The sequence below is a fragment of the Hippoglossus hippoglossus genome, chromosome 9 (genome assembly GCF_009819705.1).
Source record: "Hippoglossus hippoglossus isolate fHipHip1 chromosome 9, fHipHip1.pri, whole genome shotgun sequence".
Classification (NCBI taxonomy): domain Eukaryota; kingdom Metazoa; phylum Chordata; class Actinopteri; order Pleuronectiformes; family Pleuronectidae; genus Hippoglossus; species Hippoglossus hippoglossus.
This window is the reverse complement of record NC_047159.1, coordinates 10444199-10548201: the sequence shown is the minus strand read 5'-3', so window position 1 is coordinate 10548201 and position 104003 is coordinate 10444199. Positions and strand designations below refer to the sequence as shown.

The window sequence follows — 104003 nt, the reverse complement described above, 5'->3', positions numbered from 1 at the left end:
CCCCCAACTGGTGTCCACCAGCAGGGGTGTTGATCCTGTGCTGACATTCCCATCTCAGTCGTATCAACTTCCCTGCCACTTTGCAGAATGGAGAGGGCAGGACACACACACACACACACACACACACACACACACACACACACACACACACACACACACACACACACACACACACACAGTCTGCCAGAAAAAAAGAACAACTTAACGAGTTTTTCATTCTCTTCCTGTCTCGGCTCTCGTCTCCTTAGATAACTTTATAAATTAGTTTTAAAGTCTTACTTCACCTTGTGCATGTACTTTTTCGTGCCTCTGCCGACTTGAAGCTGTTTGTATCTTCATGTTCATTATACATTTGGGAAAGTTTCTGTGTCCTGATCCCTCAAACTGCTGTCACTTGTGATACAGCGAGGTAAAAGTCACAACACTTTAAGATGATTCAATGGTTGAGCGAATGCATGAGTGCCATTTTACCTGCTTTTCAAACTCGATTTCAATACATTCTGTTGATCCACCATGGTTATGATTTCAAGTTGTTTTGGGCCTCGTGTTTGCACATGTACATCTGGAAGCAAATCTAAAAAGGAATGAAAATGTATAGAAAAGCTAAGACAACTATAATTTTGTAAGCGTAATCAAGATAGGACAACCACTATTTTAACAAACTAAAATCCCTGACAAAGATATGTAATCAATCATATAGCTCATAATATTGTATGTTTAAATGACTGAGATATAATTGGCATCCTTTGATTAAGCGATTGTAGACAGGAGGACAATTCGAAGGCATGCAGCGCCAACAAAGCTCAGCGTTCTGTCAGGCAGCCTGGGGATCAGTCATTGTCCCCCTGTCTTTCTGCACGTCTCCTTCAGTTTAATTAAAACACTGCTAATGTGACAGACCCACACAAAGTTGACTGCAGCCACTCATTCTGCTGCCACAGAAAACAATGCAAAATAAAGTGAAAGCTTTTAGCTAAACCACATCTAAGACGCATGAAAGAGTTTCTTTTCAGCCACGATTATGATAATAACAATAATCCAATAATTAATTATCATCATATCAGCCATGGATGTTAACATGTTAGAAGAAATAAGCAGTTTACAGCATCACGGAGAGGATGCATGAAAGGAAGTGTGTCATTTTTATGAAATAGCTGAAATGAAGATTATTTCATTAAGGAGTACAAACAGGAGGACAATGCAGAGGAATGCAGCGCTAACAAAGCTCAGTTTGACTGATGTTCTGTAAGGCAGCCAGGAAGATCAGTCATTGTCTCTCTGTGATTGGTGGCTTGTCTCGGCTGCTCCGCAGCATCACCTCCAGCAGCATGGGAATTCTCCCCTGCTGCTGTTTCTTTTTGCCTGCAGAGAGAGAGAGGGGTTGTATGAGTGATGACTAAACAAAGGTAGCACAAAAGAAGTGAAATGAGTGTTTGATAAGTTATCTGACAGCCGATATCGAAGAGGACTTGAGACGCTTTTAATGACATCAAAAGGAAGGAGGGACCAAAATGAACTTTTGATGCTTTGATCTGTATCAATGTGTGAGATATATCGCTACAGGATGCAAACTATACAAGCTTTTGTTTGCACATTTATGTACTCTGTAAATGACATAATGAGACCAGTAGTTTGTCTATGAAGACAAGTGATTAGACAAACATTCTTTAATATATCTGTTATTAAACGACGGTTAATGAAAGTTTCCCACTTCAGACTACAACACTTGACTTCGTGTCAGCTTCAATCGATCGGAGACAGAACAAAGATCTATAAAAACCTCTCAGTATGTTAGAAATGCTCACTTTTATATTTATTTATACACAACTCATATGCAGCCCTAACAAATGACATTTCAAGCAACAAACTTAAACAGATAAACATACAGTATAGTACAAGCACCATGTGTTGGCTGTGATCCCTAGGTAAAAACATTCACAAAGTCTGCAGTGGGGTAACATTGGTTTCACGTAATGCTATGCTATGCTATGCTATGCAATGCGATAAAATATTGCATTTAATGCTTTTGACATAAAAATAACAATAATATGCTTCTTTATTTATCTCTGTTTAATTCATTTTGCTCTTTGTGCCCCACTGGAACCATCCTTCTCCGGGACTCTTCATGAGGCCAGATGAATGAACTCCAGCAGCATAGCAAAGTGACAACTTGGGCATGCTTGCTTTTCAGTTTAAATTTACTCTGTGTTTTCCAGCAATGCATTCTAGCTTCTATTTGAAACTTTCAATATTCAAACTTGGCCAATGATCCCTCATCGTTATGTTATCTCTGCGATATGATATCTTGCAATACAGCCATGGTGTCATATCAAATCAATTGCCCAAAACCTTTGGATAAAAGTTATTTTTTGTGTATGGAAATTTTTATATTCTGGGTCTGATAAATCAATATGAGAAAAGAAAGTACAAATACAACAGCCATAGTGAAGTGGTTTTTTATTGTCAGTCTATCTCATATTCTCTTTATACGATGGCAATGGAGACATTGTGTTTATTGTTATCTTAATATAAGAGCACAAGATTATTGGGTGTGCTGGCATCAGTGAAAGCTAATAAGCGCAAATAAAGGAAAAATTGATAGTGTGTTCAAACCAATTACTAGCCTGTGGTGTGGAACAGGGTACACTTGGCATAAATGAAAGCAACTGAAGCTGTCAAACTCATTTAAAAGGAGCCATAAACTGGTTAAAGTCAATAGCAATAGAAGAAAAATGAAGTTATGTCTCTCTGTCATCAAATCTCACAGTGAATTTCTTTGTCTCTCTCATCTCAAAGCCGTATCAGTCAGAATCGATAGCGACAATTATTTTTTAACATGAAATATGTTCTACCCTCAGAAAGAGCTTTCATATGGGGTGGTGTGTGTGTGTGTGTCTCTGTGTATTTCTTAGGGGGGGTGTTACATCCCAGACGTGTTACCACGGTGACAAGGTGCTCCCTGCCGCCGTCGGGTCTCGGCCAAGTTGGGCGCCATGGTGACTGGGTGGTGACAGACTTTGTGACGAGTCCACTGGGAGACCATGGTTGGGTCAAACTTGAAAGTCCCATGCATACGCAGCCATGCATCCAATGGACACAGTGACACATGCACTTGACACGGACGCTAAATGTGAGAAACTTGAGCAAGCATGATTTACAGTTGATGCATACACAAACGTTTTACATATCACATGCAATCATGTACATGTACCGTATGAGAAGTACACACCTACAGTACGCACACTCAACTCCAACCCTCTGGATCTGTGTTTGTGTGTGCAAGTGTGTGTATGTGTGTATGCATACTGACATGTGAAAATTTGTTTTCAGAAGTCAAATTCCATTATCAAATGTCATACTCGCCTGTTTCCCTTTCTCAATGGTAATTATTACAGGCTTTTATCTCAGTTATTGCCTCCAGGCAAAACATTCATTAAAACATTCACTGTGTGTGTGTGTGTGTGTGTGTGTGTGTGTGTGTGTGTGTGTGTGTGTGTGTGTGTGTGTGTGTGTGTGTGTGTGTGTGTGTGTGTGTGTGCCTCAGCATTGCAACGGCCTGGCGATTTGTGTTTCAGTGTTGTTGCATGTGTGCCTGCTTGTCTGTGTGTGTGGGTGTGTGCATGTCCGTACACACATAGACACCTACATAGTCGACATGCACGAAATTCCTGACAGAACAAAACAAACGTAGGAACCAACAACAAATGTCTATCTTAATGCAGATGTAAGACACACACATACACACAAACACACACACTCGTTTATGTATATATACACACAAAAACCTTGACCAGGACGACAGGAGAAGGCAAGGAGCCACAGTTTGAGCTTCCTGCTGTGAAGTGTCGTGACCCCTATCAGACTCTGTGTCAGTCTGCCTATTGTGCCATGAGTAGAGCGCAAACACACACACATGCACACACACTCATGCACGCACACACACGCAACGCTATAACTTACATAGTCTCCATGGCGATGATGGGGGCGACAGTAAGGCGGCAGGATGGCGCTATATTTTGACGGCTGGGGTGTTCTGACGAGAGGACCCCAACTTATTATAACACATTCACTGTATCTAAAGAGGATTCGCAGGTAGACGCACATGATAAGATGAACAACGTTTGTTATATTATATCTATGTTAATAATAAATGATCTAATATTCACAAAATAAGCTGTGACACTGTGGGGCAGTGTGTGTGTGTGTGCGTGCAGCATGGAGGGGGTGATGGTGGGAGTGGTTGCCATTGACTTTGACCATCAAGATGAAATGAAGACGAGGGCCACCACGGCCATTTAGAGTTTACAAAGGAAAGAAACAAACGCATGTAACTCTCTTATAATTAACAAGAGTACGACACTCTGTTACAAAACACCATTCAATTAAACATTTATGTCTTATGTCACACATGTTAGTAGATATACACAACTTGTTGTTTGAGCCAGGAATCCTGGAGGCTCAATGTGTGAAGTTGACATCGTGTTCAATTCAAAAGAAAACAAATATCAACGAATTGGGACCAAATTCTGTCACGGATTCAGTTTTTTCAGAAATTTACAGAAACTGGCCTCAATTTCACACAATATTCAACTTGTCCTGATCCTAATCTGTGTCATTGAAGACATCATACATATATCATATTCCATTATTTTCTAGGCTGCTGTGCTCTAATCTGGTCAACTCTAATAAGTTCTTCCTAACTCTTTCCCTTTGGCTGCACCTTACAATAGGGCACAGAGACCTAACTTATAAAAGCAAATTGTCAGTGAAACAGAAGAACTTCAGACACAGTGTATTATTTAAGTTGTTTAAAAAAGTTCAGTCTAAAAATGTGTTCTCTCGAAAAGCTGCCTGCGATAAGAGGACAGGGACACAGACATACAGAAGTTGCAGAGAGGTAGTATCACTGTCTACACCTGCAGGTGAACCCCAGCACATACCCTGATCCCATCTCAGAGAACGTGTATCTGCTGCCCCCATTTGATCAATACATGTATGACAGTCTTTGTCTCATCAGGAGCGTGTTTCACAGAGAGATTGTGACATCTAGTGGATGGCAAATAGAAACAAGTGAATTTGACTGATTGACAATGAAATTCGAATAAAAAATTGTTTTTTATATTACTTTTCTTTACTATTGTACTTTACAAAGCTTCTATCCCATGTTTCACTAGCGATGTAAAACGTCCATCAAGACAGTTCACCTCCTATTCGTAGGAGCGTCACCAACAAGAGCGATTTAACCTGTGACACAGAGTTTGAGCTAAACCAGAAGTCTGCTGCGGTGTACTATCTTGGTTCATCCGTTAATTCCCGCCCATCGCTTACTCTGACCAATGAGAGGAGTCGGCACCACATCCTGCGGGGCCGCCTCAGTTCGCGGGAAACCGGCTGTTATCGTGATACCAGGAGCAGAATAGAGCTGAAGACTCAGCAGATTAATTTGATACTAAACCGCTCCGCCATTAGTCGATGCGCGTCAAGCCACCGAGGCTACAAACGGCGCAGTCACACACGGTTCAACGCCGCCGTCTTCGAGCTAGCGCTGCCCCCGCTGCTATGCTAACACTCGCACCCGGTAGCTAGTTTGTCACATCGGCTAACGGGAAGAGCCGCTGCTACATGCGACTGGACGCAGAAGACAGCGCCGACAGAAGAGAGACAAAGGGGGCCGCCGCTGTCACTCGAGAAATAGTCTCCGTTTAAGATGAGCTTGTTCAATCTGGACCGTTTTCGTTTCGACAAGAAGGCGCAGGACAGCGGCTCCAACAGTCCCGAGTCGGAGAAGGAGAATAAGCCAGGTATGTTAGCGCTAGCTTCCACTGCTGGAAGCCAGATGTGTCACACATGCTATCGTTAGCATCACTAGTTATGTCATGCTATTAATATGCCCCCCCCCCCCCAAACCTTCATGTCATTGTATTGGTTTTGTTCGGAGAGGTTGTTTTTGCTGTGTTGACGCTGGACAGTCAATTTAAACACAATTATCTCCAAGTTAGCATGGCGGTACTAATGCTGTGTTTTAGAAATGGTTCGAGACAATGTCATCCTACTCGTCAAACTCCCAGACCAGAATCACATCATATAGCAGCGTCGTGATGAGGTCACACGTGTCAACACAGCGCACCTGCATTTCACGTTCGTATGATTGTCAAGATGCATGATACATGTGAGGCCACTCTCTGGTCTGGGTCCCTCACATATCCACCATCTTTAATTTGTGGTTTCCTTGAAAGGAGGTAGATGGTTTCCAAAGAGAGTTATGCAGTCATTTTATTTACCCAGTTAATATTGTGTCATTATTTAATAACAACTTGTAAAAACGCAGCACATTGTTGCCAGGTGTCCCTCTCCTTATTAACACATCACCTGTAGTTGTAATAAATAGAGAACAGCCAACATCACTATCGGCTTGTAATGATGGACGCCTACAGAACCTTTACATCAGAGCAGGGCAGCAGAACATAGCTGCAAACTTGGCCCTGGTGTTGACATCCAACCTAACAGATCTGATTATAAGTGTTTCGGCTCTTCACACACCCACACGCCTGAGATTCGATCTCTCATATCGCATTTGGAGATTGTCTGAGACGCATGTGGCCACATTCTCTTTCCTGTGTGACTGATGATGTGAAGAACCACCTACTCAGCGGATGTTCTCTTAACAGCCTCAGTTTAAACATATGTTTTATATGTTTTGTTTTTTTAGCCGCCACCACCATATCAACATAGACCGCCACACAATGATTGATACTTTTCATAAATTGGTTACACTGTTCCTCAAACAGTAGCTGCGTGTATTCATTCATTCAGCCCCTCCTGACTCCACTCACTCTCTATCTTTCTCTCTTTTGCTCGAGTGGACACACAGAGCCACACACACAATTAATCATTGTCATATGATTTATCCTTAAACTCAGACTGAGTTAAGACATAATTTGGTCTTCATGAACACAAATGAAAAACATGGTTATTTGCATATATTTGGGGTAAATGAGATCCAATCACAAGTGGTCACAGGAGACGCATTCAGGAAGCATTCTAATGTCATTTTCTGAACAGATGAGCTTAAAAAGGTCCTCTCTGAACCAAAGACCAGTGTAACATCAAGTATGAAATCCAAGTAAGTGTCAGCTAAAATTTCTACATTTTCCATTGTCACATTCGTGGGGATTGGTACTGTTTTACAGTTGTGTTGCCTTTATTTCAACAGGAATCCAATTAGGAAACCGTCAGTTCATACGGATAATGAGGAGAATAAGCTCGAGGAAAAAACAACCAGGCTTAAAGAGATGTTTCCTCAGTTGATGAGGGAAGAGCTACTCGAGGTGAGGCACCTTTAAGCATATAACACAAGAGTTAAACTCCATGGACGACACCTTGCGATTTTCAGTTCGCTGTTCTAAGCACATTGTTCTGTTCTGTTTTCAGGTCATTGGGAGCACAAGCACATTGGAAGAGGCTGTAGATGCCTGCTTTTTAAAGGGCTCTGATAACAAAGGTAAGTAATCACCTTTTTCAAGAACCCAATGAAGGAGCACCCTCCTTCATTAGGTAGTGCATTGATGCAGTGACAGAACATAATCGATTCATGCTTTCCGCTACGTTCAGCCACTGCATAGTTATAACCACCACTGCTTCAGAATCAAGACAGACGAACATTAAAAGTCTGGTTGTCCTGTTCTGTGTCGGAGTTTCCGGTCCGTGTCGGCCTCCTCCCTTTTACAAAAACCTTTTTGTAATTTACAGCCCCCTTGTAATAACATTAATAATTCATATTTGTCTGACTGAATTTATTTACTGATAAAAAAAAATCTGCCTTGTGCATTTATATATAAAGTTGTGAATGTGATACATTGAAATTTTTACGCAGGATGGTGAAGATGCACACCTCTACCATAAAGATGCATTTTATGGAGGAACAATTTCTGATTTGTGGTCAATAATGTTTGGTTCATTCTCAAAGCTGTAAAGCAGAAAACTTGATGCAAAACAGTAAATCTCAACCTGGTGCACATTCAGAGAAAAATAAAAAAAATTTCAGATGTTTGAAATATGTTGCAGTCAAGCCACAGGGCTATACATAAAAAACTATAGCTGCCTCACTGGCTACGTCTCTCATTCCTATGGAACCACAGAGATAAATGGCTTTTTTTTTTCTCAGCTCCAGAACAAGACAGAAAGAGAAAGCTGGATGGATCCAGCAGTTCTCAGGACAGTGGTGAGATTCAAGAGACCAAGAAGAGGAGAATGTCAGAGGTAAGATTACTAATGTTTACAACCCTTCAGATTTAAATGATAATGGAATAATGCGTACATATTATCGCAGTTGAAATTTTCACATACAAGAATAGGTGTTGTAAGACGCTTTAATGAAGATTATTGTATGATGATTTACTTACTCTGCAAAGTCCAGATCTCAGTGTTTTATTAAAGACTTTTTCACCTTAAAACAAAAAAGGTCTCTGATGAAGATGATGATGAAAATAATGAGCCAAGCTGGGAGAAGCAGGAAGCCATGGTGAGAAGACTGCAGAAAAAGTTTCCTGACCAGGACAAGGAGGTGAGGACACACTGACACTGTCCTTCTCTTTAACTCACCAAGCCATGTTGTTAGGAGATTCATTTTAGTACAGTTTGATTCCACCTTCCTAAACGGATCATAGTCAACTTTACTATGTTTGTGACTGAACTTGATGCAGTTTTATGTGATGTTCCACTAGAGGAAGGAAGAGGTGTCGCTCTCCTCCCAGTTTTACCTTGCACAGTATCAATTGCCTTGCAGCTTAAAACCAGTCTGGAGCACACTCAGCCTACATGACCACTCGTGTACTTATTCATCGTCTTAAAATGTTATACTTAGAAAAAATGTTACTTTGAATTTCATGTTTAACAAAACCAGATTTCCAGCCGAAATTCACTGTAGACAGGAGGAAAATTTGCCATGTGTAAACACTATAGCCTTAGCTTTTATTATTTTGTGAATAAACAAATATTGTCTGTTAAGATGATGATTTTTTACATCATAAAACCTAATTTTCAATCTAGATATTGGGACAAAAGAATGAACAACAAATCATTCAGAAACACAGATGCTACTCTTGCATCTTTAGTGCTAAATGATGCCTAAGCAAAGCAGAGCACTTTCTATCATCCGTTTTACAGCTGCTTCTTATGACTTTACCATCGACCCAGACCATAGTTTTCAAGGTATCTGGAATCAGTGTATTTTGTGTTAAAGCTCTGACCCTCATTGTAGGAGCTGCGGATGGTGCTGCAGGAACACGACTGGGATGCCGAGGAGGCTCTGCAGGTTCTTCAGATGTTCTCAGACCCAGGTGTGAACGCAACATCTTTATTCTGAATCCATCCACCTTTTCATTGACTTCATGTGTATGTGTGCTTTTAACTTTCCTGTTGTCCGCTCATACTGATTCAGACTGTTGTTTTTTCCTGGTGTCAGATACCAACTCCAGCACACCTGAGTCAGAAGAAAAGAAATCCAGCAAATCAAATAGTAAAGACAAGTCAAGCACGGACCACAAAGAGTTGAGGCGCCACAAAGATCACAGAGACAGTACAAAGAGGAATGGTAATGTGAACTCTAAAGATCACACAATTATCAGTGAAACAGATGGAGACAGTACAGATGATACAGAAGCGTCAAAAGACAGTGAAGACGAATCAGACCCAGAAGACATTAAAGTTTCCATACCCAACACAAGTAGAGCTTCCACTATGAACACGTGGCTACAAAAAAGCTCCCACCCAGTGTCTTCGTCCTCCTCTGTCAAGAAAACAACTACCTCTTCGTCCCTAAAGCCATCCTCCTCCTCCTCCTCTTCTTCCTCCTCCTCCTCCTCGTCGTCCACTGCCCAGATGCTGTCCAGATTTGCCAGTGGCACGAGTATAGCGAAGAAACGGGCAGCAGAGAGAAAGACAAAGGCGCGTGCCTCTGATGAACGTGTCAGTTCTGAAGGGGAAAATGACGATGAAGAGGACACAGTTAGCAGCGAGTTCGAGAACTCTGATGAGGAGCTCGACGCTCAAGGTGCCATGACGGAAATAAAGAAGGAGGTGCTCAAGTTTTTCCGGGAGGCATCAAGAGATGAGCTGTCGCTGATCACCGGCTGTTCTGTTAAAAAGGCCCTGAAAATTGTGGAGCTGAGACCCTTCAATAGCTGGCAAAGCCTGGTGAGAGAACATGTGTCTCCAAACAAATCCATTAAATAGATACTGAAATATTGAGTAGACAACATGCAGGTGATTCCTTTATGGGAAATAAAACAGTTTGCACAAGGTATCAATGGGGAAAGATGAAAAACACAGCTACTGCCAGTCCTAGGGTAAAAAAAAGTTATTGTATAGAATACCTGGAAACGGTGCTCTTGTTTGATTCACAGTGTATTTACTCATTGAGTTTACTACTCCAAATTCTCTGTAGAACAGAGACCTCTTCTAATATCTATTGAACAGCTAAATGCCACACATCTCGTCAGCCTTTCAACAGTCCCTTTATTTTCATACATCTATCCATTATCATTGAGAAAATACCAAAGGCAATGATGGACAATAACTATCACAGGATCTCCTGATGGAATTCAATCTTTTATATAAACCAAATACAACAGTCACACTTCATGTGTGCTTGTCCTGATCATAGATATCTTGAGCATTTTGAATATGTTTAAATAACTTATATTCTTCATAGGACCACAACATCTATTCATGCATGCGTTCAGGTTCCTTTAGGTATGACCTTGGTTAATATGGCAAATACCATTGCACACTGGACCAGCTCCACTATCGGTGTCTCTCCATGAGATTGAAGTATTACTTATATAAGGTACTTGAAACACTATGTGAACCATTTGTTCTGTCCTCTTAAGGTTGAAGTCTTTCACAAGGCCAATGGACTGTCGGAGAGTTTACTCGGCGGCTGCAGACTTGTCCTCAAGGAGCGGAAGATGGTGTTGGGGCTCATGGTCAACTGTAAGACTATTTCCTCAAATATGGTCAAACAAGTGACTGAAGTGATGGAGAAGGGCACAGGGGCCATGAAACAGCCCAGAATACTCAACAGCCAGTGAGTAAAATGCACATTAAGTTTAATTTATGAATATTCCATCAAACTAAATGTTCAAATCATCAGCTACTTTCCATAAAATAACCTTATGATTGTCTGCAGACTTTGGTGTTTCCCCAGGGGCCTAAAAAGTCTATATTTAATTATCAGAATTTTAGGCCTTATATGTTAAAATATTACGCGCTCTGTCTAAATTGTGTCAACATTAATTCAAGGCTACTACTTTGACTTCAAATATGTTTTGGCAGCATGCTTAGTTTGGAATTTCTCAGTTTGTTGTAGTTCTTTCCTAACGGTACAAATATTAGAACACTGTAATAAAACTACAAAAAAGACCAATGTGGTACTGATGCTGTTTCATGATGCATGGGTTACTGTTTAGTATATTCGTTTTCTTAAATGATTACTAAATGAAAACGGGACCTATCAGAAACAACTTACAGTTTGTGTTTTCATAAGATTAAATATCAGATTCTTGTTCTCAGCCTCTTATTGGTTGTCTTTCAGGTTACGGCTGAAGCCATATCAGCTGATTGGTCTGAAGTGGCTGCTGCTCCTGCATGAGCACAAGCTCAGCGGTATCCTGGCTGATGAAATGGTAAGACAACCAACCTCGGACCCGTGGGAAGAGGCAAGGTGCACTACAAACATTTGTTCTCAAGCCCAAAGTCGTACACTAATAGACATGTGAACATCAGGGCTGTGTCAGCATCACATGGCTTTGTGTTGATATGTTTCAATCCTGAAGATGAATAAACAGAAAAGAAGAGGGAACAAAGAAATTGTTTAAGCTCCAAGACAGTGAGAGATGTTTTTTGTAGTTTAGTAAAGATGCACTGTGGGTAAAGTATGTCAGGATCTTTTCTGTTTACACATGGTGAATATGATCTGAAACGCAGATGTTCAAAAATCTTTAATATCCATGCACCTTGCTCCTTCTTTTTTTAATATTTGAGTTTGAAAGACTCTATCTCACCGTCCCTCTTCTCCTTCACTCTTCTCAGGGTTTGGGGAAAACTATCCAAGCCATAGCGTTTCTGGCCCAGCTATACGAGAATGGAATAGAGGGTCCTCATCTCATCGTTGTGCCGTCCTCTACGCTCGGTAATAGTCTCCACAAATCACACACTTTGGTGTACTTTGCTTCATAACATGTTATGTAAAGCAAACAACATATATTCAGATAATAATGTTATAAGGCATTAGGGGGTCTTATACCTTTTGGTTATATGTAGGACTTCTCTATTGGACACTTGAATGTAAAAATCCTCAGGTTGTACCTTGTATCTTACTGTATCTTCTCCTGGCTTCTGCTAAGAAAAGGGACAGTCGTCTCTCTGATTTGTCTCTAAGACTTCTAAGAATGTTTGGACCTTCCTTCTGTATATACACAACTCCCTGTATCAAGCTTGGTTGTAACAGTTACTGCTGATGATAAAGGGGTTCTATCCCATACTGTAGGTGTGTCATGAACTCATTTTGACCTTGCCTTGTGTGCAGTCTTAGAGAGGTCTGTTGAATAAGTACATAGTAATTAAGAAAGAGAATCAAACTAAATGAGAGAAATGGATCCAGATTAGGAAAAGAAATTAATGGTTGTAGCCTCCGGAAAAGGGCAAAGCACTCTTAGCCTCGCTAGGTTTTCTAACAAATCAATTGTTCATTTTTGATTTATGCTTAATTAAATGCTCTGTCTTCTAGATAACTGGGTCAGAGAGCTGAAGCTGTGGTGCCCACGCCTCAAAGTTCTAATCTATTGCGGTAAGAAATCTCTCAGTAAATGTACACAATGCTGAACATGTGTTGTACTGCCTGCTGTGTGCACGAGGACATTTTTAAATTTTTTTATACCCTGCTATTGTGTGTACACGCCGTTAATCAGCGTCAAATTCTGATCAGTGAATTTATCGAACAAACGTTATATTCTTTCACACTTTGAGCTCTTGTGTTTGTGCTCTTGTGTTCTTTACAGGATCTGTGGAGGACCGCCGCTACCTCAGACACGACATCCTCAATAACAAGTCTGATTTCCATGTCATAGTGACCACGTGAGCAAACGCACAGATCACCTGCTTCATATGTTACAGATCATTGATGTAAATATGCTACTTGAAGAACGAATGAGGAAAGTTTGTTTGCTGTGTTTTGCAGATACAATTTGGCGATAGGAAACGATAACGACCGCAGCCTTTTCCGCAAGCTGAGTCTGGAGTATGCTGTGTTTGATGAAGGTCACATGCTGAAGAACATGAGCAGCTTGCGCTACCGCCACCTCATGGCTATTAATGTTAGTTCAATTTGTAATGTATTCTCCACCACAACCATTCAGCTGTCTGCCGTCATGTCTTTAGTTGCCTTTCTGTCTTTTTTACAGTTTGGGATGTCTCTCTCTTTCTCTTTTCCTTTTAGGCACAGCATCGTTTGCTGCTGACAGGAACTCCTTTACAGAACAACCTCTTAGAGTTGATGTCTCTCCTCAACTTCATCATGCCTTCTATGTTCTCCAGCACCACGACACAGCTCACCAAAATGTTTTCTATTGTGAGTGTTTTGGTGTATAAGCACAGTGAGCTCAGTTTGTGAGGCCTCTCCATTTGAAGCTATTCAAACAACACTACCTGGAAATATAAGCTTGTTGTCTCCCTTTTTATATGTTAGGAACTTATGATCAGCCAGATATTGTGTTTTAAGACGGCACATTCGTTTGATGTTTTTAGTTCTTTACTTCTTTATTCTGAAATTATTGCAATATATAGAATGACTAGTTCAGCAAAAATTTGTCTTTTCTGTTCCAATCTGACGAAAGTGTTTAATGTTTTAGAAATCTCACGAGGAGCAGAGCCATTTTGAAAGGGATCGTACTTCTCAGGCCAAACTCATCATGAAACCGTTTATCCTCCGAAGGGTCAAGAGTGAGGTGAGTTAATCTTCTAAATGAAGACTTGACATTAAAATCTTTTCTCAGTTTTCTTTTCTTTCTCAGTTAATACCATTTGCTTCAGTGTTTATAAAAACATTAGTTAAAACCCTGTGTTAGTGTTTTAAATAACTCGTGATGTTTCCTTCCTCCAGGTTTTAAAGCAGCTGCCAGCGAAGGAGGAGAAGGTGGAGTCCTGCTCGATGAGTGAGAAGCAGCAGGTGCTGTACGAGAAACTCTTTCAAAAACTCAAGGCCTCCACCCCTGGCGAGAGTAAGCCTCATTTAAATGGCTGCATTAGCGGCTCCCTTTTGTCAATAACGGCATTATTTTGTACACATAACGGAAATTAATGCATGGTTAATAATTTCTCTACAGAGCGGGAGCTGTGTAATGTGATGATGCAGTTGAGGAAGATGGCCAACCACCCACTGCTCCACAGACAGTACTACACCACAGAGAAGCTCAAAGCCATGAGCAAACTCATGCTCAAGGTCAGTCCTCCTCTTTCACTATCCTTTGTTCTTTTACTTTTTTTATTAATTCTGTACTTGACCTTCAGTTTGTATAATTTGAATTCTTCAACCATTCAATTGTTCATTATCCTTTTACTCCTCCCTCTTCATTTCTCTGTTCCCATATTTTTACTGAACAATCGAACGTACATTTTGATTTAGCTCTTGACGGTTAATGTGCCTGACGCTTGGTGCTGGCATCAAACTTGTACATGTGAGTTCTCAAAGGTTTCATCCATTTTTCTGTGATTCCTTCCTCAGGAGCCAACTCACTTTGATGCAGATGCGGCTCTGATCCAGGAGGACATGGAGGTGATGTCAGACTTTGAGCTGCATCGTCTGTGCCAGCGATACTCCACCATCAGCTCCTACCAGCTTGAAAACAATCTCCTGCTTGACTCTGGGAAGTTCCACTACCTCAAAGAGCTTCTGGCCTCTCTAAAAAACAAGGTATGTACTAATGTAGAGAATCATGTATGTGGACTGCGTGCAAAGGAGTAAAAGATAATTTATTATCATTTACTCCAACAGGGCGACAGAGTGGTATTATTCAGTCAGTTCACCATGATGCTGGACATCGTGGAAGTGCTGCTGAAACATCACAAGCATCGTTACGTCCGACTGGATGGATCTACACCCATAGCCGACAGGTCAGTTAGAGTTGGGCTTTATCCAATTGTTGATACGGTTAAACCTTTCCTAAATGTCCACCCTGTACAATGGGATTTTGATGCTGAAGTTATATAATACTAAATCAGTCTAGCATAGTTATTTTTGAAGTTGTTACAAAGAGTTTTTTTTGTCAAATTGAGAAAAGATGTCACTTTATGAGCAGACATTAAACTGTGTCTAAAATGAGTTCTTCATCCTGCAGGATTGTGTTGATTGATGAGTTCAACACGGACCCTGAAATATTTGTGTTCCTGTTGTCAACTCGTGCTGGAGGCCTGGGCATCAACCTCACGTCAGCTAATGTCGTGATTCTACATGACATCGACTTCAACCCCTACAATGACAAACAGGCAGAGGACAGGTGTCACCGTGTGGGACAGACCAGGTAAGATGTAATCTGTTACTAATACTCCTGTCAAAGAAATTACTTCTTATTACTTCTAACTACTTATCAGCAGTTGGATTGAAAGAAAACATTCATGTTATATTCTCAGATTCTGATGTGATTCAAATCTCAGAATAAGACCGTAGAATATTAATTGCTATTCTCAGATCTCATTAGAACTGTGCTTCGTGTATTAATTGACTGTAGTGACTAAACATCCTTTCTTGTGTATCAGGGTTGTGAAGGTGATTAGGCTGATCAGTAAGGGCAGCATAGAGGACTGCATTCTGGAGCTGGGACAGAAGAAACTAAAGCTGGAGCAGGACATGACTGCTGCTGAACAGGGTGAGGACTCGCACGTGCATACATTTTCTCAAATGCATGACCACCCTCTTTGATAATCCCCCTAATACAAGTGTAGTTTGACATACAAGTAATTAAGTTAAAAAGTGAGTTAAGTTTCAAAATGTAAATAAAACTGATCAGAGGAGCGACACCGCTGTATTTACTTTAATCTGGCCATGTTAACTTTTTAAAATTGTAATTATGCCATGTGTTCCATATGATGACGAATCTAAATAAGCTGTAGACTGTGCCTTATGTTATTGGTTGCAAAAGTTAACATCTTATTACATTGTATAATGTCTGAAATTGACGTTACTTACAATCATATGATATATGATGGGGAATATGGAGAATTAACAAGTGCTTCACAAGGTAGAGAAATAAAACAGACGAGTCACATTCATCAGATTTTTAAAAGATAAGTTTCATATAAAACCAATTTAGTCGGGGACAATAAAAGATTGAAAAAATAAAGAAAAAGAAAAAAGACAGTTCATAGAAAATAAAAATCACAGGGGAAAAAAACTGTCCAATAAAATGCATCTTAAGAAAGGATTTAAAAAAGGTTATTGAGTCAACTGACCTGATTTCCTCAGACGGAGCCTCAGGGCCCTGACTACAGACACTTTGTCCCCTTTTAGCTTTCAGACGAGTTTCTGGAACAGATGAAAAGGAAAACGAATAAAAGCAGATGCGTATTCATATTTGTTAAACTGGTGGTCCGCCCCAGATCTTTACTTCAGCTGATGTTAACTTTTCACCCCTTTTCTGCGCTTTGACCTAAAAAACACTGTAAACTCACCTGTCACCTCCACGTTGCTGTTAAACCCCCTTCGGATGAGGTGCAAAAGATTCATTTTAACATTCTGCAAAGCAGTTTATGTATATGTAGAAATGTTGCTTGATTCTTATCAACTCCTCAAAAACGGCAGCAAGCATGGATATTTTTGTTTCCAGAGCAACATGTAGGCACCACGTCTGAAGCATGACATAGTCGGGCCATGTATTTTAGCTTTATTTTGTGGCATGCAGCTTTGAAATGATTTGACTTGAGATAACCGCAACATAACCTTCTGAAATAAAGCACTGTTTGTCCTTCAGGTGGTGAGGGATTCATACCGGAAGATATGGCATCTTTACTCAAAGCTTCACTGGGACTGTGATACACAAACACATGAAACTTGAGACGTTTTTGAAAGCATTCCTATGATCCTGGCCAGAAACTACTGAGAATCATATGCTGCAGGTTCTGAAGATGAAGTCTGATTGACTGACTGTGTAGCGTGCTAGCTGTGCCTAAAACACAATTTTTACCTGCTCTGAGTTTATGTTCTTACTTTGTCTATGAGACCAGTATTTACAGAGAAGGCTGAACAACAACTTAGCCTTTTTATTATTATGCACTTCTCATGTTACGTAAAAGATTCCAAAGTGTAGAAACGTGAAAGAACTTGGTTTTAAGAAGTTCAGCGTGAACATGTATTGAAGAACACCATCAACCGTTTGGTACTGAACTTATAGACTGAAACAAAGTTCACATAACTGAAGTGATGTGAACAAAGCCTTGTGTCATGTACATTTAGATAACTGTACTGTATGCTGGTTAGGACACTGAGAAGCCTGATGGAATATTCAGAATTGTTGTATGGTAATGATTCTTACACACTGAAATAGGTGGTGCTTGGAGAATGGCACCTGGCAGTGTTGCATCCTTGTCATTCCAGCCAGTGATTTTAAAACACACTAGTTTACATCCCAATGATTTTCATTCTATTCAAAACAATTTTGGCACTTGCGGTTGCATCACAATTTCAGTTTAGTATCTAGAAAATGAACTTCTGTCACCGTTAGTCTACTGTGTTGAGTTTCATCTTTCAAGCCCAGTTCTTTTCCTGTCAGAGACATGTCAAATGAATTCAGAGAATGTTTTTACGTTAAGTACGGTGCTTGAATTATTTTCTTTGAGTTTTCGAGCCAAGCAACAAAGAAGATGATTTGAGGAATCAGCTGCTGCATTCATGTACTGTACAAGTGGCTAATGTGTTGTAAGTGTACAAGTGTTACCGTAAACGCTTTTACTAAGTCGTTTGTATGATTTCTAGATACCTGTTTAAACTTAATAATAAATATTGGAATAAATATTTGTGTGGTTATGCTTATGGGGATTCAGCAGGAGGACCAATAGGTACCTGGATAAATTATAATGAAAGATGTGCAGATCCAGTGTGCAGGATTTAACAAATCTTTTTTTTTTCTGCTGATACACGCGATCGACCAATCACGAGTCAGTCTCAGCCGTCAATCATGAGGTTTCACCCTGTTTTTATAGCAAAGACTAATTAAAGCCAAACTAACCATAAAAATGAACAATTAAAAAGAGACATCAATGTCATATGAACTACCTACAATGACAGAACAAAATTATTATTGAGTAGATGGGTTATGACCTGTACTGTTGCCAGCCACCAGGGGGACATGGAGACACTTTGCCTCACTTTTCAGGAGCCATCATGTTCTCAGTCCTTATAAACGTTTATAGGATGTATTAGCACCTAGTGGTGAAGTTGCACATTGCAACCAACTGAATACTTCCTCTTCACCCAAGCATGTAAGAGAACCTATGGTGGCCTTTTAATTTGAAAGGGCTTCTCTAAAGCCAGTGCTTGGTTTGTCTGTTCTAAGCTACTGTAGAAACATGTCAGAATCCGTGAAACAGGACCTTTTCCCGATGTTGACATAAAGTGCTCATTCTAAGTTGATGAAAACACAAAGGTCCTTAGTGTGTGTTTGAGCATGTCAGTGCAGCAAAAGACAATTTAAGGTAACGTCCAAAGTATGTGGCGGTGTCCTGAATCAACATTTCTTTATTTGGTTGCGTACAATGGATGTAGAAGGACATTGACTTTGGTTAATAAATACAGAAACATTACAAGACATTATTTACATAGAAGACAAACTGGTTTCTGGTTAAATTAATGTTTCCTACAAGATTATAATATGTTATGTTTATAGTTCAAATGCAATTATAAAATGCTAAATATATTACACATAAACATCTATCTATATATCTAAATCTACGTTGAAACATTGTAACCTAACAACCTACTCAGCATTGGGGGAGTAGCGTCCACACCTAAAGCCTGTCAAGTGAGCATCACATCTGACGGTGTAGGTGAAGTAGAGAACTCCTTTACTGAGCTGACAGCTCAGGGAGTGAGTTCCCCTCTCAGGAAACACCAGACATATCCCAACCATGTCATTATAGAGCACGTCCCTGTCCCAGACTTCAAACCTCATCTCCTGACCCAGTTCAACGGAACCAAAATCATACGTTGCATTCCACACTGGGTTATTGTCGTCCATTACTGTCGCAGTTTCCTCGTACTTGCCGTTGTAGAAGATTTTCAGGTAGGCGTCTGTTTTTGTGAAGGTGTCCGCCTTTAGGCCTGCAGCTCTGTGGATCTCCAGTCTGAGGATTCCTCTGCCAGCCCTTAATGGACAACAGTTGTGATCCAGGTTAGGAGTTGTGGAACAGCTCTTGAAAGCAGGATGCCCCTCCTGCAGCTGGTTCTCTTTAATGTAGTCAGTGACGATGCTTCTCAGATTGTCACTGATCTGCGAGTCCTCCACCAAATGGTGCAGAGGGAAGATGGCGTAGGAAACCACGTCAGGGTTATCGTGGAGGCTGTTCATCCAGCTGTGGTACGCTTCAGATGGGTCTTGCTGGTAGAGGATGTCGGGGAAGTACCTCTCCCCCCCGATAATCTCAGTCTTGTGGGTCATGAAGCCTTGGTAGAAGCCCATGCTCATATTGCCCTTCAGGAAGTTTTCACACTTGTTAGAGAAAGAAGCATTAGCAGGGAGGAAACCTAGAGCCATTCGGAGTTCGGAGTTCAGGCAGGTATTTATCTCAGACTCTGAGTAACCCTTCAGTGTGGCCAGACAGGTCCTGAAGGCAGTGATTCGCTTCACCTTTCCACCAAGCTGGACCTAGGAAACAAAAATATTTACTCTTGGCTTTTCAGTAACTATGGTCATCCACCTCTGTGTCATTATCTCAGTAAAACACTATCAAAAGGTGCAGTAACTAAAAGGCGCAGAGAGAAGAGTGTGTGTGTGTTTCTCTGACCTGGTGTATATAGTGTGTTCCATAGGTGTCTATCAGACGTCTGTACTTGGCTCTGTCCTGGCTTGTGTTTAAACTCTGTGGGAGTCGGTTCAGATACTTTGTAAATTCTGTACTCAGCTGGGGATGATCAGCCAGCCTGTAGCTGAAGAAACAAAGGACATGCGGAGTACCATGACGCAATTAGAAAATAATCTTGACCTTTTTGTAACAAACATAATAAACATTCAAGTTCACTGTGCGGCCTTAAACCATTGTAACCATGCCCATCTATTGTTTTTCTTTTGTGTACCATTAGATCCCCTTTACCTGTAGTAGGTGCAACTGATTTCATGGATGGCAAAAGTGGCCTTGTCCACGCTGTGCTGTGAACGAGCAAACTTTGCCAGGTCTGATCTGCTTCCTCCCAGCACTGCCTTGCCAACTTTGTCAAGGCTCAAACCCAGGTACCAGTTGTTGTTAACCAGGGAGGTGGAGCTGCGCAGCAGGGAGTCCACCGAGTGGTGCAGGGCACTAGAAAGCTGCTTACTGCAGCGGCTGAAGGGACGCCAGTCGAGCACCGCCGCTGGAAGCCTCTGAATCTGAGGAGGGTTAAAAATGACCGGATGTACATGGGGATGCAGGTGTAGGAAGAAAGCAGTTAAAAGAAGTGGAATACAACAGAGCAGGAGGTGCTCTGAGAAGCCTGAGAAGTGTGGTAGTTTGACTCTACCTGTCCGTTTTGGAACCGGTTGGGACACAGTGTGCAGGTGCGGTTGTCAGCCAGGTGAGCTTTGACGTTGATGACATACGCGCCTGTTCGACGCATCCGCACCACATCGAAGCCCTCTCCTGCCAGGTTGTGGCCTGGGACAAAAGGAGCTTTTTCACACTCTGACCCAAAGCCAGTCCGACAGCCATGGACCCTGCAGACCTCCAACATGACGGACAAAGCCATTATCAACAGAATGAAGTTGCTCCGTTGATGTTTTCCTGCTGGCATGGTGACCTAAATGTAGCAGGGACGAGGTTGAGGGTGGATTTTAATGATAAGCTTGTGAAAGAACATTTTGCCACTAAATGTCTCACAGAAATCAGAAAGTCTTTTTCAAAGTTGCCTTATTTTCCTTCAAATTAAAACACATTTTGACAGGTTTGCAGTGAGCAGACTTTTAATAGCAGAGGAACTATGTCTGTTACACAGTAAATGCAGATGAGCTCTTAATCCTCTCTGCTTTATAAAAATCAGTAATCCTGCAGCAGATGTTGTGTCAACATTAAAAACGTGACATGCACTAAAAACGGCAAACTATGAAGAAAGACAATGTGAATCTTACCTTGGACTGTATTTGTTTTATTGTCCTTCAGTCCGTCTCGTCGTCTTCCTTTAGGAGTTGTCAGGCTGTAACTTTTCTTCCCCTGCTAAAACGCCTGCCTCTATTTAAACGCTCCCTCTTCACTAAGCCCATTGATGGCACAGTTCACTGTAAACGGTGAACTGCAAACTGACTAAAGTCTTGATCCTGCTGGAATTGAAATAACGGCCGAGGGAGCTTTTGCTGTGCTGAAAGCCTGCTGGGCGCTCTCTTTTGTCCGTCCTCTGCCTCATGAAAAAGACATAGGAGGGAGTTCCCCTGCTTCACAGCAATGTATCTGTCTCTCTCTCCCTCCCTTTCATTTGCTCTTTCCCTCAAGGCCTTACCAATTTCCTCAGCATGACTGGTTTTGTTTTCATTTTCAAGACCCAGCTGTATGAATACCTCACAGCTGTGTGTTTGTGTGTGCACATGTACATGTGTGTGGGGGAGGGTGATTTTTATATTGTCACGAGAGAGGAGATGCACATTGGTCTGAGCACTCTTTACGGGAAATAGGTGTGTGTGTGTGTGCGTGTGTGCGTGTGCACATGCATGTGTGTGTGTGCAGTACATATGTCTGTTGTGAGTGAATGTGCGGTCATGTCTATTTAATGTCTGGGCCTGTCTGTCTGTGTGCTGATAACCTTACCAAAACCATGAGGTCAGCTTTGCCATTGTCTATTTAAGGGTGTGGGTGGAATGCTGTGGTTTTCTCAGTAAGGTCAAGGAACATTAAAGTGTCTCTCTTTCATTCAAAGTGAAACTGAGGTTTGCTGTTATATTTAGAGAACCAATATGTGCTTTGGTGCCACATGTACAGACTAGTGAGAGGTTACTTGAACTGTTTCTGCTTTTTGAACTAACCTTTACATGATCTATTAAAAACATATACACACCATGCAGACAACATGAAGGCCATTAACTATGTCAGTGACCAACTACCAAGATATTATTTGGACATTTAAGACATTTTCCTTGACCAGAGAGATAGCAAACATAAAGACATAGATCCATGAGATTTTTTAAAAATAACTTTAATAGTCAATTCATAGTTGTGCATTGCAGAACAGCTTAGTAGACACATACACCATTTATACACGTATAGGTTTTAATTGCAAGTACAGTACCAAAATGATTCATACACAAATTACAAAGGGTCCACCAGTTATCTGTGAAAAACATTTGTGAACGCATTTCTTTTTTATTAAGTGCTGAGGTTCTTAAATGTGGGGTAAAAATGAAATGACATTGTGCTTCTGGCCCTCATGGGGGCAGTATAGGCTCACTACAGCCTTTGGAAATCACGTCTGCTTCCAGTGAATCATTTCGTGATTTTAAAAGCAGATTTTGCTGAAATCAAGTATCTTAGATGTAATTAAATGTTAGAAATTGCAAAATTCAAGGTAATTTTTGTTATTAAATAGCCACATTGATTCAAACCAGGAACTCTTAAAGAACTGCAACAAAATCTCCCTCTCCAGAAAAACGTATTTTTAAAGATTCAAAGATTTCTGAGGTGACAATCAACTTCAAAACTAAATCTCACTCATTAGAAGAACTTAAAAGAACTTTTTTCCCCCTCAGGCATCCTCTTGCTGTGTCTCCCTCTCTGCTTCATCACAACCATCCTCTCCACGTATTTCCTCATAGCTAGTCGCTATCCCAAACCGAGGATGCCCTCTCCTTCTCCTCTTCAGGAGTACTGCCCCTATGACCATCAGCACCATCAAACCCATCACCCCAAAGGCTATCCCCGCCTTTTCTCCCCCCGACATCTGACTCAATTCTGGGTCCATTTGAAGCACAATCTCCTTGATTTCCTCTGGTTTGGCCAGTTTCCACATCTTGGTCTGACCCACTCTGACCCAGCTCTTGTCTCCGTCACTCATCACCATTACTGTGTTGGTGGCTTGCACGGTGAGGAGCGGAGGTTTAGTGAAAGGAGGCAGGTGGATTGGCAGCAGTTGCCCGCCTGTGAACAGTCCTGACTGGACACAGTAAAGAATTTCACAGCCATCACTCACTGTGGCCAGGTGCTGACTGAACTTGGGAGGGCAGCGACGTTGGTCTCCAGCCAGTGGGTTGGTTGACTGACAGCTGAAGAGGCCTCCGAATGGTACTGCAAATCTGGATCCGGCTTCATAGTCGTCACTCACACAGATCACTTGGCCATCCGAGAGGAAATTTTGTGGGACGAAGTTCGGTGGGCAACTTTTGGCCTTGGTGAGGGGGTTCAGGAGAGAGGGGCTGTAGATGCCTCCAAACAGATACCCCGAGTTGTCCGGGGCCTTTCCGTTCACAGAGCACCAGTAGGTCTTAATGCGAGCATGGCGAACATAGTAGTTGTCCCGACACACTGACTTATGGCAAGTTTTCAACCACAAAAATCCGCAGGCATAGCTGTGGTCGTAGCATTGGTGGAAATTGTAACCCTGCTGTCTCACTTCTGATCTCAGTAACGTTGGGGAGTAAGGTGAACGACAGGAGAAGTCTCCTGTTCCAGGGTTTTTCTGGGCCAGGGAATCACAAAGGGGACCCGCATCTGTACTGAGTTGATCACACGTTTGATAGATGCCTCCAAAACTGAGATTTGTAGCAGGGCCATCGCAGGAACTGTCATCAATGTTGGCTTGGAAGTTAAAGTTCTTGGAGTTGACGTCAACACAGCCAGGGCGGCTGTTGACCATATAGTATCGCTCTATGGCTTGACCCACACTATGAGCCACTTTCCCAACTGTCGGCTGAGGCAGGTCAGGAATGGTGTTGGTGTTTATAATGAAGTGTAGGGGAAATCCGGAGCGATCAATAGCAACCAGGTTGTTTCTGGTGCTTTCCTGCCACTTCTGCAGAGTGATGCCAGGATAGAAAGGTGTGCCGCCTCCATGGCTTTGAATGAGAGAGTACTGAATGTTGGACTGATACGTTTGGAGTGACGAGCTCTGTTGGGAAGTTTGACTGCTTATGTCAAACTTGAGTTTGTCAAAAAAGTTGAAGCCAGCCTGAGCTTTGACGGAGGAACCCTGTGACACGTTGTCCGACACATATGTAGTAGTGAGGTAATCTTCCTGCACTAAAGCAGCCCCAGCATCGACGCTGGTGATAACATGAGTTCCATAGTCCAGCACCATCTTCTCTGAGAGATACTCTGCGTTCCTCGTTTGGTTGTTTTCAATTGCATCAGCAATCTCTTTGGCTTGTTGAGCAAAGCGTGTGTCCAGAGTGAAGTCTGGATAAGCCTTAACAGTGTAGATGAAGTTACGAACCTTTGAAAGAAAGAGGAATAAAGCATCATTAAATGTTATTTTGGGATTTTTTTTTACAATCAGCTGTACATTAATTGAATAAAAATGTATTTGCTTTTTAAGTGATATTTTTCTCATCTAACCAGTGACGACAGATGAAACATTTTTATGTGCACTGCCCCTCTTGAGTTGACCAATAAAAAGATAAAATAATGAAGGAACTTATTTTAATTTTAGACCTTTTTTAAACATATCAACCAAATTTAAAAGCAATCCAACGTAGAATATAGGCATAGATGTGATGGAAGTTTTCTGGAAGCTGGTGAAAGGAGAACTCAGGCAGCAGCTGATGTCTTATGCAGAAGGTTTTAATGTAGACTGGATGCATCAAGGAGACCAGAAGGTTGAACAATGTACCAAAGCCAACAGAGCAATATGAGCAATTTTAGATTTAGATTTCTAGATGTCTCACACAGCATCCCCATATATCTCCCTCTACTTGCATCACCCATCCCAACAGCACATCCATAAAAGGCTAGAATTGCTGTCACTCTCTATGTTACATGTAGGTGTTTGCATCTATTGGATAGTTAAGCCTAAAGTATGCATTCCTAAATCACATTGTGTCCTTACATCTTTCCACTGGTGTAAAATGCAAAAGAGTTGGAGTTTGGTGCCTCTCTGTCTGGGACCTCTGAATATGAAAGTCCATGAGCGTAGACACTACATTGTACTGCTAGTTGGCCCTTTATCTATAACCTGACCTTGGGTACAGATTACGTTGTACTTGGAGAGAGAAGGGTGTGTATGTTTCAGTGAAATGAGGAATTAACTCTGGATCACCAAACTGTTTTTAATTTTTCATGCTTTGTATCTTTTTACATTCAAACCATAGCAAAACAAAAGCTCACCTGCACTCTGGCTGTAGTTGATGAGTCTTTGACCTGATGGGTTTTCATCCTCTGGTTCTCAATAGAGAATTTGCCATTTATCACTTTGAGGAAGGATATATCTGCATTTATGGAGGAGGAAGTAGAGCTTTTCTGCTCAAGCCAGGAGCTGATTATCTCTGAGGTAGTCTCCACACCCGTCTCTTTGTGGGGAATGACAAACACCTCGTCTGGGATGAGGTAGTACCCGTCCTCGGTCGTCTGGCACTGGAAGTAGCTGAGGTTCATGACTCGGCCCATATCCATGTTCCGAAGGTTGTCCCAGCCTCCACCTGGCAGCACCTCCAGTGCTGTGATGGAGAGGTTGTTGGAGGCTCGACATTTACTGAGCCAGTTGTCGGGGCGTCTGACCGGAACTGGAGAGCAGACATGAAGGAGAGAGAGAGCCAGGAGGGCCGCTGCTGTCTTCATGATGACTGTGTTGGAAATGAAAGCTTAGATGCCTGATCACTATATACACTGTACATCTACCAAGGTCCTCCTTCTCTTAGGCAGTTTCTCACATGACAAACAGGGAAATTTTGTTTGAGAGAGGAAATGGTTTTTGCTTTCACTTGCATTTTTGTGGAACCAAAGTAAATGTACCAAAGGCTACTTATTAACAGAAAGAAAAAAACTTCAAGAACTGAGGTTTAACATTAATACTGATGTTACAAATAAGTTTATTTTCTTTCCGTGAAAAATAAATGAACAGTATATTTAAAGGCAATACCATAGAACCTACAGCAGCATATGTTTTTTAAAGGCAGATACTGTGTTTAGTTACAGTGGTTTATGATGTTATCATTGAATAGTTGATTTATTTAGGTTTGATCTGTGTTCTGATATTAGGACGTGCCTCAGTGAACAGTTGTAAAACAATCTATTTCTTTGTTTACTCTCCAAACTCTCTCGCTACTTGTTCAAAGAAAAATGAACTTGGAAAAGAGAGAGTGGCCACAAAAGAGAGGGTAGATGAGAATTTAAGTTTGATCTGAACCCCAAAGGAAAATCGTACTTTTACTTTGCATATATTGTGATAGTGACAATAACGATACATTTTAGTTGTATAGCATACAAGAAATGCAGCTTAAAGTGCTTTACATACAATATAGATAAAAAATAATAACTTGTTCAAATTAATTCAAATAAGGACAACAGATATTAAGAAAGGAAATAAAAAATATATTAAATTTAAATTAATAAATGCATGAAAAACTAAAAAGAAAGAAAGTGATTCAAGATATATACTGTATATAAAATAGCGCACGTGTGCTGCCATGAGGATAGATTCTACGTGTCACAGACTTTTAGGTGAGGTTAAAATTGTTCAGACTTCCTCCTACAAAACGGAACAGAAAGCAGATGCGAGAGATTTGTTGGTTACTTTGCTATGTTTGCATAGTTGTGGGCTGTCACATGACTGCACATCACTGGGAATGTCCCCAGACTCAGTCTGAGTCACCACACGCCCGAACTCATTTGACAGACTACCAATGACAGAGATGGTGAACAATAAGGAACAATTAGTAATGTTATAGTCTTATGGGGAATTCTCCCCCCCCCCCCCCCCCCCCCCCCTTCCTTTTAAGCTAAAATTCAATTTAAAGATCTATGAGAAATGATAGCCTCTGTATGTTACAGGTGTATGAGAAACGCCAAATTGAATTTGAGCTGCACAGAACACTTGTCTCTCTCGCTGTCTCGCTCTCTCTCTCGCTCTCGCTCACGCTCTCACTCCGCTCCCCCAGGTTCCAAAACAAATGTTCTATTCATCTGTAAGGATCTCATTGGTCTTTTACCCGCTTATATCACCTCCCTGCTGTCTTTTAATTTGGGCTCCGTGGGCTGAATTTATTCCCACAGGGTTTTTTACTTTTGCTCTTGCTTTTGCTGTTTAGCTAATTTGACCGTTTCCTTTTTGAGTTTTCTTGGTGTATTGGGGATGTTTTTGCTGTAGGTAAAAAACTGTTCCGAACCCGGACAGTAGATGGCGACACGAAGCCACACACAGCTCATGAACTCTGTGATATCCCAACGCTATTCTCTCTCCCCGTGGCAAACCCACGCAAAGCAACACTTACTCCAATTACTTCATCTGATTTCTGAACCTCAGTGGGACCGTGGATGAGGACGATCTTTTTCCAGTCATCAGGTCTACATCACTGTCGCTCTGAACCCCTGGCATGGCAGGTTTTTATTTCGCTGCTGGAGATAAGAGCAACTTCAACGAACACGGCTCGTCACGCCCTGTTCAGCCTCACTTTTGTCGGTGGTGATAATAGCTGAGTCACCGGCTGCTGTTATATGATCAGCCTGGTCCCACCCGCTGTTTCTGCACATGTCAAACTCCACATCTTATCTAGCTACAACTTTTTTAATACAGGTTACTTTTCAACAAGGTCTTGCCAAGTTTTTCAAGTTAAATCAGCTGTTTGTGCCACTGCTCTTGTTCACACCAAACGCGTCAATAAGTGCTGATAACATTTATGTAACTACATGGTGCCTTGACCCGCGTTGCGCGTGCGTAACGATGCGTAAAAGCGCTCCAAAATATACCGCGCGCAAAGTGAATCAAGAAAATAATGTTCGAAGCTAGAACGCGCCCAAACAGAGTCTGCTGCCATCATCAAAGAGCCAGATAGCAACAACTCTTTGCCTGTTGAAGACCACAAAAAAACTCTATCTTATTTTAGTTTTTACTCTTTTCTGTCAACTCACTGGTGCTGAATGACAAATCACTTATTCATAACACTTAGTGATAAATATGATATAATATAATTTCCTCAGTTTGAGAATAGACTGTTCATATCCAGAAACAGATGCAGGTAACATGCAGTCTATTCTACATCCAGTTTGTTAAAGGACACACAACACACTGTGTAAATCAAACTAGGTTTATTATTTTTCAGCAATTTCAGTTCATTGCAAACCACAGCATGCAGATAGTGGAAAGAAACAGTGTATAAAAACCTGCAGGTTCAGTATTTTCTATGGTAGAAAAGCTTTAAAATACCTCAAGCAAACTCAAGGTTTTGGAATGAATTCAGAATTTAGGTTCTCACACAGTTAAACATAGCGTTGTGTGAGTGTTCAGTGGCAGAGTGTTCTCTTCTTGGCAGCAGCCCTGGCCCTGGTAGATTTGACGACCCTTCTCTTGGCCCTCCTGGGACTCTTTGGCTTCTTGGGACTCTTTGGCTTCTTGGGACTCTTAGGCTTCTTGGGACTCTTAGCTGCAGCTGGTTTCTTGGCTTTCCTCGGCGATTTCTTAACACTGGTCCTTGTTAAGACCTTCTTTGCCTTTGGCTTCGTCTTGCTCACCACTTTCTTCTTTGGAGGTGCAGGAGCCTTTTTGTTCAGCTTGAAGGAGCCTGAGGACCCGATGCCCTTGGTCTGGACCAAAGCTTTGTTGGCCACCAGGCGTCTGATGGTGATGAGGACCCTGGCGTTGTTCTTCCCCACATCGTATCCTCCAGCCTTCAGAGCCTTCTTCACGGCTGCCAGGGACATGCCGCTGCGCTCTGTGGAAGCGGACACAGCCTTCAGTATCAGGTCAGACACTGTGGGGCCCGACTTCTTCCTCTGAGACTTGGCTCTCTTCTTTGGAGATTTGGCCGGAGCCACTCTACGCAAAACTATCACTGCAGAAGGCATTGTAAGCAGATCGGCTCTTCTCTCCCTCTCAAACTGGATAGTTTGTGTTTTCTCCAGCTACCGGATTCTGTAAAATTCATGCATAAACTGTTAGATATCAATGTAAAAAGCACATCACAAGAAACAGTGTGATATTAACTCTCTATATGTATATTCTTAGTTTGGGATTTTATAAAATGTACTGAAGTTTTTGGTGTAATTAGAAGCTGGCATTGTTCAAGTGTAATTTCAGGCAAGTATTTTTAACATTCTAACAAGGTTACACCCTCAAAATAACAAGTACAGACTTTTATATTTAAATAAACTTAAATAGTAATGTGTTTTATATACCGGCTACAATAATGAGCTTAATTTTATCTATTTTCCATGATTAAATGCATTTAAATATGACCAAAGAAACACAGCTAGGTCCATGAAGCTAGCATTTAGCAAAGAGTGGAAAGGCTCCAGAATCTGTGGCTGTTACAAGTGATAGGCTTTCTGTTAACTCTTTTCTGTCTTTTCAAACAATATTTCATCTACAGTTTTTGTCTAATTTTTTCCACATTACATGATCTAATTAAGAAAGATTTGAATACCGTATTGTAATCTAACAGCTAGAAATTATGTGTATAACTAAAAAATTACAAAGGATCCTCTTTACAACAGCTTGCGCACCCCTATGGGTGCATGCACACCACTTTGGGAATCCCTGATGTAGCTTAATACAAGTGACCACGAGGCAATGAATGTTTTTCAGAATGATCACACATTTGTGACTGTACACCTCAAAGGATTGAAATGTTTTTCCTTTTTGGTAGGAGATGCACTTGACAATTCTGACACTGATCAGGCCTCATCCACTGAAAATGACAATGAGGCTGTTGAAGAAATGAAGCAGCATGTACCAAGCCAAGACTCTGTTTCAGATGGAGCAGACAATACCTTAAACACTCCTGTTGATGTTGAAGATGCCAAGCAGACACATCCACACTATGAAGAGGATATATCTGATGATCGCTTATGACATATAAGGGATCCAGACTATACCCCATCCTTTGATGAGTCCTTGTCATCAAAGGCCATCCAAGGATGTCATAAGCGATCCAGACTATACCCCATCCTTTGACTAGTCCTTGTCATCAAAGGCCATCCAAGGATGTCATAAGCGATCCAGACTATACCCCATCCTTTGATGAGTCATTTGAAGGTGTGATGAAGACCATCCAGAAACCCAAGGAGATCAGTCAAACACAGAAATACCTCTTATGTTACATAATTGACAGACATTGTTATTAGTATGTCAATAGTCATCTATTGTCATAACCTTTTTGAGTGAAATTATTAATAAATATCATATATTCAATATTAGGTAATTTTGTTTGTGTTTTCTGAAAAACCTGAAAAAATTACTTGGGCCATTAGTTTAAGAGGGTGACGATATACAAGATCTTGTTATCAAACCCTTATGACAAAGAAATGTGATATAGGTTTAACCTACAACTTTAATAAATAGTAAATGGTGTATAATATACATATTTTCTGTATACAAGTAGTTTTCATATTGGTGCATATCAGCCAACATATCTGAGGAATCATTGCAGTTCACACACACATACTGTATAAATTACAATGATTCTGAAGTTATGATTATATTATTATATTTGAAACTTGATATTTTGCAGTTTAACCATCAATTTTATAGAAATTTCTAGAAAAGAGAAACACAACCAAATACAGGCAGCTCGAAGTTTAAGATTTAAGAAATGTTTTGAGTATGTGTAAAGAAAAATCCAAATCTTTTCTATAAACTTAAGGTTGTCATGTTGATACATATCCACTTAAATGCCGGATACCGATGAGTGTACATACAGTATATCGATGTATATATCGATGTATATATCGATGTAGGCCGTTTTATTTTGCCTAAGTCAAAAGACAATGTGACTTAGGCAATTTTACAAGCTTTTCAAGATGGCGGCTGCATCAAATAGAACAAAAATCTACCTAGCCGCTGAAGTTATTTCCATGATTCAGGGCTCGTCCCCTATTGGTAAGTGATGAGGTTTACTATAATATAGGCTAGGCCAGTCATTCCCAAAGTGTGGGCCGCGGCCCCCTGGTGGGCCGTGAAGCCACTGCAGGTGGGCCGTGAGAGGTCATCAGAAAATAAATAGATAAAAAAGTTTCAGGTTTGTAAGTAAGCGTTGATTACCACAAAAAAATGTATGATTGATTTAAAAAAAAGTAATCATCACAGGTAATGAAACAAAGACATGAGATATAAATTCCACGTTGTTCTTATTTTATCTGACCTATATCGCAGGTGTCATTGTTTTTGCTGACCGTCACATTAACACTTGAACGCATCATTAGCGGGGGAATCACAGGTGAGGGAGAACTTTGTTGTGAGCTGGGTCGAGCAAGATGGAGCCGAGGAAAGCTGCTGATGACGAAGGGGAATCAGAAAGTCCAACTGAACCATTCAAAACTAAAACGAGGACTCGCAGAAAGGACTCATGTGAGGACCTGTCGCTGGCCCAGAGGAAAACCCCCAAGCCTGTGTGTGTGTGTGTGTGTGTGCGTGCTGTGCGCTGAGATGCGAGCTAACAAGACCCTGGGACCGTGTAAAGTGCGCCGCCGCCATTTAGAAACTAAACATGGACAATATTTATCCAAGCCTCGAGCATCTTTTTAAAAATCCGCCGAGAGAGCATCGGAGCCAGCTAACACCCCCCCTCTCATCGGGTGAGTTACAGGTGACACGATGTCACTTTACACGACATGTGATTCAATATCAAGTATATCGAGATAAACTGCTTGAGGTGTCAGACTAGAGGAATTCCAGTGTTAATGTCAGTTTATGGACACGTGATAAAGAGCGGGGTTTTTTTGGGGGGGGGGGGCTTAAACACCTTAAGTATATTTGGTTACGCCTCAAATGTGTTTGTCTTCTCCCTGATATTCTTGTTGTGCTCTGTTATACAAACAGCAAGAATATATTTTTAACAATCCACTATTTGCACTTTATGTTTTTTTTCATTGGTTGCTTTGCAAATTGTTACGCTTAAATGTGGATGTTATTGGATTTGCACTGCATATGCCTGCGTTCATATACAATTATTTTAGCTATACAATGAATAATATGTATGTAATAGTTGATTCTTCATGGTCATAATCCATGAAGCTAGCATTTAGCAAAGAGTGGAAAGGCTCCAGAATCTGTGGCTGTTACAAGTGATCGGCTTTCTGTTAACTCTTTTCTGTCTTTTTAAACAATATTTCATCTACAGTTTGTCTCATTTTTTCCACATTACATGATCTAATTAAGAAAGATTTGAATACCGTATTGTAATCTAACAGCTAGAAATTATGTGTATAACTAAAAAATTACAAAGGATCCTCTTTACAACAGCTTGCGCACCCCTATGGGTGCATGCACACCACTTTGGGAATCCCTGATGTAGCTTAATACAAGTGACCACGAGGCAATGAATGTTTTTCAGAATGATCACACATTTGTGACTGTACACCTCAAAGGATTGAAATGTTTTCCCTTTTTGGTAGGAGATGCACTTGACAATTCTGACACCGATCAGGCCTCATCCACTGAAAATGACAATGAGGCAGTTGAAGAAATGAAGCAGCATGTACCAAGCCAAGACTCTGTTTCAGATGGAGCAGACAATACCTTAAACACTCCTGTTGATGTTGAAGATGCCAAGCAGACACATCCACACTATGAAGAGGATATATCTGATGATCGCTTATGACATATAAGGGATCCAGACTATACCCCATCCTTTGACTAGTCCTTGTCATCAAAGGCCATCCAAGGATGTCATAAGCGATCCAGACTATACCCCATCCTTTGACTAGTCCTTGTCATCAATGGCCATCCAAGGATGTCATAAGCGATCCAGACTATACCCCATCCTTTGATGAGTCATTTGAAGGTGTGATCGAAGACCATCCAGAAACCCAAGGAGATCAGTCAAACACAGAAATACCTCTTATGTTACATAATTGACAGACATTGTTATTAGTATGTCAATAGTCATCTATTGTCATAACCTTTTTGAGTGAAATTATTAATAAATATCATATATTCAATATTTGGTAAATTTGTTTGTGTTTTCTGAAAAACCTGAAAAAATGACCTGAAAAATCCAAATCTTTTCTATAAACTTAAAGTTGTCATGTTGATACATATCCACTTAAACGCCAGATACCGATGAGTGTACATACAGTATATCGATGTATACATATCGATCGTGCTCAATTGTTTCAAAATAACTTAAAAGAAGGGAAGTGCTGGATGTGCTGCATTTGTAGTTTTTTTTTTTAAACTGTTAAAATATATTGGTTATATTTAGTTCCAAAGTGGTCATAGGCCATTATAGATCAAGATCAACGGGATTTCTTTGTTATTGGAGTTGGAGTCCTTTGTGTTGCTCTGTGGGATCTTCCCTCTTCTCTCTCTCTCTCTCTCTCTCTCTCTCTCTCTCTCTCTCTCTCTCTCTCTCTCTCTCTCTGTGTTCCTGTACTTATACCTTTGTGAGGACCATTTAAGCATAGACCCTACAGAGTGAGGACATTTTAACTGTTCCTCACTTCTTCAAAGGGCTGTTTGAAGGTTAAGACTTAGTTTTAGGGTTAGAATTAGGTTTAGGTAAGTTTGGATGGTTAAGGTAAGGGTACGGCTAGGCAATGTCTTATGTCAATGAGTGTCCTCACTAGGATAGAAGTACAAATGTGTGTGCGTGTCTATCTATAGTTATGAGGGCCAATTTTGGTTCAATGCCATAATTGTGAGGACATTTTGGCTGGTCCTCACATATTCAAAGAGCTGTTTGAGGGGTAAGACTTGGTTTTTGGGTTAGTTGTGATGATTGGGGGGCTAGGGAATGGAGTGTCCTCACAACTATAGAGAGACGTGCATGTGTGTGTGTGCGCGAGAGAGAGAGTGTGTGTGCGTGTGCGTGCGTGTGTGTGATGCAGCTTCCCAGAGAGGCGCTGGCTGTCAGACCTGTTCTGCCTCTGTCCATCGTCCTCCTCCCCGAAGCATGTGACCATGTGATCACACAGTCTCTGCGCAGTCAGACAACCGGAGGAAAGCTTGTGACCGAAGCAGCAGCTGTGGAGCTGGCGGCGTCAGCTCAGTTCTCCGAGAGATAAAAACTGGACCCCGGCGTCTCCGCACTCCTTCATCCATCTGCGCAACTCCGCCACCCAACATGGACTGCGGCGTCTTCACCTCCAAGTCCGTGCTCCTCTTCCTCAGCTTGGTATTTTGTGTGAGTCGATGAGTCATTTCTCCACCTCCCAAGATTTGTTTTTGAGTAAATCGGGTATTTGTTGTGTGCTTTTACAGCTGTATTAGTTATTATTTATAAGTCAAATGTGCGCCCATGCATTACGCAAATCAGAGCTGTGACCTGGTAAACACGTCGGTTTCTTGCTGCTCTTGTCTCTACTGCGCACTTCCTCATTTTGACTTTTTGCTCAGTTGCGCAATTTATCACACATCTGCGCAATGAATTCTTAAAAACACAATGTGGTTAAAAGTTAAAGGCCACAAGTAACCTTTCTCAATAATGGGAATTTAAATGTGACTGACTTCAGGCGAAACAGTGATTTGTCACTCAGCCACTCTGACAGACTGGAGTTTATAGTTCAGTAAAGTTGGAAAGATATTCACAGATTCGGACTTCCCGGATCAATAAGTCAAAAGCGAAACGATGTTAAAGCACAAATGCCGCATAATTCCCACCGTAGTAAGGTAGACAACGGGCTACAGGCCAGTTTTCATCAATATGAGTCGTCCTCCGTGATGGACACAGAACATTGGTGTCTATGTACAGCCTGCTGTGAAACGAGTGCGCAGGGACCGTCTACAAAGTGCAACACCGAAAAGAGATATTACACAAATATTCAATAACTTCACTGTAATACTGTATATTCTCACCAAAATCACGTCACAGGTCCAGGGTCTCCTGCTGGCTATGCTACAGTACTAAGTTTGGGAACAAGTGATTTAGCATAATTTGGGGAAATATTTATTATTGAAAATATTCAATAACTTCACTGTAATACTGTATATATCTAGCTTTGTATCAATTCATAAAACTTCTGATATGTATATTGTTACCTTATAGTGGATGAATTCACCCTGACTCTCCTTCATTTAGTCTCACTGGAAAACAGTGGTAGGTTCTCTCTCCCTCAGGGACCCAGTGAAGTCCTCTATCTGCCTGTGGCTCATGTTTGTCTAATTAGATTACTGGGAGATCAAATTGGCCTGTGTGTGTTTCCAAAAACAAACCACAGACATGGTTTATCATTTTTCATTCGTACATCCACAGTTTGCTCCAATTAAATTAGTTTTCATCCTCTTTGCAGTTCACACTGAACTTTTTCTCATCTTTGGTTGTGTAATGAGTCTCTTTAGGGATTTCCAATGTTCAGGGGTTATTGCATCCCGTGTATTTCAACATGTCCTAAAGCCTCTCCTTTATTTCCCACCAGCAATTACACTATTCCTGCCATTTTCCAAACATCTTTTACATAAACTCATATAACGCTAAAGACCAACATCAGGGTTTATTTTCTACACAGCTCTGTTGGCCAAAAATGAAGAATGTGGGACAAACTAGTCTGTTTATTATTAGAACATCTGTCTTTAATTTTTCCAGTGATTCATCAGCTGTGTGAGTTGGATCATGACAAATTTCCGCATCTTGAGCAGGACTAGCTGGAACTAGGAAAAAGCACAGATGTTAAAAACTGTTTAAAGACATTTTTTATCAGTTTATCTTTTTAAACTCTATTATGTGAAAATCATATTATGCCACCAATCATAGTTCAAAGGTTTATTGAAATCTTTTGAGAATGACAAAAGTTATATTTTGTTGTGCGTTTAGTAAATGTGTCTAATATCATTCACTAAACAACTGGTGTAATGGTCTGGTGATAAAACGGGGTTTCTTTCTTTTATAAAATGTTATCAACATCCGCATCTAATTGTGTAATACAATGTTTTCTGGACAAATTGTGTGATTTGAGGAGAAACTCAAATATTTAAAAGGTCGTGTGGGAGCACATGAGCTCTTACATCACGTCACGGCTGCTTTGTTTCCCAGTCGGCTCTTCTTAAATAATGCCTGCCCCCCCAAAAAAAGCCTGATCTGAGATACAGTACTGGGACATTTGTCGTGAAGGGACCCACTAAAATCATACCCATGAGATCAAGACACATCGCCCCAGAGGCTTCTCACATTCCTGAGAGGTGGCCCTGCATGCACACGGGTAGCGCTATATGTTGTGTAAGCCTCTTTGTGCTGCTTCTTAGGCACAAGATCAGAGTTTCTAGAAAGATTAGGGGGTGAGCGATTTGTTGGGGAGGGAGGTAGACTTAGTACTCCAGAGGGATCCCGTGACTGGGGAGTGATTAGGAGGAGGGAGTCATGAGGCTCAACTGAGGGATGAATGATTGTGAGGCCTCACAAAAACACACATCCTCGCACTCGAACAATGTTCAACTCGTATCATCAGAGGAGAAGTCATCCTGAAAATGAAAACGTCTTTCTGTGTTTGATGCAAAGGCAAATTTAGCTGATCATATATTTATAATCCCACTGCAGTGCCAGAATATGGATTGACACAGACAGAGATATTTGAGTATAATCTCATTCTGGCTTATTATTTACGCAGCTCTCATCAGTTAGCAGATGTTTTGTGCTAACTGATGAGACTGGAGTTTGACTCAAGTCTGATACTGTGAGTCTCAAAGGGCAAAATGAAGTCAGGAGAGCTGATGATAAGATAAACATAGAAAAACCATTGATTTCTTAACAGTTGTGTCCGAACTGGAAGTCTCTTGTACATTGATCGTAACTCAAACAGATACAGAAAGCACAATAAACAAAGCCGTCGTTTTACTATACAACATTTTTAAGGTGATTAGCTTTCAGTCTGAAACGTGACCTGCATGTACGCGCAGTCTTATGACCGATGAGTTCACTCCTGAAGCATGATTTGTAGAGAAGTCATGATGGTGTGACTCGATGGCCGATCTGCATTTTGATCCACAGAGACCGACCATAAGTGATTTTACAGCCTCATATGACAGATAACTGTCACATCTGATAACTACATCACAACAAACCCCTTTGTGCTCGGTCTTAAAGCGCTTCAACACGCGGCTGCTCACTTTATATTGGATTGTGTTCATGATGCTACTGTATGATGCTATCTCCTCTCTGTACCTTGGAAAAAGAAGCAGAAATGTCATCATTCTTCAGTGTAGATGTTCAACTTTCAGTGTTTTAACTACGTCAAGTTTGGATACAAAAGACTCATTTATCTGTATTTATTAGTGAAAGGTTAAAAAATGCCTGTTTCCTCTACAGCAAAGAGAGGAAAGCACGGATCATGTGACAGATCCCTGTAATTCTATCAATGTGTGTTTGTTTCTGCAGGAGTTTGCTTTGTTAAATGCAACCTCTAAGTACTCAGAGGTTGGTCTGGAAATGCTGAAGATCCATAATTTGGGATTATTGACCCTTTTTAACACAGGCTTAAATAACTAGAGCTGTTTATTTCCAGAATAAAAAATATGACACTAAAAGACAGGTTTTCTCATTTTCACGTATGTTGTACATTCATAGAAGCATTCTGATCTGTACACACCATAATGATAACTTGTCATCTGTGAATTAACACTCATATGTGTGTAACACATGTTTATTGCAGGCTGCAGGAGCGGCGTTGGCCTACATCGGCACCTACGTGATCCACAGCTACATCAACTTCAACAGTTTCATTCAGGACAAGTATGCGCTGGTCCCAGCAGCCATCACCATCGGCATCAGCGTGGTGATGTTCGTGATTGGTCTGGTGGGATGCTGCTCCACGCTACGGGAGTCCAAGTGCGGCCTCTGCTTTGTAAGTGTCTGTGAGACAGGAGAGATAGTTCACGCTTCACTGGTCCTCTCATTTCCTTGACATCTGTTTGCTCAGCTGTAGAGTCTGAAGGTGAAAGTGCATCTATAAACATACAGTATATCAGCTCAGTTTATTATCTTTCATTTTTGGTGCTTATATATTTGTCCTTAGTGTTTGTTTGTCCTTTCACTCTGATTTTTGTTGACACCTTATTTCCTCTGTTTCCTCCTCTCCAGTTCTTTCTGGTCATCATGATGATGTTTGCGGCTGAAGTCACTGCTTTGGTGTTTAGCTCCATCTACCAGGGCAAGGTGAGTCACATATACGTTTTCTCTATCACACAATGTCTGCTGCTGAGCATAAACTATATTTTAATACATTTCATCTTCATTACTTTGAATCTGCTCTGGCACACATCATGTTTTTTCATTATGTATTGTGTGTGTCCAGATTAGCGGAGACCTGCAGCGCTCTATGAATGAGTCCTTCTCAATGTATGATGGTCAGGGCACTGAGTCCAAAGGTGTGGATTACTTGCAGACTCAGGTTGGTATTATGTTCTGCTGTGTATAAATAGTTTGTACTTGTATTCTCTTCAAACTCTTCTGCTTTGTTTGCTTTCATTTTCTTCTCTTGAGCTTTCATTTTAATCCCCAGTCTCTCTTTTTTGCCTCTGAAGAAAAAAGCCATTTTATCACATAAACAGCTAAAACACAGGATACAAACACGTAGATTTTTATGTGGTATATATGTTTTTAGTATTTCTTTGGATAACTGGCCAGATATTGGCAGAAAGTGCAGTAGAGCTGAGTAGTTGTACGATTATTTTAAATGAGACAACCCCCATCCTCAAAATATAAGAAATGATTTTCTTTTTCGGAAAATTTAAATGTGTTAAACGTCATATTCCCGTGTCTGGGTTTTCTCCGAGTACTCCGGCTTCTTCCCACAGTCCAAAGTCATGCAAACCCTTAAAAGGACGAGCAGTATTGACGACGGATGGCTAATGGATGGTCTGTCAAGAGTTACTGTGGGAAATGCTCACTGAAGGAGAAGTTGGAGCGTGCAGGTCAAAAAAAAAAAAGAAGGCATCCCTTAATCCCTAAAAATATGCTCTGAATCATAACTCACTCACATGCACGTGCAGGTTAAGGAAGGCGGATACTTCCCTCAATTGTTTCTCATATATCTTCTTCCTTACCCTCTATTTTTTATCCTTTTGCTTATGTTGCCTGTTTTTTTTAATCCCCTCTCTTTTTTCTCTTCGACTCTGTGCAGCTGCAGTGCTGTGGAGTTAACAATTTCACCAGCTGGTCCAGCACGACCTGGTCCAGCAGCCAAAACAACACAGTGCCTCTGTCCTGTTGTAAAAACAGCATCACACAGTGCACTGGCAGAATGGACCAACCAAACCTCCTCAACGTCATGGTAAAGCCCACAGAACCACATTTTGCTCTTGAGACGTAAATGCTGTGTCAGGGAAAATGTTGTTTCATGTGCTAATGCATTGAACTGTAAGACGCAGGCATTTCAAAACGCAAAAAAGCATTTTTAATACCCTCTACACTTGTGTGTGTATTTTAGGGTTGTGAGCTCAAGCTGAAGAGCCTCATAGAGGATGTGTGGGGATACGCCACGCTGGTCATTCAGGGCTTCGCCATCGTCAAGGTAAAGATGGCTGCTGTTAGCCTGATACAACACACACTCCAGCAGTTGCGAAAGAGCATTACTGTCCAACACAGTATTTCTGCAACGATATGATTCATATGTTCCCGTTGAGTTGTTGATTCAGCGGTTACTGGAGACAGTCCAGCGTCTTTTTTGAGAGGGTGAACCCTATAAACTCCTTCACATTCTTTCAGTGCATGGATCATCTAACCTAGAGCTTGTTGGGTTGTATGTGAGAGCTCATCAGGGATGTAAAACAAGAGGATTTACTGTTGAATGAAGATGAAATAGAGGATTTTATGTCTCTAAATCCACTCGTGTGAAAGATGGTAGCTCAGTCGAAGGCTACTCTTTAAAACAGAAAAGACATTTCAGTATTTATCAATCAAATTAATCAACTTTTATTTGTATCACCCATATTTACAAATTACAATTTGTGTAACAGGGTTTAACAAGGTGCAACATCCTCTGTTCTTAACCCTCAACAAGAGTAAGGAAAAACAACCAAAAAAAAAACATTAACAGGGAAAAAAAAACATAGAAACCAAATCTATCTGAATGGAATCTCATCCTTATTCTTGCACATATAGACCACTTTGTACTTCAGAGACTGTTTTCAGTCCTTGATCCTCCTACTCAAATACAGCGCTTACTTGTAACCTTTTATGCTCCACTCCAGGTCTAACTTCACTTCAAAATGTGTTTGAAGAGCTTTGTGTCCGATTACCTTTATGTCTCCTGTTGCAGTTCTTCGGGATGACTAGCGTATGTGTGATCACCTGTAGAAGTGGCAACCGGAGGAGAGGCTACCAGCCTCTCTATGCCTGAAGACCTCCACCACCTCCACCCCGAGGTGTGCTGACCACTTGAAAACAGGAGGCCTCCTTATTCTGCTGTGTACTGAAGCATACAGGTCCAACATGTAGAAGTCTAATGGAACACAGTAGAGCAAATACCTCCACCAAGGCCCAACAATCCTACACAACGCTGTCTAGTTCTTATCATAGAAATAAAAAAGATTATAAAGAAAGTGGTCTGATACATTGAATGGTTTCCGCCCAGGGCCCATCCCTCCACCAACTTTGTGGAAATTGGTTTAGTAGCTTTTGTGAATCCTGCTGATAAACACAAAACAGCAAACAAATGCGAGTGAAAACATAATCTTCTTGACGGAAAATTTCATATAAACAACATACAGGTGGCAAACTCAAAATATAATTTCTCCTCAGACAAGATCAACATGAATACGTCCAATTTTGAGTTATTGTCTTAATGTCCCTCAGGAGAGTCCCTGAGGTGTCCATGTTGGTTGAGCTGTCAAATGTTTCTTTACTGTCACAGGCCAACGACAGTGAAACAATTCTTCAGTAATTAAATTGTTAAAAATACTGACCCCTGTTGGATTTTGTTAGCTCGAAGCAGTTTTCTCCTTGCTGCTGGATCATGTTGATATTCTTCCAAAGAACATTCTTCTTTGAAATGTATTGTAGCAAAAGATTGCAAACTATGTTTTAAGCTTTTTGTGATTATGAACAAAAGAAATTAAAAGCAGTTAAATGCCTTATTTAGAATTGCAACTGACAATTGGATGAAGTATATGCATATAATGTTAAATGGTCAGTTGACTGTTTTTAATTAGGTCACAGTTCTCGTACGTAGTTTGACTTTTGGTTGTTATTGTGTTTCTAAATTAAAAAGGTCAATATTTCACAATAATTTGGAGGTTGGTGCAGTTTTATCACGTCCTTGTGTTACCTCGTCTTCTGTGTGTTGTTAAATGTACGATATTAAATGAGCCTTTATAAGTAGAACATTAGGACAGTTGAACACAAATAATAATAATAATAATAATAGTAATAATAATATTTATACAGCACTTTTAAAAACAAAGTAACAAAGTTCTTTGTTCAGCAAAACAGAAGAAATAAATATATAGAATTAGAATGGATAAAATGACACAATATAAAAGAATTAAAATAATCAAATCAAATAAAGTCGGGGTTACAAGGATCCCATTGTAACTTAAATAAATAAAAGAAAGCCCAGTAAATGCATGTTTACTGTATAGAAATAAATATGTTATGAAGGTGGGGACAGATACAGTTTTGTGTGATTCTACACAAAGTCTAAACAAAATTTAAAGGCAATTTAATCTCTACACGTGTCATAACTGTAACATAGCACAGTACAGGTTACCTACTGATGAGGGTGTAGATTTAATTGATTAATTGAAAAATCTCAGTGCTGTAATTACCAAATCCAAAACAACACATTAGGACTCCATTAGGATTACAGCACTTTGTCATCAATTTGTTTTTTGTTGTATGTTTAGTTGCAGTCACAAAGAAATTCCTACAGGTGGCGTTAGGAAACCTGCTCTGAGTTTGAATTCCTTTACCAGCAGTTGTGGTGATGAGGAGACACGAAACACCTCATGTGAATTAAGTAGAAGATGAGAATACATATTAAACATTCAGCTGTTTCATGCATTCATGTATAAATAAGGTAATCCACCATTGCAGTAAGTCTGTTTTCAAGCTGTGGCATAAATAGGTTGTTTGCATGTTTTTGAGCTCAAAGAAACAAATGGAATAATTATTTTCCTCCCTCATAGTAACCAAACTCTTTCATAATAGTTACTCGTGTCAGAGTTTTTTATAACTGCTCTGTGGCTGATAATGTGTAAGACGCCCGCTGATGTAAACGACCCTGTCTCAGCCTGTGTCCCTCTCATATCTCCTGCCTGCATATCTTATTCAAAGCATATCCTCACTGATCCAGGCTGTTGGCATTTGGACAGGCCAGTTCTTTTCACAGTGATCTGTTGGCACACACATGCTGAGATAACCTTGTCAGCCCTGAGACCCGTTCTCTTCCCTCCAGCCTCCCTCGCTCGCTCCTGTCTGTTTTTCTGAGCTGTCCACTTGTGATGGGATCAGCTGAGACGGATGTTTGATGCCAGGTCTGAACAGGGAGGTTATGGTGTCGGTTTCTCGCTCGTATTCTCAAGAAGAATATTTTTATTTATTAGCTTCTGTAGTTGTGAATGAAAATAATATTAATAAATTAGTGGAAAGAAGTGAAATAATAAGAAAAATGTACGACTAAAATGTAAAGAAAAGAACAGTCAAAATAAAATAAAATAATATAACAAGATTTTCCTAATGAAATAGAAAATAAGTGAAAACAAATCAACAGAGAAAAAAAGTATTCTGAAAACATGAACAAAATTTATAAAACAAATTCACAGCAAGTTTAAAAAAGAAAATATATAACAAGAAAAAATAAAGTGAGTGAAAAGTGAGAAATAATTTCCCCCCAAAATTTGAAAGTTTGAAATCAATGAAAAAAGAAAAAAAATCTGACAAAAAGAAAGTAAAGAGAAATGTATGAAAAGTCAAACAAAATCATAAATATGTAAGAAATGTAAAAACAATGAATGAAAATGACAGGAAAGAAAATCAAATGAAGAAAAATTAAACAATAAATGAAAAATATAATAAAATATAAAGAATAAATGAGACAAAGTAAATTAAAAAATAAAATAATAAATACCCTTGTATAGGAAAGTGACTGAACTGGAGTGAAAGTGTTAATTCACCGAGGTAAGATTTGTGTTTGTTTTGTCATTGCAGCGTTTTCTGTTCCCTTATGAATTATCTCTACTCACCACATGTGGCCCCTTCCTCTGTATCTCTCTCCTCTTTGGGCTCTCCAGATCCGCACACACCACAAAAGGCACTCGGAGCAGGCCGACCACGGCAGATGTTGTCACAGTGACATTTCAGCCTGACCTCTAATTTATTTATTTCTTTCCTTTTTCTACTTAGACAGGAATGTGTTGGGGGGAGGTAATCTGAGGAGGACACACAATGCTGCTGCTGTGCTGCCGTCAGACGCTCGGAGAGGAAGACTGTTTCTCTGTGTTAGATCCAAGAACCCTTCTCCAGAGAATTCCTTCATGTCTCCTGTAACATGTCTGTTAGGAATTTGTTTTTCTTTTCTTACGTATCTCTGAGATTTAGCTTTGAACAAGTCAGAAAGACCCCTGCTTTGCACAAATAGTTTATGTCTGAGCTGGATCACGTGGTTGATAAAAGGGGATATTTGCTGTTTTTTATGGGCTTGATAAAATGAAAAAAAGACCAGCGTGTTACTCGTTTTTATTAAGAAATAATACAGACAAATAAATAACTAGTTTCAGGGTTTTATTTGGATTTCTCCGCTTCACCTTTCTTTTTAGGGCAGACCCATAAATAATGACATCACATTGTCGAGACCAGGAGCAGGTGTTGCTGACAACGTGTGTGTGTGTGTGTTCTGTAAATAGCCGCCCACCACCAACACTGTGATGTCTCCATTTGTCAGATGCTATCAGTATTAATGAGAGAGGTCATCCAGAAAAGAGGAACAGAAACACAGAGCAAAGACTCAACAGGACAGAATGAGCAGCAGCAGTCCACCATCATCCTTATCTGTCATTTTACAAGCCTAATATGTGCACGTTGTTATATGGGAAATACTCAAGTCTCTCTGTTTATTGTTTTTTCCCTAATCTTGTTTTCTTTACTTCTTTTTTTTTATGTTTCTTGTAAGTAGACACTTGATGATTTTCACCTCCGCCAAGGAAGTTGTGTTTTCTCCCTGTCTGTTGTTGGTTCTGTTGTTTGCAAGCAAGATAAGAGAAAAACTACAGGACGGATTTCCAGAAAACTTGGTGGAAGGATGAAGTATGAGGAATACTTTTCTCAGCTTATAGCTTTACCTCTATCTTCAACTCTGATGTACATTGTCTTGTATGTACATCTTAATTTCCACCATGCAAAAGATATTTACCACATTGGCAAAAAGGTACATGTGCCTCTTTTTTTTTTAAGTATTTCTTTTTTCATATATATATCGGAGTAAATGTGATTTTGAAAATGTTGCATGACTACGAAATAGTTTTCAATGTTTTTCAAACAAGTAAATGAAATGACCTGATACCTGACATTATACAATACATAGTATTATAAATCTGTATATGACACTTCCTGTCCTCTCCACGTGTACTATTTGCATGTGTGGGTAGGGGTCCGTGGTCATGATAAGCTGCTATCCCATCGTTGTGTTGTAAATGACAGCAGGTTGAGAGGTTGTAGTATTTCAGAAGATGTGTCAGTACAGTAAAATATAAAAAACACACACACACAAGCGACACCGGAAAGTGATGTTTGATGCCTTCATGATTATATAAAACACCCCTGAACTGCAGCGCTGTTGGAAACAGTTAACAAAGGTAACTTATCACAGCATCAAAAGAGCTGTTACAGTCATGATTGAGTGTGTTTGTCAAATTAATTTTGACCTTTCATCATTTTGTCCTGCTGAATAAAAACAGCAGGACAGAGACTTTGTTCCTGATGCAGCTGCAGCAAAACTATTTAACAATTTCCTTTTCACTACATTCCTCTTTTAAACCTGACTTGCCGACACACATGAAAGGAAGCATGCCACACGCCTGGAAGATATAAAACTACAAGTCTGTTTCAATCCGAGCGGCTTCGCTGTATTTTACAGGAGGTACGAGAAAAGCTCCCCCTTGGCAATCAGAGAGAAACCACAGAGCCAGCGTCTGCTTTCATCAGACTGATGCATTACACAATTCATTCAGCAAACATTCTCCTTTAAAACAACACATTTATTAATGGTGATCCAATTGGCAATAAACATAAATATGTAATAAACACAACAAAGATCTTCTGAGCCATTTACAGCTGCTCTATGGTGCTGAAGGCTGACGTCCAAAGGATCCACCATGTCTGAACATCTTCTCCCTTTGACTCATTTGTCTCCTGGTTGGCGAGAGATGAGAGCGACATCCTCAACACTGCTTGTCTCAGGACGCTGTTGTTCGCCATTTCCTCAGATATCTCACTCACTGTGGCAGAAATGACAATTATCCCCTTGTCTCTTCTCACTGACGGAGTCATAACACCAGTGTGTCACTTTACACGGGCTTCATTACACTGCGTTGCTCCTGGGTCTCTGTTTTCTTCACGGCCTCGCTCCTCTTTTTTAATCCCTGTTGCTGTAGAAACTCTGCAAACTCATTATCACACTCACCATGACCTGTCTTCTCTCTCTCTCTTTTTCTTTCTTCCTTTCTCTCACTGTGCTGATTCTCATAACCGCCCTCCACAGGCTACAGGACTTTGTAAATCAACAGACTTTTATAAAAAACAGCCATCGGGCTTTGCAAACATTGGAGGAGCCTTTCTTTTTGTTACGCCTTGTGATGCTCTCTCCATCCTCACACATGATCCACACGAGTTCAAAGGGAGTTGTCAGCAGTGGTTGTGGGTTCAGAGAGAAATCAGAAACTAAACTGAGACATGACGATCATAATAATGATAAGGAACAAACCAAAGCGATGATAAATCAAACAATGCTAATGCCTTAAATGCACCGTTGTACTGTACTTAGGCACATTTTATAATGATCATCGTCAGCACTGTTGCAAGAGGCTTGTTGGTTCAAATCCTGGTTCTGCCGGGGCCTCTCTGTGTGGAGTTCATATGTTTTTCCCATGTCTCCGCTTACTCCAGCTTCCTCCCACAATCCAAAGACATGCAGATCGGAGCCAGCTTGTGAGTGTGTGAATGTGAAAGTGTATGTCAGTGCTGTGATGAGCTGGTGCCCCCCCATGACCCTTAAAGGATAAGCTGTATAGACGTTGGATGTACTTTTAGGGGTAAGTGATGTAGCTGGTATCTGATATAAACCCTCAAACTGGGTTTTTAACCTAATAAACTGTTTAATGGCTTCATTTAATCTTGACCAGCTTTACCACAAGCAATCACACATAAGTCTATCTTTTCATTTTGTAATTTCCAGTGAAATTAGGCTTCAAGTGTGAGTCATCTCTACTTTTAATGGAATGATATATGCTCATGTGATCTCGTACATTCAATTTCCGCTATGACTGTTATCTCTTTGCAGTGTAGGCTCTCTGCGTTTCTCTTCTACTTGAGCAAACTATTATTTCCCCCTCGAGGGCCCATCCTGGACATGGTGGCATGTTCATTTTCTTAAGGCTCCTCTCTGGCTTCCTCTCCTGGGGAATCTCAACCCCAGTAATTCTGTCAGGATGACAGATGACCATGATTATTTAACCTATAACGATCAGGGAAGAATAGGTTCAGGATTTCCTTCAAATAGATGTAGACTGATTTCCCGCCTTATTACCTCCACCTAGGATGTCATGTTTTCACCCTGTCTATTAGTTTGTGGTTTTGTACATGTGTTTGTTTGTAAGAAACGTGGTAGAGGGATGTGGTGCGGATCCAGATCAAGGTGCAGATCCAGGAAAACATTACATTACTTTCTACGAACAGGATCTTTTTTGATACTTTCAAGAAAAAATCTGGCATATTTAGGGGACTGATATCTATGAGTGTGTGCAATTTGGTGAAGGCTAATAAGTGGCATTCTAATATTCTAATGGCTTATGACTTATACAAGCTAATTTTCTGTATGACTGCTATCTCTTGGACTCTTTGCATCCCGCATTTGAGCAAAACTATTATTTTCTTTTCAAGGTCCCATCCTGGACATGGTGGTGGCAGATATTCAAAGGCTCCTCTCTGGATTTCCTCTCTTGGGGAATTCAGTCAGGATGATAGATCACCATGATTATTTAACAATCAGACAAGAATAAGCTGAAGGCTTCTTTAAATACATACAGACTGATCCCCCCCTTATATTATTATCGTTATTATTGTCATTATTATTATTATTATTATTATTATTATTATTATTATAGTGTTGGATGTGTAAATTTGGAGACCCAAGTTCAACCAAGTTCAGGGGGATGCTGAGAGAGAGAGAGAGAGAGAGAGAGAGAGAGAGAGAGAGAGAGAGAGAGAGAGAGAGAGAGAGAGTACCTCATCATCAGTGGTGCTGTGTGTGTGTGTGTGTGTGTGTGTGTGTGTGTGTGTGTGTGTGTGTGTGTGTGTGTGTGTGTGTGTGAAGCCTCTCAGGTCTGAATGTAGTGTGTCGGGGGGGGGGTGATCCCTCCTCTCTCCTCTCTCCTCTCTCTCCTCTCGGATCCTCCGCTGACACAGAGCGGACAGTCGCCCACACAGTACCCGGCTGTAACTAACGCATCCTCCGGCTTATCTCATCTCGGCGGATCACCCCCCACGACCACCTCCTCCTCCAGCAACCCGTGCCTGCTGTTACCCCCCTCATATCACCATCTGAATCACAGACACACACAGAGAGAAAGAGAGAGAGAGAGAGAGAGAGAGAGAGAGGGAGAGAGAGATGCTGCCTCCCTCTGTGTGTGTCTCACTTTCTAGCTTCTTCCAAGGACCCGTATCTCCTGCTCGGATCTTTGTCTCCGGCTGCGGCGGCTGCTGATGCGCGTAATACTCCGGTGGGTGCTGCTCCTTATCTCGCCTCTTTCTTTCTTTCTTTCTTTCTTTCTTTCCTCTTGTTATCGCGGACAGAACAAAGTGGAGCTGCAGTTCGAGTGGTGGCGGAGGGACCGTAAAGAGAAGCGGCACAGGCCCCTTTGTACTTTTCTTTTCGTGCCTTATCAGAGGCACTTCCATCCTGTGTTTTTGTTCCGCGAGGGGCGTCACTGGAGCGCATGTTGACACACAAAGGCGGCTGCACGAAGCCAGTGTGCGGAGAGGATGCAGCGTCTCCCTGCTCCAGACAAACGCCTGTTAGGAAGTGCAATGTGAGAGAGAAATTAGGAATAAAAACACAAGGGGCACAGCTGCACGAAGCCAGGGGGGGGGGGGGTGCACCCCTGTTTGCACCCATCTGCTATCACCTACAGTGATATTAGCCCAAACCAGGTCAAGAGTACAGTTTCATTTTCTGTTTTTACCTCCACAACCCAAATTACAGGCTATTCAAACCCAATTGTGTCATTTCTAACCCTGGTCACATTCACACCATATTTCATTGCACCGGATTGAGAAACTGTTAATAATTCTTATTCATAATGTATAATATCGTTGCATAACCTGAAGAAAGATATGGAGAATAAATGGGAAAGAGAGAACAGCAAGTGCCATCTTCTGTGGTGATGCATTATTTATAAAGTTAGCCCAGTGCTGCACCTCCCACCCAGCACCACTGTCAATGCTCCCGCTCCCTCCCTGTCCTCACCTTACAGCCTCCGACGGACTCAGGCTAACACCAGTATGTTTGGAAGTTTGTTATAAAGCAGGAGTGCGGCTTCTTGGTGCTCGTTCCCCATTTCTAGCAAGAAGGACTATAGAGAGAGAGAGAGGAAATACTGAAGGTGGCCTCCAGGCCTTCGACAGCAACAAGGTTTGTTTCATGGATTGATGGATTGTTTGAGTTCTTGCAGCTCGCGGATCTGAGGGTGCAGGAGGTTCAAAGCTTTTATTTCACACCAGGAGTGGAAATATAAGAGCTGAAATACATCTGTGCAGATTCTCAGTCGTTCGGGTCACGGTATCTTCAGGACGTTTCCCCTCTCGTCCAAAAGGCTTCCTCAGATCTGCCTGTATGTCCACTTGTACAACTCCTGACAATAAGAGCTGAAAGGAAATGAACTAATACAAACTTGACTTTCCAATGACACAAATGTTACTGTGCTCCATTGTCTCTCCGCTCTGAAACATCCACAGCTTCTTGTATCAGATATGAAAACCTCATTGAGCGGATGTGACTTCCCTCTCTGAGCACATTCAATTACTGGTGTAGATTAGGTTACACTGCCATTCAGTGTTATGCAACGGTAACTCTCCTGCGTCGCAGACCCTCATGACACACAGCCACTGTTGCTGTGTAACTTTCATCTTCCTTTGTCTCTCTGTTCTCTCTCTATTTCCTCCCCCAGGAGCAGCAGCAGATGCACTGAGCAACGCAGCTATTAGCAGCCTTATCTTTCCACGCCGGCCTGATGCTAAAATCCCCACATTCATGAGAAGGCAACAGGAAGCAGATTACTGAGGGATTATACCACAGATTCCGGATTTGCCCGCTGTCCAACCGTGGATCTCACTCTCAATGAACTTGTGTGACTGGGTGCCGACTTACTGACTGACTGAGACACTCTGGTATCATGGAGGAAGAGGAGGAGCCGACAGAGTCTCATTGAATATAAAACGCACGACTCCGCCTTCTCCCCCCCCCTCCGATTCTCCTGCCTCAGCATCGAAGGCTTCGAGCGGCCAATGAGGATTACGGACTTGTAGCAAATAGCAGAGTGTGCAGAAAGGGAGAGGAGTGCAGAGCCTGTTGCTGTCCCATGATGCATCTACACATGAAAGAGCAGGATCAGCCACACAGAGGGCTGTTTCTATGGATACCCCTGCCCTGGGTAGTATTAATAAGACTCACTGATATTCTGACTATCTGTCCGTGAAGGAAGTACAGAGATTATTAGTGTCTCCCTGCAGCAGACTCCAGCGTCAGATAACATCCGTACAGCAGTGAAAGGCAAATTCATTCTTTTTAGAGTTGGACATGTTCTGTAGATGCTTGAACAAAATATGTTCAAATCCGTAGGCGCACAATCATTGACTAAAGCAAATGTTAGAAATCGTTCCACTTGGCTTAATATATTTTGATCCTTTCTGAGGGTCCTTTTTGTTTGGGGCCCAGCCACTCCAGTGCAAATGTGAACATTGACAGCAAATGGTTTGATAAAATTGAGATTTAATAGGAATCTGCCCACACAGGAGTCGAAGAGGAGGTAAAGTGATGCACAACTTGTTCTGAGGCCTGAGGAATCATTCAATTTCTGGGCTCCTAAAACTGCCACAATCTTTCGCCAGACTAGTCTCTGCATTGTATTTTTGGCCTTGGCTACACGATAACAGATCCATATGCACTCGCTACCCAAAGAAATGTCTAGTTATGATTCTGGACTCACCAGCAAGATGTGGCACCAGACGATAACACAGCAGTTTTAATTAAAGAAATTGTGGAGATCCAAACTGAGCAATCATGGCCAGACAGGACACTCCCCTCTTCCTCCATGGCTTTGACCTCAGTGGTCACTTTGTTGACCTTCGACCTCTCGGCACAGGTGTCACCGGCCTGGTGCTCTCAGCTGTGGACCAGCGCAACGGACAGCGCGTGGCCATTAAAAAGCTGGTGATGCGCGACGCCGTGACGGTGAAACATGCCCTGCGGGAGGTCAAAATCACCCATCGGCTGCACCACGAAAATGTGGTCCAGGTTCATGAGGTCTTGGCACCATATGGACGCCCGCTGCCCCGAGACCCGACCCAGCTCAGCGCCCTGTACATTGTCCAGGAGTGCATGGAGACTGATCTGGCTCGGCTGCTGGAACAAGGACCACTACCCACAGGTATGGGGACCAAAAATCTCACTTAAAGGTTCACCTAAAAGTTTTCCTCAAACTATGAGCTATGCTAAGATGCGATAGACACAATCCAATGTGCTAAAATACACCAAAATACAAAACAATATGATACCATATGATACAATAAAATACAAAAGCTTCAGAAAAGCCACTAAATGGACCTTGTGATTATTTCCTTGATTCCTCTTTCCAACGTCAAGAATGAACTTTGAACTTTGAAATCAATCTATACCCAAAAGTATCACCACAGGTCTGGTATGATACACTTGAAACAATACTGGTCAGATACAAATCTCACTTCAAGGTTCACCAATAGTTTTACTGGAGTTCTGACTCCAATTGACAAAGCAATACAATATGATAATATGATACGAAACAATACAATAGGAAATTATACAATACGAAACGATACGTTACGACACAAAATGATACGCAACAATTCGAAACGATAAGATTAGATAAGATAACAGAGATAGGATACAACACAAAATGTATGGATATGATTTGTATTTTTTCATTCATTCTCTCATTCTTTTGAGTTATAATCACACGTTATAACTGTAAGTACAAGACGACAGTGTCCTTATATCTGACTTTTGTCCTTGCACAGGTCACGCCACTCTGCTGTTCTACCAGCTGCTGAGGGGCCTGAAGTTCATCCACTCAGCGAACGTCCTGCACAGAGACCTAAAGCCGGCCAACATATTCATCAACACGGACCAACTGCTGCTCAAGGTCGGAGACTTCGGGCTGGCGAGAATAGTCGACCCTCGCTATTCTCATAAGGTAAACGGCGAGGAGCGCAAAGAGAACAGACAAACACATAAACAGATCGTGTGAGGCGTGTACAGTTTATGGTTTATACAGTGTTATCTCTTGTCATGGAAATCTGTCTCAGGGAGGTTTACAGTGTTTTTACATGCATGCACTGCAGAGTCTCCTCTTTTAACTGTATTCTGATTTCAAAAATGTTTATGCATAAAACTTTCTAAAGTGTTAAAACTATAAATGGTTGGCTCAGCTGTATACTGATAATTGGGCGAGTTATTTTTTGAAGTGCTCATCCACAAGAAAAACACTTTTACTAATGAGCAGAAATGACATGCAAGCTGGAGCTTTAGAGCACATGCACAGACTTTTACAGCCGTAACCTAATTACTCTTACTCATCTTTTTTGGGGCATGCAAATGCAGCCCATGTGCCAAGTTCAATTTCTGACGAGAGACCAATAAATCCCTGTGATCATTAATCTTATTTGGTTCACGCTCTCTTGACAAGTTTCATGTTTATTTTAGAAATGTACCATCTTTAGAGGATGAGCCAGCTTAAATCTTCAGATCTCTGTCCACGTACTGTTGGTTGCATTGATCTTGACATGTTTAAAAACTTTTTCATATTTGTTCCAAAAGAAAATCATACTGTAAATATTAAAGTATGTATTACACTGAGATGTGTCATTCTCCTCTGCTCTGACACAGTGTGGGTTGCTCTGCTACTGATGAATGAGTCTATAGGGAGATTATTGTCATATTAAAACCTTATCTCTGGAAAGAGATAGAAACTTCCTCTGTAAGCTCTGTCCCTGTGTGGTTATCAGACAGCTGCTCACAAGCCCTTGTGTTGCAATGGAGACAGTACGAGGTGGAAACTGTAGAAAAAGAATCCTCTTGTAGAGAATCAGCAGGCCTGCACATCACTGGTCTGTATGTGACAAAAATAAAAGTTGTATAAAGTATACCTACAGCCTAATACAGTCAGACTTTAAAAATGTCAAACTTTGAAAAGTGTGTGAGTGCTGCAGCTCCTGAAGAGACTGAGAAGCCGTCTTGTTCTCTTTGACCAGTTTCTCCAATTACACATCCTCATGTCTAATGTAGCCGACCGGTGTCTTTCACAATGGGCCTCCTCTCCAGCTCAAACCCTGCTATGAACATCGTCCTCCCATTCCTGGTATCAAGTTCTGTGCTAATCAAACCCTGTGATTAGCCTGTCTAATGTAGATGAAGGCTTGTGAGAGATTAATGGGACAAGTTACTGCTCCGCTGTGCCGAGTCATTATGCAAGGAGATCCCACAGCAGTGCTGTTACACTGGCAGGGCAGGATGTGTGTGTTGATTGTCATTGTTTTTTGTGCTCTCTGGGTCTGTGCATGAGGAGAGGAGCCGTTGTGAAAGGCGATCTTTGTCAGCCCAGAGCACGGGACTGGGGGGACCAGCTGGGTGCAGACACAGGAGGTGCATTTGGAGGGGGGGGGGGGGGGGGGGGGGGGTTGAAGGGGAACGACTGGAGGGGGAGGCACAAAACAGATGAGGAGCAATGGTGAGAAATTTTGAGTCGTGGAGGGGTGAGAGGAAGAAAGGTGAAAAGTACAAGAAGACACAAAGTGCAAAGAGGAAAAACAAGGAAAGGGAGGGAGGCTTAATACGTCGAGAGGGACGAGTTTGAGTTGTGCACGGCAACAGAAACCAGGTTTACACGCTGTGTGTGTGTGTGTGTGTGTGTGTGTGTGTGTGTGTGTGTTTGGGTGCACACACACTGTGTACCTACATAAACCTGTGTTCTCTGTCAGAGAACACAGTGTCCAGAGTTTACACTGGATAGATAGATAGATAGAGAGACAGATAGATAGACAAACAGACAGATAGATAGATAGATAGATAGATAGATAGATAGATAGATAGATAGATAGATAGATAGATAGATAGATAGATAGATGTGTAGCAGTGTTTTTGATGATGTGTGTGTGTTTGTGTGATGATGTGTGTGTTGTGTAGCAGTGTGTTTTTGATGATGTGTGTGTGTTTGTGTGATGATGTGTGTGTTGTGTAGCAGTGTGTTTTTGATGATGTGTGCGTAAGATGATGCTGGGGCTATTTGTGATGCAGTGTTGACACCAAAGCAGATGCCTGCAGTGAATCTGATAGCATCATTTCTTTTATTTAATAATGCAGAGCTGTGCTGCTTTTTCAGAGGTTTGTGGTAATGGATGAGCAGCTCTGACTACAGCTGAGGAGGATATTCATAAATAGTGGTAACTCTCCAATTGGGCTATAAAACAAGACCGGGCTCATTTATACTGCACTCAGATTGGTTTTAGATTGTGTCGCGTGTGACAGTAAAATTGGCTGGTGTAGATTTATAGTTCTCACCATGAACGATCTTTTTACTATTCCTGTAATTGCCCCAAAATTTCCTTTTCGGGCCTTTGCCATTTTTATACACTTTCTTATTGCCTCTACAGTATCTCACATGGTCAGTGTGTTCACAGCAGTTTTGTCAGCTCACTGTGACTCTGCAGTGAATTGAAATGAGGCTGTTTGACGAGCTGTCTCGAAGAGCGCCTCCGACTACACACAGACAAACATTTACTCAGGTGAGGGGAGATGATGGAGAGCAGGAAACAGAGGCACAGAAAACATTATTTGTGATGTTGTTTGCAGTCTGCGCTGGTGGGAGCTTATGGCGTCTCTCTGCAAGTGTGTGTGTGAATGTCACCTGCGGAGGTGTCGCTGAAGCCGCCCAGAAATAATTCATGACCTGGATGAAGGATAGAAGGATACGGGGGGGGGGGGGGGGGGGGGGGGGGGGGGGGTAATAAAGATGAGAAGAAGGGACAAACATAAAGACACAGCACGGTTAAAAATAAGCACAATGGAGCAGAAGCTGGCGAGAAAAGAAGAAGGGAAGAAACAGGAGAGAACGGAGGTGAGGCATGCTGGGTGAGGAAAAGTGAGAGATAGGGGGACGTGTGAAGAAAAGAGGGAGGGTAGCAGAATGAGAAACACTGAGGTGAGGGGGAGTTTAGATTGAGGGAAATGGATGGAGAGGAAAGTAGGAGGTAATGCAAAGACGGGTTCGTCTCTGCAAGACTGAGGAGGTGATGACGGGGCCGAGTAGGACGAAAGGAATGAAGAACAGGAAAGGAGGGGGGGGAAACCAATAAAGCTTTTTTATTCCTAAACATCTGTGAAAATAATGTGTGAAAAATTTCAAGAATATGTTTCTTTTTCTGTGCAAAACACTTTCCAAGCTGTTTTATGACCGACTTTATTATCATCAGTTATATCAAATAATACTCCAGCCATGAAAAGGAGCCATGGAACATTGCCTGTCCTTGAAAGTCACTGAAAGCAGAGCTCATATTTAGACAATGATCAGGAAATGTGGGAGAGACGGGGCGACACAGAAGACAAGGAGAGAGCATGTTTGTCAGACCTTCACTGAGCACTCAGCATCAGTTTCTGCTCTGTCATCTACTGGCACACACACACTCACAGAGGAGAAAAGGCACAGTGATGAGGGAGGAACATGGGGGGGGGGGGAAGGTGCAGCGAGGGCAGAGTGGGCCTGGAGAGAGGGAGAGAGGGAGAGAGAGAGAGAGAGAGAGGGAGAGAGAGGGAGAGAGAGGGAGTTGAGAGCATAAAAGGAGTAGGTGAGAGACGCACGATGATGGGGTGAGGAGAAGAGGAATGACAGGGGAGCAGAGGAGGCACAAGAGGAGCATAGGTGCGAAGAGACGAGAGAGAGGAGAAAAACTCAGGGAGCTGTCAAAGTGTTCTCAAGTCATAGCTTTTTATTAACAGCTTTAATAGAGCCGTGGATCTATCATTCAACACAATGTGGGCCCCTCAAAAAACCTCATAGAACCATTTTTGACATTTAAATAAGAGATAAATAAATAAGTTCTATTTAGGGGCACATTGTTGGAAGTGATTGAAAGAAGTGATGTGTATAAGTGGGAACATTGGTGTGGGTGGCCCACAAAGGATGAAGGCTTTGAGTCATCCCTTAACCTGCTGATTTATATACAATTCACTACTTTTTATAAACCATCTCCGAAGACAGAGAGGAAACTCTCTATTCAGACGTGAATTAAGTATACATCCATTTTTAGGTTAGACCTAAAAATATAAGAATCGGAGGGGCTATGCCCTCTGTAGTGCCCTCATGTTGTGGTGGTGTTAACTGTAATTTCTGACATCCATCTTGAGTATTAAAGCTCATCTGGGCCAGGTTAAATCCACTGATGTCTATACAGCATCAGCCTAAATAGATCAAAGAAGAAGTCCCAGATAGAGCGATAGAGTGATGAATGGTGAGACGGGAAATGGAAAACAGAGGATGTAAGGAGGAGGGGTGATGGGAGAGCAGAAGTGGAGGAGAGCAGTGAGGGTGGAGGTGGTAGAGAGATGAAGGAAACTATTGTAGATACTTCCAAAAAGGAACCCTGCCTCGTTTTTGGGGGCTCATATTCTAACGAAAACATATTTTGGTGTGCTGACAAACGTATACAAAAATAGATTTGTCATCATGAAGCAATTCACAGCAACAAATGTATATGTATAAAATATATAATAACAACAATATACAATCTATGGCGTAAACCCAGTTGTAATTATATTTTGTGATATAGTATCGTGACTGGATAGAGATCCTAGAAACGAGGTCAGAAAACAAATGTGATGTAGGAGGAGTAATTTGTAAGAGGCAACAAGAGCATTGATGGTAACAACAGGCAAAAGCATCTCATAAATAAATCTGGTTAGCGTGTGTGAGTATGTTTGCCTGTGGCTCATCTCTATGCAGAGCATCATCAGCGTTATTCACAAGGTGAACATTTACAAAAGTAAGAGTCAGGAGGGAGCTGTCTCTAAATGAGAGGCCGCATGTTGTTGTACAGCAGAGACTCAAACACTCAGTGGAACTCAGGGTAACTGCAGGTCGAGATTCAGGGAATACATTTTCTGCTGCCGAGCGTATTCAGAAGCCAGTTTCGCAACATGATGAAGCCTTTGTGGGTGTAAATCAAAAATATCCCCTTTTTAGCTCAAGGTTTTCTTCAACTTTTCTTCATGATTGCGTGCTGTATTGTGAACATGAGCAATCTGAACTCCTCCTGTATGCAGATGACTGATGGATTTATTTTGATCATTGTGTCATGCACATTATGCGCCCAGCCTAAAACAGGCTTACAGACGCCATTATTTAGTACAAGAAAGAAAGAGAGAAGCCAAATATACAAAACAAATAAACCATCCAGTGGAAGAGTTCCTGTTCCCAGCTTTGCAACTAAAGAGCTTTTACTCGTCCATAACTTTACTGCAACTTACGATACAGTGCCATAACTGGGCTTGATTTGAATACATGTTTGTAATTTTGGTTTTGACACCGTATCTTGTAACCATTTTTCTCAAATTGTAGCAAGTCAGTTTCTTCTAATTGTGTTCAAGCTGCATAATACACATTTTATTTCCATATATTCTAATTCAGCTTCTTCAAAAACCTTTGTATTAACCCTGTTTTCAGACAAAATAGGTTTTTTGGTTTGGTTTGTTTGTTTGTTAGCAAGATAACACAATAACAACTGAAAGGATTTCCAGGAAACCTGGTGAAAAGATGGGACAAGGGAAGACGTAAGAAGACATGACAATTTGGTGCGGATCTGGATAAGGGGCCAGATACAAATCTTTGTGAATTTCCAAAGAAATAATTCATGGATCCTAAAGAAAAAAATTGAATATATATATAGGGGACTGTTATCTATGTGGAATTTGGAGCAGCTTGATTCAATTCAAGAGGACTGTTCGGCCTTGATGGAGGCGTGCACTGCATTGAGTGACATTCTAGTTCTGTTGCACTTTCCTTTTTTTCTTCTTGTATTTGATCTCTCACTCTCCACTTCCCCTTCTTCTCCAGGGCTACCTGTCTGAGGGCCTGGTGACTAAGTGGTACTGTTCCCCCCGTCTGCTCCTGTCCCCCAACAACTACACCAAGGCCATAGACATGTGGGCCACAGGCTGTATACTGGCTGAGATGCTGACTGGACGCATGATGTTTGCAGGTACCTTTATACTGTTTGCCATGCAGTCCGCCATCAAGACCTCCACCCAGGTCAGCACGACCGTGATGAACAGAAACATTATGAAATTGCTTATCGTAAATTTGATGGCAAAAAACTATGATCATATCATTAGTAGTCAGCAGAGACATTTCATTACTAAAAGACCTTTTGGGGAAATGTGTTTCGAGGAACTGGCAGGTTTCCAGATTCACTTTCAGGTATTTTTGATTATTTTGCCCATCTGTGTGGTCTGGTGTGTTTTACTCTCATTTAAGTACATTTAAGTACATATTATGTAAAAATATATTTAGATATGAAAAGTTTGTTCGGGTGGTCTTACGGCACAAACATAGAAATCAGTCGTCTGTGAGCAGCTACATGAATAGATAATATAAATTGTATTAAAACACATCCTTTGTGTCCCACATTAACTTATCTGAAGTTCTTAGTTGCAGAGATGCAAAGGAAATTGTCTAGCGACTGTTTCAAAGTATGAAAGGTGGCATCAAATAAGAGCTGAGGAGAAATGTCTTCCCACTGTCCTCCACTAAAGATGCTTCCTTCTCTTGTTCAGCAGGCTGCTTCTTTGTCTGACCGGAATAACAATGATGAAAGATGTAGTTTGTCATGACAGGTTGATTTGACCTCCACCAGCCCCGCTACACCACAGGAGAGATGATGTCATAAACTCACTGGCATTATTGCTTCCCTGGTGTTCTGCTAGAAAAATGGATTTTTGACTTTCTTCTCACTTAACCACCACAGGTCACATGGCACGATTTATTTTGGTTTAGAGGCGAAGCAATGTTCTCTCATCCTAATACACTTCAACTGCTTGTTTATTTCCTTGAGGGGCCAGTGTGTTGATATAGCCCCACCTGCTGGAGATCTGGGAATTGACTCTGAGCTAAAAAGCTTTAAGCATGTTGCACTCGTTCACTCTTTCACGTTAGTTTTTCTCCATCAGTTGTCAAAGGTAGAACGCACTTCCCCCAGAAGTGAGCTTCATTATGTCCAATTCCTCCCAGGTTGTAGATGCGACCCTCATCAAACGCAGGTTTAACATTAGGATTAATGTCCAATATTTTTAGTTGTATATTTGTAGAATATATATTAGATTTAAGGTTAGGGTTAGGGTTGTCTAACAGGGTTAGGGTTAGGGTTAACCCTAAGTCTTGTCTAACAGATTGAAACTTCCCTGGTGCACAAAATGCTGTGACCTGCTGTGGAATCACAGAGACATGAAAAACCCGAAACAAGCTAGAAATTACAACCTTTCCCCGTAATTGGGTTATTTCTTCTTCAATAGATCAATTGTCGGGAGGATAAAAATAAAATGAGGAATTTTAATTTAAACAGCAAATATAATATTTGTGATTTATCATTGCAAATTTTGTAGAAACTGATTTTAATTTGACCATGTCCTTGTCTGGACAGCTCACAGCTCCTAATTATTCCTCTTTGATTTTAACTGGCCTTTTTTTCTGCTTATGTAACTGATCGTCCGTCTCCTCCTTTGCTCGCCTCTCGTTGGCTGATTCCCTCTGCAGGAGCTCACGAGCTGGAGCAGATGCAGCTGATCCTGGACACAGTGCCGGTGCTGAGAGAGGAGGACAGACAGGACCTGCTACAGGTGAGACCTCACATTGAAGATGAATGAGTGTTGTTCAGGGAGACTCCACCTCCGCCATATCTGAAAGACTTTCTTTGTAGAGGTAGAAAACAGAGTGAGCACTGAGGCAGAATAATAATGGTGATCAAATTAAATATATATAGTTAGACATTCAGTTGACACTGCTGCCCCCTGCTGTTCTTATTTAGTAACAACAACAATTCATCCTTTAAAACAACAGAGCCATAGTAATACTTCAGGCTTTAAACATTTAATCTGATTAGAAGACAATTAACCTACATGAAACATCGGACATTAAATAAAGGTTATTAAACGTTGCAAGTTGTTTAAGAAATGCTAATCAAAACGCTGCTGAGAGACGGAGAGAATAAGTGAATTTAAAGTCCTCTTTCAGTGAAAATCATGTTTTCAAACATATTAACATGTCCCCCTTGTGCCTTTCATATGATCAAAGATGTAGTGTCTGCAGTGTGGTTGTTTATTTCCACCTTAACACTGCAGTTAACAAATATCAGTCTGAAAAACCACAGATTCAGACAGCCCAGATTTGTGACGTAACAATCCTTAGAGCAGGGGTCATAGGTCCGAGTCACAGAATGAGAATTTTTTCATGACAAACCTTTCGAATGTTTAATTTTGAGGAACACAGGAGGGTGTAAGAAGCTGCACTTTAATAAGTGCCACTAGATGTTCATCCACTGCCTCACTAAAGATTGTGAGACCTTAAATAAACTTCTGTCAAACCAAGTTATTGCTGTGAAACATGTCGGATCAACATAAACGCTATACACTTTGAAATTTATTGAATTTACATTTTACAAAAGACAAAAAAGTCCTGTGATATGAAATATATTTTAAAAAAAATTGATGGTTGGCCATCATCTGTACATTTTAAAAGGGGCAGTCAGTCAGGGTCAGTGTGTTTGTGTGGGGGAGAGATGATGAGTGAGGTAAAGATTAAAAAACCACCAAGCGCTCAGCCTGTGCTTTGCTTTCAACTAGAATCTGCTCGATAGTAGGAACAAATTAACAGGGATGCCTTAAAGGTTCCTCAACAGAACCATGCACATCTTAACCCCACTGTCATCCTTCCTCAGGTGATGCCTTCATATGTCAGTCGAGGATGGAGAGTCAAGAAGCCCTTCTCTGAATTGCTGCCTGAAGTGGATGCTCAGGGTGAGCAGAGGGAATCGAGCAGTGCGATGAAGAGGACGGTCAAGCAGTATGAAATAGAAGGGGGGACAAATAAGCGTAATGGTTTCTCTGAGCTGTGAAGGATAGAGAGAGGATAAACTATAGTGTGTAGAGGTTTTGACGCATAACGTTATATATAATGAAACAAACATCACGGTTGTTGCATTTTATTCCTCCTCCTCTTCCTCCCTCACTCATCCCCTCTCCCTCTCCTCTCCAGCTGTGGACTTCCTTGAGCGTATCTTGACCTTTAACCCCATGGATCGGCTGACGGCTGAAGCAGCCCTGTCCCATGCCTTTCTCCAGCAGTACTCCTGTCCAGAGGACGAGCCCACCTCCTCGCACCCCTTCCACATCGAGGACGAACTCGAGGACAACCTCATCACCGAGCAGAGCCTCAGCAACAGTCAGGCCTCCAGCATCCACTGGGACAGGTGTGTAGGCTCATGTTTTAAATGTACATACTGTGAATAAATGTTATTATAAGACTAATAGTGCTTAATTTCTACCTTCCTGCAGGTATGAGAACAGTTTATCAGCAGATGTGTGTTGGCGGCAGTCGGGCGGGAGGTGCCGCTGCATGCCCCCTGCCCACGCGTCCTCTGACCTTGGGGACACGACGGAGGATGAGGAGGTGCAGAGGGACCCCCGTGCCAATTCCACCTCACTGTTAGAGGAGGCGCAGGTTTTTCTCCTTTTCCTTCTTTCGTTGTCATTTTCTCTCGTTCTGACTGATTTGTGCTTGAGGCAACATGATCTTATTTGAATGAAATGCGCGTTGAGAGTTGTGATGAAGCTGATGAAGCTGATAAGGTTAAAGGTGATCAACGAATTAGCTCATGGCTGCAGCCTCAATATCACAGCATTGTAAGATTATATTCTTTAAATAATTTTATCTGTTTTTGATTTGTTTTTACCATTGTTATTCTGCATATTTCTTGCAACATCCAGCCTGGTCTGGTACACTGTAAATGCATTGTGGGTCTTAAAAGTTACCATCACTGTACTTTTTTCAGTGTCTTGAACTTTATGATGTCAAATTTTATTGCTGTTTCAATTAGTAAGAAATCAATATGAGTCAATGAAGTTCATCACATAATACAACCAGAATTGATTCCTCACTTTATCACCATCTTCCTCCCCCACCTGCTTCCCTCTGTCTGTCTTTAACAGGTGGACCCACGGAAATATTCCCACAGCAGCTCAGCTGAACGCTTCCTGGAAAACTCCCACTCCTCTCTGGAGCGGGCCTGTGGTTTGGGGCAAGGGGAACTGGACTGCGGCCGCTCCTGTGACTACAAAGTGGGCTCTCCCTCATATCTGGATAAAATTGCCTGGAGGGAGGGCAAGCCTCAACACTACTCGGAGCCTAAGCTGATACTGGATCTGTCTCACTGGAAGCGCAACACTAACATCCTCCCTGTGCCTGCTGAGCCCATCGGTGGCAGCATGGAGGACCTGGGAGACATGAAGGAAGAGGAGGCAGAAGAGGAGGAAGAGGAGGAGACGGGGGATTTGTTCCAGGAGATCTCTCGCTGGGTACAAAGCACCCAGTCCCGTCTGCACTCGCCCACTCCCAGTCCATGTTTGGAGCCACATTCACCCTCCTGCTACACCTTCTCCCCCCCTCTCCCTCTCTCCCCGACTGATCTCCCAACTCCAGTCTTCCACTACACAGAAGTTGTGCGGCAACCGTCAGCTGATTATGATGAACACAGACTAAGCCCATATCCGGCTCTTACATCTTCCTCCAATTCCCTTCCCTCTCTCCTCCCCACGTCTCCCACCTCTCCCCTTCCTCCTCAGTCACCTCCAACAGTTTCTCCCCCCATCTCTCCCCTACTTTTTCCTCCCTCAGAATCTCAGCCCCTTTCCTCTACTTCCTCCATTTTTCCGCCTGTCAACGAGGACTCCATGGAGTCGCTTCCTGTCAAGCAAAAGGATCGTCTATTTGACCTGGATGTCTTCATATCCCGAGCACTGAAACTGTGCAGGCAGAACAAGGAGAAAGCAGACGGAAAGAAAGGAAGGGAGAAAGATGGAGGGTGGAGGGACGAGAGCAAACAGCCGAACATTAACAGAAAGGTGCCCAGGCTTCCAGAGTACAGGACTCCACCACCACCACACACCCCTAACTCTTGATGTTTAATTTCAGCTTCAGGCCGAAAACATTATTGCATCATGACGGGCAACATTTCCAAATGCTTTACATGGTGAGTATGCTGCTTGAACACAAGGCCTGAGTGTTTTCAGCAACTTATGTTGACTAAAAACCTCACTGAAACAATCCTGCAGCTTTGTCAAGATGTCCTCTCAGGTCAGAAGAGGTCAGACAGCATTTGGGGTAAATATAAATAACCATGCTTATAGCAATGAGTTGTCTGATGTGAGGGTATTTAGAATCAATGAGCTAATTTATGTTTGCGTAATATTTGAATTTCTATTATTTGTCAAGTTTAAGATAAATTTGACTTGATTACAGCTTATTTTGCAACACAAATTTCTAACTAATGACTTCTAGGGAACAGTTAATAAGAGGTATGCAGGCTATTGATAACTAATGGAGAGGTATCACTTGGTTTAGTTTTGCTCTGGTTTTGTTTTTGCTCCTGCTGAGTTTCAATCATTCAGTCATTTCTCGAAACGTCCGGCTGTCTTCCAAAGGTGATGTTCACCAAATAATGAAAGTGACACAAGAAATGCTTCCTCCATGTTTCTCTGAATGTATTAACTGAAAAGTAATCAGTCAAATTATGATACATGGAAAAACCATGAGGCTTTTTATTTGTTGATCCGTCAACAGTAACTTGATGAGCTCTGTCACTGATTCATGCCTTGTAAACTTGTATAAAACTCTTGTCTTATTTAATTCTATAATATATTTCTTAAGACTATTGTCTTGATATCGTGTCTGAAGTATTTTAGTTTTATTAGTTGAACGCTGGAGCAGTTTTATGTTAACTTGGAGTGAGTTGTATTCTGTGTCATGTGAAATGCTCTGTTGTTGTAATTTATGATTTGTTCAGCAGATTGTGCTCTAGTTTGATTGTTAATAGTTTAATATATTTTCTGCCGGAAACTGGGGTCATCATCTGCTGTTCACTTAACTGTGCTCTCCTCTCTGTACCGGACAGACAGTCATCTGTCATCATTCATCGTTGGCCACAGAAATCTCAAACAACATCAGCATTTATTTTGGAGAATGTAGATCCTTTGCAGCTTTTCTAGGAAATGATTTGTACTCAAAATGTCTCAGTGCCACCCAAAAAAATTTGAGATATGGTGGCGAAAATAAATCAAGTATATTTTGGTATTGCTCAAACAAGGCAACCAAATCAGGTAAAAGATACAATCAGATGCCGATGAAGGCCATTGATTTGTGTCACGAAAACTCAATCGTGTACTTCTGACATTCATTTAACTTACCAAAATAATAAGGTAGTGGTTGGCAAATGGAAACATAGAAATTTTGGTTACTCTAGAGAAGAAGTACACTTGAATTCATGTGCCCCTTATTCTGTAGAGGAAACAGTTTCCCTTATGCTCTGCTGTGGCTGTACACATGCAGCCCATAGACAACAGTCCGTGGGCTGTAAATACACAAGGGTACAGCTACTGGAAATGTCAGAGGTCACTGACATGTTAAAATAAACTTCCAGGACAGATACACCGCCCCAAAATAAGAAAACATTCAAGCTTCAGTCCAGCATCTGAGACCCAAATCTGACGAGAATTTCTAGTTCAAGTCTCTCATGACCTCTTAGATATCAGCTAAATTAAATTAGTCTATAGAATCCATGCAAGCCACACTCAGAACACTATGCTTTTGTTTGCAGGATTTTATGTTCTCTTTCCAAGCAGTTTGCAGCTGTTAACAGGTACTGCACATATAACCTTGCGAAATGCGTACTTCCATAATATCCGCAGCTTTTATACGCATTGTGGCCAACAAACACAGGATATTAGCAGATCATCACTTGCACAACATAGTATGACTGCCTAAGGATTGAGCCATATGGGAGAAATGGTAACGGTGCAACTTCTGATACAGCAAAGCCAGGTGTGTTCTTTTATATTCACATAAGACATGAAGCACATTTAGAGTCACTAGCACATTTAGAAATAAAGGTTTTCCTCAGTGAGTACTGATATTCCACCACTGTCAATGTTCATTTTAAGGTTTTAACCAGGGGCAAAAGATTGCTGGACAAACTGACAAAAGGGTGAAGTGCAAAACTGTCCATTTTCAAGTCCAGAAGCTTTTAATTATTTATTAAAAAAAATCAAATCTGTTCTGTAGTTAAACTAATCAAAATAAATCAGTTTTTTAACCTATACAGGTCTAATGATCACATTTTGCATCATACAGTTTCCTCTGCAGGTAACCTAAGCCAGCAATAACACCACTGACTCATAACACACTGTAACACATGTGGTTACTGAGCCTGAGTTAATTCTTTTAAATGTGTGAAGCAATGTAGAAAATGTGCCTCAGTACACCTCAATGCTTCCAGCTTGCTGAATGTAACATATCCTCCTCTGCTGTCTGCATGGCTTTTCACAGATATTCATATCGCTCGAACTCTGTTGTTTTTACTACGTCACTTTGTGAAACTGTCATATTTTTATGGGCTCTGATTTCTTTTGCACAGAGGCTCCAGCTTCTCATTTAAGAAAAGCTGTGAGGTTTTTAAATGCTCAGTATTGATTGATAGTTTCTCTTTTTGCAGTTTCTGCTTTTGCTGGACAATTAATAAACCAATAGTTAAACTATTATTTGATCTCATGTTTTTAATGGTAATTTATAATTGTCAAATGTTCCCTTTTCTAGGGACAGGGTACATTTCACAGACCAACACACCGATTTACTTCAATTATATTGATAAGATAAGATAAGATAAGATAAGATAAGATAAGATAAGATAAGATAAGATAAGATAAGATAAGATGAGATGAGATAAGATGAGATAAGAAAGTCCTTCATTAGTCCCACAACAGGAAAATTAGCTGTGTTATAGCAACAAAGAGGATTGTCAAAAATAGACATTAGTAAAGTAATAACAAGTAAACATGCAAAACCTATAAATGCAAGAGAACATACAACTATACAAAATATATAAATGGAATAGAACAAACAAAAACCTCACTTTCAACAAAAAGATACCTCGAGCAGCAAGAAAACTAAAAAAAATATTAGTAAAAATCAATTGACAAAAAGAAAATTGTCTTTTACAATAATTACGGTAGACCAGCTTCCCGCACCGTAAACATCCTGCGCATGTTGCAGTGTGTACGGTAAGTGTGAAGGAAATCCCGACCTGTGATTGGTCGAGCCTCCTTCTCTCCTCCTCACCAGCGCTCCGCTGCATCCGCGGCCGCTGACAGACGCTCAGACCTCCGCGGAGAACACAGCGAACCACACCGGGTGTAAACATGCTCAGTAAAGTCTGACCTTTCCACCGGAAGCAGCCGCAGTGTGTTCATATCCAAGAGCAGGTGAGTGGAGCCGCTATTCTCCTTTTAAAATGAACCGTCCAGAAAGTTTCCTGTTTCAGAATGAATGACAACATGTCAGTCATGGGGCTTAAAGGGGGTTTTCCTCCGGGTTGGGATCGTGTGTCACTTTAGTAAAGAGTTAAATAACCAGTGGGTGTTCATGTCGTTCACTTGTTACCGGGTCTAATAGGCACACAGCCGGGTTTATTACGTCTGCGCCACCCTGGTGTTAGCTTGTCGCAGGTTGTTAGCCGCTTGTCGCTTGTGGCTGGTGATGGTGCAGGAGATTGCTAGGCTAACTCGTTAGCTTGCCACTGCAGGGACTTGAACACATGCCCATGAGGTTTTTTCTGTGTGAACCTATTCGTCATCTGTTCACACTCAGCAGTGATGAGTTCAACTTCCGCCTCTGAACAGAAGATGGACGCAGTGACAGAGGGATAAACTCTCTGTTGGTTTATTAGTGATGCACATTGAAAACATCAAGATACAAGTGATGGAACCAAATGTTTTGCTGTCCTTGTTTTATCAGCATATGAAGTTTTTTACAGAATACATCAGAATAACAGCATTGATTATTAATACACAAATTTGATTAAACACTTCAATGTAAAGAAAAACACATCCACAACACTAGAGGATGTGAATTGTGAATCAATGTCAGCTTCTGTACTCCTCTAACTGGAACAACCTGTTAATGCCTGCTTTGTATTTTACACATGGGCTTTGGTTTTTATAAGCCAGACACTATTACTATTGAAGCATGTTAATATCTGTAGGACTATTTGATGTGCCATGTGAGTAGCTTTTTTATTTACTGATCTTGTCACATTAACTGGCTCTAGGTTTGTTTGTTTTGCCACCTGAGCTCAGCCTCATGTTGATCCAGGCCATGAAATAATTCAAAGCCTTTTTTCTCAGCAGTTGATTGTTGTTTCCTTCATGAATCCTGCATTTCAAATGCAGTGCTTCTTTTTTCGAGATCCGCTAACCTCAGTCACTAAAGGAACAAATATAGAAACGGCTGGTCCCCTCGTAATAATTGCTTACAGGTCCAGTTGAATTTCCTCTGGCTTGGGTCTTGATGTTGAGCAAGGCTGAAAAGAATTTGAGCAGAGTAATAAAATGAATAGGACAAAATGTGAAAACTGTTTATATAGAGTGAAGTTTAGCACGTATGACTGTAGGGTTGAGATAATGTTTGACTACACCTCTGGTCTGCTCTGTAACACGACATTAACATTTAAACTACGTGATATATCTATATCACAAGTGGCAATTTAATTTTGTTCTTTCAGTATTTCCGTATTGTACAGTACATTGGTTTTATAGCCCGACTGATTCATTGGTTGGCAGTTAAAATCAGCCGCTATGAGCCTCTTTGCTTATATGTGTCGTTATGAATATTCTCATTTTACAGAATAGTAAAGTAGTTGCTGTAGTTTTTTATGATACAGTTTCTGGTTAAACTATATAACATCAATTACATTTCTTTTTTGCGTGCAAAGGGTGTGCCAATTTTTATTTTAAGATATGTATATCGACCAATATGTCTCTTTCGAAAATCGACATCCAAACCCCAAATTCCAGATGGGTCAGGCTCGAATTGGTTCTCCAATTTTATTGGGAGGGCAGCACTTTCTAGAGTCATAGTCGGGGATGACCCTTTACTCCAGGAACTATCATCAGGGAGAACAAGGCTGCTGTCTATAACACACAAAGGTGTATGAGAGGAGCTGTAAGTGGTCTCTTTGTGCCCCCAATGCAACACAACACAACACAACACAATAGCAGGTCACATGCATGACATGGCTCTTACAATGAGGATAATATTCCTGGATACCAGCTGAAAGTAGGATAGGGGCCCTTGAATAAAGTGAGTGTGCAGAAATTTGCTTCTTTATCTGCCATCATGGTCGAGTAATTCTGCCATCAGATAACATATCTATTTTTTATAAAGGTTTCACATATGATTTTTGAGATTGCTGCGATACATGTTATCAGCTCGTCTTCCCTATGTGCAGGCTGATGTCAGCCTGATTCTGCTTGTTCTCTGTCTTCATGCTGAGCTCTTTGAAAAGGATTATGACAATCTTTCAAGGCTTTGTTTCTCAGATCACGGACTAAATCACTTCTGTCCACATCCAGATTAATGACTGGCCACTGTCGTCAGCGTGTGTAATCCGTGATTTTGCGACTGTCTGTGCACACTACAGTAAACTCGTGGGTTTCTCTGAATATGCCTGTGTCAGGCAGTCTTCATTGCTGAAGTTTCATATTCTGCCAAGGTGTCGTGTGTAAAGGTCATGTTAGGGGTTCAAGGTCTTGATTGTAGGAAGCAATGACTTTAACAACCCATTGGCACCTAGGACTTTCACATTCAGACAATAAAACTTCAGATTGACATGGGTGGGTTTATCTTTGATCTCAGGCCAAGCCAACTTTAATAGAAGGTGATAACAAGTTTGTTTTACAGTTAGGAGCTCTGTAAGTTGTCCTCGCACTTATTGTACAACCACTCAAGTGTAAAAACTGTCACAAACCTGGTAACGTTCAGAAACCTCGTCTGGCATTTGCAGTTAAGTTTTTAACTCAGTTTCTTTTTTCCTCTCTCAGCAGCTTTCTACCAGTGCACCTTCCAGACCAGTGGACATTCACCATGTTGTCCAGGTTGAGGACAGCCTGGTCCCTGAGGCCCTGTGTCTCCGTTTGCAGATGGGCACACACCAAAGAGAAGGGCAAGCCCCTCATGCTCAACCCTCGCACCAACAAAGTGAGTGGATTCATGAAATGTGTTTGTGTGTCAGCATCTATACAGATGTGGCTGTTTAAACAGATGGTGGCTTGAACACGACTTGCAGCATAGATCCATGCCAATGATGAGGTGTAATAGCATTCACATGTAATGATCACCAAATTAAAAACAGTTGCACCCATTGCATGTACAAGGAGTTACACTGAGCAGTGTGAACTAGACACAGACTAACCAGAAAAACTTGCTGTCAGAGCCACAGATTTGTTGTATCAGCTGGTTGGTGCTGTTTGTGTTCCTCTGCTGTCTGACTCAGCCTCGCCTCTCACACTTGGTTTGAATTGATTCCTGATGCTCTGGCCTTTATGAGACTGAACAAATTAATTATGTCATTTTAATCTGTTCAGCTGTACTTGCTGGAAGCAGAATTCAAACTAAAAATCTACGTTCCTGTTTCTAGATAGTTTCTTGACTTGTGCCATAATTACTGAGAAGAAGAACCTAACAAGATTTTTGTTCTGAACTCTTTGCCTTACAAAATGATTGCCTCTTACTGCTGGGGTGACCACATTTTACAAATTTTCATGGAACAACTGAATTTGTTAACTTAACTGAAAAGCTGAATTGTCTTTTGGGTTTCTGAGCAAATCTAGCATCCCAGTTGGGTGTGGTCAGAAAGGTCTGGGAAATAATCGCTTGGTGCTTTTTATTTCTGCCACAAAAAAAGTGCTTTGTCTTTAAACATGTTATATTTCATTTTGCTCTTAATATTTAACACCCTTTACAGATGAGTCTCATTGTCTCATTGTTTGGTAGCTTAATTTGGCATTTTTGATTCATGCTATGTGTTCTTTAGATAGAAGGACTTTCATATCAGTTCATATCTCATGACTTTAAGTAACAAATTACATTTGTAAGACGAGCCTGTGGCTGCTAGAAGTGACAGGATCTCACACTGTGCAGGTTTTGCTAAATTTAGTGTCCTGACATTTTGTGCTAATTATAGACATGCCATGCTCCATGTAAACTGGTCACATGCCAGCTGGACCTTGGTCCTAGAAACACTGTACACACAGCATCTACTTTCACGTTGCATTTCCTGTTGTGCTAATTTTGTTTTGTTTGCATCATAGTGACTCACATGCTCACCCGCTCACTTAATCATCAAAGGTCACAGTGTTTCAGAAATACATTATTTACATTGTAGACATGTAAGAATTCAGAAACTGGGACCAAATCTGTGACACAAATGTCCACAACGTGGTATCACGATAACAGATGACATGAACCCTGACATCCCTCGCTGCTTCCACCAGCTGTCATTACTTTATTAATGTAATAAAACTCATTTTCATTTCACAGTTAAAGGTTCAGTGTGTAAGATTTAGGTGAAAGGGATCTATTCGCACTAATTGAATATAAAATAATCCTAGTGATGTTTTGACTAGTGTGTTTCACCTTAATTGGAAGAACCGTTTTTTTCTTTACCCTAGAGCCTAGAACTTGAGAGCAGGTCCACTCTACGGAGGCTGCCATGTTTTTTGCAGTAGTCCAGACTGGACAAACTAAAAACAGTTTTTACGACAGGTTCTCTTTCATCTCTTTCAACATGCAACTTCACCACTAGACCTCACTAAGTTCTACTTTTCTTCTATTTTAAGTAAATAAATATCACACATGATATGTGACTATTTTGGTCCAAACTCCGACGAGACTTCTTTGGATGATTTAATTAACACATTATAAATATTTAAGTACGATAACTCAAACCAAACATTTCTTGTCCAGAAATTAAGCAGTTTTAAAACACGATTCAAGTGTTTTGTCTTTTAGAAAGTAAAAAGTGTTTTAATTAACTTCTGACAGATGGAAGCACAAAGCAGATAATTGCATAAAGAGATTTATTTAAGACAAATATTCTCAAATATTACACATAACAACCTTTCATGAAATACATTGCTTAGTTTATACATGAGGCCAATTTGTCAGACCAGTTGAGCACTGAAGATAAACGCTAAACAGAAATCTGAGCAAACCAAGTTTCTAACTGTCGTTTAAGGCTAAAAAGGGGGGAACAGAAACTGGATGTCAGAGGTTTGCAGCATGTTGCACGTATTAAGAGGAATTGAGTACCAGAGATGGGTGAAAGCAAAGGCTGCATCAGCATGACTCAGCATTTTGCTTTGGGAGCCCCCAGCTTTCATATCTCACACAAAGTAATCAGCCCCTTCCCCAGCCCCAGAAGTAATGGCTTCCATGTGTTCCGCCCGTACATCAGTCAGGGCTGGACTGGTTAACCCACATGCACGCTCAGGAACATGAAAACCCTTTACTGCCCTCGCTCAACGCCCCCATCCTCTATTTTACAAATGGGTGTTTCTGCCTACAGTGTTCTTCATTGGCTTCTTAGAGGCTACTCCCCTCACTCAACTCCTTTTCCTCCTTTACCCTGCTGCAGTTTGTTTCCTCCTGGTCTCCTTCCTTTCACACAGCTGTCAGTTTCTCATGACAAGTGTCAATAGGTCAGATCTGTCTCAGGGCTCAGACGCCCTCTTGTGACAAAACACAGTATGTGATTGAGTATGTTCTGGCCCAGTTAAAAATTGGTTCAGTGATTAAACTGTCGTTGTGATGAGGGATATTTTAAGTATAAAACCTTAAAGTCTGCATATTTACTTATGAGGAGTTGCACCAAAGAGCTTTATAGTCATGAGAAAGGAAAAATAACACTATATGAATAAAAATAAAGGAAAACAATTCAAGAGGAAAATGCAGTAAAATAAAGCAAATAAGATAGAAGTAAACAAGATTAAAAAAGGCAGCAAATAAAAGAACAATGAGAGAATCAGGCCTGATTTAAATCAAGAATTTGCATTACATTACACAATTACATTTAGAATTTGGAATTATATCAATATAAAAACCAAGAAACCGCTCTTTTGCCATCGTCAAACAGAGATTGTGTTTTTAAATGGTCTTTTCCCACAGACAGTGAGGTTTACATGTCAACGCCTTAATTCAATATTGACAATTATGTGGAATGAAAATGAGACCTGTTTAGAAATAACAGGCTACAATAACAGTGCGATGACATAACAGCCTCTTTCCACTTGGTGTTTATGCACAACCACAGTACACTCAAACTAAATGAAGTTGCCAACTTGACTTCAGATTATTCTCTGAGAATGAGAGGTAAATGAATACATTCTCTGGTCTCTCCCACTCACACCTCTCTCTGTTTCTATGTGTTCCTCCCCAGGGCATGGCCTTCTCTCTACAGGAGCGTCAGATGTTAGGGATACATGGTCTGTTGCCGCCGAAAGTTGAGACCCAGGACATTCAGGCCATGCGTTTTCAGAAAAACCTCAAGAAAATGACTGATCCCCTCGAGAAGTAAGGCCATATTTTGTTGGAAAGTTAGACTGTAGCCACAAAATACTTTTCTTTGAAGTAATTGTTAATAATATATTAATGTTAAAATTCCTAAATTATCATTTGTTTCCATACAGGTACATCTACTTGATGGGCATCCAGGAGAGAAATGAGAGGCTCTTCTATAGAGTGTTGATGGAAGACATAGAGGATCTGATGCCAATAGTTTACACTCCCACCGTGGGCCTGGCCTGCACACAATATGGACACATCTTTCGAAGACCCAAGTAAGGATGCAGTAAACAATTCAAAAATCTACTCCAGATAAAAGCAAAATGGGTTCTGCTGAATTAAGCAAAAGCTTTGATTGGAGCAGTTGACATTTTATTATAAAGCTGAAATAGATCTATATTTTACCTTTTTTTTTATTTAGAGGTTTGTTCATCTCTATTCTGGACAAAGGACACATCCGCTCCATCCTGGACAACTGGCCAGAGACTAATGTCTCAGTGAGTAACTAAAAAACCTCATTCACTGTGGATTTTGAGATGGTCACTTATACACATTGTAGAGATATGATAATGACTAGATAGAAATCCTATACCTGTCCTTATTTTCTACATTACCCTGGTTAACGTCCAGTGTAGTATTTAACCACACAGCTGTGCATTTGCAGAATTAGCTGACTAACGCACTTCCTCTCTCTCTCTCTCTCTGTGTCCCTACACTGCAGGCAGTAGTAGTTACTGATGGGGAGCGTATTTTAGGATTAGGGGACCTTGGCGTTTATGGAATGGGTATCCCTGTTGGAAAACTTTGCCTATACACCGCCTGTGCTGGCATTAGACCTGAGAAGTGTCTGCCTGTGACGATAGATGTTGGCACAAACAATGAGGTAGGAAGGCTGTGTTTACTGATAAGTGTGTGTGTGTACGTTTTTAGTGAGAGTACGAAAACCTGCTCATCCTTCTCTTATTTGTTCCCATCAGACTCTCCTGAGAGATCCACTGTACATGGGCCTGTACCAGAAGAGAGACCAGACTCAAGCCTACGATGATTTGATCGATGAGTTCATGGAAGCTGTGGTGGAAAAATACGGACAGGACACGCTGATCCAATTTGAGGACTTTGGGAACCACAATGCCTTCCGCTTCCTCAGGAAGTACAGAGAGAAATACTGCACCTTCAATGACGACATCCAAGGTTCACACATAACCACTCACACAGATTTACAAGTTGTACTTTGTAATGTTATGTGTTTTAGATTTTTTCTCTGAGCACATATTTTAGGGAAACCGAATGAAATATTTGATTTGCATTATTTATAGTTTTCCATTCAGGTAAAATCAACATTTGAATTACGTTGAGTGCAGTCCTCATGGTGGTGCTTGTGGGCTCATACTATAGATCTTGCATGTGTCAGCCAATCCCTACAATTTCATTTCATTTTAACTGTTTACTGTTCTGTATTTGCATATTTCCAGGCACTGCTGCTGTAGCTCTCGCTGGTCTGTTAGCAGCTCAGAGAGCTGTTGGCAAACCCATCACTGAACACCGGGTGCTCTTCTTGGGAGCTGGAGAGGTAAGATAACATTTAATTGTCAATCTTGTTTGTCTTGGTTCTGCTTTGTTTCTTAACTTTTTTCCCGTTTATTTTGATCTGCAATTTAGAAAACAAAATCCCATGTGTCAGAAAAATAGGTCCATTTGTAAGAGTGATACTGCCCACTACTGACCAGAGCTGGAGAAACAAATGAGAAATAGTTGTCCAACATTAAGAATTTTGAAGGATCAAAACTGTGCTCAGCATTCAACAGAACATTTAATGGAAAATGAGGATTTCTTAAGTCATTCTCTAATTGAAATATAAGGGTTGGATTCACTGTCTAAACACTTAATGAGGTTATTTTCTCTACAGGCCGCCCTTGGTATTGCCAATCTGATTGTCATGTCCATGATGGAGTCAGGAGTGTCCCAAGCTGAAGCCAGAAACAAGATCTGGATGTATGACAAACATGGCTTACTAGTAAAGGTTAGTGTTTGTGGCATAGACATTGAGCAGAACACAGATGTCTGTATGGCTTCCTGTCTGGCTCCTCACTGTTTGTACAACGTGTAATTGGCCTACAGTGGTATTGATTTATTGTCACCATTGCTGTACTGTATGTGTCTCTAGGACAGACCGGAAACAGACTCCAATCAGGAGGCGTTTCTCCACGACAGTCCAGGAGACATACAGAGCTTCCTAGATGCCGTCAACACCATTAAACCCACAGCTATCATTGGTAAGGAACTTTGTCTTTTCTGCATTCATGTAACTTTAAAGCTTCTTAGTGCAGTCTGCATTATAAGGATTTAAATTTAAGAGCTGTTAATCAAGAATCGTAAAATGTATGTTTTTACTTAGTACATGCAATCAAATCTGGTTAACTGAATAATTAGATGTTTATTATTTTTATTTATGCAGAATCAAGCTGTTAAGACTTACTTGTTGTAATTTTGGGATTGTTATCCCCTATTGCAAGTATACTGTCTATATGTTGGTGCTTTTATTAGTAGATGATAAGTCTACAGCAATTATTGTTTCCCTCGCCCACATTCAGGTGTCTCAGGAGCTGGACGTCTCTTCACCCACGATGTCATCAAGTCCATGGCCGCCCTGAACGAACGACCAATCATCTTTGCCCTGAGTAACCCAACCACTAGAGCAGAGTGCACAGCAGAGGATGCCTACACTCTCACTGATGTACACAGTTCTTTCTTTCTGTTTGTATAACGCGTAAACCAAGAATGAATCGTTCCTGTCAAACCACTGTTTGTCTTTTTGTTCTTTTCTTCGTCCCCTGTCATCACTCTTCCTCTTTGTTTTCTGTCCCACAGGGCAGATGTCTTTTTGCCAGTGGGAGCCCATTTGGTCCAGTGACTCTGAGCGATGGCCGTGTCTTCACTCCTGGACAAGGGAACAATGCTTACATCTTCCCAGGTGAAAAGACAGTTGAAGTGATATGACGACTTGCAGTGGTCTATAGTGTGAAGAATGACCAAAGCCAAGTGTTTAAGTTTTCACAGTTGATTATACTGATGGACAATATTCACTGCAGTGTTGTTAAAGTACATGCTGTGTGTACGTTGCAGGTGTGGCCTTGGCTGTGATCCTGAGTGGAGTGAGACACATCAGTGACACCGTGTTCCTAGAGGCTGCCAAGGTCTGAAGTAGTGTGACGTATCTGTCCATCCCATCTTTGAACTTGCCCTCTCCCCATTCTGCATTCTTGTCGTCTCTGTCTTGTATGCATTTGCTTCGTAAACTCCTCTAAATCCTGTTTTAACCCTTTGCTGTCTCCTCCTCTCTCTCTTTCTAGACTCTGGCCTAACAGCTAACGGATGAGAATCCTGCTTTGCACTTTTTCCATCTGTGTTCTTCCCCCTTTTGCTGAAATGATAAAAATTACAACAGTCTGTTTTTTGCGAGTGCTAAACATGTATATTAATGACACTTTCATTTGCATGGTGTTAATATTAGTAGCAGTGATTTGGTCATTTCTGTCACTTGAGCTAACAATTTTTATTTTTCATAAATCTTATTATCCTTATTCTTGTTTCATATCTCTCAAACAGCAGGCTGTAGATATATCATAGCGGTAGTGGTCATGTCTGTGATGTTAAAACCACCAAAGAAATGTATCTTGTGACTAAAATTGATTTCATACTCCTTCCAGACTCTTGCAGAGCAGCTGACGGATGAAGAGCTGCAAGAAGGTCGACTGTATCCACCTCTTTCCAACATCAGAGAGGTTTCTGTCCAGATGGCTGTCAAGGTACGTCTCTGGAAAATGATCAGACCTTAACTGTCCCTGGCTTACGTTACCCTCTTCATCTGATTATCTGAATCCATGACCCTGACAAACTCAGCAAGCCCAAACATTAACATGCTTTTAACAACTTCTCAAGACAACATTTTGATAACACGACTCTGCTTCCCAGTCGGACTTTGTTGTAGTTGCTTTTCTGTTTCCCTCGGTCACTCTAAACGCTCTCTTTCTTGCTACAGGTGGTGGAGTTTGTCTATGCTAAAGGCATGGCATTCCGCTACCCTGAGCCCGAGGACAAGAACAGCTTTGTACGAGCTACTGTCTGGGACATCAACTACGACTCCTTCCTGCCAGACACCTATGACTGGCCCGCTGTCAGCTTCAGCCCCAAGACCAAGTAGAAACAGAAGAAATCCTCATTGTTACCATGTCATAATGTCACTATCTTTCTTTGTCTTCCATTTTATTCTTTATCACAGATCTTCTGAGATGATCATAGTTATGTTAGTGCCATTGAAAAAAGAGCAGTAGTAACTCCTTATTGCTCTCATGTCACTGAATTTGCACTGACTCAGTCTTATAAGATCTGTGAAAAGCTTGAGTGGGAGGTGCTACTCGGAAAGATTGGGACATTTGAATGGGAACAGCCACAGAACAAGAGGGCCATCTGGTGGTGGAAAAAGGCACGGTGGAAATCTGGTTTCGATGTTAAATCTTGTACATTTTACACACACAACACAATCACTAGGTAAATAACATAATGCTTTATCGTAATTCAAACACTGTCCCTACAGTGTTTGAATACTCAGCGTACACTCCTTTTGTTAAGAAATGCCGATAATATCTTTAACCTATATTAAGAGGTAGTATTTCACTCCAGGGTTATTTATTTTAGTTGTGTTCACTCCTAATTCAACCCCATTGTTTATTTCTAGTCCCCTTCTGATTAAATGTGTCTACCTAGATACTGCCAAACTTAGTACACTGGTTTAAACATGAAGAATGCCTTTCCACATTGTTTCACATCAGGTGGTCCTCTGGTCTAAGACACAAAGACCATGTTTATATTATGCTTCACTGATCATCAGTAAGAGTCCAGTTGAACAGAATGCTAAAGAGAAGAGGGAGAAAGAGAGAAAACAGTATAACTGAAAGAAGGAATTAGACATGAAGACACTTTAATGGAAGATTTTCCGATTTTATGGAGGAAAATTAAATGAAATTTATATCTTAAGAACGCATCCACTCCAATATCTTTTTTTCTTCAAACATTCTCTCCTAGAAATTATTTTGTTTCATTTTTGTGGGATCATCGGATGTTTTTGCAAAGTCATCACCACTATTTTGCTTCAGTGTGAAATACAAATGGATCTAATCTATATCTGAAATATCTAAACAAACAGTGTGCAGTATCAAATAATTGGATAAACATTATTTTCTACCTAAACTATATTTTACTTACTGTACAATGCACTTTTGCAGAAACTAAGACTGTCCGCTGAAAGTGTATTTATAAAGCTGTGTGCGTGCGTGCGTGCGTGCGTGCGTGCGTGCGTGCGCGCGTGCGCTCGTTCGTGTGTGTTCGTGTGTTCGTTCGTGTGTGTGTTCGTGTCTGTGTGTGCAGGTTGTGTGCGAGTTCTGCTCAAGTCAACACACTTCTGTTCACTGTTGTGGTCGACCATGATCTAGAAGAAACTGTGACATAAAAGTGGTTAAAGCTTTGCTCATGTATCAAGTTATGAATTTGTTTTTCTACATTTAGAAATGGAAATTGTTGCTTGCTGGTCATCTCCGCTGCAAGCTTCTCAAAAATCATATAACTGTCATGAAAACATAGCGACCAAATAGCGGTGCTAAGAAAGGTCACAGACCATATTAAAAGGACCTTTTGAATATGGTTTTCATTCTCAATCCATTATGATAAAAACAGTTTCTGCACTCGTCCATACCTTAAACTCATGCACTGTTTTGATGCAAAGGGGTACTGATGCCTAAAAGATGGATTGTTAGTCAATATGTATTTGTATGAAGTAACAGATTACAATAAAACAGCTAAGTAGTCGATTTCAGTTGTACACACTGTTGTCAAGGGCATTACAGAATCTGCAATATGTAAACATATATATATATACTCCTCCAGGATGCTGTTTAGGACCTCCCTGCACTGAAGTGCCTGCACAGAGTTCAGTGTCTATTCAGTCACTCCATGTTCCACACTGTAGACAAGATGAGGTCATTTTGTAGTATTCAACGTGCAGCTTCTCCTCACACTCAACTTATGTAATAGTTTTATTTTTATGAAACTCTATGTAGAAACTGTTACACCCCATCAAGTGTTGACTTGGTCGGTTTAGCTGTTGTTGTTCTAAAGTGTGTAATGAGCTGTTACTGTGTGACTGGTCGGCTCATGTCATTCCTGTCGTCCCTCCATATTTCATATGTGCATTAGTTTTGTGCAGCGTCCGCAGTGTTCCTGAAGTTTGTTTTTGTTAAATTACATCAGTGTTTGTATGCAGAGAGCGGCTTGTTAGTGATGTTAAAGTGCAGAATAAAACCTATTTTACACTGACTCCCTTGTCTGCTGTATTTATTTAAGTTTTTGGGGGCGGATTTATTCAGATTTTACTTTTTGTGTGAAAAACTAGACTAAGTAACAAAAAGTAACAAAGTAACGAAACGTAAAGCAACGTAAAGTAACGTAAAGTTACGTAACGTGAAGTAACGTAACGTGAAGTAACTAAAGGTAACGAAAAGTAACAGTAACGAAAACTAACTAAGTAACAAAAACTAACGAAAAGTAAGTAAGTAACGAAAAGTAACAAAGTAACGAAAAGTAACTAAAAGTTACAAAGTAACTAGAAGTAACGTAACGTGAAGTAACAAAGTAACAAAAAGTAACGTAACGTAACGTGAAGTAACGTAAAGTAACGAAAAGTAACAAAGTAACGAAAAGTAATGTAAAGTAACGTAAAGTAACATAAAGTAAGGTAAAGTAAAGTAACTAAAAGTAACGAAAAGTAAAAAAAGTAACTAAAGTAACTAAAAGTACGAAAGTAACTAAAAGTACAAAAGTAACTAAAAAGTAACTAAAAGTACAAAAGTAACTAAAAGTACAAAAGTAACTAAAAGTACAAAAGTAACTAAAAAGTAACTAAAAGTACAAAAGTAACTAAAAAGCAACTAAAAGTACGAAGGTAACTAAAAAGTAACTAAAGTAAAAAAGTAACTAAAAGTACAAAAGTAACTAAAAGTACAAAAGTAACTAAAAAGTAACTAAAAGTAACTAAAAAGTAACTAAAAGTACAAAAGTAACTAAAAAGTAACTAAAAGTACCAGCAGTCACAGTGCACAGCTGCAGATGGCTGACGTCCGTAGAATCTCTGTGATGACATGTAGGCCAGAGAGAACAGCGCCAGAGTGAGGAAGAAGAGGGTGTGTCTCCTCTTGCGGTGCGTGGCGTAGTAGTACCAGAGGACCAGGCTGGGCAGAGCTGTCAGGATGATGATGCCCAGCAGGTAGTGCAGCGCTGCAGCCCGGAGCAGCAGAGGCAGCAGCACCAGGGCCGGGATCATGGAGATCTCCAGGTTGTCAATCAGGGCCCCGAGAACAGGAGAGTGACATCCGCTGTGAGGGGGTTTGTGTCTCAGCCACCTGCAGCGCACACATTCAGGCAGAGTTACAAACACTTGAAAATAAAAAAACTTAATTAGGAATGATGCTAATACACTTTCATTGATCAAACTAATAAGATGATATGAGGAAAAATCACATGTTGTTTTCTTATTAGAAGGGTCAGACCCTGTAATTTTAATATTGTGCTTTGGTGTGATGTCACACGTGTTTGGTTTTAAATAAACTGTAAAAAGATAAATAAATGGATAAAATAAAATGAATTTATGATTAAATACATTGATACATCATGAAGTCTCAGAAGGATCTGGGGCCCTGGGACATTTCTTCACTCGGCCTGAAGTTTATTGTACTAAAGCAGGGATTCCAAAACCTTTGAGTCCTTGATGCCCATTATCCCAAAGGATATTTTAGCTGAGCTTGTTCACAAAAAATCTCACATGTGCAATGTTTCCTGTGGTGCTGTAAACTGACCTGCTGCAACTGATGCTGTCACTCATCTGTCATAATCACCATGCATGGTTATTTACATGGTTTTATTCTAACAAGTACTTTTTTTAGCTTTTGGAACAATTATGGCTAAAATATGATATTGAGAATTGCCTCTAAATTGTATTTGATGTCTGTAAATCACCTTGTGACCCTTTTGTGTCTCATTAAAGGTCATACTTCTTCTAACCTGTCAGAAGAAGTATGGCCTCGTCCAGATCTTCACAGTCACAGCAGCATCCGTACTGGTAGATATCACACTCGCAGCAGCACATGGGATCATCTGGCTCCGGAGGCTTTAACTTCTCCCATTTCATTATGGCTTCCTGAAGTTCACAGGGCAACTTCGTTCTCTGGAGCGATGCACAAATGAACTACACCATTAAAACAACCTATTAGTGCAGGGAACATATCTATGGAAATGTACTGACAGAATCTATAACACAAAAACACACACATACGATCTATAACTTTGAAAAAAGCACATATATACATACATATCAACATATATATAGGAGCAATTATCGTAATTATACTTTACATCTGAATTGGCAGCAATATTTCATCTATTTTACTGTCTATAATGATATAAAACCATGCCTGTGCTCGGGCCCGTTAGTGCTACAACGTAGCCCTAGTAATCCTTACAATTTCAATAGGGCCTCCCACCGTTCGGTGCTCGGGCCCTAAATATCTTAATGGAGAAATTTCGGTGCCATCAGACCTGACTTGAACGCCTCAACGTCGCTCCTCTGACGTCATCACTGTGCGACTGTGTTTACAGCCAGCACGGCGCTCTCCTGCCTCAGTACGAGGATCATTTGAAAACAGTTTTCCAGCAGGTTTCCCTGTAACTTCCGGGGAGGATGACCATGGATGTGACTTTCCTCGGGACCGGCTCGGCCTACCCGTCCCCTCACCGCGGGGCCTCGGCTCTGGTGCTGCGGACAGAGGGGGACTGTTGGCTGTTCGACTGCGGGGAGGGGACCCAGACTCAGCTGATGAGGAGCCCGCTCAGAGCCGGTGAGTCCCCGCGGCTCCAGTCCCTCAGCAGCCCCGCCCCCAATTTACTGCTTCTCAGATAAAGTCTTAAATGTACTTAAAAAAAGATCTAATAGGAATGAATGAACTCGTGTTGTACTCTTGTTTTATACATGATCAAAAACTCGAGTTATCTGAGTAATTGACATTTTAAAATAAGATTGATATTGCAGTGATTTCTTGGTCCTGAAACTTTCCCATGTAAATGTTTAACATAATCATGATAGTTTTCATTCTAGTACAGTCAATGTAAAAATTAAAGCAATTTAACCTTCTTTATTTCATCTATATAGTACAGTATAGTATTTTTTTAATATTGAACTTTTGTTTACTTTATTCTACTTTCTATTCTCTGACTATTTCTCTTATTGCTCTGCTGAGCTGACCTCTCCTTGTCCAACACCATTGACCCTGTGCAAACTTGAAACTTGTATTTTACTACATTAACATTAACAGGAGAAATAACATAGAAACCTGAGAGAGCCACATGTGAGGGATCCCTCTCCCAGGACGGACAGAAGTTCAATAGATGTAACTGAACACATACAGTATTTACAACATTGATTAGAAGAAACACTTTGTAACATAATGGTAGTATTTATATATGTATATATATTTATATGAGAATGTCTAATAGAGATGAAGGGAGCAGCAATGACAAATGAATTGAGGATATATTGTCAGTATTATTAGAATATGTGAGTAGATGTATTGTATATATATCAAGCAGTCTTGATCATAGTCCCTGATCAGCTGCCACCACGATCATTATAATGTGTCATGTTTTCTACCCAGGGCGAATCTCCAAGGTTTTCATCTCCCACTTGCATGGAGACCACCTGTTCGGTCTGCCCGGTCTGCTCTGCACCATCAGCCTCAACACCAACCCCGACCCTCAGCAGAACCTGAACTGTGTGGACATCTACGGGCCCCGGGGCCTCCGGCACTTTCTCAGGGTGACACTCGGCCTCACGGGGTCACAGCTGCTCTTCCCTTATGCAGGCAGGTTTGAAATATCAATCTGACCAACATGCATGATGATTTTTAAAACTGTAGTTCAACTCTTTCACATAAATAGAAAATAGCTGTGTTTCATTAAAAACAATAAACTTCATTTATATCTTTTACCACCTGCAACTTAATCCACTAATTTAGTAAGTGTTTTCATTGTACTTTCAATTGCACTTTACATTGTAGGGTCAAGACGCTTCAATGTCATATCATATTAAATCTGCTCTGACGTTCACCTACATGTGTTTGTTGCTGCAGTTCATGAGCTGGAGCCCACCGCTGACCAGAGTCCAGAGGAGGGACAGCTCAGTCTGGAGGTAAGTGACTGGTTGTGGTGTTTTCATGTGTGGTAAAAATCATACTTCACCACTCACTGTTAAAACAGCACAGTACGCTACACTACACTTCAAGGGACTGGAAATATGACAATGATTTTAGACATTCTTAAAAGGCCACTAGCTTTTATCCAAAGATTTGGCCCCTCGCCCAAAAAAGCTCAATCAAGCCTGGATTCTGTTTACACCAAACCCCAGAATAGCGTAAACCACAGAATATACTGAGCCCAAACATACAGTTTATTACCTCTGAAAATTGATTGTGATTATTCTCTCTTTCCAGATGACAGCAGAGAGCGGACCTCTGCACCCGCAGGAGCGACCGGGCAGAATGATCCCTCTGGACGTCTCTAGTGACTCCTACCTCCTGTTTGAAGACAAGAAGTTTGTGGTCAAAGCGTTCAGGCTGTTCCACCGTGTCCCTTCCTTTGGTTTTTGCATTAAGGAGCATGATCGTCCCGGAAGACTGAAAACTGAAATGCTGAAGGAACTGGGTAAGAATCTCTCTGTGTCGTTTTTGACAAAGATATAAACTGTATGTGAATTGTGTCTATTTAATTCAGTTGATTTTCTATTCTGTATTGAAAATAATGTTGAGTTCCTGTAGTTTTTGGATTCCGAATTACACACAGTTCACTCAGACTATTACAGAAAGGTGACTGGTCTCTCCTTGTGTCTGTCAGGCCTGAAACCAGGGCCTCTCTACGGCCGTCTCAAAGCTGGCGAGTCTGTAACTTTGGGAAGTGGGCGTGTGGTGCTGCCTACTGACGTACAGGAGGAATCCATTCCAGGCAGGAAAGTCTGCATTTTCGGAGACTGCAGCTCAGTTCTCGGGGAAGGAGCGCTGAGTCTGTGCAATGGAGCGGACGTTCTGGTTCACGAGGCAACTCTGGGGAACGAGCACCGGGAGAAAGCAGTGGACCACGGACACAGCACGCCCGAGATGGCAGCGGCGGTGGCATGTGCCTGCAGTGCACGGAAGCTGGTGCTGTACCACTTCAGTCAGAGGTACAAACCCAGCTCCCTGCAGAAAGAGGGAGACGAGGACGACGTGTCAGAGCTGAAGCGACAGGCTGAAGAGGCTCTGCTGGACAGTGGTGTAGAAGTGACTCTGGCTGAGGACTTGCTGACTCTGCCCATTCCTGTCAGGAGACCAAGATGAGGAATAACCAGTTGTCAGCACTAGGGAGGCCATGGTGTGGAAATGTTCCCACTGGGTAATAAACTCGTGACAACACCAGTTTTACTGATTACACTGGACATTTAACAAGAAAAGACGTGTGTTGGCTCAGTGTCTCTACAGCGTTCCCTGAGTGAGATTTAAGGAAAATGAAAAGCATTGGAATCAGAACAAAGGCTTTTTAAATATAGGCGTCAGTAGTGATTCAGTCAGAAATGTTTGTCTGTCATTTCTATCATAATACACCCAGTTCTGCAATGTTGAGCTCAGCTTTGCTGCCTCCCTCAGCTTTCTCTCTCTTCTGACTTCTTGTCTTTCTGGAAGAAATTTCAATGTTTACACCCAAAACATGAATTATATTTTAGCCATTTTGAACATTAAAAGTTATCATCTCATAACAAAACATGAGGCAACTTTTTACTTGATGTTACTTTTTAAAACATTTTAGTTAAGTTTGCTGAATATTCTTGAATATTTTCTGAAAAATGCCCCATAAATTCCTGGAATTTTTTCTGAAACTTACCAGAAACTTTCCTATATATTCCTGTACAATTCAAATAAATTACGAATAGCATGATTTTAGAAGCGGGGAGGTATTGAGGATGACTGAGTGTCTGTAGTCAGCCATACAAGCCAGTAGCCAGTCGGATTTATCTTTAGCCTTTGCGTTCGTTACTATTTTTTTGTTTATTGTTTTGCTGGCTGTTTGGATTGGCTCCCAAGGGTTTGGATCTCGATCTCGCTCTCTCACAAACCTGGATCATGTTAAACATGCAGCTTTTATAAATGTCTCTCTCGAACAGGCAGCAAGCACGAGGCATTTCTTGGCAGGAGGAATTTTCTAGTTATTTTGAATTATTCAAATCAGAAAATACTCATCAGAAAAAATAAGGCAAATTCTTACTTTAAATCAGAAATATTTAATTTCCAACAAAAATCAGTGGAAAAATTCTGCCATTTGCTGAAGAAACTTTCCCCCCAATTTTGAACAAAATGTCTTAAACTTTTCCAGAACATTTTCCAAAATATCCCCTTCCTGTCTCCATGTCCTCACTTTCTGTTGCTGTCTGAGTCCTGTCTGTTAATCTTCAAGTCATTTTTTAAGTTTCTTGAATTCCCTGACATTCTCTGAAATATTCTTGGAAATTTTACAAAAAAAAATAAAATCCCTAATCAGATTTCTATGAAACTTGGCCAAAGGATGGGACATGGGCCAAGAAAGTGTGAGAAATTTTGTGTAGATCCAAATAAAGATTTAAATTTGTGCCTTGGCACAGTAATGTGCTATTGAGTGCCATTCTAGATACATCAGTTTTGAGTCTTTGCATCTGTTCATGTGAGCTTGTAAATAAAATCACATCTTTTCACAACTTCCTCATGATAAAAGAACATGCGTTCATCTCTGAACATTTTCCAGAGCTTTATTTCTGGATCTGTACACAAGGTATTAAAGTACAACAGAAAATACAAAATAATGTTTAACAAAAGAAAAAAAAAAACAACTCAATGTTTATGTACAATTCTTATAAACAATAAAGATAGCTTCTTGAACAATTCTCATAGTGAAGTTTTTGATTGTCTATATTTCTGGATATACATTTTTAAGTTTTGTAGGTTTTTATTCACAAAGGTGTTTTTGTTTTCGTCAAAGGACTGGAGTTTTCTTTTTCAAAACAACTGCTATATTTTGTCTTTTTAAACTTCAAAACACAATACAAAATATAAAATAAATTTGTTTAGTGCTTGCTTGCGCACACAAGTCTCATATCAATAAAATATCACATTTTTGAGAGTTCACAGGGTGGTGAAAAACCTACTTCTACTACTTAATGGCCTTAACATTCTGACAGGTTTTCTGAGTCTTTGTACAAACCACAGGTGAAATAAATATCACTGCACTGCTAAAGCTAGAAGAGCTTGGAGGACCTACTGCATTATGCACATTGCATTCAAAGAGAAATGAGCTCTCCACATACATTAAGAGCAGCAGCCATCCCTTTACCATCAAGACAAATAGACGACATGTAAAAAGAGTTTTTTCAAGGAAAGAAGAAGATGAGCGTCTTTTACACACGGCTGCAAGTTTCAAACGCAAAACTGCAACACTGAGTAATATCAATAGGTCTTCGGGTAAAGCCGTTTTGAGTGGTACACTTGAGAAGCGGACGCAGCTGGCATGCGTGGTTTCAGCCATGTCCTAGTGTGTGGGTATCATGACTTTTCCAGAGAGAAAGAAAATAAAATTCAAACACCAAGTCAACCGGTAAAATGCGGAACTCAAAATATATCTGTACATATCTACAAATTATTGCCTTTTTGACAAGGAATCAAATTAAAAACTTTGTATCAACACAGATTCACAAGTGTAAGAGGTCAGTTAATAGACTTTTAAAGGCTATTTGCTAATTATTTACATGAAACGCGAACGTGAATATCTTCTCTGATGATGCTGGGCTTGGAAACTGAATTTACTTGAGCGAACCTAAAAGATGACGTAGAGGCGTGAATCATGTCTGTACATACAAAACGGTGAAATACTACAACTATGGGCACGACGAACATGATGAACCCCTGAAACAAACTAATTTGTCATAGCACAATGCATAGATAAATTAAGTAAACACTACTACTGCATCCAACTCAATGACAATGACCCGCTAAACATTTTACAGTTCACAATTATGGACTCAAGTCAAGATAAATACGGCTCCATCTCTGCTACTAGACTCCGAGAAATTGTAGACCCGATTATACGAGGTGTTCTACACTCAGTACATGTTAGGCAGAGGTTGAATACAAAAATCAGAAGTGGCTTTAAATAAAGAGATAATACTGCTAGCTGGCTTACCTAAGACTGCTAAGTGGTCTGAAAGGGGCGCTATGTGATTCAGGAACATAATCTAACATTTAACTTAAGAACATATACAGCTCAAGTTGCCTAAGAATGAAAACATGAGCTGAAAGGATTTAATTAAATCTCAAAAGGTAAAAGTACTTTACTGTGCCAGTTGATGTCGGTGTTTAAACCCAACTAATATGCTTGCATTGCAGTATTGCCATTATGGTTTGTCGGACCAATAGCCTCCAAGGAAGAGGCAGGATTTATATTTAAAAAAAGAACTTGATATCCAACAGTAAAACAAGATGACTTCCATTTTTACTCTGGACAAGTAATTTTTCACCCGTTTAGAATAGAAAATATATAAAATCGTTGACTATAATTTGGGTTTGACTAGAAGGATTAATAATATGAACTGTAGCAAACATTCAAATGTTCCAATTTGGCCACTTTAAACGATTTAAAAAATAAACTAAAGAAAAGCTTCCACAGGAGATAAGAAAAAAGAAAAAAGAAGGAAAACCAAGTTGGAACGTCTCAGCAGCTGAAGCCAAAAACATCCTGGTCTTCAAGCTAATCTCTGTGCTAGTGTTGTTCTTCATACAATATCTAGCCATTTTATTTGGAGACAAATAAAATAATTAGGACTAGTCTGGTTACTGAAAAGTACCTGTAAACCGAACACTAATTTAAAAAGGAAAAGAAAGTACCACTTCAAAAAACAAAGCAGGCAACTACATGCTAAAAACTAGAGGCAGAGAACTAAGCCAGTTTTGGCAGCTGGAAAGAATGGCAGGATAACATACTGTAGCTGTGAAGACGTGTGTAGATGTCAGGGAGGAAGATACACAACTCTCCGACTGCAGCCGCTGGGCCCAACTGTACATGGACGTTCCACATCTCAAGACCGCAAAAAAATAAAATAAATGGCTATATAAACTCTTGAGAGAAATCAAGATTTTAGTTCTATATGATAGACATCACTGATGTCATATTACACAAAAAATGAAAACAAAGTATATTCATATACATATATATAGATATATATATATATAATAGAATTTAAACAAATTGGATTCTCCAGTGAGGTCAGTCTTATGTACAAGCAAGATAAGGGGTTTCAAAAGGGAAGAGCAAGGGAGGAAGATCACTCTGATTGAAGTGCTGCAGTGTGCTGTGTGTGATGCCGTGCGTGTGCTCCCAGAAACCCATTGGGCTCGCCGTTGCCAGCCAAGCTCCCAAAGTCTGTGACGGATACTGCCATTTTGGCGCCGGTGATTCGGTGGTGGTGCGTCGTTGTCCGTCGCGCCTCGAAGTCAACTCCGAGGTTACCCACAGACACGTCATTGATAAAGGAGTCAGGCAGCGCCATCTTGAGTCTCTTTGAGGGCCGCTCGCAGTCCTTGTTGACGCACACTCCTCCTAGCTGGCCCAGGTCGGTGTGGTAGAAGCCGGCGTCGAGCATGTTGAGGCAGTCGGTGTCTGCACCGTTGGAAGGGAACCCGAGGGATTCGTCGTGGTTAAGGGACCCACGATGGAGACTTTCCAATGGAGGGAAGCTGTAGGAGTCGAGACAGCTAACCTCGGCAGGACTGCACACTGTGGCTACACTGTTACTCAAAGCTGCAAGGAGACAGGACACTCAATTAACACTCAAGAAGTGGAAGACGTTTGGCAAGAAACACATTGACTCCCGTGAAACGTTATCTGACAAAGGAGGAAAATGAATGCAATAGTTTCAAGTATCTCTAGCTTTTGAAGTTTGTCCCATGACTGACCTGTGAGATCGCTGGCAGTGATGGAGTTGAGCAGGCTCAGCTGGTCGGTGGTCGTCTCCAGTCTTCCTCCTCCACCAGCTCCCGAACACACTGAGGAACTGTCCACTGCCAGTCCCTCTGCTTCATCCACCAGCCTGTCCATCAGGTCACTGAACGTAACAGAACATTTATTAAAACAAGTTCCTTGACAGTGACTCTCACACAGTATGACATGCATACAAATAGTCTAAAAGTCTAAAAGTACAAAAGAGAAATTTCCAATGCAACGGCATAAGACATGTAATGAGTTGAGGGGTTACATTCATATTCCAAAGTGCCCAAAAAAATACTACAAATAGATACAATATGTTCACTTTGCTAAATACCTTATGACAGACCACCATCTCTCTAAATAAATGTCCATCCGGAATTGTAGTTTCGCTGTTATATTTCACATACAGTTTACAACCTAGAGTCTTTGGGTCCATTGGTCCAAGGTAGGGGGCTGAGGTACGGGGAGCATCCCCCATCTTTCTAGGTCATTTTTTTATCTGAGAAATGAGTTTATCATAATTAGCTTTGTATAATTGAGAAGAGTTAGGACTCAGAATGACCCCCAAGTACTTAAAGCCCTTTTTTGGCCATCTGAATTTCGTCTCTCTGTTTGGGCCAGTCTCCTGTGATCATCATTGCTTCCGATTTCGCCTCATTGACCTTGTACCCTGAGATTTCCCCAAAGTTCCTCAGACATTGCATGAGAGCAGTGTTTTTTCAAAGCTCATTGTATTAAACATGGGCACAAATATGAACCTAACACAGATGGGTGTCTTCCCCTGTCACTTACGTTACACCGGGATAGCTGCTGTATTTTTTCTTTCCAAACCGATTCTGCTGCACAAAGAAGTCAAAGCGCTCCGACTTCTTCCACATGTAATAAAACGCCACACATTCTGCTACAGTTCGTGTTGGGACCTAAGGGGGGAAAGGAAATCAATAAAAAAGGAATGAGAAACTCTCACAGCTTTATATGCATCGACATGCATTAAGAAATCAGGTAGTAACTCAAACTCACTTTGTGTTTCTGTATGAGGTGGAAATTTTTGTCATACATCTGTAGTGCATGTTCAAAGTTCTTGCATTCCTCTTCCGACCAAGGAGGAGATTTTCCTGAAAGGAAACCAGAAAACCATTTATATATTGATGCACAATCGTGTGATGCAAAACAAAACATTAACAACATCAGGAAAATTATATTCAATCTATATTATCCCCAAACTGTCTTTTTATACAAAGAAAAACTAATTTACCAAAGTCTTCCTTGTGATGTCTGAGGATCAACATGTTCTTGTAGTATAACAACAAAATCCAAGGAACCCCCTGGGTCTCAATCAAGTATTTTCTGATCATCATTGCAAAATCACACGTCAAAGAATGAGGAGGTGAAAACTGTTACATGTGACTGAAGGATTTCCAAGTAGTCTTCCAGTGGGATGAGATTTTCCTATTGTTATAAAAAGGTCACCAATTAAAATTGTACAAATTCGATTGCGGACCCATTGCCATGGACCTAATACGTATTATATTCAGGAGTGCACAATCTCAAAAAGAATAGAAATAACATAAAATCTGAAATTAAAAGATGACTGGGTGTTAGACACAAGTACTAAAGGGGATTTGTGTCATAACATTTTCTTAATTTAAATATTAAGTGTATTTTACTTACTGATTTAATTTTTCTCATTTTCCTTGAATCAAGATGATTAAGAATATGAAATAAAAATCCGTTCTAAATTCTCGCTCCATCTCAGCTCATGTGACTGACAAATCCTGACAAATAATCATTGGATGAGTCTGATGCTTGCTGTGGACATTTATGATCCAAAGGTAACGAGTGAGCATAGAAAACTCCCGAAACTTCACCAAGTGGTCACTCAAATCTACTTCTATTGTCATCTACCCAGTACAATGTTGACTGTTAAAGTGATTGATCTACACAAGACCCATGATACCACCATTTTCTTCTCTTACCTTTCGAGGACTTAATGCGGCTGCAGTATCTCTCTAGTGCTTCGCGTGTGTTGTAGTTGCACTTGAAAAGCTCATGCAATGCCTATGAGGAAAGAGTCGAGTGGTCAAAACCGAAATATTGTGTGTACCTTAGAAACAAATAATCTGCAGAACTCAGAACAAATGGGAAGAATTCAAAATCAAATTGATACAGGACATGGTAACTGGCTTAATGATAAAACGATGTCGACACTCACATACATTGTTTATCTGCTCATCACTAAGGTTAAACAGGAAAGGTTTGATAATGACATGACTGACCTGTTCATCGTCTCGAACGTGCATCCCTGGTTTGTCAAATCCTATCTTTTCATCTGTTGTTCGTGACAACACTTCAGACAGAAAACCCCTGACCTTGTTTTCTGCCATTGTACCTGGGCTCCACAATAACTCATCTTCATCATCATAAACTGCAAAAGAAAGTACATCACAGTGAGATTAGTCACATTGTGTTGTTACATTAAACAACATATTAGGCGTAAGCTCTAAAAACAGAAATGCGGAAGTTACCTTTCTCCCCATCTTTGTAGTGACAGATGCAATAAGGAACCTCTGCTTGGTACTGTGTTCCCACCATTATTTCCTTTAATAGAAAGACAAAAACATTATATTTGAACCCACAACTAAACTGGTACAGAATCAGCATGAAAGATGAAGTTAACTTAGCCCTAAGGCTTTAGGAGATTATATTCAAACAATACTTTGGTTTTAGATGCTTTTTACAAGGGTCCTTAGGTTTTCATGGATAAATGTGTTCCAAGTTGAAATGTGTGGTTTACATTCATGACACTAGGGGGAAAGTAGAGCTATATGTCAACATTTTCTTTGATGATTTGGTAAAGATTAGGGGTAGGACAATCATGTTGGTTGGTTTGGATGGAAAATGAAATATGAATCCACTTTAATTTATGTTACTGAATATGGTTATTTTTAACAAATGTACTTTATTTGACTTTTTAAAAAACGTTCTGAATAATCTGAAGTAAACCATGTAATTTCAGATTTCATGGATAAATGTGTTTCAAATTGAAACGTGTTGTTTACCTTTCTGGAGTCTTCTGGGCTTGGGCCATCTTCATCACACTCCGACTCTTTGTCACCATCCGAGATGGCATTGGCTGTACAATAAAATATAAACAACGTCAGGTGAATAACTTTACACACAAAGGGGCACAACTCGGACTGGGTGGCCTGATGTTTTAACTGTCAAATGTAGTACTGTAACAGTTGATCTTGCCATTTCCACTTCTATAATAAAAATCCCTGACACATTAACTACTTTTAAATCTCTACTTCCTAAATCAAATTAAGACATATCTGAAATAAGACTGGGCCATTTTGTGCAGTGACACATCGTTGCACAGCATTTTTTAGCCCGCCCAAAAATTGTCAGCTCATAAATTGAATGCAGCTCTTTGTGCATGACTATACTTTGGCGAGTTCAGAAATAATTAAAAACGCAATTTAAAAAGTGGAATTCAGAAGTCTTGAGACCACTTTCCCCTTCACTTGAATTCAATCGTTGGATCCGGTTTCAAATAATTCAAGTTTGCAGGGTTTTTCCTGCATAGAGAATACGGAGGCACCTCCGTCAAATTTCGTGCTCGGTCAGGAAAAACCCTGAGTTTGTGAACGTTAAACTTAGCTAAAATAGTTCTAATTGCAGAGTTTACTAGTTCACAAAAGGTATTAAGATGTATAGATATTACATTTTCATATATATAAAATATAAAGAATTGAGTTTAACTAATTTTAAAACAGGTTCTGCATTACAAGATTTAATCTGGCAAAGCAACAGACAACAAGTACTTCTTTAGTTTGTGTAACCTATCACTTACATCGAAGTGTTCTTGGGAAGAAATCAGTGGCCTCATGGGAGGTGACTGAAGGGGTCAGATCATCAGCTGAGGACTGGGTCTCCTCCTCGTAGTCTCCAGACAGCAAGTCTTTAGCTATTTCTTCCTAAAGAGAAAAAAGAATATCCACTGTAAACAGAGGGAACGTATGTCTACAAAATATCTAAATTACAACTATGAAAATTTAATCAGTTTTCTTCTCATATTTCCCCCCAAAACTCTTTTAATGGCTGGGTAACATTACAGTAGAACAGCAGAAGTTCACCTTGTCCAAAGTCATGTCAGGCAGCTCATCAGTGATGTCTCCTGAGGAGCTGTCTATACTGGAGCCTGCTGATGCCTCGTAGCGATAGATGGCCAATAGTTCTTCCAAAGGCATGGTCCCCTCCTGGTGGGGAGAGAGGCAAAATCATGTTTACTTAATATACTTCATAAATTAAGTAAACATATCACAGAATCATCCATCACAATATAAATTACTATACAACATTCATATTGAAAACTATTACATATTTCACTTAAACGGACCCAAAGGTTAAGGACTGTTAAAAACTTTGAGAAAAACAAGATATCTTTTTATTCCAAATGTAAATATATCACAATAAGACAAATATATGAGTATTACCGAGTAATATATATTTTTTAACTTAGTTGACATTTAGTGATTGTACTATCAGCAGCTATGAATCTGACGAGTTCCCCTTGTCCTCATAAAAGCCACAAAAGCAATTGTCACAGTCTTAAAATATTAACCTTTTTTCCTTGTGACAACTCAGCATCAATATTTACAGCCCTACGTACACGACAGAGCACTCTGGCTTCCACTCAAATTAAATGATACATACACAACTTTCATAAGCACAAAAATGCAAATTCAAATGCTTAAATGTACACGTGTTGCATTTACACAGGTAAAAAACTGTTAAGGGCATTTTGAAGTTCACCTTTTCTAGATCTGCAATCTCAGATCTGAAGTTCCTCCCTCCATCTAAAGACTCTTCCTCCTCCAGAGTCCTCTCATCATCGTACTCATGAACTAACATGTCTGCTGTTGGGTCAAAGTCATGGTCCTCTGACGATAAAGAGCCAACTGAGTGAGAGAAAAGGGGGAAAAGAAAAGAATAATCAATGTCTCGCTCTTATTACAGCGTCAATTCACAAGTTAGATTACTTTAACCTTTAGTCAATTTCAAAGCCATTTCCTTAGACAACATACTCCATGTGCAAACACCATCATGTCATCTTGAAATCTCTTAATTAAAATAAACTTGAGTAGATAATCAAAGTTAATTAAATACGTTTGCAGATTCAGTTTATAGCAGAGGTTTCCTTACCTGGACTTGAACTCCCTAGGGAAGCCTGCAAAAGAAGAAGACCAGAGCATAAATGAGCGCTGTGGTTGAAACATGAGTTCAACTGTAAATCAGGAGGTTCAACAGGATACATGAAAACCAGGAGAAGCTAAAATGCCTCTAATGTCCGGCACTACGATCAGGGACACTACTACTAGGAAGGCAGGTTCCACCGCTAACGTTACCTGCAATAGGTGGCGGCTAGTGTGTTGAGTCGCTAATAAACGCTCCACACAAGAGGACAACTGTGACCGAAACATGGTTTAAAACCCCGGCATTGAGCTGATCACAATGTGTGGGACTCGATCCGAGGCAACACACAGAGATACTTTCAGGCAGTGCGATTTAAAGCGGTGTCGGCTCCACAAACTGTTAGCTAGCCTGCATGCTAACCCCTCCACCAGAGCCTGCTGTTAACGCTATCCGTCGAAAAATGTAAACACTAATTTCGTTTGCGCGGCACCGCGGTCCACGGAGCCGGCTCGTCCTGACAATACAGGAGTCGCCGGTTGAGCCCAGCGAGAGAAAACACAGTTTTAATTCATCACACACGAGACGTAGCCGGTTGTTTCCTACAACCCAGCGCGGCTAACGTTAAATTTACGTATCAATTTACACCGCCGCTACACCGGAGCAGCTGAGAGAGCGAAGGCGCAGCGGCCTGGTAGTGAAGGATCAGCCCGGACATTCAAGCAGATTTTAGAGGAATAAAACTGACATTCCGGACGCGACACACGCTCCACGGACGGCAAAAAGCGCCGTGGCCCCAATCGACGGCACAAAAGTGAAAAATACCCGACAGAATTTTCACAAATATCGATTTAAGATCGATTGCTTCTCCCCTGTTTTCCCTCTTACCTCCGCCATATTGGTACCTTTAGCTAATGGGCTCGTTCTAGCGCAGTACCCGGATCTGCGCTCTCAGCCAATCAGAGCTCCAGGTGTCCGCTCGAGTCGTGACGCCGTTCAAACCAGCCACTGCTCACACTATAGAAGCAGATCATCGATATGTAAGCGTGAGAATAAACCATGCAGCAGTGGAACAAGACAATCTACAGTATATCCTCTGTTTATGGTAGTTTTTCCATCATTATTGTTGAAGGTTAAGCACATTGTTGAGCTCTATGACACGAATTGTAATTTGGGAATATGGGCTTTAAAGATAATATGTGATCGATTGATTATCAGTGTATCACACAGTGACATTGTGCTTGAGTGTATGAACGTAACAGCTGGATTTATGTATGCAGCTGTGTCTCATTTAACCCTTTGATACACAACATGGGTCAAAAGTCAGTTTTTATTTTCTGTATCTTTGCAGTGAATGCATTTCATCATTCAGTATTTCAGGAATTCATCAATTAACTTGTGTTTGATCATCACAAATCCTTATTCAAATGTTTCCTTTGCTACTTTTTGAATAAGAACCTTTGTTGTATCACTAAGATTGTATTTGAGTGTTTCTTTGCTATATTTTCGAAATAAATTTATTTTATCATTTAATTTTCTAAGTATTCATTAAATATCGTGTTTTTGCCAAAAATGATTACCAATAATCATTATTTTCCTTTATGATTTAAATAATTAAAATTTAGCAGACACATATATTTTTACCATTAGAGATACATATATTTTTACCATTATAAACAAACACAACAATCACTTTTACACACAGAAATGACCCATACAGTATATATTCACTCGTGCCATTCGTTTCACACAGCTGCTTTTGTACATCTGATGCACGTAAGTCTTATTTTACAAACCATAGTGAGAAAGAGAAAAATGTACAATACTAACAGCCAGTTTTTACCCTTGTTGTGCATTAAAAGGGGTTTGCATACCTTTTTTTTTATCAAGGATTAAAGCTGTGTTGTGTCCACACCAACATTTTGTCTTTGTATGTTCCTGTAATAATGGTCACAGCACCTTCAAATAAAAAATTGCTGCCCTCTAAAAATGGAATCACAATAATTCCATTTTTAGAGTGCAGCCATTTTTTTTTTATCAATTAATCGATTTGTCATATATAAATAAATACAACTATAAAGCTTAAGCTTTGTAATTGTTATTCATGGATGTGGAAATTACAAAAAAAATTGGGATAATTAGTTTGGTCTGCTACAGGCCACCAGAGGGCAAAAGAACACTTCAAAAGTAGTCCTACACTCCCAACAACATTCATACTGCTCCCTCCCTTCCTGTTTTTGATGACTGTGTAACTTATTTTGATATGTTATCATCAACTGTCATTGGAAAACAGGTTTGCAGCTTTGGCTGGAATTGCAAGAAGTAAAAGTGGAATAGAGGCACAGTTGCAGTTATTATTATGAAAAAGATTTACTGTAACTTATCGCTGTGAGCAGCAGAGGTTGAGGATTTGTGTTACCACCAGTTCAAGGCAGGTCAGCTGTTTCTTCCTGCAGACCTGCACACGTTTGTGCACAAGGTGCTGGTGATAAATAGTTTTCTGAGGCTGGGAGGTGGACATACTTCCTGCAGTAATAACTAGAACTGTAATCCATTTGATTTGAGTTTGTTTTGTTGGATGATTTTATGTATGGGGAGCAACATTGTGGTTTGTCCTCAAGCAGATTTTCTCTTTGTCCGGATGGGCATTCAGCTTGAAATATAAAATCTAGGTTGATATAAGACTTGCTAGAATGACGTCTAATTTCTGCGGTATTACAATAAAAAGTTTATTTCAGATTTTTCAAAGAAAATTAAGAATTATAACTCGACTTTCCTCCTGGTGTTCATCCTTCCACAACATCATTATTGTCTTGTCCTCTTACATATGTTCTTTTCATTCCTCTTATTGTTTTTTGTACCATATTTCAACCCCCCTCTCTGTCAAATAGTAACATTAGATATAGCAGAGGGTCAGACAGTAGTGTAGTGCAGGGTATACGCAGGTACACGGCGTATAACTACTTATTTCTAAATCAGCATAGCGTATACCCACTTCTAAATCGCCTGTTGTGTGCATCATTAATTCGTGTCCTGCAAGCCATTTCTAGGTAAACAAAAAATGCAAGAGTACACGTCACTGTTTATAACACTGTTTACATCCTTTGCCGGACTGCCTGAAAAAAATGAAAATAAGAAGTATAGAGTATACCACTTGCACAACTACACCACTAGGTTCAGACAACTTGACTGCCTGTGTTTAATTTCATCTGGTGAGTTGTAATTGTCATATAAGTTTGTTAGATTTGACTTAAAACCTCATATTTATAGGAACACACGTTAATTTACATCAAAAACTACAGCCACACCAGTGGAGTTCACTCAAACTAATTCAGAACCTTTGTGGTACTGTGTAATCTTTACACACTTCTTGCATAAACACATCATATCTCCTGATGTTGACTTGACAGAGCAGTTTAACTATTAGCCATGATGACTGATGGGTTTCAAATGGTGGGTGTTTAACTCTTCAACTATAACAAAGAGTCACAGGGTTTTGTTGTTGTTTACTTATTGGTCAAAATTTGTTATTTTATTTGTCACTGCAATTAAACCCTTGTGCGAATTCCCCATAAAGTGTAGGAAGGGCAGCGTGGGCTTCTTCTGGAGGACTCTGCAAACAAATGAGTCACTATCATCAGATGGTCCGGAAGCAAGAAGTAACTTCTCTGGTTGGACCGCAATAAGGACCATAAACTGGACCAGAGTAAGATTCAAGATTAGACTACGCAGCTATAATAATCCTTAATGAGGAAACTCATTTGCCACCTAAACAAATTATAAACAGGTTACAATACAGTACACAACCATACTGTACAAACTAATCTAAAAATGTCTAATGTCTAAAAAAGTCAAATTGCTGTCCCAACAACACTATTGCTTCTTCTTCTCCTTCTATTTCTTCTCATCATTAGAAGTTCTTCACTTTTTACTGTGGTTGTGGAGGCTGTGTTTGTGTGTACAAGTCCATCCATTACTTTCTCCGTCTCTCCTCTCTCTGTGGTTTATTTAGGATTACCACACTCATTGGAAAGTCCACTTAAAAGCCCACTTTTGCAGAACAATGCATTCAGGAAGATGTGGGCCCTCACCTAAGGAGTGAAGCTGTCAGGTCATCGTGTTATCCTCTGACGTTGGTTGTGGAGAGGCGGCTGCCAGAGAGTCACAATCCATTGTTGGAGTGTAAAACGGATGTGGCTGATTAACACTGGCCCACACCTACACTGGGTTCCGCTATTGTCCAGTAACTGCCCACTCAGCTGATGTGGCATCGGAGGCAGAAGAGAAATTGGAAAACTGACAATTTACTCATAACTATCAATCGTATTTGAGGCCAAATGGACTCATACGCTGCATATCTATTGATCTTGATATGTGGGACACGTCACCACACAACATCTGCAGGTCTGAGGCATTTAGTATTGTTAACATCTGCAGTTGATGGTGTCAGGGCAGGAATAAAGCATTATCTCACCTTGCACATAGAGTACTTTACATTGTTCTGAAAATCCTTATTGGAAAACACTTGTCAGTATAAGGGGAATTGACGTGTTCATACTAAAACAGGATAATGAGAGATGTCATCATGAAGCTGGACTATTGATAATTCCTCAAGTTGCACAAAGGAACGATCACAGTGAAGTTTTTTTACTTTAACACAAAATATCCATGGCACGTTGTGAGACAGGCTTGAACCTTCCGGCCGACGAGAGCTTTCTGCGTTGGTTTTCTCCAAGTTTATCAAAGGAAAAGCAAGTACACATATTCAAAGCACATAAAAATAAACATAAATTCATATCATAGTGAGCTTACACTGTCGCAACTGTAGCAATGTCAGATGAAATTATTCACTATACACACATTCACTTCTCAGTTTATTAGAAACACTTAGCTGAAATACTGATTAATAACTACCTTACCATACCTTCATGAAGTGTATAATGTTCATTTTTTGTTGAAACTTTGTTAAATAACTGTATATAAACATATATATCTACACAAACCACATCCTCTGACATTGTATTAGCCTATCTTCTGATTTGAATGTACATAATATTGCAGTTTGATAGAACCACAGGCTGCAGCCTCCGAATCGATCATACATATGAATCAACATGTCTCTACAACAACTTCAACACAAACTGCACATTGATGTAACCATCATGAAGTCTGGAATAATTGCTGTTAAACTGACAACTTCTTATATATGTATATAAATCAATTTGTAGAGAACAAATTGATTTCACTCCTTTACATGGTATACAAACCACTAGGTGGCACTGTGTGACAGCTGTGGCTTCTTCATGACTCAGCTTTAGCACTGTCCATGTCCTCTATGCTCTGAGCACCACCATCAGTCAGGCTGCAACAATGACTGCGAGTAAACCCACTGCCTGTTGTGTTGATATTCTTGGGAGAATCATGTAAAACTCCACCACGTGCTTTGACACAGATTTGTATGTGTTTACATGGAGCCGACAGTATTTATCCCCACATGCGGCTCACTAAAACAGTAAAGCAGCTGCACAGCAAGTCCTACACAGTCAACAAACCTTTCTGAAGGACTTCGTCATTTAACAGTTTATGTTACTGGTGAGTAACATAAACAGGCTGTTGATTGTTAAGCTGGATAATGCAATTTCAAGGAATTCCCAGAAAACCGATTGCACACATCAACATCTATGTGACACTATGACATGTAGTGATGCAAGTAAATATTCTGCCGCTGTAAAATGTATTATTAATGACAAAGAGTCATTTCCTGGAATAAACGCAGTTTTAGGTTTTCAGTAAAAGTAAAATGAACACATAAATAGACACAAATATACTCAAGTAAAATGAAAAGTACCAGTCAAAGTAAGTACTTGCTTTTAAATATACTTTTAAAGTAGTAAAAGTAAAAGTACTAGACGAGTGTATCATATTCCTAATGTAATAGTTTACTACATCATTATGGCTGAGTCTCAATGGAGGTCTCTTCCTTCATTGAAGGAGGCGGGGTCAAATGTTACCTGTCCATTAGATCAGTGGACGGAGTCCCCTCTCGTTATTGATTATTAAAAAACAAACAAAAAAACCAATGTGAGTGTAATGCAATGCTTTTTAAAAATGTAGTGGAGTATTTACTGATAAATGTGGTGGAGATGAAAAGTACCTGAAAAAAATCTATTCCAGTATAGATACATGAAACCTTTACTTAAATATAGTGAAAAAATACTTTGTTACAGCGAACACTGCAAAATTGCTACAATTTAGAAGACAGAATGGAGAAGTGAGACTTTCCATGAAAGGTCTTTGCTCTAGAAAAAAATCATATAAATCCCATCATGGTCATAAGAGAAGCACGAATAAGCATTTGTTTTAAAACATCCTTGACACACTGAAAATCCCAGCAATACAAATTATTTTGTGCAGTTGCATTCAAAGAAAATGTATTTGTGCATTAAACAAAGTGTGTGACACTCAGAAAACAGGAGAGTAAGCCCTGATGCTCAGGCATAAACATCTCCTTCGCCTCTTTCGAGTCGCTGAGTGTTTGATTTATTTTTAGGCTTAAAATTGAGTCAGGGTTTCTCTAATATAACAGCAAGAATCATCAGCCTCTCCATGATTCAAAGATGTTGATTACAGAATAATGTTCAGCAGACAGTCTTAGAGTCACAGTTCTTTGAGTATTTGGAAATTCAGGCTTCAACCTCAATATTTAACGTGTTGCAGCACAAAAATCTGCTCATTCAAATGGGCTGTTTGACTTCACCCTTTTCCTCCATCACACATTTGTCAAAATTAACTTTAATGTGAGACGGCTTTGTGTAAAAATAGAATGCGACGTGAAGTCTCCCAAAATAATTATTTGTTTAAATTTAACTGCACCCTTTCAGCTCTGTAGAGGGTTTTCTGATGTATTAAGGGCACATCAGCAGTAGGTACGTACATGAAGGATATTACTGTAAAAGCTGCATTGGACACTTTCTGCTGGATGTTAATCAGGTTTTCTTAGAAACAGGACAATATCTCCTTACTCTAACTGGCTCTCAAGTCTGCCTAGGTCCTTGCAAAACACCTAAACCATTACACAAATTACATCCTAATGTTGTGCTTTTTTAGTGAATGAATATTTCTGAGAACTTGAATTGTTCTGGGAACTAAGGTGGTTTGTTTCGGTGCAGGTTAAAAGCACAGAAACCACAGAAGAAGAATATTAGGTTATGTTTTCACCTGTCTGTTGGTTTGTTTATTTGTTTGTTGGTTCATTTATTTGTTGTCAAACCAATTTCCACCAAATTTAGTTGAGGGATGACACTTGGGTCTGGAAGCACCTATGACATTTTGGTGCAGTTGTGGAATAAGGGGCAGGATTTTCATTGTTTTTTCTGGAAATAATGCACAGATTTAGATTTTCTATTATTCAGGGTTATGGTTCATGACAAATAAACCATTCACATTATCACACCACTTCCTGTTTTCTTTGATATTTAAGAACCAGACGATAATTTGTAGGTTTGTTCAGCCTTGGTGGAGGTATGTGATCCATTGTCTTCACATTTCTAATTTGGAAATGTGATGATTGGTTTTCTGTTTTTTTTAAGTTGGTTGAACAGCTGCTTTGGCCTCTGTTACAGAACTGTCAGATTGGGGTGATCAGGGATGGATGGTTCATTGCCTGTTAATGCATTTTGAGTCTGGTCTGGACTCACAATGACCATATTAAGAATTCTGAAGTAGCATGAGTATGGTCATGGACACTGCTAATGAATGCTTGCAGCTGTATTCCTTTTATCATTATTCACATTAGTCAGTCAACCACAAAAAATATACAACTGTATAAAATAATAATAAGTAATATTATTCCATTCCATCCTTTGCCAAATACACTGACTAACAGTGTAGCTTGACTGAGAGCTTATTCATCAGCCTGTAGAGCAGCTGCCACAGTTCGTTCTAATGCAGCAATTATGAAGCTTGTGTTGAACTGTTGTGGTTCTGTAGTGTCTCCTCAGGTGATGCTGGGGTTAGTGAGTTTGAGGACCTGCAATAACCAAGAGGTCGGCTCCTTACTGAGCTCATCACAGCACAGCAGGTGCCACCTTTCACTGATGGATGGATGGATGGATGGATGACTGTATACTGGACAGATACTAGAAAGATGATAACTAGATACATGGATACTGGATGTATACTAACCAGATAGATACAAACTATACTACGTAGCTACTAGAAATATACTAAGTAGATAGATACTAGAAAGATACTAACAAGTTAGATACTAGATACATACTTACCTGATGGATATATATTCTGACTAAATAGATACTAGATGCATTCTAACTAGATACTAGAAAGATACTAACTAGATAGAAACAAGATAGATACTAAGTAGATACTAGAAAAATGTGAACTAGATAGATAGATAGATAGATAGATAGATAGATAGATAGATAGATAGATAGATAGATAGATAGATAGATAGATAGATACTAACTACAGAGATACTAATTAAATACTAGATACGTACTAAGATAGATAGATACTAACTAGATGCTGGATAGATAGATGGATGCTTGATGAATGTGTTTTTTTTTATCCATCCCACTACACTGTTTATCTGTGCATAACTGCTGTGAGAGGCCGGAAATGTTGTAGAAATCCTGTAGTAAAAACTTGGCAGTTCAGCTCTGTTCATTTTTTTTTCTACATGCTTGGAACACTGAGAGGCGAGAGCTCACTTCAAGGCGGAGTAACAGTGAGTGGGCACAGCAATTTCCTGTCTTGCTGTAGTCAGACGCACTATCTACTTGTGTAGGTGTTTGTATATATCCATAACCTGCGTCATGCAGTGGGCTCGCGTTTAACATGAGACTCGTCCACTTCCTGGAAATGACTTGTTTTAAACGGCAGCTGTGTTGAAAATGACGCAGGGTGAAAGTTGTGTACAGTTTTTGAAGTGTTTTAAATCAGGGAAATAACAAATCGTCTCCCACAACTTTGTCCAGAATAGGAATCATCTTAAAGACCTATTTAATCTCCAAACAGGTAAACAAAATGAGATGCAAGGTGGTTCCAGCTCCTGTAGCAATAAACCTTTATACTACTTTATCTACATGAGAGGCCACCATGAGCATGTAGATGAATCGCTCAACACCAGGTGACCAGTCATCAGAACCACTTATCATAGTAGCAGTGGTGAAGGTCTTTGAGCAGTTACATGGGGGGTGTGGAGCTCTGAAGCTCTTGTGATTCCACGATTTTGCAGAATATGCAAAGTGATGAGCCCAGCACCAAATGTGAAATAGCGGAAACAGCTGTGTTGTCATGGATAAGAGGCTCCTCATGACAAGACATGTGGGTGATTCTGTCTCCATGGTAACCTACGCTCCTACCACAGGAACAGTTTGTGGAGAGGACAGAAGATGTAGAGGCTGAAAACTTCTCACTTTTTTTCCCCTCTTGATCACACATGATTTCAGATGTCACACATCCGACTCCCCCTTCTTACACTGACATTCTTGCTGTTGGCAAATAACAAAGGAGTGCTGTCGCTCTGAGCCACCTACACACCGGCTCCCGAAACAATTAGAGGGATTAGAGAGACTGTGGTTTTCAATAATGAGTTCATACAATATTAAAAGAGCATGGATTGTCTCCTGTTTAATACAGTGCTGGTTTTCTGACAGAGGAGACAAAAGATACAATTGGAGTTATTAACCATTATAGATCATTAGATGAACAAGACTTGTGCAGTTTGTCTACACTGATCAGTTTTAGTTTTTAATAGCTGCCTGAAAAAACAATAATTAGACTTCGGGCTTAGATTAATTAAAAGATGAGAAGTTCCAGTTAAAGTTCCCACCAATTTTTTTCTTTAAATTTTACTTCCAGGTAACGTTTCAGGCACAGGCCCTTTGTTAGACATGCCCGAAACATTATCTCCCGGAGAGGTAAAATAAAATTTTCAGGAGAATTAAATGGTGTATGGACATTTCTCTTCTTGTGGTTTTTATGTCACATCTGTCCAGCACTTATTCTTTATCAAGGTTTGGATGTGCATGCGTTTGTATACTTTCTGAATAACTTAATTCAAATGTAAAAGCCATGCAGGTAAACCCTCTATAGATCAACATATGAAGGGAGGCAGAATCATTTTAGCCTGAAGATCTGACGCTGGGAAAACACCAGACTTAATGGACTCTATTTTAACACTTTGACTTTCAAAGCT

At 40.5% G+C, this 104003-nt stretch overlaps 9 protein-coding genes across 18 annotated transcripts; 5 read left to right on the top strand and 4 right to left on the bottom strand.

Annotated features, from left to right (window-relative positions):
* Positions 1-7066: 7066 nt before the first annotated feature.
* On the top strand, positions 7067-18059 carry smarcad1a (SWI/SNF-related, matrix-associated actin-dependent regulator of chromatin, subfamily a, containing DEAD/H box 1 a). 2 transcript variants are annotated; one of them, XM_034596325.1, is made up of 23 exons: positions 7067-7123; positions 7214-7328; positions 7432-7501; positions 8165-8259; positions 8462-8563; positions 9260-9338; positions 9464-9699; positions 9733-10194; positions 10890-11086; positions 11594-11684; positions 12091-12190; positions 12788-12847; positions 13059-13134; positions 13238-13373; positions 13496-13627; positions 13908-14003; positions 14159-14276; positions 14382-14497; positions 14780-14968; positions 15050-15168; positions 15393-15575; positions 15811-15920; positions 17022-18059. In XM_034596325.1, the coding sequence occupies exons 1-23, from the start codon at positions 7113-7115 to the stop codon at positions 17081-17083; spliced, it is 2955 nt and encodes a 984-aa protein (XP_034452216.1). In that variant the 5' UTR covers positions 7067-7112; the 3' UTR covers positions 17084-18059. The 2 variants fall into 2 exon arrangements, with proteins under 2 accessions (XP_034452216.1, XP_034452215.1); XM_034596324.1 differs by having other exon boundaries at positions 9464-10194.
* A 695-nt stretch (positions 18060-18754) lies between these two features.
* Positions 18755-21682, bottom strand: prf1.5 (perforin 1.5). Of its 4 annotated transcripts, none has more exons than XM_034596762.1 (6): positions 21363-21682; positions 20759-21034; positions 20356-20627; positions 20050-20191; positions 19679-19910; positions 18755-19639 (listed from the first exon to the last, which is right to left on the bottom strand). In XM_034596762.1, the coding sequence occupies exons 2-6, from the start codon at positions 21026-21028 to the stop codon at positions 19023-19025; spliced, it is 1533 nt and encodes a 510-aa protein (XP_034452653.1). In that variant the 5' UTR covers positions 21029-21034; positions 21363-21682; the 3' UTR covers positions 18755-19022. The 4 variants fall into 4 exon arrangements, with proteins under 4 accessions (XP_034452653.1, XP_034452651.1, XP_034452652.1 ...); XM_034596760.1 differs by having other exon boundaries at positions 18755-19910; positions 21363-21438; positions 21549-21678; XM_034596761.1 differs by having other exon boundaries at positions 18755-19910; positions 21363-21414; positions 21549-21678.
* Positions 21683-22409: 727 nt separating this feature from the next.
* On the bottom strand, positions 22410-26073 carry mpeg1.1 (macrophage expressed 1, tandem duplicate 1). Of its 2 annotated transcripts, XM_034596749.1 has the most exons (3): positions 25537-26073; positions 22981-24646; positions 22410-22854 (listed from the first exon to the last, which is right to left on the bottom strand). In XM_034596749.1, exons 1-3 carry the CDS (start codon positions 25984-25986, stop codon positions 22766-22768), a joined length of 2205 nt encoding a protein of 734 aa, XP_034452640.1. In that variant the 5' UTR covers positions 25987-26073; the 3' UTR covers positions 22410-22765. The 2 variants fall into 2 exon arrangements, with proteins under 2 accessions (XP_034452640.1, XP_034452641.1); XM_034596750.1 differs by having other exon boundaries at positions 22410-24646.
* Positions 26074-28647: 2574 nt separating this feature from the next.
* Positions 28648-30273, bottom strand: LOC117767674 (histone H1-like). The gene is made up of 2 exons (XM_034595476.1): positions 30238-30273; positions 28648-29265 (listed from the first exon to the last, which is right to left on the bottom strand). Exons 1-2 carry the CDS (start codon positions 30271-30273, stop codon positions 28648-28650), a joined length of 654 nt encoding a protein of 217 aa, XP_034451367.1.
* A 3932-nt stretch (positions 30274-34205) lies between these two features.
* On the top strand, positions 34206-41517 carry tspan36 (tetraspanin 36). The gene is made up of 7 exons (XM_034596764.1): positions 34206-34484; positions 37942-38133; positions 38370-38444; positions 38584-38679; positions 39412-39561; positions 39718-39801; positions 40549-41517. The coding sequence occupies exons 1-7, from the start codon at positions 34425-34427 to the stop codon at positions 40627-40629; spliced, it is 738 nt and encodes a 245-aa protein (XP_034452655.1). The 5' UTR covers positions 34206-34424; the 3' UTR covers positions 40630-41517.
* Positions 41518-48074: 6557 nt separating this feature from the next.
* mapk4 (mitogen-activated protein kinase 4) lies at positions 48075-63946 on the top strand. 2 transcript variants are annotated; one of them, XM_034596751.1, is made up of 9 exons: positions 48075-48220; positions 49667-51145; positions 51771-51946; positions 57857-58001; positions 59552-59634; positions 60732-60810; positions 61049-61262; positions 61348-61513; positions 62002-63946. In XM_034596751.1, the coding sequence occupies exons 2-9, from the start codon at positions 50779-50781 to the stop codon at positions 62968-62970; spliced, it is 2199 nt and encodes a 732-aa protein (XP_034452642.1). In that variant the 5' UTR covers positions 48075-48220; positions 49667-50778; the 3' UTR covers positions 62971-63946. The 2 variants fall into 2 exon arrangements, with proteins under 2 accessions (XP_034452642.1, XP_034452643.1); XM_034596752.1 differs by lacking the exon at positions 48075-48220 and adding an exon at positions 48229-49131.
* Positions 63947-66199: 2253 nt separating this feature from the next.
* me2 (malic enzyme 2, NAD(+)-dependent, mitochondrial) lies at positions 66200-77310 on the top strand. Of its 2 annotated transcripts, none has more exons than XM_034596753.1 (15): positions 66200-66324; positions 68944-69097; positions 72336-72469; positions 72586-72735; positions 72882-72957; positions 73182-73343; positions 73438-73651; positions 73933-74030; positions 74367-74480; positions 74625-74733; positions 75052-75194; positions 75329-75431; positions 75584-75654; positions 76168-76266; positions 76500-77310. In XM_034596753.1, the coding sequence occupies exons 2-15, from the start codon at positions 68984-68986 to the stop codon at positions 76659-76661; spliced, it is 1749 nt and encodes a 582-aa protein (XP_034452644.1). In that variant the 5' UTR covers positions 66200-66324; positions 68944-68983; the 3' UTR covers positions 76662-77310. The 2 variants fall into 2 exon arrangements, with proteins under 2 accessions (XP_034452644.1, XP_034452645.1); XM_034596754.1 differs by having other exon boundaries at positions 66206-66317; positions 68942-69097.
* Positions 77311-81103: 3793 nt separating this feature from the next.
* Positions 81104-84289, top strand: elac1 (elaC ribonuclease Z 1). Its single transcript, XM_034596763.1, has 5 exons — positions 81104-81402; positions 82216-82422; positions 82690-82748; positions 83050-83260; positions 83450-84289. The coding sequence occupies exons 1-5, from the start codon at positions 81246-81248 to the stop codon at positions 83926-83928; spliced, it is 1113 nt and encodes a 370-aa protein (XP_034452654.1). The 5' UTR covers positions 81104-81245; the 3' UTR covers positions 83929-84289.
* A 1058-nt stretch (positions 84290-85347) lies between these two features.
* mier3b (mesoderm induction early response 1, family member 3 b) lies at positions 85348-94739 on the bottom strand. Of its 3 annotated transcripts, none has more exons than XM_034596756.1 (13): positions 94676-94739; positions 93800-93824; positions 93410-93555; positions 92731-92853; positions 92448-92571; positions 91654-91727; positions 91120-91192; positions 90871-91019; positions 90571-90652; positions 89615-89709; positions 89387-89514; positions 88564-88712; positions 85348-88408 (listed from the first exon to the last, which is right to left on the bottom strand). In XM_034596756.1, exons 1-13 carry the CDS (start codon positions 94682-94684, stop codon positions 87933-87935), a joined length of 1653 nt encoding a protein of 550 aa, XP_034452647.1. In that variant the 5' UTR covers positions 94685-94739; the 3' UTR covers positions 85348-87932. The 3 variants fall into 3 exon arrangements, with proteins under 3 accessions (XP_034452647.1, XP_034452649.1, XP_034452646.1); XM_034596758.1 differs by lacking the exon at positions 94676-94739 and adding an exon at positions 94536-94560; XM_034596755.1 differs by lacking the exon at positions 94676-94739 and adding an exon at positions 94003-94406.
* Between the last annotated feature and the right edge of the window lie 9264 nt (positions 94740-104003).

Bases quoted from the DNA above. Each gene is read 5' to 3' on its own strand.
- smarcad1a (XM_034596324.1), top strand. The intron at 11,087-11,593 runs GTGAGTAAAATG...GTTGTCTTTCAG, and splicing joins CCCAGAATACTCAACAGCCA to GTTACGGCTGAAGCCATATC. The intron at 14,969-15,049 runs GTATGTACTAAT...TTACTCCAACAG, and splicing joins TGGCCTCTCTAAAAAACAAG to GGCGACAGAGTGGTATTATT.
- prf1.5 (XM_034596759.1), bottom strand. From the start codon at position 21,028: ATGCCAGCAGGAAAACATCAACGGAGCAACTTCATTCTGTTGATAATG. The intron at 20,628-20,758 runs GTAGAGTCAAAC...AACCCTCCTCAG, and splicing joins ACCGGTTCCAAAACGGACAG to ATTCAGAGGCTTCCAGCGGC. The intron at 19,911-20,049 runs GTCAGAGAAACA...TTTGTTTCCTAG, and splicing joins GAACACACTATATACACCAG to GTCCAGCTTGGTGGAAAGGT.
- mpeg1.1 (XM_034596749.1), bottom strand. From the start codon at position 25,986: ATGAAGACAGCAGCGGCCCTCCTGGCTCTCTCTCTCCTTCATGTCTGC. The intron at 24,647-25,536 runs GTGAGCTTTTGT...TTTCTTTCAAAG, and splicing joins CAACTACAGCCAGAGTGCAG to GTTCGTAACTTCATCTACAC. The intron at 22,855-22,980 runs AGCAAGAGGATG...TTCTGGAGAGGG, and splicing joins TGAAGCAGAGAGGGAGACAC to AGATTTTGTTGCAGTTCTTT.
- LOC117767674 (XM_034595476.1), bottom strand. From the start codon at position 30,273: ATGGCCTTTGATGACAAGGACTCATCAAAGGATGGG. The intron at 29,266-30,237 runs GTATAGTCTGGA...AGAATCCGGTAG, and splicing joins AGGACTCATCAAAGGATGGG to CTGGAGAAAACACAAACTAT.
- tspan36 (XM_034596764.1), top strand. From the start codon at position 34,425: ATGGACTGCGGCGTCTTCACCTCCAAGTCCGTGCTCCTCTTCCTCAGC. The intron at 34,485-37,941 runs GTGAGTCGATGA...TGTTTATTGCAG, and splicing joins TCCTCAGCTTGGTATTTTGT to GCTGCAGGAGCGGCGTTGGC. The intron at 38,680-39,411 runs GTTGGTATTATG...GACTCTGTGCAG, and splicing joins TGGATTACTTGCAGACTCAG to CTGCAGTGCTGTGGAGTTAA.
- mapk4 (XM_034596751.1), top strand. From the start codon at position 50,779: ATGGCCAGACAGGACACTCCCCTCTTCCTCCATGGCTTTGACCTCAGT. The intron at 58,002-59,551 runs GTACCTTTATAC...TTCCCTCTGCAG, and splicing joins TGGACGCATGATGTTTGCAG to GAGCTCACGAGCTGGAGCAG. The intron at 61,263-61,347 runs GTGTGTAGGCTC...ACCTTCCTGCAG, and splicing joins TCCAGCATCCACTGGGACAG to GTATGAGAACAGTTTATCAG.
- me2 (XM_034596753.1), top strand. From the start codon at position 68,984: ATGTTGTCCAGGTTGAGGACAGCCTGGTCCCTGAGGCCCTGTGTCTCC. The intron at 69,098-72,335 runs GTGAGTGGATTC...GTTCCTCCCCAG, and splicing joins TCAACCCTCGCACCAACAAA to GGCATGGCCTTCTCTCTACA. The intron at 73,652-73,932 runs GTTCACACATAA...GCATATTTCCAG, and splicing joins CTTCAATGACGACATCCAAG to GCACTGCTGCTGTAGCTCTC.
- elac1 (XM_034596763.1), top strand. From the start codon at position 81,246: ATGACCATGGATGTGACTTTCCTCGGGACCGGCTCGGCCTACCCGTCC. The intron at 82,423-82,689 runs GCAGGTTTGAAA...TTGTTGCTGCAG, and splicing joins GCTGCTCTTCCCTTATGCAG to TTCATGAGCTGGAGCCCACC. The intron at 82,749-83,049 runs GTAAGTGACTGG...CTCTCTTTCCAG, and splicing joins AGGGACAGCTCAGTCTGGAG to ATGACAGCAGAGAGCGGACC.
- mier3b (XM_034596755.1), bottom strand. From the start codon at position 94,077: ATGTTTCGGTCACAGTTGTCCTCTTGTGTGGAGCGTTTATTAGCGACT. The intron at 92,854-93,409 runs GTGAACTTCAAA...TCTCCCCACCAG, and splicing joins AGATTGCAGATCTAGAAAAG to GAGGGGACCATGCCTTTGGA. The intron at 91,728-92,447 runs GTAAGTGATAGG...TTTATTGTACAG, and splicing joins CTTCCCAAGAACACTTCGAT to CCAATGCCATCTCGGATGGT.